Source organism: Excalfactoria chinensis, chromosome 4 (genome assembly GCF_039878825.1).
Source record: "Excalfactoria chinensis isolate bCotChi1 chromosome 4, bCotChi1.hap2, whole genome shotgun sequence".
In the NCBI taxonomy this organism is placed as follows: domain Eukaryota; kingdom Metazoa; phylum Chordata; class Aves; order Galliformes; family Phasianidae; genus Excalfactoria; species Excalfactoria chinensis.
Window position 1 is genome coordinate 50,499,746 of NC_092828.1, and position 144,179 is coordinate 50,643,924.

Consider the following 144,179-nt stretch of genomic DNA (forward strand, 5'->3'; position numbering starts at 1 on the left):
CACTGTGCTATATTTAAAAGGGACCACGAAGTTTATTTCTGTGATGGAGTAACTTGTTTTCTTCATTCCCTTCATTACAATCACCGATACTCTGGGTAAGTTTTCCAGCTGCAGTTAAGCATTTAAGAAGATATCTATCATTGAATTCACCACAATCTATGGTTAGACCTGGTTCTCCAGGGCCCCACGTGTACACTTCTGTACTTATTTTCTGTCACTGAGCACTGCAAAGTCTTTTTCTTTCTCCAAGCAGCCAAAAGTTTGATCAATTTGATGCTTTTGTTCTACCCACTTCACCTGTTTTCACATCACTTTTAAAGTTAACCAAGCACAAAAGGCCCTACTAGACATTCTCGTAAAAAGCTTTTGCTGACAGAGAAATGCAATCAGCTGTCCTCTAGGTTTGTCTTCTGATCTTTTTATCCAGTCACTCTACCAAGGATCTAAGATTTTTAAAGAATAAAATATTGAAAGTTTCAGGATATGATGCTGACCCTAGACTTAAAAGACAAATCGCAGCCAAGACAAAGAGAGGTGACGTGGGTTTCCCCCTCCTCCCCTCTCCCCCTATATTCTTTTCACTCATCATACTTTGCAAACTTTAGAGGAAAAGTAACAGCTGTGGTAAGACTAAATCTCCCTAGAGACAGCACCAACTCCAGAGAGATTAGCTTCTGAAGGTTCAGATTAAAATCTTCTGGTCATTGCATAGAAGAAAACAAGATTTCTCTCAACACCTTCCACGAGACCTCATATTCCATGGTATCAGTTATACAAAATAACAGAAAATATAAAAAACAGTAATCAGTTTGCCTGTGATCTACAGAGAATGTTCATGACCTGAGTTCACAGTCTCCTCTGTGACCTCTTCTCTCCTTTCACAACTGTTTTGCCTTGGAAATCTTCTGTGACAAATTAAAATGAAATAAAGTTGATGCATTGTTCTTATTTGCAAATCAATAAGCCAGTCGTGACAGAAAATCCTCAACTAAGGTGTATGATAACCAGCCATCTCACTCAGGGCAGGTCCTCATTATCCTCACCGTGAAGTTGTATTCACTAAAGTACTGTCTCACAGTTTTTGTTTGACACCATACTCTTTGTTAATCTCATAATGAAAACAAATAGACAACTGTAACCAGGCTTTTTACAAATCGTATTTTCTACTCAGTTTCAGTGCTTCTTAGAAAACGCTGGTGCAAGGCTTAAACTTGAAAAATGTAGCAACAACTGGAAGAGCTTCTTATTACCTATTACCTATATTACATATCTAAAGTAAGTGAGAATTGAGAAAAAAAAATTAAGTTCCAAGACATCCTGTCTATCTTACATTTTAACAACCTGATTTTTCTGTACTAAAGATTTCTCTAAGCTGTTTTCATATGAAAATCAAAAGTGCATTATTTCTCTTTAAGGTGTGAGCTTCTAACTCTATTATTTGTGGAGTAACCAATCCATTGTCACAGACACAGCATTGTCAATAATCTGTTGCTGTCGCAATAATGATTTAAGAAATAGTTGTGTTTGCCACATTTCAGGAAACTGAATGTTAAATTCTCTACTTAGCAGCAAATCTTCTCCACTTCTGTACTACAGGATGCAGTTTGGATTGACTTAGCAGGAGCTCTGACAGCAATCTCCAATCTAGGACATATCTTTATTTCCAATCCAGATGAAAAATGCTTTAAAAAAAAAAAAAAAAAAAAAAAAAAAAGCAGGAACAGTAAGAAAAAAAGTAGGTCACAAGATACAGCAATTATTCTTTAAAATGAGAGAACACATCTTTTCTTTCTTTGATACACATGACAATTTCAGCTCATTACTTTTAATATTCACAGCAAAATACTTTTGAAAAACAATCTATTTAAACACAGCTTAGGGCAATCAGTTGCCAGTTTATGTCATTCTGCAGAAAAATTTCTACAGTACTGAATGCTAACTGAGTTTGGATGAGCTCAGCCAGTTTTGCACTACATCACTGCTGAAAGACGTTTCTTGGAAAACTGAAAGATTCACATTTTCCATCAGTAGCAAATGAATCTCCATATCAAAGAACAATCATACAACTTTGCTCTTGATGTGCAAGGTGAGATACTGATCATCTAGAAATTGTATAACAGAGTCACCGTAACGCCCTTTGGGTTCAGAATATTGCCGCTGTACTGTAAGACTTGCCTATTCAGTCAAATCACCCTGAACATTTATAGTCACTTATATTTGTGGAGAAGGAACAGTGAGGAGACCGGTTGGTTTGATCTTGTTGATTCCTCCATCTAGGATGCAGACCCGTGGGTATTTGTTCTTCACCAGATGAGCTGCAAACTGAAGTAGGCATATGATTAGTATGACATATATTAGAGTACTTAATTCAAAATGACACTACACTAAGACAGACAAGTTAAATAAAAGGAAAGTTCATCAGATTCTTTAAGTTCATTTTTACACCAAGGAATCCTACATAGGAACTCCAGTCCTGTCTGTTCCAGCAGCTGGAATTAATTTGAAGGTCAGGAAAGTGTCATCTCTGAATATCACTTATCTTTGCTTAGGTAGGATTTACCTCATTTTATCAGTATTTTTTATTTCAGAATAATCACAGGAACTTTTCTGAAAGTGTGAATTAACATGCATTTTCACGTGGAATAATCTTATTCCCAGGTGTTCTCTACAGTTTCCCAAATGTACAAGCATCACAGTTTGATAGGACAGTCATTAGCTTACCTGTCAAACTAGTCTAACATTACCTCATTTCAGAGATGTCAGATAGTAATTTGGGGCCCAGTATTTGTATTCCCTTTCTCTCCTTTCCTCCCCTCCCCCCTGTCCATCCATAGACAGGCTACAGAGAACAAGCACAGACAATTCTTCGAAATCCTCTCTCCCCCAATAATTTATTCTGTAAACCAAATACTGGAGTTGTCTGCTTCCTTGTAGCAACAATGAAAAATTGCTATGCTTCTGAAGCCTACAAAGGAAGAACAATTTCTGCGTAATATGTCAAACTTGCCTTTTGAATAGCAATTGCAGTACATTAAAAAGCAAGCCACTAAAATTGATTAATTGGAAGGAAACAACAACAATTTTAGTTTATTTCCGATGGCTGTAAGACTGACAGAACAGCACTAGGTGCCATATCCAGCATACACTGGTACATTGGATCACCTTTTACATTTCTATTGTCACAGCTAATTAGAATGAACCTAACAGATACTAAGGCAAAACAAAACAAGATGTACTATGTGATTACCTGATCAAGTACAAGAAGTGAAATCACTTTTTAAGAGTTTGCAGTAATTTTAAACTCCTCCCACAGACAGAAATTTTGCTTCACAATGAAGTATTTTATACATGCAGAGAAATCATTTACATACATCTACATGTCAAACAGCTACTGCATTCCTTTCTCTTCTTTCAGGATGGATTTAACCAGGCAGTGAGTAGCCAGTATGTGATCTGCAAGGACTTGTGAGGCAGACTAAGAGATCAAGGCAGAGTAAGAGACCCTGCTGCATCCACTGTAGAAATTCTGGCTTTTGTTTGAGACCAAAAGGAAATTTGATAAGCTCACCCCATTAGTTTGGGAAGATTCAACGTATCAAATGAAAAACAGACAAACAAAAAAAATAACCAAACACCACAATAAAGCAATCCAAAACATCTAGTAGAAAAGTTAAACCATATGCAGATGCCAGTTTGCATGAGAAAAGTAAATGTCATGCTTTTATAGAGGCTTTCTGATGCAGTAGTGTACTATGCACAGTTAAAACATTAAGAGTCCAACTACTTCTCACTTTAATCACAGTTCATAAATATGCTGTATGTATCTTTTCCTTCTGAAGAATAGTGCTCAGCTGTGCATGCCATGTGCTACAGAAATAGAATATATTCAGCAAAATACTCCAACTGCACATCCCTACTTCAAATATAGATCTCTGTCATTTCACAGTACTCTCCAACTGTGACTAATGGATAGTGCTCTGTCTTGGACTCCATTCAATGCTGCTCACAGCTGACACAAATAAAAAATGACAGCCAGTGTTTGGACTGACAGGAAACAGTCACACTGTTGGCTCAGTACAAAATCCTGTGTGTCAGCAGAGAGATTCTGCTTCTGAGAGTAGGCCATAAACTCTCCTTCAAGTTCAATGCTGTAGCTATAATGTAATTACCATTCCACCTAATCTGAAAATAAGCGAACAACTGCTCTGTATTTCAGATTTCAGCACTAGGGTTTACATCCCACCATATTTTAGAACTGTTTTAGTAACCAAGTTATGGACGGAAATAACTTTTATTTACTGCGTACAACAATATTTCTTTACAACTTTGTAGTGTGGAATATGTCAATTCCTCACATAGCCTCTGAGAAATCAGCACTGCCGATTCTGTGGCTGTTGATGAATTTGAGGTAGAAAGCACAAGAACACAAAACAATGACTTCTCCCTCATATCCCCTTACAGAACTGCCTGTAGTTGTCTACTATGCATATACAGCTCAAAATATTGCAAATACAGCTCAAAATACTGTGTCTGAGTATTCAGACGGGGAAATTCCAGGAAGCAGAGGATGCACTTAAATTTGTTCCTCACTACTGCGGGAATTAGCTGCAAGTCAGAGGCCTATAGGGCTACATATTGCCATAGCTGAGAGCTGCCATCAAACTCCAAATATCAGCATCCAAGAATTTTGCAAATACATCTGCCACTGCAAAGAAGAAAAGAGTCAAGGTTTCACTCACAGGTTAATTCAATCCAACCTATTAAAGACATTCTCACTTTATCTTCCATATTCCTATACTGAGTCACTCAAAAATACAAACAGTTGACGAAGTTCAGATTTATAAATCATCTTAAATAGCATCACAGTCTTCACCCTAACTAAAACTTTGACTTTTCATAGTTTTGTTCTAGCACATTTTTGTGCCTTCTCACCCAGACAGGCATTTGCTGACCACAGATGAGAACAGGAGCTTGTTCACCATGTTCCTGAAACATTCCAGCACCACCTGGCATCTCTCTCTGCCAAAATACCCTGCTTGAATATCTGAAAATATCAAAGCTAATACTTTCAGAAGACACAAAAGTGTAATTTTTGGATTGTACACTGACACAGAGGCATGAGAGGAAGGACTATCTGAAACAGCTACAGCAGAATTCTCTTCCAACATGACCCATGTTTATGTAGAAACTTACAACCAAGAAATTAAGAGAGATAAGGAAAAAAAAAAAGCTCATTTTGCCCTTTGGAGTTACTATCACAGGCTGTTACTAAAGCAGTAACTGTCATCTTGGGCTTCACACATGAGCTCTGTTTCCCTCAAAAAATGATATCTTGAAGTGTCAAACTAGAAACTTGACAGTCACATGAATATGAATGCAGATTTATTTCACTAAATAACCTGATTTACTGAGGAACTCATAAAGCAGAAGATAACACAATGAGGAGACAAGCCAGTGTATTACAGCATCTTTGGTAACCTGTAAGCCATCCACATTTCAAGGAGAGATTCATTGAAACACATAAAAGTAGTTCACAATTTGATTTCCATTATAGTGGTTTATTAAAAAAGAACCTCAGTTATTTAGATGGTGATTATGCTTGCTCAGCTTCATCAAGAACTTCTACTGACATTACTTCTGAAATATATCTGTTTCTCCATACCACCAATAGATCACAGACTCCTATAATGCTTCTATTTTCATTAAGACTACAATACTATGAGGTGCTGTTCCCTTTACTTGTGGAAATGGTGTTACTGCTTATCTAAGGGTGAGGATTAAAAGGATGCTAGAAAACTAAGTTTTTTGAATTCTGCATTAGGTGGCCTTTCCTCAAAACACAGCTCCCCAGAAAGTTAGGTTACTTGTTTTTACTGCCTACATCTAGAGATTAAATTGGACTTCCTTTTGCTGGTTTCACAGAAAAATATGAGATATGGAAAGATGAATATGTAAGCGACACGTTTATCATCCTATGGCATGGCTTTGGTAATGCTGTTCCTCAGTTAATGTGTCAGTCATAGACACCCTTTCCAGTGAGTGAAAATGAGCTATAAAATTGTAATTTGCTTATGGAAGCGGTAAGCTAAGACTTCTTCACTCACAAAGTCAGGCTTTCAAAAACACAGACAACATCAAAGCAAATTCATATCAAAATTTGGGCATATTTAAAACATTTTACCATGCACGGATGTTGCTCTTGAAACAGCTTGTCAGGGCTTCTCCTTTCAGTACTGTTAAGTATCAGGAACCTCAATAGTTTAAGGTGGTAAACTGATATCCACCAATGGAGCATTTATCAAAGTGTTTCGACCATCCTGTTCCAAAGCAGCAAAGTCACAACTTCCAAATTTGCTGAATGTATTACACTAGGCGCATCACACTTTTAGACTGAGTATAGCATAGAGCCTAATAACACCACGCAGCTTGAGTAGTGCTGTTCCCAGGTTCTGTCAAGCCAGCTATAATGGCTGCTAAGTATACCTTTTTCACTTTCGCAGACATTCCTGTGACAGGTAGTAATTAAAGGACAAACTGGGAGGGAAGGAGTAACTTACTGCATCAGAATACCAAAAAGGACTGCTGTGACCAATGTTATCAGGATACAAAAGTAATTTACACCAAAAGAGACAGAAGAGTTAAAGTAGAAGCTGAAAAAAGGAACCTTTATCAAATTCTATAAACTGTCCCCCATAGCCACAAGATTATCGTCGTTTTTCCATTTGTAACTGCATACTGAACAAACCCCTCAGGAAACACAGTCTATTTAGCCATATGATTTCAGGCAAGAGCTCACTATTCCGAAAGCAAAGTGTTCAATTCAGAGCTTTGCCATATGTCACAAAGAAGATCCAAAACATGATCATTCTTAGGTATTTTTTCTATTAAAAGGTTCCAGATAAATGAAATGGCACTTTAGCATAAAAAGGTGGAAGACCAAAAAGTCTCCCAAAGCAACAAAACCATGCCGAATTAACAGTTATGGTATTCACATAAACTGAATGAAGTGTAAAACACAAGGTGCAAAACTTTGTGCAAGCACATATTACATATACTATATTAAAGAACAAACAAACAAAAAGCAGCAGCAGCAGATATTTACTTTTCTAACAAGATCAAGGAAAAACAAGGAAAAATTCATTCTGCTGACATGGCCAAAAAGGAAAGCTTTCCATTCCATTAGTACAAAAACACAGCAGAAAGTTGAAGCAGTTAGAATGCTAAGATTTGAAAGTAAGCCTAGACAAATAAGTATTTAATAGCATGAAAGTAAAAGTGAACACTCAGATTTCTTTGAGTAGTAACTTTTTAACACCTGCCTTTAAAAATTTTCCACTTAGAAATGTAATATTACACACACACACAAAACCACACAGCAGAAAGTGAGAACCTGAAAATGAAAAAACCTGTAGAAATTTGGCTGTCAGCACAGTTTATACTAACCAAAATATAAGAAATGCACCCAGTACAGCTGAATAGACTATGATAATAAAATGCAGAAAGCAACTCTATTCTATTTTTGATTGGACGGAAAATAGAAAAGCTGTTAATTAACAGAAATATGCATTTTTGAAGAGATGCGCAGAACAGACAGTCTGAATATAAAAAAAGAGTATGACCCTCTCTGAAAGATGCTTTTTCCCCCTTAAGTATCAAAAGCAACTGCTCACTTCAACTTCTTTTTTTAGTATGGCTTTGGCTCTTTTATAAAATCGCCTCAAGTCTGTCCCAGAAGTTGCAAGACATTCAAAGAAGTCCTTGATAATGCAAAATCAATTTTTTTTGTAGGCTTTGCTTTACTTTTTACTGATGCGGCTCAAATTGAAATCTTTGTCAATTAAGAAATAGGCTGATGAAGCAGCCTACAGCAAACCTGTATACAAACTACCAACTCTTAGATGATTCTGACGGCATGCCTACGCTGCAGGTTTTGGCCTTAAACTGGCCTTACACAAGACTCAAATCCTTGGACCTGCCATTCAACACACACATTTCCTCCTGTAACAAGCAGTGAGTTCTCTTCAAAAACTGACTGACTAAAAGTTTAACGAAGAGTAAAACAACATCTGCCCCATATCCATATAGATACTGGAAGTTACAAATTCAACTGTGCCATTCTAGCTGGCAGTATCCTTACTTATGTACCTATAGCACTTACTAGTATGTTTTCATCTATATTTTATCTATATTTCAGTTATTGTCATTTCATGTTATTTCAGATTGTCTGAACCCAAATACCAGAAAATACCAAGTAGATTCAGAGCTACAGAACAGCTTCAGAAACTAGTAATTCACTTTTGTTACACAACAGCCCTGAATACTACAGATATGACTTATTTCATGCAAGCTCATGCAAGGACAAGGGTGATCTTTCAAAGGTGCAGTCTGCAAAGACACTAGAACCATGGCCAAGATTGACATGCCTGAAGATATTACTAGAGTCTAACAGCACTACTCCAGGATTCAGGTTCACCATTTCCAGCCTTTCCAGTCCACACAGATCTCCAAGATGGTTGAGAAAAGTTGAGATCTTGCTTATCAGTATCTCAGAGAAGTCAGAATTTTTTTTGATAGGAAAAGCTATCCCACTATTGCTCATCTCAGAAACATTCAAACTTCTGTGTAGTAAGGCAGACAGATGGACTAAACTTCTGAACTTCTACATCAACAAAGCAATTTCCCATAACTGTAACTGTCAGTCTCAACACGGATTAAAAAACAGAATCTATCTGGAGTTTTAGAAATAGTCTGCTTTCCTTGGCACCCGCTTCAGAAATGGAAGGGAACATTACAATTCTGCTCCTGAGTCTCCTTTCATTTCCCCCTCTTCCTCTTGTGAGAAAGGGGAATACTAAGGTTATTTCTGCAGTACTTCTGGCATGCAAACTAACCAAAGACACTGACAGGGGCAGAATCACAACAGCAGTACAACTGCTGGCTCACAGCCCAAACTTCTTTCTTGGGCTGTATAAAGAGCAATGTCCTGGCAGCAGCAGCCGGGCTATCTTTCTGGGAACTGTAAAAAAATCTGCACACACAATACAACAGCTAAAGCAAACCGAATAAAATAATACAGGCTTCATAGAATAAATTAACGAAGACACTTCAGCTTGTCTCAGGCAGAGATGCAACCAGGATTGCTTGTGATGAATGCGACCTCTCTCTTAAAAACACTAACTTAATCTCTCTGTATTTAAAGGTAGAAGAGAGACATCTAATGATGCCAGTAGGCTCTGAGTTTAAATCCAGAGCGTAGGGCAGTGCCTTAACAAATCAACAGGATGGAAGAGCCATTCCAAGAATCAGCAGAAACCCATCTATCTCCACGATCACTTTTCTGCAAAGTAACATCTACGAGGAGATTAAGAATGTAAAAGACATATAGTGAAAATATCTCAAAAAGTTAATTGATTGTTTCTACTTTCTTTTACTCTGGAAGTTTCATTAGGTACTTCTAATGAAACCTATCTGCCCTTATAAGCATGTACGCATCTGCCCTTGAGTACTCAATGCAATACCTAATCTTCAGACCAACCAATGACATTTAGCAGCCATCCATCGTTTTTCTTCTAAGATAGGTTTGCAACAAGAAATCAGCTTGAGCATGCAAGAACTTGCTTTTCACACGTGTGAAGACTTTTTAGTTTCACATTCTCCAGACTTTTTTTTCCTTAAAACATCATTTCCAGTTTACATCCACTGTTAAATTATATATGAAAGTTAAGAAAAAAGCAACAAAGTCATTTCCTGTTTCAGTCTCCCCACGCCATAAAACAAACACTTTCTATTATAATCTCAAATTTGTTAGCAAGAGAAAAGATTTTATGTTCATAGATTGACATCTGCATTTAGAGAAACTCCAACACAGAACAAACTAGTTGGTGTTTTTCAGGCTAGGACGTGTTACACAAAAAGAATCTTGAACTTGACTCTCTTGCCTTGAAAAAGGTCAGAAAGATCTCACAGAAAATCACAACTGCTTATCTTTGCTTTAGAGATAATTTATATATTTTAATTATTAGCTACTTTGTGACACAATCAGAACTATAACCCTGCTTTAGTTACTCGCAGAAATTGTCTAGACAATGTATTTATAGCAACATAACTTTGCCAGATTAAAAAAAAAAGTAACATTCAGGAATGAAAACATCCCAATTTAGATTTCCTTATCTATGTTTTTTTAACCTTGACATACAGATTTATTCATTTATTAAGTTTTGACTCACAGGTTCACTATGTTTTCTGAAAGCACAAAATAAATGAGTTTCTACTTATTAGAAATATTGGAGTCCTATATCTTCTATTTTGTTATATCATTTGAATGAAAACACAAATGTATATTAATCACAAAACACATGAAACAGCTGGTCAGTGTTAAAACTGAGCTGCTGGAACATGATTTAATGCTAGATAAACTATTTCTCCTATTCTAGTTTCAGTCAAGTTCACAATACTATGGACAAAAAAAGCTGGAAATGGAAGCACATAAAATAACACCTCAAAGTTTCTTGAAGAATGGGAAATGAAGAACTAATGTCACCTTTCCCTCCAAAAAAGCAAATTCCTACATATCTGTAACTATTATTCATTCATCTTTTCACATGCTATCATATATTACAAAAATTACAAAAACACCAGGAGACATGGATTAATGAACACCAAAATGCTATTTGCCACACGTGAAGAAAGAAGAACCAGTTCTAGAGCACATAGACCATTTTACTCTGAACTGTGATGATCCTTCGCCTGAACTGGAAATGTCAAGGTAAATGTATTTCTGTGGATGTGTGAATGGAGAATTTAATTCACTTTAGAGATGCTGGTACTTTATATATAAGTTAAAAATCACAGCGGAATCTGGCCGGTTAATTCCAACATAACATTTGTATGGATCGGCAAGGCTCTGGTTCATCAACCAATCCATTAACTTAGCCTTTACACCTTTTAATGGCTGAACAAGTAGAATGTACCCTGTTTTAATTCTTTTAAAGGAAGTATTCAACTAAAGCCAGAGCTAGACTGATGTTTGTAGCACTGCTGGCTTCATTGTCTCCTCCTGGAACTGGGCCATTATGGAGTTTTTGCTTTTCCCATACTGCCTATTGAGTTTTAGAAAGCCTTTTCTTTCATATTTAAATGTTTTATCGTCTGGCACCAAATCAAACACATAAGGCAGAAATAGGGAGAAAAAAAAAAAAAAAAAAAAGAAGCATGAAAAGGTCAAAAATGAGTTTTCTGCAAGTTCATTCAGGACAGCCAATTTTATTTTTTATTTTTTAGTTACTGAAATGATGCCAGGTTACTAATACAAAATGCTATTGAAAGATTTAATCTCCTAATTCCAAATAGCCTCATAAATGATCAACATTTATTTCCTATACTTACCCCCACAGAACTTAGTCCTGCATAAATTTGAGTAACACAACTAACAGAGCCAGTTTCCATACTTTTAATGGTTTAAATACCAGTCAACACTTCTTCAAAAAAACAAAAAACAAAACTCCTTTGTAGTGAAGGGTACAATCTGTGGCAAATTTCTTTCCAGTTTGAGATACATTACTATTTAGAAAAGAAATGTTTTAGGTCAAACATCTTACATTTCTTTGAAACATTGTTTCCGTTTCCACAGGTTCCCTTCTTCAATTTTTCATACTATGAGATTACTTAACACAACTTCAAAAAAGTTATTACTTCTCTTAAGAAAAGCTGTAATATTCATAGCTGCATGTAAACATACATACTTCTTCCACTGTCTCAAGTCTAGAAAGTTGGGTCTAAGGATAATGCAGCATCCTCTTACATGGCTGAAGTGCTTGGACTCACTAAACACACAAGGTTTTCTACAGCAGCACAGCAAAGGAAACATTTAATTCTCCACCTAATGAAACATTTAAAAGCTGCGAAAAATGAAAGTTTGCATGAAAAGTGTCATTACATTGTAAGTAGATTTAAATTTCTCTTAGGTATGGTGTAACCCACAACCATACTGTAAAGCCTCTGTCTCTCCTTGCCTACAAATACTCATTTTTTCTTCCTTCTGTTTTAGACAGATCAGTCCTGGAAAACAACCCTGAGGAAATGACTTGCTTGTAAGTGGGCTATCTCTCATAAAGACACTCATTACTGAATACCAAAGTAGTTCATCTTTCCTGTTCCTATTCCTCAAGAGCTTAGTGAATGCTAAGACTGTTACTGAGATAAATTAGTATGTTCAGTAACTCAAAATGTAATTACTGAAAGCTGCTTAACCCACCATCAAATGTGTCAAGCATCCATTAAATCATCTCCATTTGGCACATGGCATTTTATGCATTTTGTATTTATTCCTTTAAGGAGGAATATATGCATTCAACATTTAGTGAGCAACAGTAATTTTTCAAATTGACTTCACGTGAAATATTTATCATGGATTCATCCAGATCCAATGTAGAAACCCAGACTTGCTGGCTGAAACAATTCAGTGTGCTTTACAATCTGTTTTACACTACCTCTGCTACAGTTTAAGATAGGACAAACACCAGCCTATTTTCTAACTCACAAAACATAGGTTAATGAAAACAGACTGGGTTGAACAAAATGTATACCATACCTAAATACTATATACCATACAGTTGAATAAAAAAAAACAGTATCCCTTTTCCTGAGATGAAGATTAGCAGAAGTGATAATTCTACTTGGTATTCTGCTGGTTCACAACACTATTAATTACAGAAATGGACAGGCACATCTGAATATTCTCCCCACCTACCCAAACTAGCATATGAAAGATACATGTAATAATCATTCTTCTCTAAACTGAGCAGAATTACTTACTCTGAATAATAAAATACAACTAACCAACACATTGTTTCTTTCTTGGAGTAATATGAACTAAGTCCTGTTTCCCTTGGACTTCATATCACACATGCTGTTCCCTACTTGCCTTGTATATGCTTAATAGCACTGCAAAAAACAACTGTTAAACTCAAGTGATTTTTGAAAAATAGATCTTACTGACCTACTTTAGAAGTTCCAATGTTGCCTTCATAACCCATCAATATAAAGATTTTAAAGGTGAAAAAATGTTAAATGATTCATTTAAAAATGTCAGCTCTCTCAGATGTTGGCTACTTCAAATGTCATTGCTTATAAGTAGAAATGAACCCAAAATTCCCCCAGATCCTGTACTGACACCCACCCCAAGTTACTAACATATAAATTACTCAAAATGTAGTATTTACTGCTACTGTATGCATTCATTCTTGTGATGTATTTCTACATATAAACATATACGTTATATCCACTATATCTACAGACTTACAGCAGCTGTGTTCTTCACTGCATTTCCTACAATCACTACAACTCTTCCTTTAAAGCTCTGAAGCGTGGCAGTTGCTGGGCACTGGATGAGATCTCCTTCTGCAGTAAATGCTGATGCAAATGGGACGTTGATGCTGCCAGAGATGTGGCCACGGTTAAAGCTTAGGAAAAACAGTTAAGGATATGTGCAAACCAGAGAGAAGTGCTGTACAAACACAGCTGCAGAATGAACATGCTCTTCATCCTGGCAGATGAGATACACCAATGCTGGTCTTTAGTGTTAGCATATTTTGATAAACTTCAGCTACCACTTACACAGAGAGAAAACATTGTCTGAAATGACACAGAAAAATGGAATTAAGAGTTTGTTTCATAGGTGCTATAAAAAAAGAGCTCTTTTTATAAATGAATTTATAAATGAAACCACGCTCCAGACCCAATATCCAGAATATGTACATTTCACAGAATTTTACTTCAAACCAGCTCTATTTTGACCCCAGGAATCAAATACCAGTGAGCAGCTGGAGCATCTCTTATAAAGGAATTTTACGCAATAGTACTTATAGTGAAAACCAAAACTAAGAAGGATTATTGGGAAATTTTCTTAAAACCTCCTGCCAACTTCTCACAAACCCCCTACAATTCTGATTCCAAACTGAAATTCTAATAAATGGGCACTCAGAGTCCCAAAGACCTCTGTTTATATTTACCTGCAGTCCCACTAGGACTGAAGCCATTCTCATCATTCTCATACCTACTAACCAGGGTAAAAGTTCTGAAATGATGGTCATTTAAACAGAATATGAACACATTATACCTACGGTTTCCTATGTAATCCTGAATTACTGACAGTTTAATAGCTCTCTATTTACTTTATGGTTTCTTCTGCAAATGACATAAGATAAACCATTTGAGGGGTAATTTTATTACTAACCAGGCTGACATTCCAAAAATGACATTCCCTAATTCCAGGAAGATTCAAGTCCACTCAAGACTTAAAGGGATGAGTTAAAGGAAGAAGAAAGTAGGTCTGTCTTCTCTATTGACCTAACTCTACCATAAAATCCAAGCACACTGGGAAAATAGCCACAGTGATTACAATCTACTGCTTGAGCTACAGAGGTTCTTTCTCCAGTGTGCCTACTCATTCACAAAATATAAAGAACAAGTCTGATAAAAGTTTTTAATATGAAAAAGTGCCTCATAAAACCACTTTGCAGCAGTCAAATGATTCTCAAGTAACTGAAATTTTGAATCTACTCCACAAGAGCAGAATAGGATTTGTACGATAGCAGTGTAAGAGCTATAATCAAGCTATTAGGAAAGCTACAGAAATACTCAAGCAAGCACCTTGCCTTTGATCTTGGTTGTAATACAAATAAATCCATTCCTGTACACAGATGATAGTACAATTATTATAGTCTAAGCATTTTTGATTACTTGCTCCCTACCTGCTTTGTCTTTGATAATTTCTAGTAAGCATCTTAAATAATTAAAAACACAATGCTGCAAGCAGAAATTATTTAAACCAGTAGCATCAAAGCTTTTTCATACAGTAGTAATGAACTTGTAGATCATTTAAATCCAGGGCCTTCTCTTTTTAACAGGAATTTAAAAATTATCATCTCTTGATGGAAAAATCTTATTTTAGAACAGAGCCTCAAAAAAAGTGGACCACATTTTCAACAGCCTAATTCCAGGAGAAAAATTAGACAGGATTCTAGAAAACAGTCAAACTAGTCAGGTAAATGAATCTCTACTTAATTGGAAATCTTTACTGAGATAGGAAATAAAGAGATGCAACAAAAAGAAAAAAATACCATTGTTTTGTATTTCTTTGACTAATTTGTGTACAAGAACACAGAACAAGCTTAAGTACGGCAAACAATAAAATTACAAAAACTTATCTTCAGGTAGTTATCTAATTAAAGATTTACTATCTCTGTACTACAGATATAATAAATTTATTTCTATGTAAATATTAAAAATATATATATTTTCTATTTCACCATATTTTGTCATAAACATTGCCAAAATATTTGACAAAAATACTTTCAATCCACCACTAAAGGGAAATAACGTGATCAAGCGAAGTGCCTTAACACTAACTATACTTTTTGAAAACTACTGAACATTGCCTGCTCATTACAAACTGCCATATAGAAAGCTGGGCTGTAAAAGTAAGTGACACTCCTGCAGGCAAAGACTATGTATTTGGGAAAAAAAAAGAAAAAAAAAAAAAGAAAAAAAAGAGTAATGTGTAGACAAAGTAGCAACTCTGATACAAATGTAGCTTTGAGACACCTTTAAGTCTTCTTTGATTATAAGCAAACAAGATACCTTACATTAAGGCAGTCGGGCTGCATTACCTGACAGTATGAGAAGGCACTCTGTAGAAATTGATTCTTCCACTGAGGGACTGACAAAGCTGAGGGACTGGCAAAGCACGCAAGCTTTTGACAGTTCTCCATTTCCCTTTCACGCATCTGGGAAGTGTCCTATACTTTCAAGTTACTAGTCTGCTAAAATATTCCAAAATATTGGGGAAGGTGTGCTAAAAACATCTATCATGAAAAAGCAAAAGCAAGCTGTATTCAAGTACTTGCACTGTTACTACAAAGTGATTTCATTACAATCACAGCTTCTTGCATGAAAGTAAGAATATATCTGTGATTTCTTCTACAAGCCAGGACTCTATGCTAAAACAACAACAACAAAATGCCTTCAGTTCTTTCACCGTACTGGACACTTTTTTTTTTTTTCTCTCTCTCTCCTTTTTAACTATTCTGTTATTGCATTCCTGCAGAGAAAGTAGTTGATACAAGCATAATTTGGCAAGGTTAACACTTGGATTTGAAGGATACTCTTCGCTGTTACGGATGTCCACCACTAGCAACTTTGGCTTGCTAGACTTTGTTTTCTTTATAGGTGTTTTGGAATGACTTGGTCCTGTCAATTCACAAAGATCAATCAGATCTTCCGCTGAAATCCGTGGTGACACCTCAGCCTTCAGGTCATCCAACTTGATAGAATCCCTAGACTTCAAAAAAGTAATATAAAGATGACAGAGTTAAAGACACAGCATTCTTTGCAACTTCTAGTTATTTGACAACCTCAAAGTATGACAGCTCAGGTAGACGGAAATCTTCTCCTTCCTAAGTCATTACAGCTAACTATTAAGTAACTGTTAAAAGTGCCTATTTTTGAAAACTTTCATATATTGTGTAACTAAATATACGTCAGCATACACAATGATGTTAAATAGTTAATGAACACTGATTTATAACCTCTGGCAGCAATGTTTTATTTTCTGTTAGCACTGTTGTCTCAATATGAAAAATCACAGGTAAGTTTTAGAGCATTTTAGACATTATGCTTTAATTCAGCAGATAGAGAGTTAACAGGTTGGTTATACATACAAAAAAACATAATGGAAGTTGACTTACTCCAAGTTATATACAAAGATAACCTTAGAGCTTAGTCATCTTACAAGACTGGTTTGTCCTGTGCAACCTTTAAAAGCTCCTATTTTGCAGGAGGTCAAACAGAGGCAAAACTTGTTTATGACTATGTCTTCAGCTGCTAATAGTGAATTCTTCTGTCTTCACATGAGCAAACAGAATAGCTAGGAACTGTTACAGGGAGCCTCATCTGAAAGACCTTCAGACTGTGTTGATATCTTACTCTTGTGGAAGAAGACATTAATAGGACATTAAAAGGACAACCATTTTATCATGAATCATAGAATGGCCTGAGTTGAGAAGGACAACAATGATCATCTAGTTTCAACCCCCATGCTATGTGCAGAGTCGACAACCACTAGGACCAGGCTGCCCAGAACCACAGCCAGCCTGGCCTTGAATGCCTCCAGGAATGGGGCATCCACAATCCCCCTGGGCAACCTGTTCCAGAGCATCACCACCCTTGGTATGAAAAAATTCCTCCTAATATCTAACCTAAACCTCACCTTTCCTTGATGGTCACCCTTTTTGTTAATGCAGCCCAGAACACAGTTGGCCTTCTGGCTGCAAGCACACACTGCGGGCTCATGTCCAGCTTCTTGTCCACCAGGACCCCCAAGTCCTCTTCCACAGAGCTGATCTGAAGACGACCTTTTCCCAGTTTGCATAAATTTCTGCGATTGCCCTGACCAAAGTGCAGCACCCCACACTTGGCCCATGAAAACCTTATGAGGTTCAATAAGGCCCACTTCTCCAGCCTGTCCAGGTCCCTCTGCATGGCTTCCCTTCCTTCCAATGTATCAACTGTACTGCTCAGCCTGGTATCATTTGCAAACTTCCTGAGGGTGCACTCAATGCTGTCGTCTGTGTCACTGATGGAGATGTTGATCTGTTGACCTTTGGCTGCAACTAGCCAACCAACGCCTAATCCACACCTCTCCAATTCAGAGAGAAGGATGTGGCGAGGGACTAAGACAAAAGGTCTGGAAGTTCTTCTTGCATGCTCCATGGCTGTTCAGAACATAAGCACAAACAAACAGCGGTAGACTACAGAAGCCAAAAAAACCCCCACCAAAATAAATAAATAAATAAAAATCAACAACACTGCCTCAAATGGAACATTAAAATGTATTACTTTTGAGAATAAATTTATTCAGCACATTCAACATAGGACATTCTAAGAGTACTCAAACTCCATTCAATTCCCCAGAAGGAGTCCAAGCAAAGGAGATGGATCAAAATGGAGGAGAAGGAACAAAGTCAAACACTCCTGACACACTTCAGACCCTTCCTTCTGACCTAGCATATCCAGCTCTGTCTATACTGACAAATTTGTGATACAGAATCTCTATACAAGCTTTAAGCAAAGCTGGAGACTAAAGCTAATCAACAGACTTCTGGGAAATAGAATTGCCAAATCAATTCTATCCTATAACAGCTGTTTTATCAGATTAATTTCTTTCCTTCAAATTGCAAAGTGAAATACACAAATGCATGTGTAAGATCATATTTCCTAATTACATTCGAGAATGTGACTTTCCTTGAGGTCTCTGATAACAGCTATATTTCACATCAGATATTTTCCTCACAGGATTTCCCTGATGACTTGTCAGTTGGCTCAAGCTAAACATGACCAACACCAATACATCAATCCTACCAGATCCTCCTCATGCCTCATCTGCATATCACCATCCTGGTAAACAGACCTGCAATTATGCACTGGACTTGAGTTTAGACTTCAGGCTACCACAGCCCCTAACAATCCAAATCTCACAGATTATTCTGTACCTTTAACACCTCCCCTGCTCTTCACCTGTTTCAGATGTTTTCCACACCTCAGCAATCACTCTCCTCGCTTTAGGCCAGACAATCATTTAAGAAAAGGTGCAAGAGAAGTCAGCTGATGCTCACAGATTTATTTTAGCATTTACTAACTTCAATGGTGAATATTAATTTAAACTAATCAGATATAAGAAGCTGTTCATCAGAGAAGACTGCTTAATCACCACCATGCTATAACAAATATACTTACACTGAAGCTTAAGGTCTAGTTACCTCCCAGAAGTTTCTCTGACAACATCTTAAGTACTTTAAAAGTAAAGAAATTATTCTTCCTACCCCACTAATTTCTAAATACATCTGGGAATTGCTAAGCCATATCCCTTTGCTGCTCCTAATAACAAGAAACAGTCATTAGGAATTTTGATTTTTTTTTTTTCTTTTTTATATTAGAATCAAAGCTGCTTAAGCATTCTCAAGTTAGAAGTCAAGCTTCCAAAAGATTAAAGCACTTCAGAACATGTGGCTAGTGCAATCATAACCCCGATCTACTTTTCCATTAGCAGTAATCTCTTACAGACATTTCATCCTTGCTATTAAATGAAGATATACATTGCTGAGAAAATAAGCAAGTTTCTATAGTTCTGCTGAACCTGAACTTAACAGTCCCATCTGATAAACACAGAAGCTATAAAGTAACTTTTTATCCACATAAAGGACAGCTTTATCTAAGTAGAAGCAGGGCTCCCCAGCTTTTGTCTTTGAAGTTGGCATAATTTACTGCAACAAAATTAATACAGAAGGAACATCAGCCTGAAAGTCAATATAATTAAAAGCTAGGGTTCAAGTAAAATACTTTTTTCTTAGAGTCCTACATGAAGAAACACTTCACAGACAATGTCATTCCCTTCTTTTGGAATATATCATTTTGTTTCTGAAATAAATGCATTCATATATAACCAGGAATAAGAAAGAAATAACATGTTAAAACCAGCTTAGAAGAAAAGAGTTTTGGAAGACACGTGAAGAATTGATCAAACAAAACCAGAAAAAAAAAGCAGGCTCACACAGAATCAAGGGTCACATCAGTTTCTAGCAAATATATGACTTTTTGTGCTTAGTTTTAGTTGAAGTACCAGTAATGTAAGAAAGCTTTTGTATTGCTATTCCATCTAAATACAGCATTCAAGGTCACGTTCCCAAAGAAGCATTGGAGTAAACACATTCATACAGAGTAGCACTGTTTTATACAAACTGAAACATAGCAGTCAGATGAAAACAGGTAGAAAGAAGAGGAAGAAAAAGCAAGAATTGACATTTCAGGCAGATTTGTAGCTGCCTTGCCAAGTAGGCCAAGTCATTGCTACCATGTTTTAAATCAAAAGCAGTTTTCCTGACAGACAATGCCAATTTTCAGGAAGTATCTGAAAAGGCAATCAATCAAGATCAAGCAAGAACACTGTGAATTTTAGCCATCTAACCAACACCCAGAAAAATTTCATGACTGAAAACACTCACACCCAGTGTTTCCACTTAGAATTTCCCATGCAATTGTTTTTATTTGTATCCTTGATAAATGAGTAGATAAAGGCAGAACCGAATTCCTAAAATCACTGTCCTTTGTACATTTATTTTTGCTGGATTTATGTTTTGTTGTTTCCTTATAAACAGAATAACAGCTTTGATAGTGAAAAGTATTTTACTCCTGTAACCACACAGAAAGAATAATGCATAAATCAACTGCTACCGACACAAAGAAGCCTACACAGGCAAAAGTGTATTCTAATAATAATAAATAAACAAGGTTCACATATGCAGTCTCAAGCTCTCACCCATACAAGCAACATTTTTATGACCACTGTTAACATGGAATCAAAGAATAAGGTCTCAAAGGTTTATTGTTTGTTTGTTTTTTTAAATTTTCAGTCAGGACTACTTAAAAGGAAGGAACATATAAACTTAGAGCTGCAAGGAAACATTTACTAAATTTTTTCATACACAATAGGGCTATTGTTTTCTATGCAACCTCACTAAGATACTTACTGTTATGCCTCAGACTGACCCCCCTTGCCATCATACTCTGCTCTGCAGATTTCCAGGTCAGTACACTGGTATCCCACCTTCTCAATGCTTCCCATCTCCCCCCACTTCCCATTCGCTATGTCTGCCCTGTTCCTGTGCTCTTCCACCCTCTCTCACAGAGCTCCCAGCTCCAGATCCTGCACCTTTTTATCAGAGACTAAAAAAACACCCAGACCCATGCTTCCAGCAGTGTTGTTCTGCAGCTGATCTGAAGGATCCTGCACCACAAGAACATTTTATAGGCAGACCTGACCCACCTTGAACCTGGCCTCTTTCACATCTCCCATTCCTCTCTGTGTGAGCTGATGCTGCAGAGAGCAGGTGAGAACATTGGCTAGGGAAGATTAGGGAAGGGAACAAATAGCAATGCTTGGCTTGTCATCATTCATCAATATCTTCCAAATCTTATTACATAACTATAAGCAGTCTACAAAAAACTAAGTGACCTCTGCTTGCTAAGTAGCTAATTATCAAGGAAACTTCACTCTGTCTCCCTTGAATAATATAACTGAGTGAATCAACTGAGTCAGCAGAGCAGAAAGACAGAGTTATTCCCTGCATGCAGCCAGACAGGCATGCTGCAAGGTCTCCTTCGTTATTGTCTCTGATGTGATAAAACAGGTAAATACTTCTCACCACTACAGGGAACCAACTTAAATTACAGCCATAATCCAGCTGTGCTTGTGAACACCCACGAGGTACTTTAATATGATATAAAACTAGAAGGAACAAGAACAATCTTGCATGCCTTCCTCAGTTTCTATCAGTGCTTGCATATTTCTCTTGATAGATACCGTCTCTTTGACAAGAAATTGTAATATTTTGTAGAAAAACAAGTTACAGACTCTAAAGAACACTAGCTGCCAGAGATAACCCTATCCTCTTTGAAAACAAAAACAAGAGGAATTTAGTATCACACCTCAATGCAAACTGCAACCAGAAGAGGAATTTCTTCTTCCTCACGGTATGATTGCATCTGTAACTTCAGGGTCTGGAAACTTTGATTAAAAAAATAATAAGTGAAAAAAGAAATCAATCTTTTTGGTTGCTGTTATTTTCTAAATGAGTATGAACAAAGGTAGCATAGCACTAGGATGTTTAGAGAAGAAAAAGATAGGGTAGGAGAGAAACCTGAGGTGTGCAATAAGAACAAATCAAAACCCTAAGCTTAGGCTTTTGATGGATATAAATACATTTATCTCCCATATAATACACTCCTTCCCCACGTTCTGAAAATTCCTTTTTATTGTACTTCTTTGGTATCACTGTTTACAGAGCAGCATGCTCTAAGACAAAACTTTCACAGCAGTGATATAAGGTAAACACAGAACTTAGCACAAGATGAAATTAGTGCTTCACGGACTGGCAGAATGCAGCTGTGCCTGTGCATTTCATAGCATCTGTGTGCAAAAAACCCCAATGTCCTTGAATTTACTTCTCCTCCAAAACCAAGCTTCAAATATTTCTGGCAAACTCAATTGCCTCCTAATGCTACAAGCACACAAACACAAATAAGTCATAGTACGCACACCATTTCTCTCTGCAGAATCTAAGCATACTAATCAGAAGCAGAATAAAGCACAAAGCTTTTTAGAATGAAGCTGGTCCTAAAGTATGGACTTAGTACATTTGGTGGGTTCATTCTGAGAGCTGCTTCTCTCCTAAAATAAATTCACAAGCATCTTTCACTGCAAAAAAACATATGCTGCTCTTAAAAAAAAAAAAAAAAAAAAAAAAAAAAGAAAGGAATATTTTAAAGAAATATGAAATAAAACTGTTACACAGAAAATGGCAATAAAAGACACTTTCAATGCAGCCTTCCTGCTCAGTGAAGCCCAGGATTGGTGTTGAAATGTTTAAAAAATAATAATAATAATAAAGGATTGTGCGTCTTCAGACAGACTGACAGCTTGAAATTCAGGACACCTATGGCCTGAAATTTCACTTTCCTTATGAGCTCACAAGTTGACTCCTTAGTCATTTCTCAGAGGAAAATCTAAATGTTATCTTACATCACATAGTTAAGAAAAACTGATAAATTTTGTTTGGATTTACTCCTGCTGTACACATGGAAAGAAACACACACAAGACAGAACTGTCAAGAATGGAGCCATACCAGACCGCTCTGCTCAGAGATCACTCATCAATAATCAATACAGAAAATTGGCATCCATCAGTGCTGGCCAATGAAGCACAGATAAAAATCATGGTGACACTCTGGAACTGCCAGCATCAGCAGAGTGGTGAGCACAGATGGGAAGGTGTAACACCACCAGAGAAACTTAGTAAACTCTAATTTTCCCATGCTTTTCTTTTCAATACCCTAATAGCTTACTTTGATAATGACTGATCAGAGGCTACTTTATCAGTGTATCACATGCATCTCCAACAATGTCTTCTCACAGGATATGCTCCATTGGAAGTTACAATCATGCACCAAAGAGGAAACAGAGTTGGATCAAATCCAAACTTATACCACCAGTAGCAAAGCAGGAGCTGCCATGCTCCTGAATTTGCCACACAGTAGCTCCTGCTTATCAATTAAAATTGTCACCAAACCTCAAATTTGATTTTAAAACAATTTTCAAACTAGAAATGATTTAAAAAACATTGCATGATAATGACGTTAACTATAAAGAACTTGCCCGCAAGATTCAAAGAAAGAACTACCTACTTTATTTTTACAGGTATACTTAAAAAGAAACAAAAAATCCAACAAAAACCACTCCCCCCCCCCCCAACTTATTTGTTACTCAGACATGGAATCCCAATTGTGAGAGGTCAAAAAGGTCAAAGCCAATCAGCTTTCAACTTCAAAGCATGTATAATCACAAAGGTTTGTGAGGAGGAATGGGATGGGAAATCAGTGAATCCAGAACCTGAGGCTAAGGCTTGCAGAGAGAGCTCTGGCTGCTCCAAGTACCTCATTTATATTCACAGCCAATAAACACATCCCAAGGAGACTCCTAAGACCAAAACACCTGTACAAATATATTTACAATATCTGAAAATGATCTAAATGAGCATCTAGCAAGCTATTAAAGTATCATCTAAATAATATTTATACTCTTATAAACATTCTCATTTAATTCCATCTCAGCTACAAAAATAGAGCACATTTGTTATAATCAGGTTACATTCAATTAAAATAATTTCTATTTATATTAGAACTCAAACTACCATAACATTCATTAGAGACTCTAAAATTAGCATTTATTGTCACTTATTTCCTAAGTCAATCTATTTCTTGCTTTATCTACACCAGTCATTGATGTAATGCCTTATTTCATATTGGAAAAAGTCCTAAAATGTAATAAAATACATTTGTATTTTTCAAATCAAGCTGAGTGAAAGAAGTGCTACAAGGCTTCCTTCAGTCAATTTCTTTACACTTCTGGTCCTCACATTGGCTGATAAGTTTCATTACAAACAAGAAACCACTCCTTCAAAAAGCTACCAAATATTCAGAAAGTTCTGAAGCTTTCAAAAATTCTTAAGACTATTTTCCAGAATATGATGAGTTAATTATCATGTGCCTAGTTAAATATTTCTTGCAGAAGATGACATTTTAACTAAGCCATTTTGAAGATGAGAAGTAAACACAAATCCTTATTTCAGCTATTCGCAGGAAATCAGGAAGGCTGCAAAAAGCCCACAATATAAGCCTAGAACTGGCTATTGCAGATAGAAGACCCTTGAGCCTGAATGCATTTAATAGTGAACACCACAGACCTTGCACTCAGATGTTTGCTGGTCCGCAAACAGAAACTGAATTGTTGGTATACACAGTACTCACTGTGCTGCTCTGATGGAGATGGACTGCACACAATGATTATTACACACAAAGGACTTGATACAAACATAGCCAACAGACTTTATATGGACAATTATATCCTATGCGAATACTGGAGGAAATGACAGGCAATTGAGCTTTAGCAAAATACAGCAAATAGCAATAGCAAAGAAGCCCAAATTGCCATCTCTAAGAGGTCTGTTATAGAACCTATCCAGTTACCTTAGGAAAATATGCTTAATACTACTTCGGATACAAACCACAGCTTTCCTGTTTGTACTGTTTCATCAAAACACTAAATCACCTTTCCACAAAGGTTTTTCTCCTTCTGCTTCATCAAAAAGGAAAAACTGAACTGATGTCACCTGAAGATCAATAATCATGTAGAAGCTTTTCCCCAGCTCAGTGCTTTCATTCCTCAGTATTTTAGCAAGAACTCACATTTCTGAAAAAAGGATGGGCAGTAGAAGAAAGACAAAAGGCACAATGGTAACAGCCAGGAGACTTCTGGGAATTCATCTGCCACACTTTAACAGAGAAACAGACAGATAAAGGAACTGCAGCCTGCAGAAGTATGCAGGTAGCTGGAGAGTGTGTGAACATCTACCATGTCTATAAGGGAAATGGAAGCACAGCAGAAAACTTTTGTATGACAAACAGTATTTGTCTCTGACTCCTTGATGTTTAAGAACAACACGCTGGGGTTTTCTAAGGCATGAAGGCAAGTTTAATGTACCAGGGTAAGAAAAAAAGTCATCAGTGTACTGTCAAGAAGAAATTTGAGTGTCAAGACAAATCTGAGTAACCCCTAATTAAATTCAGGAATAAATTTAAAGGATTTTAATTCTTATTTTTGACATTCTATCTTTCTCAAAATACAGACGCTAATCCACTTAAGATGTACATCCATCCTCTCTGAAACTATTTCCTCCTTGAGATTTTATCTCAGTAAAAATATGCTTATTGGCTGAAAGAGCAAAAGATTAAGCAACACCCAAGACTGGGAGGCAGGAGAGCACCCAAGCATATTTACAAAGCTGCAAATAGATGTCACTAAAATGAAAACTAAGCAGCACTAATAATAAAAAAAGAGCCAAAACAGTTTGCTTTACTGGCTGCTGATTCAGGGAGAAGAGTGTTCACCCAGGGGCAAATTCTTCTCATGCTATTACTAACCAAAGCACTGTAACATTCAGATATATACAAATATTTGAGTAGCCAATAAAAAGCACTTCAGAAAAATACTGAAGCAGCTTAAAAACAAAATACTAGTACATGAGTAGGAGACAGTGTTTGGAAATAAATTAACTAAACACTTTGTTTTTAAAGGAATTATTTCCTGCTCTTCCCATCCTTAAATACAGAGGTGGCCCATGAATATAAAACCGGGGATATAAGTGTAGCACAAACTGCTTGCTCCACACGAACCAGCTAAACACTTGAGGAAACAGCAAAGTACTTTTTTAAGAGCTAGAGTGACCAGCAAGGACACAGAGAGGAGTTTTAGAGAACTCCTTCAGGCTACGGTGTGTACTGAAGATTAAAATCAGACTCTACAACTTTCAAGTAGAAAAAAGTTTTCCCAAGGCAGCAAACACAAGTAGAGGACACGACTGTAAGAAACACATAGTTCCAGAATTAATAGAAACACACAAAAACACAACCAAAATACCCACAACCTTTGAGCATAAACAGTATATTTCAGTAACAAGAACATTCATATAAACATACTTATCTCCAAATCTGACGCAGAAGTATAAGAAATGAGAGCAAAAACTTTTACCCCAGAACATTGTATTTGAACCAGTTCCCTTACCAGTATCCATGATATTAGGTTCCTCTTATGCACAGAAAAAAGCTAAAATGTTCACAGATTTCTGCATAAACAACAGAGCACTCCTCCAAGTAATGAGCTAAAAAAACACCAACAATTCCAAACTACCGTAGATCTCTAAAGCTTCAAGAGGTTAAACCACCGGTTATGCTGCAGTGAATCACAAGTATCCCTCTGCTAAGCAAAAAGCAGAAACAAAAGGGAAGGCAATAAAAGTTGGTGTATTTATTTTTCTTCTCCATGAAACAGTGAAAACATCAGTTTAATTTCTTGGAAATCATGGATGGAAGAGCCTAGTTACCAGCCTTATAAACAAAAATCACTTCTGGTATTAAAATAAAATTACTATCAGGGAAAAAAAAAAAAAAAAAGACCCCAAAAACATCTTTCGGGAAATGGAAGAAGCTTTGCTTGACCCAAAACAATGGATGTTTTTCTCTACTACAGATACAAATCTCTGCTCCATTTACCAATTCAGAACATCATTGCTGCTTTCTCCCTTTCACCCCTGTGCTGCTTCCAAGTCTCTTCACTCTTGCTTAGACACACAAAGCATAAGCACATACTGGACAGTGTAAACTAGTCTATTTACTATCTTGTCATACATTAAGAAAAGCTAGCACCTAGATGAAAAAACCTGCACATTTAAGAATGTTGGGGATTGGATCAGGCTATAAAAAGAGACTGCATAATTGCTTTCTTTGGAAGTTTTTGTAATATGACAGGACAAAGCCCTTGGCAAGCGCACCTATATTTAGTGTTTTGTCTGTTTTCTGCTGGAATTTGTACCAGATGACCTATCTGAATTATTCTATGAAGCTGCAGTCCTTAGCTCCTTCCAGAAGCCCCTTCATGCATCGCCAGAACAACATAGCAACAGTGGTGCTGGCTGAAATTTCTGTATGACGATCATCAGTACCTGTGCCATTTCATTTTTCTTCCCAATTGCCTTTACATCTCACCTACTATTTCTTAAATCTCATAAGTTCTTTGGAGTTTCTTTTTGTCCTGCATTTGCAGGTCTAGTTCTTGGAGTCCAGATTTGTGGCTAAGACTTCCAGAAAATGCAGTAATAGAAATAAGAACAAAACTGCAGCATAGAAAAAAAAAAAAAAAAAGATGACAGAATATCACACTCAGGTTTAAGAACTATTTAAGTATTCAGATATAAGCGACAATACAAAGCTTATGTTTGGAGAAGCTGGGAAAAACTGACCGAAAGGCATAAACCTCATGCAACTAGCAAAACAGACAGGGCAAGCTTATTCTATGGATACTGTCTCCCTACTTTTGTAATGTATCCACGAGTGAATTTGGATTGTAGAACACAGAAGGTTAAATAAAACCAAAAAACAAAAAATATTCAATTCATTTAAAAGTCTGACAAGGAAAAAGACTGGGAGGAAGGAAAGAAATCATTTCAAATGAGCCACACACTACAGATGATGTATTTGACAAAAGAAACTAATATCAGATCTTAGTAGAAGGAATAATATTTTTGCTGATATTAACAGCTATACAGACATAACCTTATTCACTAGTTTTTCCTTGCCAAGACAGAACTTACCCACTACATCTCAAAACAATGCGAGTCATACCTTTAACCTGGCATACCAAGATGGAAAAAACTGCCAGGGCTGCCTGCATCACTTTCCAGTGACCTATAGTTCTTAGTGAGAAACTGTTCTTTTTATTATTTTTCTCCTGAGACTAAGGCTGTTTGTAGCTCTACAGGTAGACTGGGGCAGTAGTCTGTTGTGGTAACAAAGAATACCATGGAGCTGGAAGAGGAGCTGGGAGAGGCAGAGATCCAGCACAAAAAGAAATATTTCACTGGCAGGTACATCAAAGAAGTTTAAGTTCAAAGCAGTAAAGTTTAACAAAACTAACAAAATACCCTGTGTGACTAAAAAACCTTTTTACTTACTGTTCAGAGAAACAAAACAAAACAGAAAATAAAGCGCTACACTTCAGAGCAGTTAAATTCATCGCACTGGATTTTTCATCACAATTAATCAGACACAGACTAATCCCACTCATTACCTGATAAATACATCAGAGTATGTGATGAAGGTGTCAAACCCTTGTGCTTGGTAGTGAGAATCTAAATACCTGTGAGTGAGCTATGGCAGGTATTTCCTTACTGCTTAATCAAAAGAACTGGAAAATCAGTAAAGAACTAAGAAAGTCCTAGAACAGATAACATGGCTTCAAGAAACCCCTTCACACTGCAAGCGAAGAAGAAAGCCAGCTCTAGAGTAGTTGTAACGTCCAGATCAAAAACATATTAGTAGACTACAAGGCCCTTTTGCTACACAACTGGAAAAGTAAAATCGTTCTATTATTAGAGAAAGGACAAAAAACATATAATGAAATGTTGCAAAAAAAACAAAACAAAAAACATTCATAAAAACATACACAGACAACATTGGCACTAACAAGACTTCTAAAACTTTTACTGAGTTGGACTACCTGAACTGAATGACAACAGCAGTTCTCCCCCCATAAATGCATGAACTACCAATTACAATTCTTACGTGAGTACTATAGATGTAAGGAAGAGACTAACAGATAAGGACTACAGCAAAGAAACAAACATATGAAACGTATGAAGTTTTGCACTAAGCAAGGTAAACACTAGTGCATTTGTTCACGTAGGAGTGGAAAGTGGTTTTCTCATGGCAGGCTGCATCACTCATCTTCCCCCTTCCATTTGTTAGGGCACTTACCAGGTCACCTCTAGGTGCTTCCTGATAATCTACAGAAAAGCAGGACATTGAACTTCTTGTGCCATTGCTCTCACTGGTTTGCCGAGGAGGCTGTGCATATTGCCGGTATGTTGCACTCTTTGGGGTCCAGCGAAACAGGTTGATTGACTCACGAACACAACGCTCAATATCAATCTCTGACCATGGAAAAAAACAAGAAGTGTTAAAATAAATAAATAAATAAATATCAGTAAAAACAAGTAATCTTGCTATGATACTGCTAGATAAACACACACATCTCCATCTGCTGTGCTGTCTCTCTCATTTAAGAAGCACAGTTTTCAAAAATACTTCACCATTCAAATACTCAGCAACTTTTATGAAAAACTAGCAAAGGCACTTTAAGCTTTAGTTTTATGCTCAAGTACAAATGATAACACAGCAAACTGTTTAAGAGAAGTGTAAGAAAACTATTAACAGTGCAACGGAAGAACATAATTGAAGCACAGTCATTGTAATGCATCTTCACTAAATGCCTTTGCAAAATAGACTATTGACTCAAAAATAAATGCATGCAGAACAAAGATATATTTCATGCAGTATACAGAAATTGGGATTTTTGGATCAACTCCCATTTGTCAGATATATGACTCTTACAAGCCTAACAGTTTTGCTGTAAAAGCATTCAGTGTTGCTGAACCTTGTGTAGCCTGCTGTTTTGACAAAGTTATATACTATCAGTTGGGTGGAAAAGAGGGAATCCCAACATTACTTTGTGCTTGATGTGCACAGCAGTGCGCAGAATGAACTTCTCTTAGAGCTGTGCAATTCAAAACCCAAAAAAACCCAACTGCAACTTACAAGTGGAATACTCTGAGCCCAAGGAGCAAAGTGTAACACTTGACAAAATATGACTCAACTTGGGAGGAAAGTAGATCACTATTAAATGTGAAGCATCCTAAAAATAAGCTGTAGTCAAAGAAAAATTAAAAGTGTATTAAAAAAAATAAAAAAGAGAGAAACTAAAATAAGCATGATCTTTGCAGCAAGAAACATAACAAACATCCTTCACGTATCTTCTAACAAAGTGTAAAGAAAACCATTTACTTTTCCATCACCGTAAAAAGTCTGGTTAGCTTTGCATCTCTCCTGTTTGCAATTTGGCAAAGAAAATATAACCCTATCTTGCATTCTAGGCTGAACCTAGCACAGTGCATCAAACATGAGGCATATTTGTACTTCTTGTGTTTGTCCCAAGTGTCTTGGATAAGGTACTGAAGCACCATCAATTTACAAGACTATTGTAAGTTATTATACAAGGCAACTATTTCTTTGAAAAAAACAGAGGCACTACAGTCAAGATTTCTCTGTCCTTTTCAAACAGTTTTGATGCATTGCCAGGAATAGAACTGATACACTACCATCAATGAAAGAGTCATTCCAGAAACCTCAGTCATTAAGGTTGTAGTGAGCTAATGAAGCTGAAATTGGAGCTGGAGGCAGATCACTCCAGTTGAACGACGTTAGTTACTGTGTTTAAAATTGAATGAATGATGTGATCTATTGATTTTCCATTCAAAAAGCTATCCATATTCAGGTAGGATACTGCCCTTTAGTGTATGCTTTAATTCCACTGAAGACAATACATTTGTGTTTTAAAAGTGCAACATATTTTTTCCTTATAAAAATATCAGGTTCTCTACCTACTTGGATAACAATTGCCAGAGAAAAATGGACAGTGTGCATCTCCAGAGTAACGAACAACTTCATTTTGTGATGAAACCCTACCACATTTTCCATTTTCAACACACTGCAAAAGAACTTTGATGTTTAGTATTTTTCCCAAAGAAAATTGTGGCAACTGGAATACTGCCAAGTGATTTAGATATTCAGTAAGAACAGCAGGGACCGTTCGCTGGTTATTTCTCTCAGAGTTCAGAATACACACTGAAACACTAATTACAGTCACACGTTCTCTACATTCTGAAAATGATTTACAAAAACATGATCATTTTAAGACTCTTCTTGCTTTTCTGTTTTATTCTAGAGTGAGCTACAGCCTCATCTCAGTATTTTTGCAATAAGAGAGCTGAATGCAGAATTTAGATATTAAAAAAAATATGAACAGTAATTAATAGCATGAGAAACTTTCATTTGTGAAAGGAAATTCACGTGCAGTAGAAAGTTATGAAAAAGATAAAAGCAGAAACTGAGATTGACAGAGTTCAGAACTGACACAGACTACCAAGATAACTTTCCCTAGAAACGAAGTTCCAGAATTCCAAAAGGAATTCATGTTGATAAATAAAAAAATTCAACAACAGATTCCCCTTAAAAGAAAGATATCTGCCCTATTTCAAGGTGTGAATCAAAAGATTTCTGAGTCTGCTGTTCTGTGATTCCTGACTGCGTGGCTTCTAAATTCTTCCAAGCAGCAATTCAGGTGGACAATGGTATGCCTAAAAATAAAACTCCATGAAACAATAGGGAATTTTAAATTGTGAGGCCATCCAAAACCAAACAGCAGTTTGGAGTCTGCCAGCAAATTAATAAGTCTCCAAGTAACAAGCAAACAAAAAAATAAAACAAGGAGACTGCAGTTTCCACAGAGAACAAAATGTTTATGTACGCATACAGACGTATGGGTATGTGTAAATACAGGAAGATCAACATCTGGCACTCAACAAGGCAAAAAAGACTAGCACTAGCAAAAGCATCTACTCATTTTTCTTTTTTTTAAAAAAACAACTGATTACTTTCAGGACAGTGGAACTTAGGAAGACTTTAAAGTGATGTAAATAATTTACAGAATATTTAATTAGCCCCAGCAAATGATTTAACTTCACACTTGAGTAACCTACAAGACTTCAACCTTTCTTTGAAATTTCAGTTTAAGAAAGATCACTTCCTGTCAGCAAAGAAAATGCAGTGTAGCCTTCTGCAGCCTCACTGGATAAGATCTTTTCCCTTACCTTTTGCTGATAAGGGTCTACAGCATTACTTCAATTTTGATTTCTTCCCATGGCCCTACAAACATCTGAAAAATGATTCAGTCCATTAAATGTTCTTAAATCTTATTATTTCTATTCTCACACCAAGGATTTGCATCTGCATAGTATTAATCTTTCTTACACTTTTCCTGTTCTCAAGTTACCAGTGAGAAGCTTACAAACCATTAAGCATGCTGTCAGTAAGTCGGATGTGTAAATATATGAAGTCAGTTCCTAGGCTCTTGATCAGGACTGTGAACAAATGAATAGAGAGCACTTCACCAGGATGCCAGACTACTTGTCATACACAAACAATTTAGAAGAACATCCTTTGGAGAGAAGGCTCTGAATAAATCTCAAAGAGGTAGAACAAAGCAAACAAAAATATCTAGAAAGAATGGGGAGGGCCTCCTCACTTACAGAGACAAACACACAGCATCTCTGTGCTCTCCTAAGGCCCCAACAGCGGTGTGCTTTGTAGTTTAAGAAGCATGTGCCTTCCTTGTTTATTCATACAAGTTACTCTGCTGGAAAATCTATAATCCACAACATAACATGAAGTCATTAACTGTGAAAAACGCACTGAAAAAAAAATTAAGTATGGGTTTAAAAACAATCTAAATACTATAAAAATAACTTCTCATCTCAACTTCAAGTACATCTTAAAGCAGTCTGGTTTTCATAAAGTAGAAAGCACCTGCACTTCAAAAAAGTCAAAACTGGTACCCATGTACTTAGAAACTAAAAATGACAAGTTTCATTTCAAAACACCAATCCCTAGACATTCTAGATCAACTGAGAAGTCAAGCAGCAATCTTAGAGGAAACAATTCTGTGGCACCTACTCTGTTACTTGGCATCAAAAGCCTTTTCCTTCCTTATTTCTCAAACGTGCAAAGCCCATGAGAATTGGAAAAGGTGTGGGTGGGAGGAAATAATCTAACATGCATTGGATGGGTTTGTTACTATTAAACTGATTGAAATTAGTTTTCTGAATTAAACTTTATTGCTGCTTTAAGATAACACCCATTTTACTCTGTTCATTCTAAAATACTACACTGTATAAAGAGTCTGCCTTCCTTTCTCAACTGTCTCAACTGAAATGGCTGCCTCACCTTATTCACCTGCTTTTCTATTCAGTATTTATTATTATAGATTCAGCAGAAAAGCAGATCACTTTTGAAATTTATATTTTAAAGCATCGGTTAAAAGGCACCTGTGATAGCAGCACAGATAGAACCTCTTATTTTTACAGCAAAACTGGGTGTGCACATTTTCAAACTACCAAGTGAAAGCAATGAATGGGGAAAAATGTAACATGAAAGGCTTGCTCTTAAGAAAAATATATATAGACCAAATCTTTGTATGCAGTTAATGAATTCCAGAGGCCTTTCCTTGGGTAACAAGACATGAGTTAAGAAGTTTGGCCAAAATAAACTGTTCCTGCATTTTGGACACAGCCCAGAATTATGGGCTTGGTCTGACCTCTCCATCACAAATACTTTATTACTACTCTGCCAAGCAACATCAGCTTTCCACACATAGCCACATAAATTAATAGGAAAGTAGACCTCTGCACAATATAAGCAGAGAACTAGAATAGGGCAGTCAGTTTGATCTCATGATTCCCGTGCTCACAAGAAATAGGGGTGGAAAAGCCATAAACCTTAGATTTTTTTTGCAAAAGAAAAAAAGAAACACTAAGCCTAGATAATTAAAAGGACACACCTAGTGAGAGGACTGACATTTCCATTCAATATCTATCTATTACTGCTAAAAGGTTGTTATAAATGGAAAGGTCAATGCAAAGTTATTCTTTTCATAAATTTTATTTCATACACTACAGGATAATTGTGCTGTTTCACTGTTTCGTGGACTGCCATTTACTCTTACATCAGCATCCCTTTCAATGCATCTCGAAAAAGGAATTTCAAAGACTACATAAATATCACTCATTCATTTTAAAAATCTGTCAGCTAATAAATTAGAATGCCCTGCTTTTCTTCATACATGTATGTCATGAAGACAAGTGCTGTCAATCAAGGAACCATCACGTTTTTTTATGTAGCAGAGCAGGTTTAAGAAGTCGCACTCAGCTAGATAAATGGTTGGATGCAGAAGTCAAGGCAAAAACTGTAGCACTTTTTTTGCAGTCAGATTACATTTTGCAGGGCTGTAAATAGACTCAATCGTTTCAATGCTGCATTGACAGACTACCTTGCCTGGGAGTGCGTTACTCTGAAATTTCTTTCTGATTCTCAAAATGCTACATCGTATGCCCTACTGAGAAAGAAGAATGAAAGAGAATACATATGGACAGTAATACAGCTTGGACTAGTTTAGTTCACTGTTATGTTCCAATTGAAAACTGTTTTAAAGAGTTAGATGAAGTGTGCCAGGGCACATGACATAATTTTCTACAACCCAACAAAATGTAAAAGGCATCTGAACCAACCATAACAGCAGATTAGGATACAGGCTAGTGACAGAAAAAAAGCAAGATATACTTTAAGAGTAACGAGGAATAAAGCCAGTTAGTAAGGAAGAGCATAACTTCATTGCTTGATGATAATCACTCAGAAAACGTACAAAAGGACATGCTTACAAGACATCAGGGATCAGCTTAGAGGCAGAACTTGTTAGAAACACACGAAGAATTTCTGCAGTCTCATACAGACATGAGCTCAAATATGCATGTGGACATAGTGAAGATAAACAACTTAGTCAACATGTTTTTGTTCACAGAAGATGTAAGCTACAGGTTCGTGTTAATCACATCTTAGTTCAATTAAACAAAGCAAAAGAACCCAAGCTACAGATTTTCCATGATGGTAGCAATTATCTCTTCAGTTTTTACCAAAAAAACTTGCCTAGCTATGAAATAAAATCAGATGAAACTAAACTATGCCCTACAGATAGTTGTCTAGACTTTTCAAAGGTTTCACACAACACACCCTAATATGTACTTAGTCCATTTATCACAATTTGTAAAATACAGACATTTTTCTTCACATATAACATGAGCTTTTTGCAGCTGGGATATTATCCTTTCGGAACAACCTGCCAGCAATCCTGTCCTGAAATGTGTTCTGAACTTGCAATATCATCAAAGTCTTAGCTTTATGTACAAATATTGTATTAGTTCTCCACAATTACTTTAGTTACTTCTGTTGATTCTACTAGCATCCAGCTCTTAATAGAAGAAATAATAATAAAAAAAAAGAAATATGGATAGACAGAATCAAAAGCCAGATGCAAATTAAAAAGCAAGAGTTTAAATTCTTTTAACACTGGAAAGAAAAGGAACCCAACAGGTACTGTAAACTACAAAAGAGCTGAGAAGTCCCTCAAAGACAGCTTATTCCTAGGCCTTCTTTTAGCAGAAAGATTTTACTGGCTCTCAGACTACCTGTATTTAAGTAGTTATGTGTGTAACTATTAACAAGACGGGATTAAAAACACACCACAAATGTATCTATGAAAACACAGATGCTCTGCTAATGCACATTTTAATTTTAACACTGATGTACCTCCCGGAGCTCACCTCTCAGCTCTGCCTAAGCACAGCACCAGCTCAACAAACCCATGCAAACTCTACTCTGTTTCATCAGCAAAAAATGGTACTAAGTTGTGCTACTCTGAACATCCTGGAAAGTCACCTTGACAAGACTGGTTAATTCTATTTGTGCAGCTCAATATAAAATATTCCTTAATTAACAAGTAGAGAACTAAAGGTCATAGGGAATAGCTGTATAGGCAAACAAACATTCAGCACAGCTAAAACATTAGCAAATACCCTACCAGCACCTTGCTCTGTCAGCAGCATTTCCCATAATTGAGGAAATAAATAAACAAATAAATCTACTGCACTGTTGCTTTCTAAGCACTGATCCTGAGGCAGCTGACAAACAATCCTAATGAAATCAAATAAGAGGGAAAGATTTTCCCAAAACACATTCATCTTATATATACACATGTGTATATATATATATATATATATTCACTTAATCTAGAAGAAAACCTCCAAGAAAAGTGGCTTAAAATTTGTCTCTCTGTGCCCAGAAATATTTGACAGTCTAACCACAGGTGCCTGTACTTTATTCCAGAGTAAAAGCGTAAGAAATCCTGCATGACTAACAAGTTTATTATTCAGGTCCCCTTTTGCTATGATGCATACGGCTTCTGTCAAGAAAGACGAGGCTGTGCATCATATTGATTTTTAAAACATCAGGATAAAGTTCCACTGATTAACTCATTTTTTCCTCTTCTTTGACGAAATGCAAGCATTAGACAGTTCTTTGCTGAAGGATACATATTCTGTTTTCTTCTGCTACTGCTAACTGGAGTAGCAAGAACACTAACATGAACAAAACAAAGAATTTTCTTCAGTATTTCACCCATTCCAGCATTTCACTTCAGTCTCAACACAGTGGAATCTATAAATAGAACTGCACGCTGTTCATGTAGCTACAAGTTGCATGAAATGAATAATTAAAGGTAAAATGATATCAGTAGTACAGTTTGACACAACAAAACAGCCTTAGTTAGCAGGTGTGCCCTAACAAATCATTCTGCTTCTGTACCAAAGCCAGCTCCCAACCCACCCTTGGCTGCCAGCCATTAGAAAAATATAAACATCAAAAAACAAAAAAACAACCCAAACAACCCTGGGTTACTAGCAGCTATGCAGGGCTTCTGCTTTCACCTATATTGTTATTTAGTGACAATATGTATCTTTGCAGATTGCAGTATAAATACACCTGACAGCCGCATCTTAAAAAGCCACCTCACACAAGAACAAGGATAAATACCCTGAAAATATATATATATGTATGTATATGTGTATTATATATAATTTTTATTTTTATTTTTTAATTTTGATACCTTTTATGCTTCTAAAAGCAGATCAGCTTCACTAATGCCATGATAAATCAACTTTCAACATCACCTTCCATAAGGGACAACAGTTTTGAACTCAGGCAAGCTGAAACAAAGCTACATGTCAATATTTCGACACGTAGTTGAATTTATGAAAAATGACCTCTTTTCCCCAGAGCCTTAATCTGAGCCATGCCATGTTGTCAAATCTGCATGATAAAAAGCCAAAACTTATCCAAAGCAGATTATTGCCTTGGATTTTCTGTTTCTCACTCAAAGATGAAAGACCCCAGTGCATCTCTTCCCATCTATTCAGAGGTGTCTGACCTCAAAGGTAACATTTTTATCCAACAAGTGGTCAAACAAATGGAAACAGGCAGCATGCAACCACAAGCTTAACGTGGGCTAGGTGGACAAATGCAGTTTCTTTTGCCTGCCAAGTCTTAATTAAATAAACATTGAATCACCAGAAATTTTGGCAAGATAAAGGCGTACGAATTGCAGGTGTGGGTAGAAAACGTATTTTGATAACACAAAAACAATGAAAAGTAAAACAGTAGCTACCCAGGGGTTGGATATGTATCTAAAGACATCACTCAAAACTGATATAAAATACAATGTCAGTGTAGAATTCCCACTATTCTTTCATGTTCAGTCCACTTCTGAACCGGATATAATCATTCAGAGCATTTATACAATTTTCACCATCACAGAATTATCATTTTGGCATACTGCCATAATGGAAAGATATAACTGTTTTTCACATTGTTTTTTACAGTTTAGGGAAACTCTTCCCCAGAGAATAATTTATTTTTGTGGTATTCCCATAGTTATATATATTTGAACACAAGTTGCATCTTAAACCCTCATGCCTGTAACTCACAGAGAAAATTCCCTACATTTCCACTTCAGCAGTATTACTGTACCTTCTTGTTGCACTCGATTTCAGTTAATCCTCCTGGGCCCTATCTGAGGTTGAGGTTCTTCCCTTAAAAGCACTGCTAGTCTGAAGACAGCAAAAAGACACCGTCCTAAGGGGTATAGAAATAACAAACTAATGCTCCTCATTCTTTAAAGATGAACTAACCTACATGTATGACAGCATGTTTAGTCTCATGCCTGGGCTTTGCATTTACTTATTCACTAGTAGCATCTGTCACCATCTACAACGCTGGTGCATCCTTTCTCAAGCCTGAAACAAATCTCTGTATTTAAGCTCTCTCTATACTCCATGGACCTTTGGAAGAATATCTGCTAGTGTAGACCCTACACTAAAGCAGTGAATTTGTCGTCTACATGATCCTTCAACCATTTGCAAAGAGCAGTATATATCTGAATGCTTCATTCCTTGGGCTCTTTTCTCAGAAGGTGTTAGTGACTTTGTACTACTTGTATAGTGGGTAACAAACTCAGTAATTTAACGAAGCTAGAATAATCATAATGTACATTATGTGACTCAACAACACAGACTAACGTTGAGATTTTTAATAACTATACTACGAGAAAAGTTGCACATTTTGGAGTAAAGTTACTTATGTAGCCATTCCTCAGTGCATGGCATGGCCATCTGGTTTGTAGATTTTATACAGAAGATGCAGTCACAACTGAACAGTAGAAGTCAGCATGGTCTGAAAGCAGAGTCCTGCAATTTCCAATACAGACCTACAGAAAGGCAAATGATGTTCACCATACAGATAAAACATGGTCAAAACTTTGAGACAAGCAAGTCAAGGGTCTTCAGAATCAAGCAATCAGTAATGGTACCACACTCCTTTCTCCTCCTATCATTAGCTTTTCTAAACTACGATTGAGACTTTTGCACTGAACTCAACAGTGAACCGAAACTACCTGAATCGAAAATAAATTCAATAAATTTCAGTATTTAGAAAAAGATACTATTAAAAAAAAAAAAAAAAAAAAAAAAAAAAAGATTCTACAAAACTGCAAGATAGTAGTAAAACACATGAAAGATTTGTAGTACATATTCAAATGAAAGCACCTATTTTATTCAGCAACACATTGCAGAAGACAAAGAAAAAAAAAGTTTCTTCTATACCTGGTAAGTCTGAAAAAAGGAGAATGCATTCGTTGAACCCATTGGCAAGAAGACGATCCCTCAGTTGTTGAAGTATAGCCACCCCTATGCAGAATGGGAAGGAGGAATTTCCAAGCAATAATGTATCCCACAAGTGAAAAATTTTATGCAAAGGAAAAACATCTGCATAATGAATAGACACATACACACACAAAAAAAGAAAAAAAGCAAAATTAATATAAACACTCTTAGGGATTCATCCACATTTTCCTCTCCTATCAAAGGGTAATTTCTTTTTTATTTGAGAGCAAATGAGACAACCTGTTTAAATACAGTTTTATTTTCGTACACAGACAGATTACTCCAAAAACAATCAGTATTTTCTTTCTTTACTGAATGCTTTCAAGAATGCAGGTTTTCACATTTCAAACCACACATGAAATTACGCAATTTGTTTTTCTTTTGGTATAGCATAATTATGCAGGAAGAAGTGTGCATCAGTTATTTTCAGCAGCATGAAGACATTAATGAGTGAATTAGTAAGCTCAGCTACTTAAAACTAAATGAGGAAATGAGCAGAATAGAACAAAAACTGACAGAATAAGAAAGACAGAAAAGAATCACAGCCTAACAAAAACAGGACCACCTGAACTATAATGCCAAAAGGTAGCTCTCCTGAAACACCTTTAACATATCCTTCAACTTAATAGTTCCAAAATTTTATTTTAATTAATTGTCAAGACAACCACCTCCTCAGTTTTCCAGAAAAACTGAGGAGGTGGTTATTCTCATGACAGGTTTTGCAAAGTATGGACAACTGCAACAGTCAGTGCTTCACAGTCAAGAACTCTCTCTGTCAAATGCAATTGAGAACATCACATCAAATTCTTTGATATTTCAGAGAAGTAATCTGCTAATGTTGACATGAAAAGAAGAAATATCAGGTATTTGAGGAAAGAAGATCACAATTTGCTTTACTAACTTCCTCATCAACTGTTGAAAGCTCACCAAATCAGAAAACTCTTTTTGCTCTGAATATTCATGAAAAAATACCACAACATGCTAAAGTACAATAACATAAAGCCTGTTTTGCTGGCCTTAAAAAAGTAAAATAAAATAAAATTAAAAATCCACTTTCTGAACTCAATGGAATGAGGGAAGGTATCTATTAATGTTATTGAAATTTTTCCCAGAAAATAAATGTTTGCATTTTACCTTGCTTAAGTACTTCATGCATAATATAACCCAGTTCAAATTTAACGCAGTTCTTTCTCAGAAATAAGAAAGCTCAAATCATTGTCATATAAGAGCAGAAAGTACAATGTGACATACATTGTTTGGACTCAAGTTACAGGAGGTTCACCCTGCAAATTATGAAGGACCTATTAAATGACACATTCCACATGAATTAGGAAGGGTTTATCTGACCAAGTGAGAAAAATTATCCTTAAGAAATCCAACATTTAACTGGAAAAATAAAAAATAGTATACTCACGTGTAAACATTGTAAGAAACCATGGAATAGCATAGAGCTGCAAAAAGTGGGGGATGGCAGGAGGGAAGAGAACAAAAAAACATGTTTTATTAAGATCTAATTTTTTTGCTTAGGTCAATTGTTAATTGCATTAAAAATTGCAAAGCTTGATGTTAATACACTTAAAATAAGAAATAACTGCAGTGGCAAAGCTAGTATGATAGAACATTTAGCCACCACAAGAAGCTTTTACCATCCCTAAGTCACCACTCTCATTTCTTCCACATTACTGTTTTGTGATTCTGTAGTGAAAACAAGGACCATCAGCATCACAGTCAGCTGCTCCTTTTCAAGTGCCACAGTTCTCCCCTTACATTATACACTGCTAAATAAAAAATTAGTGAAGGGTGTCTGAACAAGCATATAACAGCTTGATTCAAGATACCTTTTTGACACAGGAAAAAATTGTTTTTTATTATAAATAAGTAAAAGGACAAATCACAGCTTCCAAGAGAAAAAGTACCTACATTTTTTGCTTATGTTGACATGTATTAAATTGTATACATCTCACTGAAAGGAAGTAACAATTTTAGTTCTCCAAAGTCACTCAAGCACACAATGACTATTACCAACAATTTATGTGTTTAACTTCTGCTGCTGTAATGACTACAGAAAACCTTCTAGTTTTTGCAGGCTTTCAGTCAAATACCTACAGCATCATATTCAAAAGATTCAGAATGTATTATAATATATAGTCATTTGTGACACCTTCTGAATTTCTTAATCTTTAATGCAATATTTATTGGGTTGGAAGCAATAGAATCTATTTTCATGAAACATCACTCTGCACAAAGTCCCAACACATTAGGAATGTGAGAGCAAGTCTATCTTTGTTAAATTTTATTCAGCTGCGCAGCTCATGTGCTCTGTTTTCCACTTCTGAAGATCTATAGTTAGACATAAAGCTTAATATATTACCTTTTAGCTCATAAAAAGTGCAAATTACACTCTTATTAAGCTTGCCCTGAAAGTAAGCAAATGAGCAGCAGAAAATATGATCAGTACTATGTTAATAAATGACTACTTATTCCATCAGCTCCTAACTGGATTGTGGCACTGATGAAATGATGCACACACATGCAAAAAGATTCCCAAGCCCAGCTCTCTAAATTTGAGTCCCACACCTTTATTTGAGTACCTAAATAGCATCTAAACCGTACAACACATAAAACTAAAAGCTATGATGAACAGACTTTGCTTAGCCTACAATCTTCCAATTGATTTTAAGGGTTCAAAATAAATAAATAAATAAAATAAAATCACTATATGCCATTATTTCAGACTCATTATAAACTCCTATTTCCCTAAGTACATCTCTGCAACACTTTCAGTATATGTCTATCTGTGGAATAATACCCTGTTACCTGAAACATGGCCTGTAGTGTTTGTGATCAATGAATTCCTATTTGCCTGCTTACCCGTATGCATTATACTGCTTTCCATATAGCAGAAAAATCAGCCTAAGGTTCCTCTTCACATGGATATGATTACAGTGTTTTACCCAAAGCAGCTCCATGCTTACTCCTAATTTCACACAGAGACATCTGTATCTCAAATACATACAGACAAATATAAGAAGAGGTACCAAAACTGAAACACTGAACATACTATTGAAAAGTAACTACAAAGCAAAGCACTTCTTCACTCTAAAACATCCTCACTAAACCTATCAATGGTAACATGAAAAGCAAATCAAACCATTTTAGTTAGAAGGTATCGGGTAATATTTATTTATTATTTTAAGAGATTTTCCTCTCTTCTTATCATAAATGTAATATTCTGTGATCAGAAGGTCTAGGCAAATCCAAAGAGGTTATGATTACTATTATTGAGTAAGCACAGAAAGGACAGCATTTGTATTATTTCACCATGCAGGTCAAACTGAAAAACAAAGATGAGAAAAAGAACTGCAAAGACTTGAAGTCCTCAAATAAACAGGATACAAAATATTTTTAGTTAAATAACTGCATTTTTAATACATTATTAGTACACACTGCCCTCTAGCAATCATTAGCTAGAACAGCATTTTACCACACTTCTGTAATAAAAAAAGGTTTCAAACCCTTTACTATAGAAGCATGACACATAATAAGGTTGCGACTTTTATTCACATTTAACGTTACGTATGTTTCTGAACTACACTGAGTTTTTTAAAGCAGAATTTGAACTACTGGAATAACCTGGGAATAAGTCACATTAAAATGAAAACTTTCAAAGTCAATACTTAATTTTTTAGAGTGACCTTAAGTTCAGCAATGCTGTAATTACCATTTTGCTTTGCTAGTAACATAGGAGTTCTTTGGTACTTTCAATTAAGTACCAGGACATCTCTTACATATGAAGAACAATTTGAATAAAACCATCATGTTGGTTTTTTTTTTTTTGTTTGTTTGGTTTTTTGTTGTTGTTTTTTTTGTTTTGTTTTGTTTTGTTTTTTAGTTAAAAGTGAAATCTGTTCTCCTTCCACTTTGTTTCATACTCAGGTTTTCCAATATCCCTAGCTGAAGCTCCTTCTCCAATAGTGCTCTGCTACGATAAACTGCTCAAAACCCAAGCTTGAAGACTCAGTTCAGGGTTTTTCAACAGGGTGAAGTTAGGCAATAACTACAGGAGAACAGTCTATTTCTGAAATAGACATTCAAACCTCCTGGAAAGATAGACTCAAATACCAATGAAAGCCTTTTCCAAGATAATTTACTGTTATTTACTTCTGCCTGCATTATTTTCATCCTTTGACTTCTCTGGAAGGTGAGCTTGACATGTTTTTATCTATAGAAGATGAGATTTCTGCTGTAAAGACAGTAGTTTCACAAAACATTCAGGTTGAGAGGCTTTTGTTTCTAAAGATATTTCAGATTTGAGAACAACTTTAAATTTAGATTCTACCCACCTACATGCACCTACACAGAATTTGAAGAATGATCACTTTTCTCACAAGATCATAATACAAGCAAAACATCTCCTCCCTATATTCACCACTATCTAACAGTAACAGAAGAGATGAATGGAAATGAAGTACTTCAATCACAGGATTTTCATTGCTCAGTTAGACGAAGCCATATTAACAGCATCTCCTGCACATCATGAAAGCAAAACTAAGCCTGAGACAGCAGCTTATTAAGCAACTACAATCAGACTTTGTCATCTCTTTTACTGGCCTGCCAACAACTGTGCCTAGCATCCACACTAGGCAGGTGAAAGCTATTTACAATAATTTATGCCTATAGCTACCCTTTTAGTAAAGTAGCATTTTTTTTCCCTTCAGTTTAAAATAGTCTGCTTTTTATACCAGAATTATTCAGTAGAATACAGAACAGATGCTACAAAATATTATACAGAGTGGTTGAGATTATCAACTAGAGGACAGCGAGCAAAGAACTAAGAGATTCACCATGAGTATCTCTCTATTTACATGTAAATCACACAAACCACTGCAATGCACTTAATCCAGGCACCACATCAGCTAACAATATTCATAATTATTGGAGTTTCAGCACTGTTCAATATTCTGAGAGCTACATGACCCAAAGCAAATGGGGAGGGTGCCAGAAAACACAATCTTTCCTGCAGCAGGAGCCTGCATTTTGATGATGAAAGATTAATCAGAGTTTACTTTGATAGGATTAGTACTCAAGCACAAAACTCTGGTTCTGATCTCATTACTGAAGTGCACATCCTTCACCTTGATAGATCCTGTGCAGTTAGAGGTACAAAAACAAACCACCTCTCCCAATAATCTGGAAGGCAAAACTTTTCTTTTTAATGGTAGGTTTTAGAAAGGCCAACTTCTCCTTGGAGGTTAGTGGTAATTTTAGAATTAGCATTGGTATTCAAATGCAAAATTTTTCATTTTTATTTTTAAATGTACTCCTGTTTTGAAATTATTTGCTGCATTACCTACTCATTTCCTCTTCTAGACTGTAACACTTGAGAAACAAGGCTCACATTTGACTACATGCTGTTCACTGACTACCACTAAAAACAAACGAACAAAAAAAACTAACGTACAAAAAAAGTGATTTTTAACTATTCCATCTGTTTCAATCTGACTTTCATTTTGAGAGTTTATTAGAGCAAATAAATAACAGGTGCATTTACACGGCGATGCTGCAAACTTGATTCTTCCCCAGTAACTTAACCATGTCCTTTATCTTGTCCTCAAATCTACAGGCTTTCAACATCTGAATATTCTCCCATTTCCCCACCATTCTCTCATCTTCATATGTGGGTTATAAGCAATACAGGAAGCAGCTTCTAAACATCTCAGATTATATCACAATACACTGGGTTTTACTTTTGCCTGCTTCTTTTAATGCCACAGTATCTTCTTTTACATTTATATTATAAACATTATTACATTAAGAAGGCCTTTAGAAGTGAAAGGTATATGCAATTTTTTTTCCATTACAATCTTTGTAAACAGTACTAATGAGCATCTGCCCACTTTGAAGCAAATTTAGGCAGATATGGCATGCAACAAATAATTTTCACAGGCTTGGCCTTCCCACCTGAGAGAGTGTTATGTTGGCTTTCTAGGCTATACATGGCTCTAAACGAAGAATAAAAAAGCTTCCCTGTTTGTGGTAATAGGTAATAGTGGGGCCCTATAAAGGTGGCCTTGTTTTATTTTTTTTCATCATAGCTCTCTCTACTACATTTTGGATATGACCACAGTTATCATTTTTCTCTTGTAGACTTATTATGAAGGGATAAAACTTGCATACAAGCTGTGCTCTTTCCAATGTTTCTGATAGATTCCAACATGTAATTGTTAAGCATTTTCCAGAACATGACATACCTATGGATTAACCATCACTTGCACATGCTCTTTGTATTATTTGTAAATTAACATGTCTTTGGGTTAATCAACAGCTTTTAATTAGATGTTAGAAAAAATTCTATTAGCCATTCTCAGCCACATTTTTTTTTTTGTACACTAGTTCAAATTTAAAAAAAAACAATTTCATACACATTTTAAGATCAATCTAAGCTAAAACAACTTATTAGCAGTATCTTTATCGTATGTACCATGTCAACAGAAGGGCACAGACTGAGGTAATCAAAACTTAACCATTGTAATGGCATACCCAGAAAATCTCATTAATAAGCAAATCTCCAGGTAAAATGCTGCCAAGACAGTTCTGAAAAGCATCTTACCCTAACTGTCCTAATGTTTCCTTATTTTACTTTGAGCAATATTTAGAAGAATGATCAACACTTACATCAGGAATAAAACCAATTTCATTAAGGTGGTTGCTCAGCTCTGGATCATGGAATGCAATCATCTGAGAAAACACTGTTAGGTACTCTGAAATAACAAACAAATTCAAGATCACTGTCAAAAACACAAGCCAACACATCCTGTTGTTTGAATGGTAGTTATAGGAAAGAAAGGACACATTCTTAAAACAAAAAATAGAACAGCAAATTAATACCACTCCTTGTCACTATTACATTCTAAACAGAGTAAGAAACACTTTCATTTTCCTTAACATCTCTCAATGATTTGCTTGATTCACAATCAGGTTGTGATATATACTTGAAATGCAAAATTAAAGATTTTTCATATGAATATGAGCCACAAGATATTGATCAAAACAAGTTCAAACAAGAATATTTCAAGAATTTTAAGACCCAAACTGAGTGAAACACTCCTTGATTGCAACAATTGTATTTATTTTCAATCATTAAATTTTGTCACGTAGAAGTTGATGAGGCTTTAAGGTAGTATTTGCATCACCAATAACCTCTTAACTTGTCTTTTCTGAAATAGAGGGGAAAATACTTTCATCAAAAGATAAAATGTAATAGACCTTCAGCACAGCACAGCATGCTGAAGGGTACAATTTAATTAAGTGGTCCAATTAGCACTTGCTTTTAATTGGAACAGAAACAGACAACAGAACAGAGACCTGACAGACTAACCCTTTCTTAGTTTTGTTCCTATTGTCATGTGCTTTGTTAGAAAGAAGATGAAGAGTCAGTAACACTGCAATTTCATAACAGATGGCAATTGCTTTTCCTCTAAGCTCTCAAGCACACAGTAATTAGGGCCCAGACAGCAAGCTGAGTGAAGGAAGACAGACAGGGAATGTTACTCTGCTCCCAGTTCTGCTCACGCAAAGTTAAGAACAATCATTCTGTAGAGTAATCATATTAGGATTAGAAATGTTAAAAGCTGTGATTCTATCTCAAGGGAATTCATAAACCATATTCTCATTGTAAGAACACAAAGGAAACAAGTCACAGACCTACTGCAAATTATACAAAAAGGAAAAAGATGCCCAAGTCTTCAACGTAAGTTATGGTAAACATTAGGAACCCTTGAACCTCCTTCAGAATTTTACTTAACTTGTTTTAAGTTGGAAAGATAAAGTCATAGTATACCAAACCTCTAAGGCATTACTGACTTGGGAATCAGGCATCTCAGGAGTGCCAGCCTCTTCCCTTTGATACTGCATCTTTGTCATATCACAGATGTCCTGGCAGCATCCTGCTGTGTAGTTAAGTGGGCAAACAGACCCATGCTAAGTTCTGTTTCACCAAGGCCAGACTACTTCAGAGCTATTTACATCTCTCTCCAATATGTTACCTCAATCACTAGACAAAGAAATTCTCATTTATGTGCACACAGGTTATGGATTCTGTATTTTAAATGTGTATCTCAGCACGTGCTGACCCCTAAATGAAATTAAAACCTTGCATCTGTAAAGGCACGCTTTGTATCAGTTATATCTTCATAAAATAGCCAGTATTAAAAAGTCAAGTATAGCAAACCAGTAATTCTACACAATCTTGCACACTCATCTGTGCGCTGATGAAATGACTTCGCAACTAGTTTCTCAGAAGCACACTTATTTTAACATGAAAATTCACGCCCATGGTCATTCTTTACAGCTATATTACATGGCTGACAAATACCATCTTTATTTTACTAGCCCGTCTCATGAAATATAATTGCTGTGTGGGATTATACAGCATTTTAAGTTGTCTTTAATGAAGGCACACAAGCCTTCAGAAAAACATTATAACTTGGGTCCAACCAACTGCTGTCAGCTAAACTTTCATTAAAATTTTTGTTGTTGTTGTTTTGCTTTGCATAATCATGTGTTCACTTTTGGCTGCTCTTGTTCCCTATATCATGTGAAAAAATACACCCAGCGTGCTTAGGAAAACAACACATCTACATTCATTGTTTAGGACTGGCTCAGATATGAGTATTTTGAACTTTGTAATTTTAACAATTCCTTCTCTCAGCCTCCATACAGAGGCTACAAGGCAGCCAGTACTGAAGTAAGAAATCAAGTGATGCATTCCTGACACTTTCAACCCAGTTAAGGAGGAAAATTATAAAAAAATAAAATTCCTTCAATTATGTTTATACTTTGTTGTTTGACAGAAGTGCCAAGAAAGGATTAAGTTAGAATACTGAAAGAATCATATGAGGTCCAGATGACAACAGATGCTGCAAAGTGACTTGGAAATGCCTACACTACTTTATTTTACAGAATCCCACTGAACTGTATTTCTCATGTCAGCTGATATTTTTGTAAAGTACCATGGGAGTAGCAGTAGGGAACTTCTGGAGAGCAAAATTATTACTATTTATCTAAGAACATACTCCCCTAAGAAAAACCCTTACCAAGTTATTAATCTTAACGTCTGAAGCAGTTGGCTTCAAAGGACCATCCAATATAATACACTAAACTCTTCATCTTCATCTTTCTCCCCCCCCCCCCCCCCTTTTTTTTTTCTTACTTCACAGAAGAAAAAAAGGTATGCAAACGTTTTCTTGAATCACTTTTTCAAACTACTGCTTATTTTACAGAGCCAGTTCATAATGTCTGTCTTAGGTTCAGCTGGGACAGAATTCTTTTTTTCAGAGTCTGATATGATGCTATGTTTTGGTTCTAGGAAAAGACATTACTGATAACACACTGATATTTGTAGTTGCTGCTAAGTGGTCTTGTACACTGCCAAGACTGCTCTCACACAAGGGCCCAAGAAGCTGGGAGAACAGAATCAGGATAGCTGACTTAAAGTGACCAAAGGAATATTCCACACCATGTGACATCATGTGGAAGGAGCTTTGAAGGGACTGGGACTTCAGTTCATCCTCTTCCATTGCTTAGTGGGCTACCTGGGCATCAGCAGTGCGGTGATGAGCAGTTGCTTGTGCACCACTTCTTATATACCTCCATATATATAACAGTTATGACTATAGCTATCATTGTTCTTTTTTCTAACTTAGTTAATAGTTTTTATCTCAACCTATGAGTTCTACTTCATGGTTCCCCCTGCCAACTTCTCTCCCCCTTCCCACTGGGAACAGTGAGGATTGACTGAATGACTGTGTGGTTTAAGTCAGTAGGTGGCTAAGCACCACAATGGTGTCTCATCTGTAGTCTTCTATATAGAAAGTCTCCTAAATTTGCTCCTCATGTTATCTCTCTCTCTGCTATAGAATATGTTAACTGCTTTTATGTCTAACAATATTTGGTTGACCAGTTCTTATTTTCCTTTTTCTTTTTAAAGACAAAGAAATAGCAGATACTGTGTCAAAGTTAAGAAGTTTCACAAGTTATATAGAAAGCGAATTTCTGAAAACCACTACTTGATAACATGCTACTGTCAACTGCTTTTCAAATAGATTCTTTCTGTTTTTAAAAATTGTTTTACAAGACAAATTACCTAATCAACATGGCCAGTAGTAAGGTGGGTTAACAGTCCCAGACAACTCCTTCACTGTATCTTGAAATTCCCAATTAATTTTTAGGTAGAACAGACATTTACCTCCCAGCAATTGTTTGATTTTCTCTGAGAAACCTGCAGAGCTGTTGAAGACCCAACTATGCAACATTTTTCCTCATAAATATCCAAATCCTGTCTTGTATTCTCTTCAGTAGAAAACTCCTCTCAAGTTTCTAAGTAACTGAATGGCAATTTCTCAGAGTTCTGAATTTGTACTGTTCCTGCTCTTTACTGCCCCTCATTGTAAAGATAGTTCCTGTAACAGCCATGTGATTAAAATCATGCTGTTCAGTTTTTAATCATATAACACTGTAAAGACCTTTTCCTCATCTTACAACTTTGCATAATCAATTGATGCTCAACTTCACTGCAAGAAAGACACTGAGGCCCTGGAACACGTTCAGAGGAGGGCTACGAAGCTGGTGAGGGGTCTGGAGCATAGGCCTTATGAGGAGCGGCTGAGGGAGCTGATTTGTTCAGCCTGGAGAAGAGAAGGCTCAGGGGAGACCTTATAGCTCTCTATAACTTCCTGAAGGGAGGTTGTAGTGAGCTAGGGGTTGGCCTCTTCTCTCGTGTAATCAGTGATAGAACTAGAGGGAATGGTTTCAAGCTGCACCAGGGGAGATTCAGGCTGGACATTAGGAAGTATTACTTCTTGGAAAGGGTAGTCAGGCATTGGAATTCACTACCCAGGGAGGTGGTAGAGTCACCGACCATGGGAGTGTTCAAGAAACGTTTGGATGTTGTGTTGAGGGATATGATTTAGCTGGGAAGTATTGGTAATGGTTGGACTAGATGATCTTCTAGGCCTTTTCCAACCTGGATAATTCTGTGATTCTGTGAACTTGGAAACTACATGGAGCCTTTTTCACCTCCCTGTGCAAATAGCATTGTACTAAGCCCAAGCCTTTACCTGTTTATCTTGTTCCCACTTTTCTTGCACAGTTGCTAGTGGTTTTCGCTGGTTTTGCTTTTTAGTTGCTTTGTTTTAAAATCTCACATAAACCTTCTGAAAGACAGGTGAATATTTCGACAACATATTCCTAAATTATAACCACTTGAAAAAGCTATTTATAAATGCAAACTTAATTGGACCCCTCTTATAACAAATAAAAAATTAAAGGCACTTACTTACCTTGGATAACATGAGAATTATCCTTCAGAAAGAAGTTATACAAATACTTGGGTATAAAAGCAGACATGCAGGCATATGCCAGAGCTGAAAGAATTAGAAAAATGGATGGAGAAACAGAAATACAAGTACACCTAAAAGTGTTTATTATTAAGCAGATAAAAGGCACACATTTTAAAATCAATCCATAGAGAAAAATGATTGTAAAGGAACATAAAAAGTGCACAACTCTCTTTAATGAATTTTAAAAGCTTCTATCACTTAAGTAATCAAGACAAATCTGGTTGAACGCTCTTTGTTCCCATTTCTTTGCATAATTCTTAATGACAAAGCCATAGTGATGTCTGTATTGAAAGGAAAGGTTCCCTGATAGAACAAAGTGCTAGAAGGTACAGTTTCAGACAACTGCACTGTTGCATTCTTCTGTTTTCTCCCATAGAATTTAGACCCAGTTTACTCCCCATAAGACTCTCATTTGATCTCCTTCTTCAGCTCAGAGTCTGAAGAAGACAGAATTCACAAGAAAACAACAGTAGAATGCTATAACAATACTTCTCAGCAGCTCACATATATACCATGTAGAGATTAGAAGGTCAGAACGTAATTTTTACCTGGAAATTTGTCTGAGAGACAGTCTACCTACTTTAATACAGCTCTTAGCCACGTTGTTAAACCACTGATTTGACAAGAAGTCTTAGTAAGAGAATAGAAATTGTCATAAATGGTTTACCATTTTGGAAATGATAAGCAAAGCATCATATTTGTAGCATTCATTATAAATGAACTCTAGTTTGCAACTTTTATGGCATTGAGACCATCATTTAATTATCTGAGCCAGATGTATTCAATTAAATTAGTAAACCAGGACACAATGAATTGCAATTCTCACTATCTTACCTTGTTTCAATAAGAAAAAAAACAAAACAGGTTACAGAATCAAACCATACAGATGTGTTCAGGAGCAAGAAAAACCTGTTGATGGAAATATGTAAAGGTGCACAGTAGGCACACAGTAAGAGTTACTGTCCTGAGGAACTAGCTCTTACCCACACACATTACGAAAAAAGTCGTGTACAAGAAAACAGAAAGTTAGACTAGGTCTTTTCTGAAGAAATCACAGTCTAAAGCTGGTCTGATTAGCTTTTAGGCACTTAAGACCAACACCAACTTTTCTGAATACTGCTCATCTGTACAGTTAATGGTTATGACAGGCTAACAAAAAAAAATACATTCACATTACAAAAAGCTAATCCAGAGCTTCACTGAGAAGTACTAGATATGCATTTCTTGTTTTTCTATAGCTATTTGTGATCATTTCTTTTGAGTCATGGCAAAAATGGCTTCAAAATTCCCTTTTATTAAAGAAAGTTTTCATCTATACGTGGTGCACAAATATCGGCTGACAACTAGATGAACAGATTGTCCTTCCCCTCACTCCAAGTAGAAAAAAGTACTCACCTTCATTGTTAAAATTCAAGTATAGGAATGGTGCACAAAGAGAATCGAGACCTAAAGAGGAAAGAGCCATGAAGAAATATCACAAAGATCTCATTTAATGAATTTGTCTTATTCAACATAATAACTTAACCATGACACTTGCATACTTTTCTAATACCTGCAACGCCAGGTTTCACACAATGCTGAGAACAAGTACGAAATCAACACACAAAGAGGATTTAAACTTATTAAAGTGATAGTGCTGAATTGACTATTCTGTCATGGTTTTAAAGAAATCCAATTTCCAGCCCTAAGAAATCACCCAGTAGTTTCTGCAGCGCTATCTCTGAATTGATCAGCAGAAAGAAACAGACTTCAGTTTTTTTAAATGAAGTGATCAAAACTTCTGAAAAACATACGAAAGAGGTAGTCAATTTGGCATTACAAATTAAATATAAATTACTAGGAGATAAATTTGCAGTAATTCACATATTCATTCTTAAAAAGAAAGAAAATGGAAGTCCTCCAAATAAGATTTTTTGTTTGTTTTTTTTTTAGACATAGCTTTCCTATTAATATCTGACCTTGCTAATTACTCAAACTCACCTTGCCAGTACACCAAATCAGGATGGGAAACAACCCAGGCCTTCAATACACGTCTAAACTTTGCGTGACCCTCTGGTGATGACAGCAATTCATCATACTGATGACAACGAGGAATATCAACTTCAATCTGTATCACAGCCAAACACACAATATAGAAAGAAACCAGGGTAAATGAAATAGTACTACAGCAGTTGTGCAATAATAGAGGTGGAAGTTAACCAGACAACTGAAGTCGGATCATCATCAAAATCACGATTTGTTTCTCCTATCACTCTCAGGCCCATTAACTGAAAGGGGGACAGGGTTCTAAGAGCTGCTTTTAAAAGAAGGCTTTTAAATAAATAAAAGCAGACAAATTCTAAAAACAAAATAACAGCACATTACAACTACACAATTTTCTAACTTGACTTCTGAATCACTGAATTAACATGGTTGGAAAAGACCTACAAGATCACCCAGTCCAACCATTTCCTCTACACAGTCTTCCAGCCACTGCCCCAAGCCTGTATAGCTACCTGGGGTTGTTGTGCCAAAGTGCTGGGTTCATTTCAGGTGCTAGTACCACCTTTTTTTTTTTTTTTTTTTTTTTTTTTTCTTTTTTCTTTTTTTCCCTTTTTTTTTTTTTTCCCCCTACAGCATAATATAATCAAAGACCTCAGAAAACTTAAATCTATTTAGTTCAGCCATCTGATAGAACAGCTGTTCCTTGTGAAGATTATTTACATTCGGTAATACTTTTTGGAGAATTTAATTGCTCAAGAACTCATTTCTGTACAGTTCATCTTACTGTTACAGAATGCCAGGGTACTTGACCCTATCTGGCATCAGCTCCAAGAGGCACAAAAAAGAACTGATAAAAACAGAACTTTTAACAACACATCAGTAATCACAGAATCATAATACTGCTCATTATACTGTTTGCTGTTGCAACAGAAACATGATTCTGAAGTGAAAGATAATTTTTGTTCATCAGAGGTTATAACCTACTTTGAGTTAAACTAATGGGCCCAATCTGTTTTGCAAGATTCTTGCAACAGCATGAGAAAGCTTAGCGGGCAGGGGAAACCTTCCAGTATTATCAAACACATTTGTTGTCATAGACAAAAATGACACCCACTGGCTGAAAAGAACTTTGCATTACTACAGGCAACAGTATTCAGTAAAAACTGGAAATCTTACCTGTCTGTCTGTAGGAATTGGTGTGTCTTTATCAATGGCATCATATTTTGCTTGAATGGCACCCTAAATGTGGAAGAATATTTTTAATTAGAAAGCCCTGACCAATGTAACAGCATAGTGTCATGTACATGCCAATATACAACAGCCATTTTTATCAAATGCTCCAGCTATCAACATTTTTTCTGAAAACTATTTTAGTGCATTTCCCTAACACAGAGAATTTCTCAATGATGGATTTTAACAAAATCTTCCTCTGAGTGTAACTCAGGATGCATAGGACTTTCAGTCGTATTCCCACTAACTTCAGTCACTTTCTCTGGTTTATAAAGGAAGGAATATACTTGATCCAGTTTTCTATTTTGAAGTTAACTGAAACTTCCAATTTAACCTCAAAATATACTTGTACTGCTGTCAAATGCACCTTGGTGTCATGGGACTACTCGCATTGTACAGATAGTAAGTTGATGAAGAAACTGAACTCATCTCCTAAGGGCCAGGATACACTCTTGACCACCAGTTAACTCTTTTCCTTACAGCTTTTTTTGTCATATGGTAAGATACTCATAAGATCACATCCTAAGCAACATCCTAAAACTCAGGATGTGTAACCTGCAAGAATCTCTTTGCTGCACTACAGAGGACTGCAAGCAGAACAGATGTAAAAGTTGAGTTGTCAAGTAAATGATGTCAAGTAAGAGATGTCCCCATTTCAAGGGCAGTCCTTTCTAGTTCAGAAGAATTACATTTATTTTTTTCTCCAATCCTTAGAATACATGTATTTGATAGTAGGTGAAATAAAATACATTTGCTGCGTTATACACTGTTTCACCCAGCTTTTGCTTATTGGGGCAGAAGGACTATAACTGCATTTGTCAAAACTAATTTAAACAAACAAACAAGTTAACCAGCAGTTGTATTTAATCACTGTAGCAAAATTTTAGTGTATGTCCATTATTTTTCTATCCCATTATCGAAATTAAATATAAAGGCATTCAAAGCCAATATTCTTTGATACATAATAATGTTAGAATCAAGAACGCATCTGAATATTGTTTTAATTTATGCATCCTTTTGTTTAAATCTGCACCAATTCTAATGCCAAAACTTCACTATCTTTCCAGCTTCCCTGTCCATTCTATTCCTACCCAATTCCATCCCCAGTCAACACTGAAATTTCTGCAGTTTGCCTTCAATCACCCTTACCTCAACACCCAGCAGAGCAGCCCAGGTTATGCCTCTCAGCAGAGGAGGGATGTCAACTCTGGCTTCTTTCCAGATTTGGTTTTTTTTATATGGGTAGGCCTTCAAAAAGAAAAGATAAATAGCAAAAACATGAGCACATAACTGAAACATATCTAATCCCAACACTGGGAAGGCAGCTTCCACAGAGGAAAAATTCTGTCATTAGACAGGGAATGCAAGTCTTGTATCATGTAAGTTTCATTCCTAACTGGAAGACCTAGACGGCAGATGACTGTTAGATATTGAAATACCCACTGCTCCATACAGATGCATTTATATGCTTTGGTATATATTGAACTTATAAATGTAGCAATCCAAATCATTAAAACTGGTGTGTTTGGTTTTTTTTTGTTTTTTTTTTTTTTTACAGAATTAGTTTCTTGAATAAATAGCAGTTATTAGCAGCAGCTCTCATATTTCTACTCTCTCATACTTTTGTAAGAGTTTTCTCCCTCCTCTCCAATGTTGTTGCTTGCATCTCTGCTTCCTTTCTCAACTACTGTGTCCTTCAAATACCCTCTAATTAGCAAACCAAATCCAATTAACCAACATCAGAGAGATCGCATACCTTCAACAGCCTGTCAAACAGAACAATTCTGTTTAGCTGATACTCTGTGTCCCTCTCCCGGATGATCAGAGGTAGATTGGCAGCTGCAGACAGCTCACTACTGCTATTTGAATGAGGTAAAGTCGACTGGCTGGAAAAAGAATTAGAATAGTAGTAGTAAAGAGCAAAATATACAATTCAAAGTGCAAAATAAATATTCAGCAATGCATTTTTGAGTCAGAAATATAAATGGATCATTTCAAATATTCAGAACAAAAAACTGATTCACAGCACAGGGAAAAAGGTTAAAAACTTCAGTTTGGGTTCAGGGCCCTAGGTGCTCTGCATTGGTGAACTTATCAGCTCTCAATGATTTAAAGGGCCAAACAAGGACACGTAAGGTTTGCTCTGGGAAGACAGCTGTCTAGCTGTGCAATGCACTATTCAAATCTAACACTGCAACATTTGGTCACCTAGATGGGTACAAATTTACACACACTTACTCATCTTCAAGTAATGGATAAAATGCTTCCCCACCAACATCCTTCAGTCTCTGAAATGAAGAATAAGGAAAATTTATTATCAGAATGCTGCTCAGAATTCATGCGAAAATATTTAGTAAAATCTGAAAACAATTAAATCTTAAGTCACTTCTAAGTTTAATAGTTCACCCTGACACTTGTCTAAGCATTAGCTCAGTTCTCAATCAATAAGGAAACAAACAATCTTCAGGATAAGAAAGTTTTCCTAGTACAAACTTTTCTTAAGACTTTGTGGAATGTCCTCCATCTGAAGTGAACTTTCTTGTCTCATGTGCAAAGCCTACTTTCTACACACACAAAAAAAGCTTCTATGGGCCATGAATTAATCAATCAACAGTATTACTACTGCTTCCTTCTTTCCCTCATTTTTCTATATGGACTTTTCATCTAAGTAGCTGCAAAGCAATTACAGAACTTGGTTTTGCTTATTTTAATCAGTTCAACAGTTATTCAAATTTGAGTTAATTTTTCTATCAGCATCTGAAAGCTGCACAGAATTACAGACGGTCTCTGAAAAGGTGACAGACAAGTGTACCTGGATTCTTGACTAAAGTTTTCAGATATCTTTGCTGCATCGTGATTAATGTTTAATATTATCCTCCCTGCAGTACTCTGCTTTGCACTTCGATTTCTAACTTAAAGGCATACAGCACACAGGCTGCACCTCCTGGGGGTGACAGAACAGTTCACTGTCGGTTCATTCAGACCTGATTGTCTTTTGATTTCAAACATCATGCTCTGCACCACAAAAGCCGTTTGAAGAATTGCTTAAGTTCAAAAACTTATTTCATCTAACACTGTAAGGCTCTCACTAGTATCCTCCCCAAAATAAAAACTCAGCATGCATTTATTTGCTGCTGCATTTACACACAAAGGCACCAGTACAGAAACTACTGATTAAAAAGTTGAAAATAAAGCCATGAAATCTGCCCTTCTATAGGAACAGAACTAGAAGCTGTGATGTATACTACCTTTAAAGTAGGCATTGCATAATGTAAAACACAAATAAATAGCTATATATTCCAAAGCTTGGCAGTAAACTACTGAATGTTTGGCATTCAGCTCCAAGGATAAAGATCTTAAGGAGCTGCAACTGAATTGAACTGTTCTTTTGAATCTGTGAGACACCTACAGGAAGAAAAGAATGAAAGAAGACACTCACAGTGCCACGCAGTTCAGCAATTATGCAGAACATCAGGTGCTACCAAAGTATTACAGCTTCACCAGAAAAAAGCAAGTAGTAAAAATATGGGGATGGAGGATGGGAAGATGAATCAAATTTAATAAGCTTTTATGGGAAATATAATTTGATGGCATAAATCAAAACTGACCTCAAACACCAGGAAATCTCTGAGAATCAATAACACTGTCCTGTTCTAAGAACAGCAGTAGGAGCTGCTCCATATTTGCCTTAAACAAATGTTTCTGCAGCAAGGACACATGCAGCCGTGTATAGAATCCTACTTACATTTCGGAGCTGGCACAGAGACAAAGTCACAGTTGTATCATCTAGAAGGGAACTTCGATCTCGTCCTTGCCCAAAGCTTTCACCATCTTCTAACACAAAGCTTCAAAACAGAAGAAAAAATAGCTTTCAGGTCATTCTATAACAAAAGATTTGAGTTAAGAATAAATAAATAAATAAATATCTTACTTCAATCAGTTTTTTCTTTAAAACAAAACACTAGCTCTTAGAAGTATAACACATCGACTCTGCAAGGCATGAAACCTGCTATCAAGGGAATGTACAATCACCTTAAATTATTCAAACAGCTTGTTTAAAAATGCACATTTCAGGTTTTCCACAACTCTAGTTTGCACACAAAGGAAGACTAACGAGATACGAGATTAATACTCCCTTTTATTTCTTGAGCAGGCAGAGACCATGACTGCCATTTAATGTGACAACCAAAAATAAAGTAGCACTGTCATTTAAAAGCCATTCCCCACCCTCCCTGTACCACCAGCCCTCCCCCTCCCCCCCAAAAAAATAAAAAAAAATCGAACCCAGATCTTATTTGTTTTAATCAAAGGAACTAACAAATGCAACCAAGAAAGAGTATACACAAGTTGCCTGTTTGGTGATATTTTAAAGCAGACTGTAAACTGATCTCTAGGAGCTAAGCTAACATACTCAGGATGACTTAAAAGATAGAGTAAGATTACATTTTTAGATGGACACTTCATCTTTTTAATACTTACATTAAAACTGTTATCCCCAAGAATTCAGAAACCCAAGCTTTCACCTAAGTGTACAGAAGCAAGCAGTACCTCAAAATGTCACACTACTTTCACCCTTATGTGACCACTGAAGATCAAGCCCTTTTTACTATTTTCCGCCCCCAGATTCTGCACTCTGGTTGTTTTTGTGACTTTGAATCCCAGACCCTGCAAACTGATCTATATGAACAGATAATTCTGTTTGTTAGTATCAATATGTAGGATAAAGCGATCAAAATATTAAAAATGCTGCATCAAATTGCAACATGTGCAGCAGGAAGATAGAAGCAGCAATTCTGTAACAGCACTACAATTCTTAGAACTATGTATTTAAAAGAAAAACATACATATACAAATATAAATCAGCTGATCTGCTGAAGAAATGAACTGACCATTCAGCACTGCTGCTCTGTGAAATGCAATTCCAAGTGTGGGAATTTGCTACAGAATGAATTACTTATTAGTACATAATGTTCAAGCACAGTGAGACTTTTTGTTTTTTCAAATCACAGTTTAATGATGATGGAAAGGATGATAAATTCAGGATCTTCCAGTTCATTGTTTAGCACTTAACCTATTTTTTTTAATTTTTTTTTCAGATTTCAGAAAACAAAATGAAATGCAGGTAAGTAACAAACATGAAGTGTTCAAATATGTCTTAAACTGGTTAGGAAAAGATGTAAAATGATTTCCTGATGTTTAAGAATGTTGTTTTAAATGTTTTTAAAATGTACACAGGTGTTGAAACTAAAAACCAAATCAAAACATTCTTTCACAGTAATTTCTCCATACATCCTCCTTCCCTTAAAGTGCTTCTCTTTTCTTACTTGGGAAGTGTGCAGACAGGTGGTTTTGATCGAATGATTTCCTTGTTGACAAGTTCTTTCTCTAAGTCTCCTCCAGCCAAACACCAGAGATAATAAACCTCTTCAACTGATCTTTCTGCTAGGTAATCATTATCTTCATCTAAAAGGGGAAACAAAAACCCTCATAAAAAATTGCTTGCAGCTTTGTAGGCAGCTTGTATTTCTTATCGCTCTAAACAAATCTTGCTGAAGAAAAGTTACTCACTTGAGAGGTTCTAGACTACAATGCAAAGTTAGAGGCAAAAGTGACCCTCATTTTGCGGGAAGGTTTACAGAAAGCATCAGAAAAACAAACAAAACTTCTGCAGCTTGCCTTGGTGCCAGAAAATAGAAACAATCAGATAAACAAGTTGAAGGATGGACTTCTGCTTTCTGTACTTTTATTTTTTTTCCAAACAAAGAGCTCACTTTATTTTGTTCACATTAGCATTAAGAGCACAAATAAGAAACTGATGACTGATGATACTGAGCAGTTACTATGTCTTTCTTTCAGGGACGATGTACATTCTAAGATATCAAACCTTAGTCCCCAAAAACTGTACAATGAGATGTTCTGAATATGTAGGTATCTCAGAGTTCAAACAAAAATGTTAATGAGGAATTAAAAACTTTCAGCACACTGTAGTTTTAAGCCAGTACTTCCAAAAAGAATCTCTTGCTATCAACTTAACAGAATTCAGCTTCTAATTGACAATACAATCAGGGGGGGGGGGGGAGGAGGGTGAAAAATCAGTACCTTGCACACATCCGAATTATAAAGGCAGAAGATGATACAGGTATCTCAATGTAAACTCAAATACTAACAATACTGTTTATTTCTTGAGGCCAAAGCATAAAAACCTAGATACCACCCTTTAATTTGAATGCAACCCATTTAATTATGTTTGCCTCCATCTCTACCCATGAAACAATTTACTATAAGAATGGAATATTACACCATGTAATAGTTCATAATGCATTCAAAGAAAATTCAAAAATATTGTATTTTCCCCAACCAAAGACTATCTATTTTTATCCCACTATCTGCTTTTACCTTTGCATAACTGACTTATGTCTTCAGGCAGTGTTAAGGTAGCACACCTTGGAGAGGACGAGAACAGACCAGCAGGTTTGTGAAAGGGAGGGTATGCCAAAGATACTTCACTGAACAAATGGTCATGCATCAATTCCTCTGGAGTTGGCCTTCAGTAAAGATAGTACAACATCAAGTGTAAAGCATGTCCAAGATGTGCTTGCTTTCAGTAAGAAACGGTCCCAGTAACAAACACTAGTAAGTTATGCCCAAGTTTAGACTTTTTTCTTAAGCAAAGAAAACTGGTAATTTTGTTCAGTTCATAACTTGTAACATACTGCAGTCTGTTTATGCACTATCTTGATATCTCACATGAAATGAAATGAACATACAAAGCAATTATTTTCATCATTTCTCTAAGCAAATACAGTAAAAAGTGCAAAGCCCTGACTGAAGAACAGAAGCCTACTTCAGCTTTCAGATGAAAACTAGCAGACTGCCATAATAAAAAGGTACTTTGAAAGACGGGATTTGAAGAAAGTCCTAACTCTCATGAATATCCAGATATGGAATCATTAAAGCTGGGAAATCTTAAACTGAATATGACTGAAGAGCTTTCCCACCAAAGCATTCTGCAACAAAGATTTGTACATTTGATCTTTTTTTCCAAATCACTTCTTTCAAATACTGCAAAGTACTAAAACGAAATAGCTATCCACTATGATAGCAGAAGCCATTGGTATTACGAAAAACGTTCAGCAACTGGTCTTCTGATTCTAATGCAGTTTATTAAAGCATTTGGATTGAATACTTACCTCTTAGAAGGTTGGAATGTAAGGCATTTTTTCAGCAGAGTTACAACATTTTCAGGAAGATCCTGGAACATAAGAAAAAAATATGGAGGAGGTACATTCATTACTGCCCTAATTCAGCAAGCTGCTTAACTCATACTTAGTTTCTAATATTCAGGATTGTCTCTGAAAGCAATAACATTTCATACCCACACATATGAGGTTGACTGCGTCAGACCAAAATGGTGTGGGGAAATAATTCTGCTCCCTACACTGGCTATGGGGAAAAAAAGTCTAGACACATAGCAACATATACAGATACTTTTTTTTTTTTTTTATTTTTTAATCTAGAGATTCTGTATCCATCTTGAAATAAGGCAATACTTGGGAACCCCCTTCTGGTAACAGTCAATCCTTTTCGTACTGTGTTTCAAAACATTCAAGATAGGCACCAAAATCAGTGATTAACTTTGTGGATGGGGAAGATCTGAGTTTTGTAGAAAGAAATAAACCTTCAGCATTTTAAAGAAAATGAACAACTTAGTGAACAATCCAGCAAGTATTGAAACTTTGACTGACAGTAAGTTTAGGAGAGAATGAGCATTACTGGCACTGGGTACTTGAAAGGATCTTTGCAATATACTGCAGTGCATTCAAGTAATTTGAAAAGTTTGGTTTCATTAAAAACGTGTGCTTGTATATATAATTACAATATTGCAATTATTTTTACTTTATTATGTATACTTTGATATTCTTACTAACTACAATATTTTAATATATTTACATAGATAATCTGTTCTTATAGTGATTTATTTCATGTTTGGAAGAAAGGTTTACTTTCATGCGAGCAAGTACAAAGATTTTATATATTAATATATATTTTGCACATATGAAATATAAAATATATAATATGTATGTATATAACTATATATGTATGTATGAAACCCTATGCAACACAAGAATAATAATGAGTTTTGGATAAGATAGCATGATAAGAGTAGACTAGTTTCACAAACCTTAATAATATCAAGGCAACCGTGTTCTTCGGCTAATACAGTTACAATATCATCTACATAGCCTTCAAAAAAATAAACACAGCAATAAAAAAAAAGTTAAAGAGCAAGAAAAAAAGTGACACCAATTAATCAAGATATCAGATAAAACTCCACCTTCAAACAGAACACTTCATTTTATTTTTTATTTAGTTGGGTTTTTTGTTGTTGTTGTTGTTTTAATTAAATTGACATTGCCACATCAACTGAGGGTAAACACTCAAAAGCAGAAATGAAAATCATATTATCCTGAAAGTCTTCTTGGCAGGCTTAGTAATTCAGAATGCCAAATAAGTTCAGTCTTTGTGTTTATTAAAAATAATAATAATAATAATAATAATTAAAAATACCTGCACACAGAAGCTCTAAGCACTTATTTTTACTTGCTACTAGAAGATTGTACTAGCAGTATTTTATAACTTATCTTCAACACATTATTGAGAGGAATCTCAAGTCCGGATGTGAACATTTTTCAGTGGATGAAGTTTAATAACGACTTGCATTCAAGTTGAAGGAGATTCAAACCCTTCAGAAAGCTTAGCTAATGAACTGCACAGCAAAACAGTAAGAATTTCAGCACCAATGTACTCAGTACTCAATGAAAAAGATATTTGTACTGACAGCAACTGACTTTAAAAGTATTGCTCTTTGTTCTGGATAAATTCACCAACTTATGCTTAAAGCTTCATATTCTGAACGTTCTTTCCTCATGGCTTATACACAACATTCACATCAAAACAAATTTAAAATGCCACAAAATAGTCCCAATTCTAGATTCATTCACATTACTACATACTTGAAATTTTGGCTTAATGCTTTCTGTAGATGAAGCCAAAAACAAAAGTCTAGATCCTATTAATATGCTTCTCAGCTCTTCTTTAATTTTCTGTCTTCCTGCCTGAGTCCTGATTTTCCCTGCCTGGGATCACAATCCCTGCTACTACAAGGATGGTTTTCTTTAGTGTTACTCAATTCCTAACTCACTTCAGAGAAGCCTGCAACACAGAACAACAATTAACTGACAAAATTACTTGAACACGCTTTTCCATATCTCGCCCATACTCAAACATACGCACGACTCTTCTGCAGTTCTTCTAGCTGGCACCCATCTCTGTCCCTTTCCTACACAAGCAACTATTCTTCATATGTATTTTGAATTCCAGAGATGGAAGCAGACAAAAGGTAAAGTGCCTTAGGTCTGAGCATCACAAGCTGACTAGCTTGCATAGCTCCAGTTATAGCACTGTCCAGAAACTAAAAAATAAAAAATAATTGGTTTTGTGCTACTTACCTAAAGTAAGTACAAATTTTAATCTTTCTGCTATCTCCAAAGTCTGGAACAATTTTCTCCCCTAAATGAATAATATGATCAAATCAGATCAAAAATTCAATACTACTACATCAAAATATTTAGATATCATACACAGATAGCATCCACCTCTATATGCAGACAGTGTAATGAGCTTCTAAAATTATTTTTGGAAGACCTAAAGAAACTTTCTATTAGAACACAAAATATCATTTACATCAAATATACCAGACACAGTTTCATGCTACCATAAAGAAAAACACACCATTTATAATGTCTCTTACCTGGAACAAATGCAAACTGAACAAGTAATGTGCATGACAAAGTCCCACGTTGCCTTAGTAAGCCTACAAATGTGTTGCTATTCAGCAACCAGCTTTCAAAAACTATTTTTTCCAACATGTTCATAAACAAAAGTGATATTGATGCTCATTACATGTTTGATTGTCACAGCTTGCATTGCACAGTCCTTATGAAAAATAATCTATACTTGGTTTCTAAAATATTTCCAAAATGTCCTTAGTGGATTTTAAGAAATTGTACGTTTTAAAGGAGTAATAACAAGTGATCTGTGAACTCCGTGAGAAGCACAGAATATACAAGAGTCCAATTCCAACATCCTGATGGGTTCACTACATACATGTTCTTGATCATATATATTAGTACTAACGTATTTGCTAGATCTTGCTTATGTGTAGAATGTTGTCTTTGAATTTAAAAGTGCAATTTCCCATGTAGAAATAGTAAAGATGATGCTGGCTTCTAAAGCCAAATAACCATTTTCCAAATAAGCCTTCTATTCCCTACTGAAGCTCTTTAGGCTCTGGTAATAAGGTAGATATACTGCTCTCATAAGCAAAGAAACTTTATTAACTTTTCAAATCTTTCAAAGATTTCTTTGAAACTTTCAATCTTTTCAAAGAGAACAAGGGCATGACACCAATGGCTACCTCACACTTGGAAGTATAACTAAAGCAAGTAAAAAAATATTCAGAGATATTTCTTGGTTTAGAGGCTACTACTTGCTAAGAATTAGACCTTGCAATTGCATCATTGTGGCTTAACAGGCAACTGCCCCTCATGGTAGCACCCGTACTCATAGCAAGCCAACATGCATGCAGTAACCTGAACCAGCACCAATACTGATCAAGTAGAATTGCTAATGTAGTCTGATATTTGGAGTAAAGTGACAGGTAAAGTGCAATCATAACTAACATAACTATTTCCCAAGAGTCACAATGAAGAAAATTACCCTCTTACATACCACACAAAGCTCAAATAGTATTATGCCAAGAGACCAGAGATCTGATTTAGGGCCAGAAGGCAGAGGCTTCTCACATTGCGTATGATCACTTGGTTTGACTATTCCCTGTGCAATTACTTCAGGTGCCAGATAAGATGGGTACCTAGAAAAACGCAGTAACATTAAGTAATAATCTGTTTATCCAAAAAAAATCTACCATTCAGATAACTTAGATACAGTAAACTGTTTTGCATTCTGAGAAATTAGAATTCATACCGAAATGCAAATTGTTCTATTTAGCCAAAACAAACATCGAAGCACTTTCACTCCCAACTCCAGAAGTGCTTAGTACATGAAAGATCAAATATTTATTACTAGGTCTTTTATAAGAGGAATTCTCAATTCTCAAAGTAGTATATCAATATATCTTAAAGTAAACATATATTGAATTTCAGCACTAGTACATTAAATAAAAGTATCCTAGATCTATTGTTCTCCTACATTATCATCATTCCCATCAAATAATCTTTGATTTAGCCAAAGTACCCCAAAACAACTAAGTGTTACACATCATACCTGCCGCTAAATCTAAAATATCATTTATCCCTTCAACCATTCATGAGAATACATTAAAGAAAAAATCTGAAAACAAGATTCAAAGGAAAACATCACTACTATTTTTGTGTATCCAAATGAATATATCCCTAATATGTTTATATTATGCAGCCATATTCTTACCCTATAGGAAAATCAACATCAACACCTTGAGCAGTCATATGGTAAAGACCAAATTTAGCCAACTTGACATGTCCCTGAAAAGTAGAATAATAATTAAAAACAAACAAACAAAACAAACAAACAAAAGAGCAGCAGTATTGGACATAGTAAGAATATGCATTTAAGTTTTTTTAAAGAATCATTTTCATGCAAACTGCATTAGCTGTTGAGACAGACACTTATAAGTCAGCCCTTTATGTTTTTGATTCATATTCTAAGTGGAACTCAACTGCAAGTTAGTAAGGTGCTTATTTCCAGTGCTTTTACTTTCTGTGAGCACGAAGTAATTGCTGTGGAGTTCTGACAAGCAAGTCAGAACTTCGAAAGTTACAGTATATCCTCTGTACATTTAAGAAGGCTCAATATTCTACTTGAACATAAATCCTTTTTGAAATCTTTTTGCAATCCCATTTGAATCCCAGAAATCCATAAGCAGCCCCACTATTCTCTCACTTCTTCCATTTAGCTAGCCTGGCTCTCCTCCACTAATCTTGACCATCAACTCATTATTATGTTGCTCTCCTTAACTGTATCCACATGTACATTAACGAAAAATGTTCTGCAGGTGTTTGATTTTATTCTGCAAAGGCAGAAATGTAACACCAAAACCAAAATATTAAAATGGCACAGAATTTAAGCTAATATGTTTCTGCTGTATTTTGAAATATGTTCAGCCAGCCTGCAGATGGTGCAACAGTAAAGGCTACCTCAGCAAGTAATACGGCAAGGAAAAATCTCGGAGTTTTATGGCCACATAAAACCCCCTTTTGTTCCATAACTGATTTTAGGACTATCTTCAAACTAAGTATTTTGCTTGTTAGTGCATTATTATAATTTTCATTTGTTTACAAGCAATTTATACAAGACCCTATTAATAAGTGTTCCTTGCTTCCTTTCTCTTCTTTCTGCCTTACAAGGCAAGACCTAGCTATTCTACTTATAGCAAGTAAGAAAGGGAAGGAGAGAGGGGCTGTTCATGTAGGCTAAGTATTTTAGCTGTCAGTTCAGATACAGTGGTGGCTCTGAATAAAACAGTAACTATTGGTTTTCTCATCCCTTATGCTGGGAACCTTTATTCCACTCTGCCAACCCAGAAGTCTGTGACAGAATTGAATTGACAGACTGCAATTTGAATAATCTAACACAAACAAAGAAATATGTTGATATTTGAAAGTAATGTTTCAGATCACCAAGAAACATTGGCTAACAGGGAACAGTGAACTAGCTTGGAGAAAAAAATATATACCTACTAAAAATTAGTAAGACCCTTTAACTATAATGCTGACAATCAAGGAAACTTCAATCCCTATTTTAATAAGGATGAAAAACATGGTTTGTGATTAAAAAAAAAAAAAAAAAAAAAAAAAAAAAAAGTGGAAACAGACAAATCTGAACTACACTTGAAATTTATGAAAAAGAGGAAAACTAGTAAAAACCCCTACACTTCTCCCATATATACGACTGCCCCACTCATCCTAATCAGAAGGGCTGCCACGGTCTTCAAATATGACACAGCATGCTACTTGTTGTCAGTAAGAAGGAAAAATGAAATACAGGTTTATTCATGTAGCTGTACCTTTCGATCCAAAAGAATATTGCGAGGGGAGAGTGCTCGGTGGACCATTCCATGTTTGTTCATATACTGTAGACCCTGCAAAACCTCATATGCAATGCACAAAATCCTTGAGGAACTGAAAACAAAAGAGAAGAAAATAAAACGTGCACAACAGCAAAATGAAGAGGTACATTACAGTGTGGAGGGAGCGGGAATCTAACTTAGTTTACCTAAGACCAAAATGAATTTAAGTTTCATTATCAGCTATTCACTGCTATCAGAAAGCCAAAATTTTATCATTAGAACTGATAGCTGCATTTTGACAAAAGCCTCTAGTTCAAGAAATGCTGACAGGCTACTGAAACAAAAAATACTGAGGCGAACTTTGTTAAAAACAGTCTATTAAGAGCATTCAGTTAGCTTACATGGAGTTATTCTCTGGTCTTTACCCCTCTTACAAAAGAAACTGTACTACTTCTCACTAGCTGTGAATGCAGACTTTCAGTTAAATTTTAAGCACAAAAGAAATCTGTCCTAACACATATCCACACTACTGTTACTTGGATCGTAGCATTTGGAAGTGATTCTCAAGGTCTTAGCAATTCAACCAAAACCACACTGCTAATGATCACAACAAACAAAACAAAACCCCACAACCACCTCACATCTTCTTTGCTGGCACTTTTTCTTCCCCCTCTCTCCTATCCTCAATTTACAGGACACATAACAGCGCTTGAAGCTGTTAGCTATGTAGTGTGAACCACAGTAATTTTTAAGCAGAGCTATAACCGTGGTAAAACTCTACGATGCAGGCTTTCACAGTTTTTCTGTTATTTTGTTTGTACCATCAATAATACCAATAACAATTGCAAATCAAAACCTTTTTTTTTTTTTTTTTACTTTTGCACAACTTTGCAAAAGTGTTACTGCAAAAAGTAACTGATGATGAACTCAAATTTTCAGTAAGGAACCACTGCATGTGAACAATTAAAGTGTCATATGGGATATGTGTCAGCCTTAAAAGAGTTTCTTCTAGATACATTAAACATATATATATAGCTCTGTGCCTAAGAGCTGCAGTATCTGCAGTTGTCACTAGGAGGCCTCAGCCACCTATTTATTCTCTGCATTCTTTGACATTGAAATAAAAAAAAAAAAAGTAGAAATTAGGCAAAGATATTGAAATACTACTTTTGGATTATTTGTTTTTTATAATAAATCCTCTATGGCACTGCATTGACAACCAACACATGAATGATAAGTATTTTTCATTATATAAGTATATACATTCTCAATGCTGTCCTCTTACGGAGAAGTGTTCACACAAGCACATCATGTTAAGCTGAAGCAAGTACTCCTCCCCAGAAGAAAAAGAATTCTGTATAACAAGCTCTTTTATAGTGCTATTTCTCATAAACTAGTTCTAACTTCATTTATTAAGTAGAACACATGCCTATTACCCAGGAGTTTTGCATTTAATTGCAAAGGGCCTGACAACTAAAAATCCAAATTGATATTACTGAGCACAAGGAATCAATCTCTCTGCCACAAACTCTCCTCCTGAGAACAACCAAGCTCAAGTGAGGTCCCCTGCCTCACAGGAGGGTTTCACCGTTTCTAAGGCCACTGTGAGCACTAAAGCAAGTTTCTAGAAGTGCAGAAGGTGCAGTTGTAAAGTTGCCTCTGAGCATCAGGTAAGTTGACACTTTAATGAAAAAAATAAATAAATAAAACAAAAATGTAATCTTAACCAAGGAGGTCATTAAGTCACCAAACACAGGGAGTGAAATCTGTGCTGATTCTTAAATTTTAACTCATTAACTGAAAGCCTATTACTCATAGATCAACCAGTGTCTTAAGTACGATATGAGCTCTTAAAGTAGAGGGGCTTCAGCATCCTTTAAAAGGAGGTGGGAAGAGAAGAAAAAAGAAATAATATGATTTATAAAAAGGAAAACACACATATTAGGTTTGATACCAACAGCTGCTATACCACTGACCTGACAGGGGCCTACATCCAAGTTATGTGGTATGGTGGTATGAAAAAACTTGTTCATCTCATTAAGATAATGATGGCAGCTTTAAACTGTGGTGAAGCAAATTATTCCATTGCTCAAGGCAGATATGGTAGGAGGCATTCAGTAAAAGCACAAAGTCTGACATTCACTTCAAAAGCAACCTGAAGATCTGAAGGGATATCAATTGTCTTCAGAGTCTACTTTTCCTAAAAATAGTTTTAAGCTTCTTCTCTCCACGAACAGGAGAAAACGGAGAGAAGCAGCAGGAATTTACCTGCAAAAGAGACACCTCACAATGGGGAAAAAAAGGTATTTTTACACCTAACAGTACTTTTCAAAGGAATAGGCTTCATTCATTCTCCTATCTTCCTTAGCTTGCATACTAACAAAGCTACTCAGTTACAACCTACTCAATCACTTTTAAGGAAGGATTATTTTCAAATGAGAGGACTGCATACTAATAAAAAAATCAAACTTGTTGATTTAATCATTCCCAAATCAAAGAAAAGAAGTAGTCAGAAATGGGAGTAACCCCATATTCTTCCACTCTAGAAATGAAGAATTGAAAGAATATAAGGATTAATTCAATGTTGGGTTTAGATTTGGAAGTTGGAGGTACAGAAGCATAGGAAAGGAAGCAAAAAGGAAAACAGGAAAAAAGGAAGCAAAAAGCAAAAACTCAATTCCTTCCTCAGATATTCATTTGGTAAACAGGAAAAAAAAACTCTAGAAGTCGATACAAGCAAATTCAGCCAATAGTACAAAACCAGCAAGGTTAAGGAGGCATGTGCATGGCATTTGTGGGGGAAGACAGAAGAGAAGACTTAAAAACCCACAAAAATGAGTGCTGTTTTATTACCTCCAGGAATTTGTCAGACCAAAAGCTATACCAGACAAATGACTAATTTCCACACACTAATAGTACACAGGTGGCTGTACTGTGCCTTTACAAAATGAAATAAACTTTTCAATTTAGCAGGCAGCCTGATCTCCAGTCTGTTGAATTCTTACTGCTAGGGAGGTGTAGCTGTTCTCTCAATGTTTGCTTCAATCAACCTCATGTGTCACAGCAAACAGATGTTCTCAGAAAGCTTCAAATTCTTGTGGTGCTGCAGACTCACTGATGTGATTATCTGATTTCTTAGGACACTTCTGTCATTTTTTGATTCAGACAGAGGAAAGCAGAAAGAAGATTCTTCTTGCCAATGTTCTTGCACCCACTGCAATCTTCCTTATGACTGAGAAAAGCACTTGGGCCAGGATGAAAGGGAAAATGTGTACTAGCAGAAAGTGGCATACTGACACCCTTGTCTTTCTTCAAAGGATGAGCTATTAACAATCAGAGTGGAGATCAGTTACTAAATAAAGACAACACGCTCCCAAAATAACTGAGATCTAAGTGAGCATACTCATTCAGTACTACCTGTGAACAAACATATATGGAGAGTTGCCCGAGCCATAAGACAACAGCATAAGTGCAGGAGTAAACTGAAAAAGGTGTAAACATTTACACTGGAAATTATAAACTTAAAGACAGAAGGATTCTCAATTCTTGAAAAAAAACAAACAAAAACCCTCCAACCTACAATAACCACGTAGGAAACTGAATCAGAATCTCCAAGATATGATGCTCTGGTAACAGAATCACAGAACTGTAGGGGTTGGAAGGGACCTCTAGAGATCATCGAGTCCAACCCCCCTGCCAAAGCAGGTTTCCTACACCAGGTTGCACAGGTAGGCATCCAAGTGGGACTTGAATATCTCCAGAGAAGGAGACTCCACAACCCCCCTGGGCAGCCTGTTCCAGTGCTCCATCACCCTCACGGTGAAGAAGTTCTTCCACACATTTGTGTGGACCTTCTTATGATCTTGTAACTTGTTACTGCTATGGATTATTACCATTCTAGGCAAAAAATCAATGACCTTTCAAACCTTAAACTTTGGCATACTAGATCAAACCCCAAAACTAATACATTTGAGCTCAGTATCCTTTTTCCTAAAAAGATGATAGGCAGATGCCTAGGAAAGGATTAAGGGGTGGGTACAGAACAAATGTATATGAAATGTTCCCTGATACTTCCTGGCTTCCAAACAGAACACAAAAAGCAAACAAACACACACACCAAAACAAACAAACAAACAAAAAAAGAACCACACAGAGAAAAAACACCCAACAAATAAGTTTCCCCAAGTATTATATCTTATACTGTTTGAACATAAGGTAACCCCTGTAAGCCTCAACAGACTTTGTAACAGAGTATCCAATATTCCAAGTCTTTCATCCACGTTTACAGGAAAGGACCTGTCAGTTTCTGTGAAAATCCACAGCCACAAAATATTCTGTATGAATTCCTTGCTATGTTATCAAGGGGCTCTCTTCATGGTGTCCAGTTGCTTTAAATTCTAGATGAATAACTTGAAATTTCAGCTTGAAACTAAGAAAATGATTGCCAAACTGCAGAGTAGGAAAGGAGGTTTTGGAAAAATCCATTTGACAGCCAGCAGCAGTAGTCCCTGTGCATACCGCAGATTGCTGAGGGGAAAATAAAAACTACTTTACTGCCTTGAATACTTAAAAAAAAGAAAAAGAAAATAAAAAGAGGACTGTAGATCATACAGCTGGAAATCAGAGCTGGGTGGAGTTGGGAGACTTGACCTATTAAACTGTGGAATAAGAGAATTCCAAAGAGAGAAAAGAAAGAATGAAAAGAAGAGGTAAAAGGTTAGCATTCATTTCAATATCATAGAATTTAGATTCACTCGGGTTTCCTTTCCTTGCTGAATGGCAAATTAATGCCCATCTACACAAGAACTCACTGCATTCATCTTTAACTGAAGTGCATTCCTAACACTAATTGGAAAGACGTCTTCTCTTACTTCTTTACTGCTGCCACTAAACAGTTCACAATGAAAGAGCAACCAAGTAGCACAAGAGTTCTTCCTGCCTGCTTACTGATTACAGTTAAGCTTCCTGCTAAAGAAAGCAATCTCCTTATTGGTCACTTCAACACAGGCAGCTGTAGCTATTTCAGGGTGTTACTGAAACACACAGTTACACCTGGACAGCAACTGAGGGAACAAAGATATTTGGGACTCGAGGCAAAGGCAAAATGGAGGCAGCAGCATAAATTTGGCACAGGAGAAATACTTCTGGTTGTCACAAATGCATACATGGTATTTTGATTGGTGATGGCAGCTTTTGGGCTTTTAAATCTACCTTAGCTTAGTGCACTATTCTGAAAAAGCACGTTCCATACAGTAAAATGAATGGAGGTACAATTAGAATTTGGCAATGTACTGGTATCCTGGTATCACAAAAAAGCCTTATTATCTCAATAATTGTAGAGAGACCTGTAATTTTTGTACCGACTGGAAATATACATCAGTTAGTGTTAGAAGTCATGCTTCTTCATTGTAGTGGCAATTCAAGGCGAGAGGAAATTCATAACAACTGGAACTAGAACTATTTTGACTGCCCTCGGGAAGGCACAGCAAAACCAAGAGGAGTAAGGTTATGCTGATTACACCATGTTCAAGTGTTTCCGCTTCCTTAGACTTCAAACATACGGGCACATACATAGAAATGCATGCTTAAGAATCCCTTCATCCAATCTGTGCACCTTGCTCTAACACCAGATTACTGCTGAAAAAGTAAAACTGGAGGAAGAACATCTCAACAATCAGAAGTGTTAAGAGACTTACAACACTGGTATACAGGAGCATAAAAACAGATTCCTCTTCCAAAGAGGAAGGTCAGACAGGGTCTGCCCTGAGGAAATACATCAGTGTGACACAAACCAGCAAAGTCATCAATCACTACTCCAGACCTTGTGAGACAAACAAGCACTTGGAATTCAGGAAGGAGACTCATCCCAACAAACTGTGTCTGTTCAAAGTGGAACAGAATCAGGTTGTGAACAGATGTAATGTTTCCGAACTCATAAAAATTACAATACTCTAATACAATCAAAACTACAAACCAAAGAAAATAACATTTGGAGTTAGTTCTGTTACAGTGAATGATGCAGATGTATTGGTTGGGAGTGGTGCAGCCAAGTGGTTACAGCAAAGAATGAAGTTTGGGTACAATCCCAGCTGAGACAACCACTACACTGACCTCAAGAAAGCCATCTGACCTCCTTATGCCTCAAACGACCAGCTGGAAAACTGGATAAAAAACAGGACTGGTTGAAAAACAGATGTGCAGATGAATTGGGTTTTCCTGCGTAAATAAATTACAAAATACCTTATACAGAACATAAAGAGTTTGATGCAGGTGGGAATGGTTTATTTAGCACTTTATTACATGTTTGATTAAAAAATGGCACTAGGGATTGAGATTGTAAACACTGCCAATTTACTTGGAAATGCACTCACATTATCAGAATGAAATGAACTGGAAGGGAATGCAACAAGCTGAGAGTACAACACAGAAAAAATTAATTTATAGACAAAGTCCTCAGGAAGTCTCTAACTCATGCACAGAGGTATTTCACACAGGATATCTTCAACAAGTTTGCATTGCTCATCTGAGGAAACTCAGAAAGCCCTTTCATTCCTCTTTTAGAGTTTTAAACTGGAAGCATGACTTTAAAAGCAACACAAATGATGTTACATTTTTATGAAGGTCTCAACTTGTAAAGTCCAATAAAAAAAATCCATAAAACAGTGGATGAAAGCATAGATAAAAAAGAAAGAACTTCATATATATAACATATTACACACAAAAATGTTTAGACGTTATTTTTCAGATTGTTATCACTTTGAATGATTTCAATGCATCTCCTCCACATAAAGCACAAATTTTAAGACACAGCACTTGAATTCCTTTAAGGTATCCAGCTATATGCAGGGGAAACAAATGAACAAAAGACCTGAAAACAATGAGCACTCCTCATAAAGCACTGTCTTAATGAAACCTGTAACACCACCTGCCTTAATGTACAGAATTTGATTCTCAGATTTTGATCTTGCCACTGATTAACCTCTGAGGAATAATTTTTTGTCCCTCAGGCCTCAAATTGGCTCAAGTGTAAAAGACAGAATAATGACACTTCTAATTTGACCAAAAAGCACTACAAGAAAGTTTTGGTAACCTCATGGTAAGATAGGGTAAAACAGTCCCCATCTAAAACCTGATCATATGCATTCTTAGATAAATAGCAAAGTAGAACTAGATGCACAGATGACAATTAAAAAAACAAGAGCAAGCGGAGTGAGCTTACATTCCTATTTTGCACAAAACCAAACAAAACAACAATGAAAGCTAACAGAACAAGGAGAAAAAAAATCAAACCTAAAATCAACCTAACACAATGACTTCTATCTGTGTAACTAAGAATTTAACTGAGATTATACACATATTGTCAACATTTCATTTAATGTAATGACATCCCATGCTTTCCTCTCCTCCAAAAAGTTGACAAATTGTAAGAGTAGAATTAAAAGCAACTTCGGTCAGATAATAAAAATCTTTTTTGCAGCCTCTAAACAAATACACACACCTTTGAGAGGTCACATGCTTTGTGATCAACAATCCTGGCAAGCTCTATCACAGTCTTGACAGGTGCAGAAAGTCAATCTGACAACATATAAAAAGGTAACAAAAGACTTAACTGCACTCAGGACATTTTCTGTTAATAAATTAAAAGGCAACAATTAGACCTTCGGCTGCTCAAAAACACCTTTTCATGACAGTTTCAAATTTGAAATCAAACCCCATGTTCTAGGTAAGGATAATCATTCATTTGTACCTGTAGGAGCCAGTATCTAAACTTTTAGGACCAGAGTATATTAAATTTCAACTCTCCAGTGTACAGAGAACTAGACAATTGCCTATTAAACAACTACTAGGTAGTAAAAAATACAATTAACAGCACCACCGGAGTCTTAAAGTACACAATCATTGAAGGAAAACTGACTTCCAAAAGATGCAGGATGAATGGTCACAGTGCTGGCACCTGTTATTTCCCTACTTTACTTGATGCTAAAGTAGAATATAACCAGATCTGTCATTCCACACTCCAGTTAACTTGATGCAGCTTCCTTCTGTAGACCAAAGACAGAAAGGAAACATTCCCTTAATAAAAAGGCACAGCCATGTATGTGTGAAAGAACTGTATCAGCAGGCCACTTTAGATGTTATGTTTGAAGCACTGTTTTAATAAAACAAAAGTTTAGTGTCTGAAAGTAGCTTACCTCTAAGACATACAGAAGCCTCTTTTCACCCTGCCCCTCTATGTCATTCAGGCTTAGCTCAACAAGATGACTAAAGTCTTCTGTCACCAATACCTCTATCCAGACAGAAGACTCATAAACCAGAATCCATAAGCCTGTATCCACCTTATAAAGATAACTGTGGTTTTATCAGGGCTGTGAAGACTATCTATCATAAAGATTAATGTCACAGTGGGATTTCCACAGAAGTTTTTATTCTGAAAAGGACTGGGTCATCATCTACATTTGCTGGTAGAAAAACTCTGCAATCACGTTATTAAAAGACTGTAGGCCTTGTCAGACTTTCAGCTGCGAGCAGAGGAATTATTTTGAGATATAATTACTGAGATTGAGCTTTCTAAGAATTTCTTTGCTTAGAGTGACATTCTTCACACAAATAAAACTACATTATAAAAAAAAAAAAAAGAAAAAAGGTACTTCTAGTTGAGTCTTTGACCAGGGGATTTCATTTAATACTACATATACAGTCCTTGGGTTTTAGCAAATGCATGGGCTGAATTAAGTGTGAAAGAGACACACTACTTGAAGCATTTCTTATTAAAAAAGCAAAGCAAAAACAAAACAACAACAACAAAAAACCCCAACAACACAAAAACCTTCCCCTTCAGCAAACTTGCTTGCAAGTTGCATCTCTGCTTATAAGAACATACGTATGCACAGCACACACTGGGGACTGTAACACTTATTTTACAGTGCTAAATGTTCTTTTCAGTTTTAGTAAGGCAGCTGACACTAAACAGGAATATTTAGGGAAGCTTTTAGGTGTTTGAAGAAAGAAATCTGGTAATTTCTGCCAGTTCACAAATAATTTGTTGAATATAACAAGTTCAGAGCCAAAAAGTAGGAAATTTTGTTGGCTGAATCATATTCAATGCAAGATTGTAATGCTTTTTTTTCCCCCATAAATAAACGCAAAACCAACATTTTATTACTTTAAAGGTGCCCCAAGTAAAACAGTAGAGGCTGTCTCATATGTATTTATCAGGTTTGATCAATTTTTAAGGGTAGAAAAAACTCACCAGAAAATAAAAGGATTGTCTGCTCAGTGTTTGCTGGAAATTTTGCACTAAAAGGAACCAAAGAGTTAACCATATCCAGTGCTTATCTTATTTCTTCATCGTCATCATCTGTAGGTCTTTGAAGATTTCCTTTCACACAGTTTAAATCTGAACGATTTCTTTTAGAGACTACAAAATATTTCTGATAGTAGACAGGAAAGAATTCACGTCTGCCTTTATATTTTCATCATAAAATTGCACGAATTTCAGTCATGTCTGGCAGCCAAAGAAATTAATCACAGAGTAAGCAGGTACTGGACAACCTGGTGTTTTCCTTATCTTTGAACCTTTCCCAGATTGGACAGATGCTGCGTTCTTCACTATGCTGGAAGAGAACAGAACAGATGAGCTCCTGGAAACACAGCTTTCACTCCCAGACACCCAAAGCGCAGCGCCATTAAAATACTGCTTGGATTCAGAGATCACGTATAATAAATTAAAGTGGTTTCGACCATACTAAACAGTAAGAGAGAATGTTATTAACAATGGGATTCTCAATACTCTTCTGTTCATGAAAAAATCTGATCTTTTTTCTTTTTTTTTTTTTTTGAGATTAAACTTGTCCAAAATCACTGCTCAGCGCATCAACAATCTCAAAATGCTAAAGACACAAAAAAGCAAGCATTTATCTTCTTCAAAAACATAACAACTGAAGAACTGATCTCTTAAACAACTCAGCTTCTCTGAACAAAACAGTCGTCTTGAACACAACCTAGTGCAAGAAGCACTAGTAATTTCAAAGCAACACATACAACCACTGATTCCAGTAAGTATAAATACTATGCAACAATAACCAAACACGCTTTCTTTTTAAGAGTTACTGGATAACAGGAAAAGCGCTGAAATCCTTATAAAACTGCATAAAAGCAATCCTTTACAAATTTCTCTGTATTCACTTTAGCTTTCTTTGCATGACAAGATCAAGCATCACCAACAAGCCACATTCCTGATTCAAATAAACAAGCATACATGGATGAACATTTTATAATTGTGCAACAGCATTTTTAAACCTGTGAACCAAAATGGCAGCAGTGCACAGGTTTCCTCTTAAAGCCAGACATTTCCTGGAAACCAGTAGATTTTGCAAGTGCTTTTCTAACAGTTTTCTTGTTTTTGTTTTTTTAATCTAAATATCCAAAGGTTAAAAAGTCATACTTGGATACATTTTAATAGTCAGCTCAAAAAAGTCTGGATCTTTACATCAATGGTACAGATGCTATGCAAAAGTGAAACAGAACAGAAAGTTCCAAGAGAAGAACAGTCTGCAAATGCAGGTGATCAAAGGGACTTTGCAACTAGGCCAATAAGCAACGGTGCTGTTAGAAATTTCATAGTAAGCAACTAATATTCCTGAAGGCATTAGAAGTGCATCACTTTGATCTATACTCCAGTCTGCATCACTGCAACAGGCAGGAAACACCTATCGAGAGGTAACAATAAACTTGCATGTAGCCAAACCAGATGCCTGTGACTAAAGCCTATAAATGTCCTAATTGGCACACAATTTATATGAAACCGCCTTTTAACATAAGAAATGTCACCAGACAGAGATTGATGCAGCTGTATGTAGAAAAAATTAACAGAAGTTGTCAGACAGAAGGACAGGACACTCTGTAATCATGCACAATAATTCCATTTGAAAGAGTTATTTCTGAGCTACAAAACACTATTTTATAACATAGGGACGACAATTAGCTCTGCATTTTTGCACGTGATGAACAAGAGTGTGCATGTTGCATTCATAAAGATCTGCATAGTCATCCAGAAAGTGGAATATCTTTCACAGTGCTGCTGCCACTACTGAAGTTCACCACCCATCCCCTCGCTGTGCTCACATCCACTGTTTCATCTCCATTAAGTGTTCGGCAAGCATCAATGAATGTCAATGGATGCAATTTTTTCCACATATAGGAATTCAGTCTCACACCTTTGCTCCATTCACAGTTCCACATCAGACACCCCCTCTGCTACCATCTATCACACAACAGGAGCATGGGATGAAACATTGGCAGGAAGGTTCAATCTCTACTGCTGTATCACTGACATCCACCTCTAAAGTTGAAAGCCAACATCATAAAACAGAAGGCATTACTTTCAGAGCAACCTTCACACTTAACAGAATACAAGATATTCTTATGTTGAGAAAAGCAGCATTGAATAACATACAAACAAGTCAGGACTAATGTCTGATCTTGGAAACAAAACATTGGCAAGAAACAAAAGGCAAAGAACAGCCACTAAACACCCAAAATACAGATTCTCACACATGCACTGGAAAAAAACCAACCTAATTTTAATAAGTTTATTTATTAATGCCACTTATTTTACTGCTTAACCATTTATCCTTGCTAAATGCAACCTCATTATGACATATGGATTACTCATGTGAAATTCCAGCATAGACTTGATTCAAAGCAGAATGCACTCTGCCCTTGAAGTTCTGCTCATATGCAGCTCTTCAAGTCAAATCATGTAAAACCATCAGCCTTTTGATGATTTGCACCTGACTTACAAAATTTTTGAGGAATCCCTGGCTACTCAAAAACTGCTTTCCCCATGCTCTGCATTTACCACTATCTTATACTACACAGCCTCACTTCAAGTTTGCCAAAAGTACATTAACAGCAAAGACAGCGTAACAAAATATAATTGATGTGCAGACAACTGTTTAATACAGTCAAATAAAGTGTAGTCATCCAAATCAGTCAGCTCATGATTTCTCCAAACTAGTAAACAGCTGTGGACACAGCCTGCATCCAATCAAATGTTGCATGCATAAGAAACTATACCTTGCATCTCTGATGGTTCACTAGTAATTTTTGAAAGCCGTAACTTTCAAACCATATGACTATATCGTACTGAAGAAAGGAATACGCGAAGACTGCCCAAGCCACAAATTGAAAACCAATTCAGAAACTCAACTGTAGGTGCCAAAAGTCTGCTGAATGTCACTATTTGCTGGCATTTTTATTATTGTGAATACACGTGCAGACCAGCTTCTTGAAAGAACAACCACACTTCAAGTGTGACAGAAAAGGAAAAGCTCCTAAGTCCTCTTCTAACAGCACAGAAGCAGAGAAAATAACTCTTTTAACACCGTCTGGCAAAGGTATCCCACAGGAATAGTTTTCAGTGTGTTTAAAAGATGGAGAATCTTAAAAATAAATTCAGATGCTACGTTCTGGTCTGTGGTATCACCAGCACTCAAAGAACCAGTAACTTAGCAAATCTAGTAAAACTATGGCTACCACAAACATGAAAACTACCCATAGTGAGACTTTTGAAGTAGAATAGTTTAATCCTTCAAGATTTTTTGTGACTTATGTTCGATTCATTCACAATAAATCCTTGTGTGCACAAGGAGACACAGAGGAAGTCAGCCAGACTTTAAGACACATTTTCAAATCTCCAAACAGCACTAACCTACTACGTGCTTAAATTAGGTATTTACTATTGTGCTTTGCTATGCACACAAGTTCCTAGCTCCTTAAAAAGTTAAGACTCCTCAACATACATCTGAGAGCTAATTTTTTAATAATATGACTGTTATGAGCTAAAATTAAGTACTTACTTTGTCTGACTCACAATAAAAACAAAGAGGATAATAAATTAGGAATAAACAATTTGGGGACAATGTCCATGAGGCTGCCATCAGAAAAAGAAACAAACATGGAAGACACTGAAGAACTGCTGAATTCCTCTTCTGCATCTGGTTACACACAAGAAGAATCACAAGAAGTCTACTCATTTCATCCACTGGAGAGTTACTGAAATTTGGATGATAGATGCAACCAAGGGAAGTGCTACTTTTAGGATCCCAAATATACATCACTCACGAAGGAAATTATCCATCTATGAGTTATCAGACACTTACTAGCATCAAATTTTGCAAAAGAAATCAAGCACATTAATTTTAAGGACAATTGCAAACCATCATTGCAATTCCTGGAGTGTGCTGCCACAGTATTAAGACTGAATTCCTCAGTATATCACAAATCCAGATTCTAGAAACTTTTGGTGGTGCGCTTAGAAATACAACTTACTGCCTAGTGACAGAGCAACTAAGGTTGATGGTAAGAGCTCTGATTTCCAGTGTTTGTTTCCTTATGTGCAAGTGATTCACTAAAAGTGGAAAAGCTGATAAAACTCTGAGGTTAATTACTCAGCTGTATTTTTTTTTTAACCATAATTCATATATTAGGGAATGTGTGCTACACTTGATGCATGACTTCAGACAAGATTAACTGCAAATAACTACCAGACAGCTGTATGGCCTGTTTTCCAGTATGTATGGAAAGATGAACAGTCCATAACATTACGTCTTGAATTTCAGCACTAGCATAATAGAAGATTTCCTGCTGATTTTACATCAGCTTGTGGTACAGGTGCAAAGGACTTAGGTTACTGGCAAGCATGAGGAGAATTAATCTAGAGACCAGAAGAGCAGCTTTTCATATTCCATAAACAGCTTATAAAATTAATTGCAATAGCATACATATCAACTCCGGATGTGTAACCAGCTTTGCTATCATTGACAAATGCAATCAAAATACATAGAAAAAGTCAAATACTTCCTTCCAAAGGTAATTAATACTGACAGTTCAGATAACCAGTAACTGGGAATTAGTCCATCCAAGTTGTTTCCAGAAATTTATAGCTCTCACAAAAGAAACAAAAAGGGTCTGTTTTAATTTATGAATTAAAATATAAAAATAGGGAAAAAACCACAGAATCATAGAAAGGTTTAGGCTGGAAGGGACCCTTCAGATCATCTAGCTTCAACTGCCTGCTGTAGGCAGGGACAACTCCCACTAGACTCAGGTTGCTCAAAGCCCCATCCAACCTGGCCTTGAATGCCTTCAGGGAGGGGGCAAATGTCAGTTTTGCAAGAAATTTCATGTTTTAGTGAACTTAATTTCTCTCTTATGTACTATCACAAAGGTCGTTATTTCCAGTAGATGAATCACTGATATCTCTTCAAGTTAGGAACATATCTAAGGCTACATGTTAGCCCAGTGCCTCAAGCGTCACAACTTCCAGCTGACTCATAGAAACAAAGATCAGAATGTCTTTACTGACGTAAATTATTCTACGATGTCAAGCCTAAAGGAAAACATCAAGCCAGGCTTTTTGCACTTTCTCAACAGAAGGACAGCCAAACTAGCCAAGAGAAGTATAACAGACTAAATACCTTATCTTAGCACGTCAAAACAACAGTCGGTGTACTTCAATAAACAATCTAAAAATATCTCACAAATCTTTCTGGATGCCTCAAAACACATGCTGATACAAAGGGGCATGACGGATGTGCATACAGACCACAACAGTTGTGTGACAGAGAATCATTTATAGAATTTTGAGAAAAAGAATTTTTCCCCCCATAGCAACAAAATATTCCTATGACTTACATCAAGCAATTCAAAGAAAACTGAAATAGCTACACTCGTGCTTTTTCAAAAACAGTCAGCAGACAGACTAGGCTGCTACTCATCCAGCACCAAGATACACATGTTCAAAAAAATCAGTGTGAGAACTGGGAAGAACAGAGCTTCTGATGCTTTCACTATTTCTGGAACTTTGCACAATAGGAACCTGATGCAAAACTGTGTGAGGGGCTGTAATTTATATCACACATGAAAAGCCCTTTACACATCATCTTTAAATACCTCTCTAACTGGAAAAAGAAAATAGAAGCCATATTTGCCTAACATTCCTCTGCAACACAGAATGACATACAAGCTAAAGTTCACCAAAAGCTAACACGCAGGCAACAGAGCATTCTGTATTTAGATTCACCTCTGCCTAAGAACATTGTTAATATTCTAGTTAGGGGCTGCAAGGCTGAAAAGGCTTCAGAGTCTGTACTACTGCTTATTTGAAATCTCACTTGCAATGGATTACAGGAATTCTACCTCACATAACTCACCAAACACAGCTCACATAAGATGCCTAGTGCTAACTGCAGCTAATTGGGAAGACAAAACAAATCAGACATTTTTCCTAAGCAATCATATTCACTAAGCTTATATGAATGCCAAGAGCGTGAGACCTAATGTGTGGTATAAACCTTTGAGAAACTAGATTGAAGAGACTGGATTTCTCCAAATATGTTAAGTTTGTATTTTTGTGTTCTACAAATAACCAGTCAACATACTTGGAATAGTAAGACATTATGTTTCTTTTCCTCCACCCTTCACGATTCCTCCTCCTCTATGGGAGAAGGACTGTCTTTGCTCCAAAGGTAGCAAAAATTGCCTGGCATAGGTATCTTATATCCTGTCCAGTCTCTAGTTAATAAGTTAACAGATGTCCGCATGCATCAAATTCTCTCCCTTCTAGAGAAAGCAGAATTTCAGCATCAGGTAGACAAAAAAAAAATTGAATTAATTCTTAGGAAGATACTGATCTCATAAAAGGTTTGATTGTGTTCTAAAAAAGAAAATCCAAAACTACTATTACAAGACAGACAAGACCAAGTTACACAGTTGCAATATATTTCCCCACAACTCCTCCTTGAGTTCTACAGAAATGTGTACTCCAGGCATGCATTCATCTGATAAACAATGTTTGTCTGCTGTGTTTTAACAGAATACAACGTACATAAACCAGCAAATGTTTAAAGGAAAAAATATAGGCCTATGCTACAGATATTTCAAACTTTGAAAAGTGGCTTTGAGTTTAACTTGACACCCTTACCTGACTGGTTTTCCCTCTCGTAGCAAATCTTCCAGACTATTTTCACAGTGTTCAGCAGCCACAACCAGTCTCTCTAACAGGAAAAAGAAGTACATAGTTCAGACTTCTCAGTACCCACTTGGCAGACGTTACAGTATTTTGACATACACTATACATAAAATTACACGCACTGAGTTGTTATGTACTACTTGCATACATCACAATCATTTTCATTTATGAAATACAGCAGACAACCTGACTGAAACAGATCTTTCTTGCTTTCTTATTTCTTTTTTTTCTTTTTTCTTTTTCTTTTTTTTATTTCTGGCAACCCATCTATTCAGCAACGAATTTTGAACCCTTTAGCCAATGGCAGTCAGATTTGACTGAACAGAGATCTCCAAGAAGATTAGCATTTACATGTTTGCAGAAATCTCCAGTTGGGTTGATAATAGAGAGATCTGAAGTAACATCAGCTTTGAGGAAAAGGTGAGAAAAAGGATTCAGAAATGGTATGGGAATCTCAGATCTGATTGACCAACTATCACTTTGCCAGCTATAGTTCTTCTTGCCTAGGATAATAGCACATATTCTGGATATTGATGGGCTGGCTCTATTTAGAGAGGAAAAGAAAGTAATAGTTACACTGAAGCAAGCAAATATAAAAGGAAGATGATGACAAGACAGCGCATGGGGGAGGAAGTTCTCGCTTCTGCTACTCACAGAACAGCTTGGAGTGAACTCTCAAATTCAAAACCAAATCAAAGTAACTATCCCAAATATAGTAGTCTTACAAGATTTATGGTAACAAAGATGTAAAATACTTCAAGGCACACAAGGCATAATTGATATTCTGAAGAAAAATAACATCAAATCACTACACAAAGGATTAACAAAGGAAGAATTCTGTCAGTATCAGAAGAACAAAACTTCCTATCAGTGTTAGTATGTTTGCAAGAAAAGCCATATTTCTGAAATCAATTACTTGTTATTCTAACCACTATCGTGACTTCACAGTTAAATGTTTTATTTGCTTTTCTGCAAACTGCTTTAATTATCAAGTATTTTCCTTTGTACTTATATGCACTCAAACCTTCATGTTGCAGTCTTCACTGTCAAACAGGCCTTGTTTGCCTATTTATCTCTTGTATCTAATGGTTATGGTGGCTAATGTATCTTAATCTCTCACCTTGAACACTACACTAAATAAATCCCATTTTCTGCTTCATGTGGTACTAACAAAATTAAAATGAAAATAGATCTCCTGGGTACAGAAATCTAAAAAGTTATGAGTTTGAGAGCAAATGAAAACACACTAAAAATACTTCTGCAAACTCCCTTCTTCACAGCCCCTCGGAACACTTCACAACATGTTTAGTTGGCATTATCGCAATTCTCTAAAAATCTGAAACATCTATCATTCCGCATCCTAAAGGAAACACCTTACCTGTTCTACTTTATGAGACAGTGTAACTGATTAAACAAATTCACAGAATGCACTTTTATATTGGACCACTGTTGGTTTAACAGCTGACACTGGCAACAATATAAATTCTGTCACAGGTGTTGCAGACATTTTGTGGAAATCAAGTGCTGTTGTCCCACTGAGCTTGCAACAGAATGAGATCATGTGGAACAACTGAAGCCTTATTTGAGCTAAAAATACATGTGACAACAGTTACTTAAAAAAAGCAAAAACAATCCATAAAGTAATTGTTAGTGGGAGAGATCTTAAAACAGCTAGAAATCAAAAGGAAAAAAAAGAAAGGAAGATGAGACACTGAGGAAAAGGAAGCTGAGACTGAGACACTAGAGCAGCTGCAAACGTATAAGAGATTTAACCATCATATGCCACTGATCACACGAACACAGTGTAGGAGCTTGACATAAAATAAAAACAAAAACCAAGATGTATTTCAAAGTCATGGTGCAACAACTGAGTGCCAGAACTTTTAGCCTTTATCAGTTAGCAGAATGCATAACAAAAGACAACACAATTAGCCTCTGCCTTGACACTGCAAAGAAGAAACAAAGGCACCAATATCACCAGTTACAGAACATGCTGCAGTTATTTTGAGTCTGCAAACCAGCAACATTCTTTAACAGGTGCTATAAAGGCAATATTCAGTTCAGTCACCTTCAGATATTTTTTTCACAAGACTATAATGATAACAAAACATCAAATTTCCTTATTAAACAGATACTCACCATGTTTACCTCTAGTAATATCCACATACTGGCAAAGCCTAGGGTGGGTGATTGTTTTAAGGATCTGAAACCTCCCTAAGATTTTGATTGAGTTGGGTGTCAGAGGAAGGCCATTACTTCCACAAACATCATGTGGAAGAGCTGAGGCAAAGAAGGTGGAAGCACCCATCTCACTATCTCTTAAAGGAAACATCTTCTCTTATGCTCTTCCAAGCAGGGCGCGTTCCTTAAAAAGAAAACATAGATAAAAAGTTTACACGATACACATTCTTGTACCTCATCTTATGAGTTGCTTATGAAATAATGCACTTAATTTTTTTTCTTCCTCATTAAAGGGAAACTGGCTGTTTTTTGCATAATTAACATGACTATATTAATAATGCAGCACTGCTGCATCATAAACATTATATTTAAACATAAAAATAGAGCAACAGTTTTAAAGACTTAGCAATCGAAACCAGTTTTAGCAGCAGACAAATGCATTAGCACAGATAACCTTCCAAGCAATACTGCAGTATAGAAGGTTCTCTATTTAAAAACCAGTAACCACACTAAAGAGAAAACACTCTTCTAAAGCACCACCTTGTACCAGCAGGCCGCAAATTTAGTTTACCACTTTTTTCATGATAATCCAGTATCTACATACTATAGCATTTCTAATATTCTAAGCTACAAAATATCAGTCTTCTGTCCTACCCATATTTGTTTCCTACCTATAGTTACTATTACTACTAGCTCCCACACTGACAAATTAAGGAAGCAATCTACAGAATATGTTGATGTGGGACAAGTACATACTGGTGTATAAGAAAAGCACATCCACAATCAGAGAGAAAAAAAGCTAAGTTCACATGCTTTTCAGTGAGCTCTGACCTGCAAGCTGTGACAGAGAAGTTTTCCCACATAACATGACATGAGACCATAGAACAGAAAAAGTTTCACCAATGAGCCTATGCAGAAGACTACCATTCAGCTAACTTCAACTCCAGAGGCCACTGTGCATGTGACCAACAGCAAGAGCCCACCATCTAGTGTGGGAAGCACATCCAACTCTCTCATCAGTTAGAGAAAGGTAATTACAAGCTCCAAAGTGTAGAAACAAGTATAGAGTTGCACCAGGAAAACTGGAGAAGATAAGGAACCCACAGGATTTGAAGTCCATAAAAAAAAAAAAAAAAAAAAAAAAAAAAAAAAAATTCTCTTTTAAGAATCTTAGCTGAGATACTGTTCCCATAATGGGTTGCGCAGAGATCCTTATACACCAGACATATTTACTGAGTCCATACAACTGGAAATTACAGAGCATGCCTTCTGTTTTTAATTATACAGTCTGATTTAAGACACAAAGCAAATATAAGACAGCTTTCATTTGTGTGCATGTGGCATTTCTCCTTAAGAAACAAAGATATGAGAAACGGTCCTTTAACTTCTAACAGATACTTACATAGACAATATGAATGACTGCATGAAGGCATCAAACTTCAAAACAATCAACAATAAAAGACAAAAATGGCACAGATTTTGTATAGCAGTATTTTTGTGATAAAAAAAAAAATCTTTGTAAAGATACAATGCCTTCATATATAGTGAATATTTAATGGTTTAGGAAAGTGATATATTTTACGATTCTCAAAAAGCAACTAACAGGTAGAATATACCACAGAAAAGACATAGACTGGAAGGAATGGAAGCACAAAGATTTTTTGGGTGTGAAGCAGGTTCCAATAGAGAAGCTTTCACTGTGTTTTTACAATAATCCAAGATACAGACCCCTGTAAAAACCAAGGATTACCTGGCTTCAGAAAGAAAACACTTATTAACCAGAAAAATAAATAAATAAAAATTTGAAAAGTGAATTATAACCTTCTTTGGCACGTGTCCTCCAATAACTGCTTTAAAATAAAGCAACATTAACATAACTGCAGTCTGGGCAGGGAGGTGCACGGGAGGAGTAAACATGACAAATACTGTGATGGATTATATGCATAAGAATTTAATAAGTTTACTCAGATGAGAGATGTTTGTATTTTTACTGTGGAGAAAATCTTTTAAGTAATACTCAAAACATTACATCTGCTTTCTGCTGGCATTTAGAAAGAAACTTTCATGAAAAAAGTTGCTAAATATCAAAAATTCAATAACCTTTTAAAGAGATAAAGCTTTTCCTGTGTTCTAGATGCATTCTGCATACAAAGATGAATTAGATCTCTTGCAGTGTTTTCAACTAGTCAACTGCACATCTATCGCACACTCCATTTAGGTGGGAACCACAAAGAACAGAAGAAATGAGAAAAGCAGACAGCTTTCTCTGATAGCTACTAAGAGGAATCAACAATTTTAGAGGTATACATTAAAACAAGTCCTCTCAATACAGAGTTAATTTTGTTGACTCCTCAGAATGAATGAAAGAAACTATCTCTGATGCTGGAAAAGATCTAGTTCTGTCAACGTGTAACTTTGCAATTTAGGTCTGATCTCTGTCTTTAACTCTCCATTTCTGTAGACTCCAACGACTAACTAAGCCAAGTAACTCCAAAACTAAAACCTCAGTTCTTACACCAACTTTAAAAATGGCCACCAGTTACAGCTCAAATTAGAAGTTCTTTTCAACTAAATTATACTAATCAATTAACAGACCTTTCTAAACTTGAACATAAATGTTACACACCTGAATTTTTAAATAAATTTCCTGGTAAAACTACAAAAATACAGAGCCCTACACATTCTCCTCACGTTCAGGGTACAACAGTTCACAGACATTCATCTCCCCTACACAGCAAAGACAAGCACTGCATTAATTGTATACGTTGTAAGAGTGAATTATATCCTGCAGAGCCTTCTCGTTACTGTGAAGTAACAAGAGAAAAGGAAAAAGAAATGTTTATTATTTTAAATTGACAATAGGAACAGTTAAGGCAAATTCAATTCTAGGCCTGAATTCTGGAAATTCAATTCTGATAATCCAAAACAGGGAGGATGGAGGAGGAAGTGATGACTTGCCTTATTAGCGTCATCTAGAATTACAGAGTCCTTTCCAAAGCACCATTTATTGACTATATGGGAGACAGTCTGCCGCATCTGCGAAAGAGGTCTGGCATAAAGATTAGAAGCGCAGAAGCAGCCTGTTTTGCATCATACCTCTGAATGACCCTCCTCAGCTCGCTCCTCACATCCAAATCTCCCTTAGAAAGCTTTAAGATACAGAAACACTAACCAACATTCCCAGCAAAGCTCACCGTACATAGATTTTTGCAAGTATCTAGTCCACGTTCAGATCAGAACTACTTCACTAATCACTTATTCATTAAATGAACAAAAATATCAACTCATTGGCTTTATTTTTTGTGGGGTGGGGAACCGCAGGCTAAATTTAGTTCACTGTAATATTTTTTCTTCCATTTGTACAACAAACATCTACTGCACAGACATTTTGTAAGAATGCCCACGATTCTAAACGTAAGCAACACTACATGTTATTGAACGTATTCTCCAGTGATATAATAACAGCATGTTTTTGTTTACAAAATTCCTTAACTACTCTGGCATTTTTAAAAGAGATATTCTACCTACAAATAATAAATAACAGAGTGCAAGGGCAAAATGCTACCGAACATTTAGCGTACTTAAACCTTTTCTGTCCCCTAAAATTGCAACTAATGCTGTCTAAGTCTGTATAAAAGATAGTTGTAGAATCACAGAATCATTAAGGTTGGAAAAGATTACTACGATCACCTATTGCAACCATCAGCTCATCACCACCATGCCCACTAAGCCATGACATTTCCAAGAGCAAAACCCTAAGCATGGGCACGATTAGCTTCAAAACTTTCATTCAGTTTCCACCTACAGCAATTCAGCAAACCTATTTATATAATTAAATAGTCAGAATCTTCATTATTATACTGCTAGTCAAATTGAGACCAACAGCAAATGCAAATAGTAAAGTGTTTTGGCAAGGCTCCGACCTTACCTGCAACAAATATGCATATTGTGAGGGAAAAAATTAAGTAGCATAGTGATTTTGACACAAGTGACCAATGAATATTTGGAGAGTTGATTCATGAAAAATTTCAATAGTAATTTCTTCCTCAATCAATGATATTCAAGCATCACCTCACTCAAGTGAAACAGAGACATCAGTAAACATTAAAAAAATGTTCCATCTCAGCAATATTTGAGGAATTTGTTTCTTCTAATCCTGACATGATCACCTGTTTACCAGTGCAATTCAGTTCATCATCCCTCTCTTCACGAAGATGGGGCTTGTTACAGTTTCATTTACACACTATCATAGAAACATTAAGGTCAGAAAAGACCTCTAGGATGTCCAGCCATTCAGCAAACAAACAATTTTGCCCACAAAACCACTTGTCTAAGTACCAGCACCTCTCAGGTCAGCCACTCCACCACTTCTGTGGGCAGCCTGCTCAAATGACTGACCACTCTTTCTGAGTTTTTCCTAATATTCAATGTGAACCTCACCCGGCACAACTTGATGCCATTCCCTCTCTTCCTTATCATTAGTTACACAGAAGAGGCAAATACCTACCTCACCACAACCTCCTCTCAGGGAGTTGTGGAGAGCAATGAGGTCTCCCCTGAGCCTTCCCTTCCCCAAACTAAACAATCCCAGCTCCCTCAGCCACTCTGTATAAGACTTGCACCCCAGATCCCTCACAACTTTATTCTGGGCATCCTTCAGGTCTTCTTGATGTCTTTCTTGTGCTGAGGGGCAATACTGAGGAGCATACATGGGCGTTCTGGAATTAGCCCGGATAAAAGCGATATCGATTTCAATAAGCTTGCTACAGGAAGACTAGAAATGTCGGTAACGCCAGGCACGACTCAGGCCCCACCGGACCCTACAGACGATACCCCTGCCAGCAGCGCAGCCCCGAGGGGATGCACGCGGACAGCCCCAGCACCCCCTGGATCGGGCCGCTCCTCACAGACCTGGTGGGCACCTGACGGCCCTCTCTGAGCTCCTCCCGTCACCAGCGGCCACTGAGGGACGTCCCCCAGCTCCAAACCCTGAGCCGTTCCCTTAACAGAGGCCGGCGTGCAGCTGCCGGCTCGGGCAGAGCCTTGTGGGCAGGGTCAGGACCGGGGCAGCCCGAACACAGGTATCTCAGCGGGCGGCGCCCTCCGTGACGCAATTCCCGCCCGCCGACCCCGCAGGCCCCCGCCCAGAGGCTCCCTATGAGGTGCCTGAGTTTTCCTCTTATTTGGGCCTCTTAAAACAAAAAACCACAAATAAATCGCTTTTTCTTTTTTCCTTTGTGATACTGAGTTATGGGGAGGGCTTCCAAAGCAATGCGCTGTGGAGGTGGGGTGCGAGGCTTTTACCGGGAGGCTTCAGGCGCTTGCTAGGGCAGCCCCAATGGGCTTCGTCTCTCTGCGAGGCGAGCAGCGCGGCGGTGGTGACTAGGTTGATGTGAGTGCCGCTTTGCGGGGCGGGGTGAGGGCTCTTCGGGCGGTGTGTTGCGGAGAGGGATGAGGGTTTGAGGCGGGGAGGTGCCGTCGGTGCTTCAGGTGCTCTGGAGGGTGGCCTTGCGGGTCCGGATGCCGTGGTCTGTAGGGAGGGAGCACGCAGGTGAAGTGGTTCTTCCGCAGCGTGGGGTGTCCCGCTGTCAGCCCGCCTACCGGCGGCATGGCGGCACGCTGCTAGTGGAAGGGCTGTGAGGGCCTGGAGCTGTGCTAAGCTTTGCACGGGAGTTGGTGCTTCGGAATGAGAAGGAGATACTAACTCTGTTTTGCCAAGTGGTGTATAGATTCTCGGTGTTTGTGTGGAGACTTCAGCGAGTGAAAAATAGTATAACAGCATACTGTCGGCACTAGAGATAATTGCAGGGTTTAACCTGCAGCTTCTGACTCTGTGGAGAAGTGTGGAGCGGGTAAAAAGGGTGAGCTTATGATTTATTGCTTGTTAGGTGACATTAGCAGCATACAACCAGTGTTGTGTGGCAGAATTATTGAGATACCGTACACCCCGAGCTAACCAGTAAGCACGTTTCTGCTGCATTCAGTGACTTGCAGTGGTATTGTCTTCATTTTGCAAAATAGATACTAAGTTGTCCTTGCATTTCCAGCTCTTTCTATTCCTTTATCTCAGATTTTTTTAATAATTGTGGCTCACAGATAGGTGTGGTTCAGGATACTTACATGAGTTCTGTAGTAATTCAAAGCAGTCATCAAATATACCACCTCATTTTCATATGCCTTCTTCATTCACTTGTTCCAGTTACGTTCAAATAATAACACATTATTTTAAAGACCTGTTGAAAAGTAAACCACAAATCTGTATAAACAAAACCAAAGTACTAAAACTGCTTTTTAATGTCAAATATTATTAAAGGGGTTACAGTGTTTTAATACTCCGTGGGCCTTCATAACAAATTCCCCTTCAACAAATCTTATCAAATAATTGGTAAAGTGTTTTATTTTATATCCAGCCTAAAGGATCTTTGCTTGACATATTTTCCTCTCTCATCTTGTCCCAAATTAACATTATGTTCTTGTTATGCTAATCCTGACTTGAAATAATTTTAAGAAGTATATTGTTGAATTCCTTTGGTGTTTTGTCAGCAGTGAAGCCTAAAGGTGTAAGAGGTTGAAGACTGAGTGAATTAAGTCAAAGTTACCCTTATAACTAACTTCAGCAAATTTTGTTCGTGGAGTTTTTTGGTTTTGTTTCTTTCATCGTATTAATGTGAAACCTTCTATAAAAAAATAAATAAAAATAAAGCTCTTAGAAAGCTGTAGAAGTATCTCGTACATTCTGGAGGACAAGAAATCAATAATGGTATTGGAGTGAGGAACAGATATTAAATTTTCAAGACAAGAATGTAGTATGTTGCAAAATAGGAGATGAGCTTTATCCTAGTTGTATGTGGACCGAATCTCTCCTATGTAAAAGGTAATCGTCATAAGGATACTAGCCTTAAGCATGGGTCTTCCCATGGATTTCCTTTGAATTTCTTGGCTGTTAGTAATTCTTACTTCATCATACATTTGAACTTCGTGCAAGGAAGAACTTTTTAATTTCTCTTTTGGCTTTTGTTTCATGCTGTTTGTTTTCAAGCTCACTACATTCACTAGTTCTTTTGAGTCAACCACTGCGTTGTGTTGCTAGTGGAATATATGTCTGCTTCTCAGTATACTGTAGAAATTGTACTAACTTTGAAGAGTTAAATACTCAGTGACATTGAGTAGCTGGCAAATAGAAAATTCTCTATGAATCGGAGAACATAGTTCAACTTCAGAGAAAGGAAAGAGCATTATAAATGCCTAAAAGCACAGTGAAAGCTATTTATATCACAGTATCGTGTGAGTTGGAAGGGACCTTAGAGATCATCAAGTCCAACTCCCGGGATTCGAGCCTTCTGTGTAGCAGAGCGGCACTTCTACCACTTGTGCCACAGGGGGGATTATTTATATAGTAGAAGTGAGTGTAAAACTTACTCAGGAGAAGGAATGATCAAGTGTGGAGCAATAGGAATCTGATGTGTCATGCTTTTGAGCTTTTCTGATTGGGAGTTTTTTGTTTCATGTAACAGCTTTCATGTACAGATTTCATTCACGTTTGTCTATTCTGTGGAAGTGTTTTCTAAAACCTAAAAAAATTTCAAATGCTAGGTAACAAAGATAAAAAGGAATGGCCAGCATAGAAGACAGCTGCTATGAACATCAGACGTGAGCAAAGTAAATAGCGTATCCAGTTTCTTCAGCTGATATGAATTCTGTGACTGCAGTCCTGCAGAGAAACCCTGGTAACTGGTTTAGTTTTCCTTCAAAACAGTTACCTGTATGGTTCTTATTACCATCACCAAGATACATTGCCCTTGCTAGATTTCCTGTCATATTTGCCCTTTGGGTTTGGGGAAATGAATGTTTAGATTCCATTTCCATGGTTACCTTAGTATTAAATAGTAGCAGAATGTTCCTCTGATTGCACTTTTTTTTTATTTATTTTTTTTTTAAGCTTTTCTTTTTCTCCCTCCAGTGTAGTAAAAACCATCTTTACTCATTATTGAATACAGTCTCAGAATGGTTTGGATGCTTCTCAAAGCAGCCTTTTGAACTTCTTTATTTTTTATTTTTTAATGGATGTAGAGGTGCTTTTCTTTAAAGAAAAAAAGAAAAGAAAAAGCAAGATTTACTGGGTAGTCTCAGTGGCTACAGATCAGAAAGTCGTCAGTTAGTTGTCCCAGTTTTCTTTTGGAAAATAAATTGGCTGGTGCATTAGGACTTCAGGTGCATTGACAATGATGCATTTGGGTAGAATTAGCATGAGCACTGTAACGCACCTGCTGCTGTCTTAGTCTTAGAAAAGGTGTATGAAAGAACCCAAATTAGGAGCTTGATGTGTCATCCATCAACAACATATAGTTTTCTGATACAAAGTAGCCACTATGTAGTCTCATTAGTATTGTAAGGCTGTCTTATGTTGGTCTAGAAGATGGCAAGAGAGCTAGGGTGATTCTTTAAACAACAGCAAAAACCAATAGTAGCATGGAAGATTATAGTGATATATTGACATTTTACTTACACTCTTCCATTTGAGAGTTGCCCTTTTAAAGAAATCCAGATAAAATTCTAGGAAGAAACCCAAAATGCTAGAACTGTACCTAAAAGCACATGCTCTGTGATAGAACTGATAACAGACTGGCTACACACTAGCTCTTGCTCATGTACAAGGCAAATGTGATAGGAAAAAGAAAAGATTATGTTAAGAACTGTTGTGTATTTCTTTACTTGCAGTCTATTAAAAACAGTCTTTATGTACAAATCAGGAATAATGTTCCTCTACCTGTCTGCAAATATATAAAGCTGATACAGCTCTAATATGAACTTTCTAACTAGTTTCTCCCATTAAGAGAGGCTTAATTATAACTTTTTTGTTATTAAATATCTGTCCAATGAGGTTGTCTCTTCAGTGTTTTAAAGAGTTTAGTCTATTTTAAGCAGCACCCATCATTAGGCTTCTGTGTGTGGTGCTGACCTTGGCACTGGAGCATGTGCCTACTCTGTGTACATGTCAGGCAAACAACAAAAGCCCTATAAGGCAGTGTTTAGACTAGTTAGTCTTTTTTCTTCTCACTGGGGCCGCAAGACACTTCAGGCTCAGCCCTCAGCAGTTTCTTCCTCACAGGTATGGGATGGTGGCCTCCCACAGCAGGGCCTGTCCTGCCCTCCTTGAAAGGATGTTGTAATCTGCTCACCAACATCACACGTTTGCAAATTAATTTATATACCAATTTCTTCAGAATATGAAAGTAGCACATTGATGTTGTATTTCACAGGTGATTTTTCTTGTTTTTCACAGTTAGCAAATCTTTTCCAAATGTCTAACTTAAATCTTCCTTGCTTCTTCCTGTTTGTAGTAGACCTGGTGAACATTTTAGTCCTGTTCTTATACCAGCTTCCTTTGTATTTGAAGAAGGAGACCAAGTCTCCCATCTATCTTCTCTTCTATAGACCAAACAACTTTACTTCTTCCAAGCTTTTTGAACTCCTTTGAAGTGTCTTTTAAAAAATTAAGGGATAGGAGAATCTGAACAAAAGCGCATCTGAGGCAATTGTGGGGGGTCTTGAGTACTCATGAGTACAATGTGTGTGTCACTTGGGAAGCCTATTGAGCAGCTGGGATATTTTGTCTATGATAAAACATGGATAGAAAGCTTTCCTTCTTGTCTTGCCTTTACCTCCTCCTGTCTCCTACCTTCTTTTGTAGAGAATTTACAAGCCTGAGCAGATTTTTATTTTTTAAACTGATGGGAAGAAACACATTAAGGGAATAGATTTCCAGATAAGAGCTTGTACTCCTCTAATGTTTGTGGTGTGGTATTATATTAACTGATCAGTGGGTGACTGAGCCATAGATACATTAAATGGTAGAGTATGTAAGAGGCACAAGGTGTTTTTCAGGCAAGTATTTCTCTCTTGAAAAATATGGCCTTTCCAATTCCAGTCAGTGAACTACATCTGACAGACAGAATGAGAGAAAGCACTTAATCACTGTGTTCACTTGAGTAGCTTGATAGCTCCCCATATTTTGAGAATGTTTCTGTGTTCTTTTGAGTACAAATATACACATTCAGATTTATATCAGGAGAGTCCAGGCATACTCTGCTTCTGACAAATGCTTATAGTACAACATGGTTAGATGTTATCAGTTCTCACCGTAGCTTTAGGTATGTCAATTACTGGCAGTCCCAATGACAGAATTCAGCGTGCTAGATCCCTGTCCAATTTTCTAGGAACAGTTGCTTATAATACCAATCATGGCCTTCTGGATGATATTCTCTAATATCAGGTTGATGGTCCAACCCTCCCAAAAATACCAGTTTAATTTATGTTTTTTAAAATTTATTCTCCTAAATAAATCATATCTATCAAGACCAACACATGGTGGCTGTTTCAGATTTTAATGTTCTCTTACTTCTGTATCACTAGCTTATAGCGATATTTCTAATTTCAGTTTCTCAGTATGTTTCAATGAATGGGCTAGATCAAATGGTTCAAATGAGGAACTGAAAGAGCAATTCAGTTACTTACTTGTGTCTTTATAAGTATTTCTTTTGCTGTGGTAGTTGATTTACTTCAGTAACCTAATGTGGCTTCTTATAGGCTAATATTGAGCATCATTAGCAGTGATATGATACCACTAAGGAATTTCTTTCTGGACGATGTTGTATATTTTTCTTGACTGTCCTTGGTTCTATTCTTCTTCTGTAACTTAACAAATCTCATCCACTGTAGGGATAGGCAGCAAGAAATGTATTTGCTTTAAACCCAGTAAAGGTAGCAGTCAAAATGTGGCAATAAAGAAGGAATCACCCCCTTTCTAAGGATCAGGGCTCACCACTCTAAAGGAGGTTGTCTCTGTGTAGATATGCTTCCCTTGTGGCTGCCAGTCATAAAATCTACCCTTCTTAAGGATAGCCTTTTTTCATTTTCTCAGAGAAACTGAGAAAATCTTTAGTGTTAATAACGTTATCTATTGAGGTAATGAATAAGTGAGTTGACGAGAGTGTCATCTCTGCCTATGGAGTTGAAGGATAAGGTTTCTTCTAAAAAATGCTCATGGTTTAGAGAGTTATGATGGTCTGAAACTTTTATGTTTTGGTGTTTGAGCTCATTGGTGAAGGTCTGTAACAGCAGCTGTTATTGCTTGTTGATGTTTGCTATTTCTAAAGAATATTATTATTGGCACACTATCTAAATGCTAATTTCATAGAACTCCTGTCTGAAAAGTGTAGTGAGTAAAGAAAAATTCTAGGAAAGAGCCACTTTCTGCTAACTTAGCTCTTCTATTTTGTTACACTTCACATTTTTGTATAGAATTCTCTAGTTCTTGTGCCAACTTTATATAATTAAATGGTCTAGGGAGTGCCCTTTGGCTCCAAAAAACAGTGGGGAAGCTTGAACTAGCACTAATGCTGGAAGGCCATCAATACTGTATTTACTGATCATTAGTTAAATGTACTTCATGTGTAAAAACACATTCCCCCCCCCCAAAAAAAAAAAAAAAAAAGAAAATGCTGGAGGAGAAAAAGCCTGACAGATTCTGTGTTGGATTAGAGGAAAATTGAATTCCTCTCATAACTGCTTCCCTGGTGTGTTGTCTCATATCCTAATTATCTGAAGGCAGACAGATTCTGAGATGCTTTTTACATTTGAAAGCAGTTGGCAATGCATAAAACATCTCTAAAAACTGCCTTGTGTTCACAAATCTCTTCTTGAGATCATTTGGTGCAATTTTTTGGCATAAGATTTTCCATTACAGAAGACTTTTATTTCCATTTCCTTCGCATCAGGAGCTTTCCCAACATAGCATCAACTGTCTATGGATTGATAGTTTAAAGATTAGGCTCTTACTTCGGGACCCTCTCGGAAACGATCCATGGCTATTGGATCTTGTTTCTATCCCAGAGTGTTTCTCAATTACACTTTAATATACAGCTTTGTAGTGGCATTGTATTTCAGACTCAGAAGATAAGTGAGCAAATCATTTCAGCAGCTCAGTGGGCTGGAGCAGCTAGGGACTGTTATTCCCTCGGGAGCATACATGTTTGCACATGGCATGTAAAAGGGACTATGTTAGGCTTAGTAGCAGCTGCTCTGGAGTTAAGGCTGTAAGTTCACGTTCTTACTTGTTCTCCTGTAAGCTTTGAAACCTTCTGTGTGAAGTGGTCTGGTAATTGGTAACAGTCACATATAGAGGAAGTCACCATTGCCAACTAGGATATGACACTGAATTGTACATCGGGGAAATTAATCTGTTCTTAAGGGTTGAATTACCCTGCTGCATCACAGTGGGTAAGTAATTTCACATCCATGTGGCCATCTATAAAATAACACTAACGATAAGAACTTATTTTTCCTTTGCACGGGTAACCTTTACTTTCTCCATAATTAAGTTTTACTGAGAATTTGCTTGTGAATTTACATCTTTTGAAATTCTTATAACAGGTTATTTGATTTTAAAATAATTATTTTAAGTGGTTGTTGTTTTTTTTCAGTAGATTAATTTAGGTTACAATGAAATCATAATTAGCTCAATAGTAAACTATGGAAACAAGAAGTGTTGACTCTATAGATGAAAAACTGCCAATCCCCAGTAGCTGCTTCAAGGATTTTACTCTTGGATACTGCCAGTCTTAGTAGCTGGTGTAACTGATTTTCGTGTCCAAGATGAACACAAAATGTTGGGGTTTTTTTTGGTTGTTGTTCTTGCTCTGCACGGGTCTAGGCTTAGAATGGAAAAAGTAACTTGCATCCTATACGTTTTAAGAGCTCTGATCCGCTTAGAAGGCAATAATTTCAAAGCAGCTTACTTTATTGGTACTGTGAAAAGATGCGATTTTTGCTGTGCTTTTTCTTAAATGGTGCTTAAATGTTTATAGATAATATGATTCAGAAATTCTAGTCCTTTTCTGTACCAGTGCATGAACCTTTTTTGAGAAAAGCAATTCATGAGTACATTTAGTGTTAAGTTAACACAGGGAAGAAGAGTGGGGCACGGTACTGTAAGAGCTACAGTTGCCCAAGGGATGGTAGAAAGTGCTTCAAGAAACTCTTGATCTTCTCTTCCAGTTTAGAACATAGATAATAATTTGGATCTTTTGAAGAATGATGCTTCAAGATGACCCTCTTTGTGGTATAGGAAGGTCAGTTAGAGTGACTAGCAAGTCAAATAGAGTAGCTCAGGTTGGAAAAGACCTTAAAGATCATCATGTCCAACCACAAGCTAACCATACTACCCTAACTCTAACAACTCACCACTAAATCATGTCCTTCAGCACCACATCCAAATGGTTTATTATATATATGTGTATATATAAAAATACTGTTTGTTTTCATGGGGTTTACATTTAATTTATCAGCTTTGGCAGCTGATGTGGTGTAGAAATTAAGTATATAAAATCTGAACAGCGGCTCTCTGTTGATAAGAATGTAAGTTGATAAGAAATGTAAGTATTTGCTGAACAAGTGAGAAAGTGTTGGCTATGTTTTTTGTATATGTGTGAAGGGCATCTTTCTGTAAAATTTTGCTTAAAATCAGTAGTGGATGTGATGTAGCTGTGTATTAAGATAATGCTGTTCCATTGTTTTTTGTATCTCAGCAACAGCAAAGCTATCATTTGTGATTCCGAGTGTCCTTTATATTGTTATTTCCTGGCCTTCATTTGGAAATTATCGATAGTTGTTATACAGTCTTTTCTTAAGAAGTTTGGTGGGATTTTTTCATGCTAAGAATAGAAGAGTCTTCTTTTGCACAGATGGAAATCTTCTGAAAACCTTTTTCTTCCAACTTCTTTTTTTCTCCTGTAGGGAGAAAGTTAGAACTGTTGATCCAGAAGGGAGAATAGTTAGCTGTGATACCTAGTAGTTATTGTGGAGATAATTGCTAGGAAATGTAAGTCTCTCTGCATGTGATTAAAGGGAAAGACCTGTGTTTGGGATCTGACCTTGAGAGTATGAGGTGGCATATACTATAGTAACATGCATTTCAAGTGACCTGACTTCTGGCTGTTGAGGATTAGTGGTTGTCAACCCACTTTAGATTTGAAAGTTCATTTAGGCTTTTCACTCCACAGCTGAATAATTATTTTTTCTCTGCACTGGCTAAGTTAGTATCTTTATGAAAGATTTTCATTAAAATATTGTTCTGCTTTACTAAGTGATGAAATTCAACTCTGGGAAGTGCAATTATTTGTGTGATGAATGAAATGAGGAAGGCAAACGTGTGTGGGAAGTTAGCTTAGGTAAATACGAATCTGTGACTGTGAGTTGAAAGGTCTGTGAGGATTGACTGCTTTTCTCTTTCAAGGCAGCTTTGTTGCTCCCTGTTAAATAATGTTTGCCATCGTTCTTGCATTGATTACACAGATATACAGACATGCACTCACATACATGCATGCTTTTGAGTTTAATTTTCTTCAGCCTTTATTTGGCTCACGTAAAAGAATAGCAGGGATTTCTGCCTCGATAAATACAAGCAATTGTTAATGCATTTGTAGTTTGAGAGCACCGATCCTCATGCTGTATATCTGCATGGTGTCTGCTGAATGCTTTTGTGAGTGAATAATGATTATTTTTAACCTCTGAGCTTGCGTTTGTGGAACGGTTAAATCCAGCTTTGTCTTAGCCCTGCTACAAGATACTAATTCTACATGGTGAAAAGATAATGGTGAGGTAAAAGACTTTCAAGATTCCTTGTTAGTAGCAGTTGAACTTTGTAAGGTAATTAGCAGGCGGCTTTCTGCCATTAGGAGACTTAAGAATTGAAATTTCATGACTCTAAATTGAAAAGAGAGTCAGTCATCCTGTTTAGTGTCCAGTCGGTACAGTGACTTTGCACCCCTTGCAAACATTAAGCACGTTGCTGAATTACACTTTTTATCTTTTCAATCTCTCCATGCTCCTGAGGAAAGGCTGTCTGTAAGGTGACATTTTGGTGATTAAGGTTTTTGCCATTTATTGCCCTGGCAAACCCAAAAGAAAAAGAGTGGATTTTGAGAGGTGTTTTAAAAATATGTATGTTTTCAAAGAAACACGGGAGAGGGGTAAATGTATCTTATTTACCTTATTATTACTGCTTTGCATGTTCTTAGGCAAGTTGTGTGAACAGTCACTTTTTTAGTATAAAGTTACAGAGAACAATAAAAATATCCATGATCAACAGGTGGCAGAAGATCCAGAAATACGGTGCAATCTGTCTGAATTATGGGTAGTTTACCCTCTAGTTATGATAGTAATCTAAAGCTTTCACTCCCCCGTAAAGCCCTAGAGGATGAGCAACAGTACAGATTCTTGGAGTTCTTCTGTGGCATATGCTGACCCTGCAGACTTGCTCAGATGCAGCTGAGTCCACTTATATTTCTGAATGTATAAGCATATGTGTGTGTAATTGTGAAGTCCATCACCTGTCAAGGAAGTTTTATGGGGATACTTTGAGACATGCATAGCAGCTACTTTTTATTTATTTTAATGCAGCGGTATCCATTGGATACGCGGTGCTTTGGAAAACTAAGCTTTTATAAAGAAATAAATGTACAAGTTATATCTTTTTCATTGCAGGAGTTATGTAAGAATTCCTTCTGCACGTGGTGATCGTTTACTGTAGGATTCTTATAGTGCTATTAAAACATTAATGCAGCAAGATCCAAAAGAGAGACACTGCTGAAAAAATACATGAGGTTGTCCAGCTGTTCTGGCATAGAAGCTGCTCCTTAAATTTCAGACTGTGCTGTAAAGCACAGCCAGATGAATCTCTGGTGAACTTCCAGGGGAGCTGGCAGATGCAGTGGGCGCGTAATTTGTTGGAGCTGAATTCAAGCAGTACAGAGAAGGTTCTTTTCTCGAGCAACCCAAGAATTACTGGCCACTCTGCTTAGAAAATTAAGCTGCATATAACTTTGTATGAAGTCTTTATTGTTACTGAAAAGTTTTTGGTAGCTGTGAGTAATCTTGTTGCAAATGACATTCATATCTCATGACTTTTGTCCTAACCTGGACAGTTAAACCTGCTCCTGGTAGTCATGTCTCTGCTTTGTTTAATCCTTGGGGTGTCTGCTTAGACATATGAGAGAGCACAAAGATCATTTGGAATTGGAAGTTGTCAGTAGTAGAAACTTTGCCCAAGCTTGTGGATGGAATATAAATGAAACTGCAGCTACTCTTCACTTTCCTTAAACCTTTGAATGCTACAGCTGTGGAGTATTAAGATGTGATGCAGTTAATTAATGTTGTAGCATCTACCCTATCTTGAAATGCATTGAGCTAAATATTGAAATTTTTTTTTTCTTCTAATTCTAATTATCTGTACTATACAGATCTGAAAGACTCACTTGAATTCAGATTAAGCCTGTTTTGATGCACTTAAAAGAAGAATTTAATGCTTTTGCATTTGTTTGTCATAACAAAGAATTGACTTTTTTTTTTTTTTTTTTCCCATGCATTCCTTCTGATAGTTTTAGTTCTCTTTGTCTTTGGTACATCCTTCTCTTTCAGGAGTGACTTGTCTTCATATTTAAAAATATTCTTGAGTAACTTGCTTCAAAATTGATACCAGTGGTTGAGCTTCTTGTACTCCGTTCCATCCCATTAAATGCATGTATTTTTTTCATACTGTGTTTTTCAGAACGCTAAGGTTTGGATCTGTGTGTTTTTACTCTTTCCAGCCCTTTAAAATAGGGAGGGGTAAGCTCTTAGGACTACTAAAGGACCTGTCTGCAGCTGAGATTGAACTTGATTTATCTGGCAGCCATCAGGGTTCAACTGTAGTCTCCAGAGCCAGCAAATCATTTCCTAGGGCTGGCATTGCTTCTTGGATGGATGGTGTTAGACATGTTAGTTGTTTGGAAATCTGCAAAGTAATTATTCTGAGTCTCAGTGCAAAAATGTGAGTTGAAATAACATATGGCAGAAATCTACGATTGTGCCTTATAATTTGCTGCTTGGCAAATTGCTTTCAGTACGGGCTACACATTCGTTTATAGTTTATGAATACTTTAAAAAGTGCTCCAAAAATAACAACAATAATAATAACAACAGTTGGACTATTCAAGTGTTTAAAGCCTCAGTCAAACCAATTGCTCGTCAGGCAGAACAAAGAAAATAGAATTCTTAAGTCTGTTTGCACTAAGTCTGCAAAACTTTTTATTTCCTTGCTTTACAGCATTCTTTTATGACTAAGGCTGTAATTCCATGTTTATCATATCAAAAGCAGCATTTATTCTTTTAGCAAAGTGTAAGACAATAATTAAAGTTTCATTTGATGTTTTACACTTCTAGCGTCTGGTAGGTGATCGCTGATCTACTACAGTGAGTCAAAAATGAGTTTCTGTTGTGACTTAGTAATCATGTCTTGATATTTGAAGTGTTATGCTAAAATGATGAATAATGCTCCAAATGTTGGCATCCTAAACAGCCTGGCTTCATTTGAAATGTTATCGTTGCTAGTTGTTGCTATTCAAGAGCTTGCCATCATTCTGCTAGAAATACTTTCTGTATGTCTCCTTTGCTGTATATGAAGAAAAGCATGGGTAGAGATGTACTTTTTGGTCTTTTATGTGTTTAATTTAGGATTTCAAAGCATGTTTTTAGTCTTGCAAACTTTGACAGTGTGAGATTTGGAAAACCTGTGCGCTTTCCTTTCAGAGCAGAGCTAACAGTTCTGAAAGATGGGTGGATTTAACCTTAATATGTAATTGTCTTTTCAATGTAGGTGAAATTATATTTAAGTGTAATGGGACACATTATGGCTTCTTATTATATTAGAACTAAGAAACAAGAGTTTTGATCATTAAGTACGAGCAAGCAATGCAAAAATTGTGTTTAATTTCCATAGAGACTTTAGAAGCAGATTTTTTTAAACCTCTTGGTTTGAGAGCCCTGTGAACGGCTTTTTGTTCTGCTTCAGTTTGCAATTGGGGAATTATATTTTTCTATGGGCAAGAACGTGTGTGATCATAGTGGTTTCAGGTAAGTAATTCTGATTCCTTTCTGTGTCTTGATGCCTAAAAATCTTCCTTTCTTTACAGCTGCCATTCCCAAGAAAGAATATTTGGGTGTAAATATCATAAGTGCATTTCTCAGTGTGTAACAAGGATAAGAATCTAGTTCAAGATCCAACATCTTGAGAAGAGAATTGAGCGGTAGCAAAAAGCATGTGCTTGAAACTTCTTGAATGCAGTTAATTTCCAAAATGTCTAAGCAAAAAAGAAAAAGAGCATCACTACAGGTGTGCAGCTAAATGCAATAGAACATTGCCTCCCCAATGACAAACTGGGGCTGCTGCACATCTTCTCTACTCTTGTAACTGAAGCAGGGAGGTGATCAAGTGAAAATAAAGATTTGATGTCAGACGTAATCAGCCATAGCCTATTTCTATTATTTAAGAACTTAAATTTGTGTAGTTCTGAAAGTGAAGCCCTTCTCCATGCCAAAAAAATGTGAAATGAAATTAGGCATTGCAGATCTTATCCAAAAGTATTTACAGCATCAGGTCTAGAATAGTTTATAAAAAATTAGGAGGATACAATAAGAGAAAATGTGCTTTTAAGCATGAATTCTGCCTCTGTTGTAAGTTGCCCCATATTCTCATCTCTCAGGAACATCTTTATTGCAGCAATCTTTCAATTGAGCAAAAGATAGCATACCTTCACTCTCCTTCTGTTTTGATCTGATCACTACTGTTCCTTACTTTGCAGAATAAAAAGGTGTGATGTGAGATTCTTAAATCTTCTTCACTGCGTGTCCTGACAGTTCATGGAAGTGCAAGGCACGGGAAAGCAGAATCTGGCAAACAGCTGGCATGTTCTGTTACATTTATGGGCTTTTGTAAGATTGTCTGCCAGAAATGACCATTTCAGAAAAAGATGCTCAGAGAGAAGTCTTTGAACACACTTCTTGCAGAAACAAAGAGGTTGTTGATACTTGTCTTTTACAGAAAGTAGAGTATGTTGCAATACCAGCTGAAACCCCTTGGCGCATCTTGAGACATCTCATGAAAGAAACAAAGCAGTTTCATTTGAGAAGTACTTGAAACTTAAGATCAAAAGCTTAAGAGAAATTGCTGTAAACATATTTAGCACTGGAGAAGTTTTATTACCTTTGTGTTGTTGGTAACTCTTAGAGTGAGGTTGATCCCACAAGTTCTGCTTTATAATGACAAGCTTTAATATGAATAGGGCATTTCAATCAAAAAGCAAACGTGTTTCTATCAACACTTGTTTTCTGTTTGTCGTTGTTTCACACCGATGACCAGCTGAACTTCTCTCCCAGGTGCTGTTGTGCAGCAGTTTTTCCTTTCTTGCATCCCCAGAGCCACAACCAGCATTGCTCACGGCCCAGCTCTGGCCAGTGGCTGTTCTGCTTTGGAGCCTGGTGTGGTGAACTCTGCCAGTTCAGCCTCTGATTGTCTGTAGGGGAGTGTATGTATGGGAGAGGAAGAGGTGAGTAGCAGGTAGTTGGGATGATTTCGTTTTAACGTTATTTGTAGCAAAATACGACATTTTCCATGTCTCAACATACGTCCAAGTGCAGATGGAATGCACTTGGTTGTGTTGCAGCAAGACCCATAGGAAAGAAAAAAGATGAAAAATAGAATGCTTGTAAGATGTTTAAAACTTACTGACTTCAAAATGGTACAATAGAAGCTATCTTGCCACTACAGATATGGTCAGTGCGTATGCAGGGAACAGCAGCCTGCAGTTCAGATCTCATACAGTTAGTAATCTTTCTTTGTGTGCTGACATTAAAAAGCATTGCAAGATAAGCTGAGAGCTTTAAAATACTGGCTTTAAAAAAAGAAACAAAAAACAAAACTTGCAGCTGGAAAATGGAATGCTTGGAGCTAATTATTTTAGGTTTGGGGAGTCAGTTGGCTTCCAGTTTCTGTTTTTTGGTTAAATGATTGCTTTTCCAATAGCAAAAAGTAATTGGTTCCATGTTTGGGCCATGGATAGATTCCAAAAGCAATTTTTAGAGTTTGTTCTAAATCTTGTCATTAATTTTATTGGGGGGGGAGGTGGGGGTACAGGGGTTTGTCTTTTTGTTTCTTTAGGAAACAGATAATATTGCAAAGGAAGATGAAGCAAAGTTTGGATTTTTATTCTCCTATCGATCTCTTCATTTTTTTGATCTGAATGTAGTCTAATGTCTACATCGATTCTGATAAACTAGCATAAAACATTCTCATTTTGGGGTAGTTTGTGCTTATATAGGTAATATGATTTACTGTAGAAAGCCTTCCCCTTTTGGGAACCTCTTGAATTGGGTGCTGTTGGGAAACAAATGCCTGTTTTGTTGTATTAGGAGACTGCAAGTAGTTTGGAGACCACAACAAGCAATGCTTTCTGTTGAAGAAGTAAAAAGATAGGGAGCACATTAAAGTCAGGAAATAGAGTGATGAGGAATAAACAATTTTTTTCATACTGATACAACTCTTACAGTTATTTGTGAAGTTATATATTTCATTTGGTCATTGAGTTCCATCACTGGGAAATGGTAGGTTTGGAGGTAGCACTAAAGGAGGTCTTGCAGGTAACAAAGTAGGAATCAGAGCTTTGAGGTTAAGCAATTTCTCTTAGCTGAATACACCCAGGTAATTCCAGGCAGCTACTCTTGTCAGAAGGCTTGTCCCACTTCTGTAGCTACTCAGAACTTGTTTTTCTCAACTGTTTTACCCTATTTTAGGGCAAGGAAAGCAGCTTGTAAGACACAACTGTAAGGAGTGACTTTTAGTTGGCTCTAGATTGTTTTCTGTAATGCAAACATGCAAATATTCAAATGAAAATCTTTCTGTAAGAAGTTATGATTCTTTTCTTTGTGCTATATTGTTCCAGTTTTACTTCTAGTTTGTGCATCACCAAGCGTTTTTCTTCTGGGATGGACAGAGTAGCAAAGGGCAAAGGAAACAAGGGACAGGGAAAAAGTAGACCACAGAGTGTCAACTTTGATTGTTCCAATAGTAATGATTTGAATGTGCTTTGTGTTTCTTAGCAAGGGTGGATCTTAAACAAAGAAACAAAATCGTGCCCTTTTTAGATACAGTTTTATCACACTGCTTTATGGGTTCATGTGCCTGCACAGCACTTTATTTTGGCCCCTTGGCTCTTTATATTAGCATCGGAAATACCTATTCCTTGTGTTATTGTTACAGTGCTAGGACTACAGAAATTTATTTGACAAGTGGGAAAATGTCTACCCATTGTAATCATGTAACTTTATTTCCAGATCTTCAGTTCATTAGCCAACTTGGCTAAAACTTGTAAAATGTACCAATTCCATTCACTTTGAAGTTTTAGTAGCATCTCTGTTGTTATTGGCAGAGTTTTCCCTGGTAGTATTGTGTTCCCCTGAGAGAGTATGTAGCTTGCGAGAGATCTTATTGGTATGCAGACAGTAATACCCCAGGTTTTGTATTGTGCTGTGTTGTGCTGTAGTATTTTTATGTTTATTTCCAGTTGACATCTAAATCAGTAACTTATTAGAGTCACTTTTTTCCTTTTTTAAGAGCCTGGGTTTTTTTTTTTAGTCCTCAGGAATAATGGATCCTGCATGTTGCACATCAAAAAGATATTTTCTCAATGCAGAGATGAATTTGAATATTAAAATTGCTTTAGTTGTCCCAAGGAGATGGTCCTTACACTTCTTTCTCCATAAAGATTTCACACAAGGCATTGCTTGTTTCTGGATCAGTAGTGAAAACCAATAAAAGAAGTTGGATATCCTGAAAGAAAATTAGTCGGCATTTATTTGTTCTCTTATACTTAACTGTTGTTCTCTGTTTCTTGTTTCTTGAGTTTGTTACCTGGGTTCCTGGCCTTCCATTTCAGTGGAAATAAAATGAGACTAACAAAATTAGTGCTAAATGAAAACTGAAGCTAGAAACCTGCAGTAAAAGTTGCATTAATCAGAGATGAGTAAAAATGATGATGGATCCTGCTTAAAAATAAGTAATTCCTTAATGTATGTGTAACCACAATGTATAAAGAATTCAGTACATTCTGAATCTGTTTATTAGAGAGGTTTTGAGATTTTTCTGAGATTTTCTTGCTCTTAATAAAATTCTCTGGGCAGTTAGTACATATTTCAGATAAAATGAGGAAACGTTTTATAGTGTAACCTTTTTCCTTCTATTTCCCTTTTTGTTTCCCTGTGTATTAATGCATTCATATATTTAGACCTTTCTCGTTCAGAAGCTGGAATTTTTCCTGTTTTATGAGGCAAGAAAATGTTTTCTGCACTAGGAAGAAAAGTTACTTTTTTTCTGACATACTTAAAAGCAGCTGTCAAACATCAGATTCCGTTTATTATTGCTTTTTGTTAGGGTTTTGCATTAGGAGGTAGAAGCCCGGTTTGTTCAAATAACAGATTTCCTTACTTAGCAACTGATTTTAAGATCTATTTCTTGTGGTAAGAGGTGGGACATTGATAATATTAAGAAGTAATTAATTTTAAACTCTCTGCTATTTGTCTAGGTTTTTAGCCCGCTGCTTGATGAAGATGGCAGCTAACAATGCAGTGCTGAACCGACTGGAGCAGAAGGGTGCAGAGGCTGATCAAGTTATTGAGTACCTCAAACAGCAAATTGCTCTGCTCAAAGAGAAAGCTAGTAAGGAATTCTCTCTTATGATAAACTTGTTAACCAGCTGGTTAAAATTAAAAGCTTACAGGAAGAAGTTACAGAATGTGAACAATTCTATTAGTGCTGTCAGCCTTTTAAGTTCTCTAAGATAAAGCTTGTAATAGTAGCACCTTTTCACTGTCTTGGGGTTTTGTGAGTTTTTTGAAACTGCTTACTCTGAAATACAAAAGCATGGATGAAACAGTGATAGCATAAACAGATTATGGTAATTTGATAAGACAGCATTTATTTTTTAGGGGAGAGAAAGGCATTTGGGAATGATATGAGACTATGCATTGGCATGCTCCTATTGCTGCCTTTCACCACTATGGAATTCTCTTGAGAGTATTGTAGTGCCAAAGTTGATAGTTCATATAAATCAGCATCAGTGAATGAAGATGTTCTATACTACGAAGATGTTCAAACCTTTTTTAGTAGATTTGTTGGAATTTCCTCTAGGTATCAATTTAGGAGACTGAAAAATTAGTATATTGAGAAGCAACTCAAGTATAAAAGTATTGTGGATTTATTTTTTTTTTAAGCCAGTTTTAACCAATGAAAAACTAGATTTTTGAATACAACTAGTACTACGCTCTTTCAGAGTTTTTTTTTATGCTTGGCACATCATATATACATATATATTTATATATATATATATATTTAACAAAACTTCTGTTTGCCAAGTGGTAAATGCTAATTATTCAAACCAGTTGTTTTTAACTTTGTGTGGACATCTAGTTTTACAGGCTTCCCTCCGAGAAGAGAAGAAGCTCCGTGTAGAAAATGCAAAACTGAAGAAAGAAATTGAAGGGCTGAAACAAGAGCTGATTCAGGCTGAAATTCGAAATGGAGGTGGGGACAAAAGTCCTGTCTTCAGGCAACAATGATCCAGTTAGTTCTTAGATGTGTAGTTAGTTCCTGAAGGAGACAAAGTCCTTAGCAGTGTCTGTTGTGATAGGATGAGGGGAAATGGTTTCATACTAAAAGGGAAGATTTTGATTGGATATAAGAAAAGCGTTTTTTTATGTTAAGGGTGGTGAAACGCTGGAACAGGTTGTCCGGAGAGATGGTGATGGATGCCCTGTCCTTGGAGACAGCCATGGTCAAGCTGAGGCTGAGTCAGGAGAGGCTCTGAGTAACCTGATGGAGCTGTAGGTGTTACTATTCTTTGCAGGGGATTTGGCCAAATAGCCTTTATAGGTTCCTTCCAATTCAGATGATTCCATGTCTTGTGCTATCTTACTTCTTTTTCTTTTGGTATGTGTGTCTATGACATCTCTTATAAACTCTGATTTTTCCTGGATTCAGTGGCTATTACAAGCTACTTACTTCCAGTGTTTTAGTAAGCTGGAAGCATAATAGATATGTGCCAAATCTTCATCAGATGTGGAACTGCCTCTTTGTATGGTCTTTTCTGACATCACCTTTTATAATGAACCATAATCTTGAATGAAGTCAGTAAATTCTTATAATAGTTTGAAAACTGATGAATGTTTAACACTTCTTCATAGTCTCATATTTGTTTTAGCTTGACTGAAATTCCTACTGAAAATGGTGTTATGTAAAACTAACCAGACAAATTCAGAATGTTTAAAAAAAAAAAATCCCTTAAGACTTTTTATTTCTCAGATTTTTGAGATACTGTCTTTCCACAAGAAGCAATTGAAATGGCAAGTAGCTGTTCATGCAACAAAATCACAAGTTCAATTTAAAAAAATAAATAAATAGGGAAGTAATAACTTGTGCAAATCATTTGTGTTGAGGAAGGCTCAATTCTTCAGAAAAGTTATTAATTTTTTAAAAAGAAGCATGTTTGCAGAATGCAGAACTACACTGACATGTAGTTATCAGAGATATTCATCAGTTCAGACATTAATGATGATTACACCATGCAGTGATGTGTTACAAGAGATCTTTGAAGAGTATGAGGTAGAAGAAATGAATTTCTAATGCTTTATCTGATGAGATCAACAGTAAGGTGAATAGCATTTTTCCCAGTTTAAAAAATATGTAGTCAAAACCTTCATTCTTAACATCAGAATAATCACATACAATGAGTTCTGTTGTTGGTTTTGTAATGCACTTGACTGCACAATAGTTGTGAGTTTTTAGGTGTTTAAAGCAAAATTTTCACTTCTCTACTTCTTCATTTATACTGGAAACTTAAAATGTCATGTTTCTCCAAGTTTTAGCACCCCTTCTAATTTACATATTCTTAATTCTTAGTAAAACAGGTCGCAGTTCCTTCTGGTACAACCGTTTCTACAGCTACATTTTCAGAAGATGTTCCACAACCTGCAGCAGTTGCATCATCTGGTTCCAAAGATCATGTTAAAGGTGAAGATGAAGAAAAGAAAAAGAAGGAAAAAGTAGAAAAAAAAGGTATTTTGCTTTTTCTTAATTGCGATAGACATGGAAATTGTTGGATTTATGGAAGTGCTTTTACATCATTCTGGGTAGTGGCAAAAAAAGCAGCTCATATGGTCGCATGAGTAAAAGCCATGTGTTAACTCTGAAAGTCTTGGAAGAACTTGAAGCTAACAAAGGCTGTTAAGGTGCAAGTTCTTACTTAAACGGGGTATACCAAATTTCTTTTAATATAACTGAACTCCCTTATTTAAAAAATTACACCTATGTTCACACAGAAACAGATAAACAAGCCTCACTCCCATAATCAAAGACAGTTTATCTTTAATTACGTATACCTGTATTACGCTTAATTATATTTTGCTGTAAATGCTAGCACTTTTGATCATACATAAACTGAAATAGTTTTGAAGAGCTATTACTTAATTTAAACAAAAACCAAAATATAAAATAATAATTAAGAAAAAAATCATTTTTTTCCCAAATCTTTGAGCACATGATATAATTTTGTCTTTGTTCTGGATTAACGATAATCTCATTTGCTTCTCTGGCCCCACTCATAGGAAGGAGAGTTTAGTTCAGGTCAATGAAGGGAATTTAACTTATGGTGATAACTAAGTTCCTTTTGCTGAAAGAATAACACACCTGCTTATTTCAGCTTTTTAACATGTTTTTTTTATACTATATGTATAATCGTTCATTCTAATCATCAATGTCATTCAAACAAGACAATTGGTGTAAACTGGATATAGCTTCCTTGTCACAAAAGAATTTCTAACAAGCTGTGTGTGTAATACTGCCTCACTTCTGTTTTATGGTGTACAGTGTATGTATAGGTGATAACAAACATCTGTGTTGTGGTTGGGTATTTGCATTTATCAGTGGAATTTTGTAAGCCTTGAGCATACACTTTTAACAGTGTATTTGCATTTGTAGAACAAATATTGTCAGCTAAGGTCATCTGGAAGGGTTGCTTTGCAACTGTAACACTGCAGTTGGGGTGACTTAGAGCCCACCCGCAGGAACAGTTGTTAAGTACTGGTAATGCAATTACTTTGTTTGTCTAGCTTTCACTTTTTGTTGAAACAACAAGGCAAAACATAATGGTAATTAAAAATTATTAAAACAGTTCTCTTGGGCTTATCAGTGTGACCTTTGGCAGAGCATATTTTGCATGTTAGCCACGCTTTTAGTCAGTATGACTTCATTTAAAAAAAGAACAATTCTGCCTTTGGGTGGAAATTGTTTGTAGTAACAATCTATATGGGAATGTATAAGGTGGTTCTTTTCTGGAAACTAGTAACAGAGGTGCTAAATTTTACTGTTCATTTGCATTTTTGCACTGAATATATGCTTGATTCTGAGATGATAGCTCACTTTTACCTTGTTAATATACATGATCTTATGCTATTTTTTTCTAACATATCTTGAACTAAATTTCAATAGGTGATAAGAAAGAGAAGAAACAGCAGCCAGCTGCTGGAAGTAGTGATTCAAAACCTGTAGATGTATCTCGTCTGGATCTTCGTGTTGGCTGCATTATTACTGCTGAAAAGCACCCAGATGCAGACTCGTTGTATGTTGAAAAGGTGGATGTTGGAGAAGCGACCCCAAGGACTGTTGTCAGTGGTTTAGTGAAATATGTTCCCTTGGATCAGGTACTAACAATATGATTTCTCAAGAGACCGCTCTTTCCTGAAGTATCTCGTGACCATTGTTGTTTGTTAATAAGTGTGTTTTGATTCTGCTAAAAGATTTGTACAGTTAAAAACAAAAAGAGGTGAGAGTTGACTTTAGAATTAGCCAAAAAAAAGGAAAAGTATCCATCCCTCATGTCAGGTTTTTCTCCTTGCAGTGCTTCTGTCATGAGACCTTATTCTGACTCTATTTTTTGATACCTTTGGTATGTAATATACATCTAGGTCAAACAGATCTGACTCTTCCTTTAGGTTTCCTAGTACATTGTGGACAGTCTGTAGTAATGTTTGTACCACCATCTAGACCTTAGAAAGCTTTGCTTTCCTTTTCTCGCCCATTGAAATATTTGTCATGGAGGAGGAAAAAAAAAAAGTGAGTATATTTTAGCTAGAGTCAGAACCTGGTGGTATTGAGCAGCTTAAAATACTGTGGAGTACAAAATGTGTTTTTACATCCTTGACAGAAAGTGAGCCTGCCTCTGTCAATTTGTCATTTGGTACGCTATTGCGTTTGACAAACTGGGACACTAAGATACCATTTCCCTTTCACACCTCTTCTAGAGAGATACTGGAAAGGAGGAATTGACTGCTTCTACATTCAAGTGCAACCTTGTCAATTAAAGAAACTTACACAGTAACTGAAAAGCTGGTCATAAGGGAGTTGATCTTACTGTGGAACAGCTAAGTTTTCTCAAGTGCCTCTTCAGTCTCCATTCACAGCCTTTCCTCACAGTGAGACTGCAAATGAAGAAGGCAGTTAAAAATTGTGCTTGTGGTTTTTATGGTACAGGAAGTTACTGAACTGAACAAAACAGTACAATAACTGTTGGGCACTTATCACCTATTAGTTTCCAGTTATTGGATTTGCAGTGGGCATGAATTCAAATTACTCATTTTCAGCAGTCTTCTTCTAAGAAGGCAATTAGAAAAAGAAATCATATATATATATTTTCTAAATAAGCTTGTGAACTTGAAGTATAAAAAATGCAGCAACGATAGCAGTGCTTTCTTTTTATGTTGATTTCTGTCTGTAAAATAATCCAAAAATATTAACAGAGAAATAGGTGTCATTCTTGCACATTCAATGGGAATAATTTGTATGCCTGCTTTTAATTTTGGTAAATCTGTTAGTAAATTATCTGGGGCAAACTTCCATCTCGTTCTGTTTTTGCAGTATTCATAAATGTCAAGCCCTGGCTTGTGACTACTGCCATATATTTAAATAAAAATGTATACATCAGATAAAGTGCTGGAAAAATAGTTTACCAAAAGTTCGGCAATTTATGATTGCAGTGATTGATATCTTAGTAAAGCAGTACTTGAGGCTGCATCATCTGATTTTACTTTTGTTTAGGAAGAGAAGGTGCATATGTTCATAAGCTTTTCAGTCTGCAGTGTAAGTCATTTATGGATGTGAAAATGTTTTGCACACTCACTTTATATGCAGTATGGTGTGTTTTTGTGCACCACTGCTGGTGAAATCAAGTTGGAAGACATATCTTCAGGTGCTGTGTATAAAGTGAGTCATCAGTAATAGGCGTATGGTTCATAAGCATGAAGTAGATAATGCCAGTCCTGAGCTGTCTGAACAGTAGCTGGGGACAGTTCAAGATTCTGTAACATTTGCAGAAGTTCATCGCTGCTCTTACTTTTTGAAATGGATCTCCATGTGCTCTTAGCACTAAGATCTGTTTCAGGTAATCATTCTTGAAATTCACACAGTTCTCAAATACCCCTGTTTATTCTTATATTTCTTTCCCATTCTGAAATCCCTTTTGACCTAAGAACCTCACATCAGTGATCAGAAGTGAAGGACTAAGGATGCAGAGCATTTATCTTAAACTTAGGAGAGGGGGAAAAAAAAAAAAAAAGGAGTAATAAATTCAAGGCTTTTTGTTGCTCCAAACATTGCAGATCGCCGCAGCTTTAAAGCAATCTGTACTAGTTTTATTTTATATTTACTAGCTTGTCTGTCATACTATCTTATTTTGAGGTACAGTGGGGTAGTTGGCAATCAGTTATACTGACATTAAGGGTTACCTAAAAAAATGAGCAATTTAAATACTTTGAGGATGAACACTCAGCTTTTCTTCATGGTAAATCTTGGAATTAACTTTTCCCTCTTTTAATTTTCCTCTGTGCTTCCTATTTCTTCCTACCAGCATATTGGGAAAAATGTGGTGCTATACTGTGAATGTGAAGTAGCTTTGTCTCCAGCCATAGAAACTGATTTAGTTTCAGCAGTCCTGTTACAATTTCTCAGCAGTTTAGTTAGTTTTGAAGTTCCTGCATTTCTGAAACAAAAGGACTACGTGTTTAGAAATTCAGTTAAAATAACATTCAGATTTCCCTTGTTTTTTTTTCAGCTTGTTTTATATCCCAGCACATCCTGAGTTGCCAAAGCCTTACCAAGCTCCCTGTTGATACAAACATGGTTCTGTTTGTGTCATTTTAAGTGTAGAGATTTGCCCTATTATTTTCAAATAGAATTAAATTTTCTAGAGAAATAAAAAAAAAAACAAGCACTTGGAAGAAGAGATGCACACTTACTGCTGTTGTTTAACCTGGCAGGCAGCTAAAAACCTCACAGCCTCTTGCTTGTTGCCCCACTACCACCATGCCCCAATGGGATGGGGAGAGAATTGGTAGAGTGGGGAGGGAAAATAAAAGTAGAACTTGTGGGTTGAGGTAAAAACTATTTACTAATACAGAAAAGGAAGAGAGAAATAATAGTAATGATAATAACAACGTGTGTGTATGTATGTATATATTTACAAAACAAGTGATTCACAAGCAGTTTCTCAGCACCTGCCAACCAGTGCCCAGCCAGTCCCCAAGCAGCTGCTGCCCCCTGAGCTACTCCCCTCAGTCTTACAGTTCTTTCACATGATATCATATGGTATGAAATATCCCTTTGGCCATTCTATGTAAGTTGTCCTCATGCCACCCCCTTCCAATTCCTTGTGCTGCCCAATCCCCCTTGCTGGCATGGCAGCATGAGAAGTTGAAAAACTGAAATGTAGGAGTTTGTTCTTTTTCTGTAGACTGTATAAAAATTGAGCCATTTGCAATTTAAAAAAAAAATAATGCAAAAAAAACCAAACAACAACACTTTAAATAGCTTAAATGTTATGGTTTTGGCTAATCATCTTGTTTTTTGCTGTGAATGAATCTTGTTGGTTTTCTTACCATTTATCCTTGAAATCTTTTGTTGCACTACACTGGAAGTGTACTAAAGTGGCAATTTAGTACTGCACACTTTGTAGGTTCATTGAGTGTCACAGTTCACCCTTTACTCCATCTTGAGCATTCACGAACTAACCTTTTAGCAATTTAAATGTTACTAGTGTGCAGGCATTAAAATTGTGCGTCTGTTTTGTGCTTTTCTTGTATTCGTTTGAAGTATTGTCATTGTGATTCTTTTGTTAGGATGAAATTTGTCATATCCTCCCTCTTCCCACCATCCCAAAATGCCACAGCATTTGGTGTTTAAATACTCACTGGTGTTTAAAAACTTCTGTTTTCCTTCCCCAAGATGCAGAATCGGATGGCAGTACTGCTCTGTAACTTGAAGCCTGCGAAGATGAGAGGAGTAGTATCTCAAGCAATGGTGATGTGTGCCAGCTCCCCAGAAAAAGTGGAAATTCTGGCTCCCCCACCTGGGGCAGTACCTGGGGATAGAATCACTTTTGAAGGTTTTCCAGGTAAGCAGTGGGTACTTGGAAAATAAGGAGACTGAAGGAAATAGGAGACAGTTCATGTTTGCAAAGGTGACATCACTTCTTAAGCAGAGAAAACTATATTTTAAAGCCAGTTGCATTTTGGTTGAAAGCATCAGAACTAGTTATGTTAAAACTCTTTAGTAGCATGCTAGAACTGTGTGAACAAAGGACTGAAGATATTCAACCAAAAGTTTGAAAATTCAGGGAAATACTCCTAAAAGTGACTCAGTGCTGTAGACTTAAACCTGTTCAGTTTCTTAAAAGTTAGTCTTAATAAGTGTTTCTGTTTTGCATATGTTAGAGCAAACACATTTGCTTGTTGCAATTAGCTAAAACACAGCTGTCTATCAAGCACATTGCAGTCCATTTGTTTTACAAGAAATGGGAACAGGAGTAGATTGTGTCACTGAAAACATTTAAAGAAGAAAATGAGAGGCTGGAATTAGTGTGATTTGTATATGTATGTTGATCAGAAGCCACTGAAGAATACTAGAAACTGGACGCATATACCTTCTACTATAAGCCTGTGGGATTTTTCCATTCCTGGGAGCACTGATAAGTGGAAGAAGGAGGTACTTGTCATTCTGCTCACACAGAGAGCTTGTCATTTGCCTGTAGGAACTTGCGGCTCACCTGAGATGATCTCAGAAAGGATATATTATCTAGGATTTGTTGTTTTATTCTTGCATTCTTGTTTTTTTAAATGTATTTTTCACCTATAAGAGCACCTGCCAAATTCCTTTGATGTAAGTTCTAAAAATGCATTAATTCCTAAAATTAAGATATAGATAAAGCTGTGTGTTGGTAAGCAATATATTGCTCTACATTTTGTTATGGTCTGCTTCTACTTAATTCTTAGAAATCATTTTGCTTTTATGTAAATCTTATAAACCAACAGCCAGCAACAGTTTGATTTCTTTAGACAGGAGTTAAGGTCTGCTACTTACAGTATTTTTTTCCTCTGAAAAACCATTTTGAGAGATGATCTGGAGACAGATTCTAAGCAGTCCCTAATTAAAATTAAAGAAATTGTTTTGAAACTCACAGGTAATACTTCTTTCCCTTAAAAATTTATACAGAAATTCTATTTGAGCTCTCACTAATGAGTGCTCACATAGAACTCTTGTATTTTTATGTGTTGTGTGCTATTAGGTTATTCTTTGTTTTGAAACAGGAGATCCTGAGAAGGAACTTAATCCCAAGAAGAAGATTTGGGAGCAAATCCAACCTGATCTTCATACCAGCGACCAGTGTGTTGCTACATACAAAGGAGTTCCATTTGAAGTGAAAGGGAAAGGAGTCTGCAGGGCAGAGACCATGGCAAACAGTGGAATTAAATAAATGATTATTAGCTGCTTGTTCAGATGTTGAAATGGAAAGTAATGCGAGCACAATAAAAAACATGAATATATAACCTTCTGAAATGCATGTCTAATACCTTTTTTTGTTTGATTCTTTTCCCGGAAATACGTAATGTTATACCTGTAACACTAACAATTAACTCATCTTCATATTACCCTCTTAGAGGTTGTTTTCTATGCAGTTATTAGCCACTCAGTGTTCAAGACAATTACCAAGGTTCATTCATGGAGGAACTGAAGTCTGATGAGCATATTTTCTAGATAACTGAGAAGTTAAGAGAGTCCATGAATCAAGAGCATCTCAATAAGGAAAACTTTCTGCCCTTTTCCTTGTGTGCTAGCCTCAGTTCAAGAGGTACAGTGCTAACAGTTGGTCAGAAGATTGCAAGTGTCTTCGTTCTTGTCATCTTTCAACATCTTTCAGTCCTCTTAAGCATTTTTCAGATTTATTATGAACTTCTGCAACTTCTTTTTCGGCTGTGTTTTCTGAGTAGTCTGCAGACAGTTGTGATGGGAGCATCAAACTATGACCCCTTATGCCCCAGAATATGCAAAATGACATACATCAAATATGTTGCTTTTGCTAAAATAGTTCTGGAGTTTCATCTTTTCCACCTCAGTTGTTCCTTCCTAGTGAGGGAGATTACTAATGAAGGACGATTAGCTAATAGATTGCCAAGAAAATGTAGTCAAATATGAAGAAGTTGGTTTTCGATGCTATTTAATTAACTGTCTGCTGTCTAACTACTCACATGGTAAGCGCTCTTCCAACCTCTGATGTAAGAAACGCAACCTGAATTTCACAGGCTTTGTACTTAATATGGTAAGATGGGAGATAAAATCAAAGTGGTAATGATAGGATATTTAAAGGAACCAAACACGAAAGAATTAACAGATTTCTTTTTCGGATGAGTTCTGTGTGTGCCTACACAGTTAACTGTGCTAATTTTACTTGTATCTGGGAATAATTAGCACATATCTAAATGTGCTAAATAGCTTTAAGCACATGGGGAGCTATTTTGACTGCCCTGTTAACTGTGTGTCCAGTGATAATCTTACTAATCAAAATACTTGAAGTTCAAAAATCTCAGTTTTAACCTTTGAGTCAAAGTAAGGAAATAACTTTACAGTAGATAAATATTAAGTTTTAAATACTGGCAAGCTTTCTTAACGTGTTTTGTTTTGTTTTGTTTTTCTCTTTTCCCCAGATCTGCATTCTGTATGAAATTCAATTTGCAATAGGGTATAGCATAAAATCATGTCACTGACTGTGCACACATTAGGAGCATGATTTAGAGCACTAGCTTGTTCTCATTTGTGGTTGAAACTAAGATTCTGGATTCAGTAGTGTGAGGTACTCTATGAAGGGCACATAGTTTGGTAGTCTACAGAGGTATTTCCAATTGTATGTTCAGAGGTGGGGATGTTGAAGATTCAAATTGCTGTATTTTCTACTGCTTTATTAGATGCTATATAGCATAGAAAACAGACAAATGAACACCTGAAAGTTAATTTTATTCTTTATCATGCTTAAGTAGTACACGATAATTATTTTGTCTTATAAAATCCAAGAGCTTTCTTAAGACAGTAGCTCTTTTCTCTTTAATTATGCTCTTCTGGTTGTCTAGGAAAATATATTTGTTCTGTACTGAGCTCAGAAGTGACAACAGGGTACTTGAAGCTTTTTGCAAGTATGCTTCCTCACTGAGTCCAGCTTCTTCTGCCTTGTCTGCATGAGTAAGTAAAACTGCAGTGAAATCCTTCCATGTGGGACCTAGAAGTTCCTGTAATGAAAAGCAAATCTCATTTTTTTCTACTTCTACCACATAATTATGTGTTAACAGATCAGCTTATGTTCTGCTTCTGTGCTATATGAGTTGCTGACGTTTCTAGAGATTTTGACCTTTAAGAACCTCAGCATCCCCTTCTAGTGGAAGTAGGTGGCCATGCACTCATGACAGTTGAACTGTTTTGCTGCAGGGATTAATAGAGATTTTTTCAGTTAAAACTGTCCACGTGTAAATAATGAAAATTGTTGTTAAGCTACATCACACATCATCATAAATAATATGTAAAATTCAAGTAGCTTACGTTATTTTCTATGTATAAATATTTGTACGCCAACTTTAAGCTCTTTGAAAAAAGATTTCTTAATCACCTTGCAGTGAGTAAATGAAACAGTTTTGTGTAACACTGATTTCAATAACAGCTGTATCCCCTTAAACTGAACTGTCCTTGGCGGCACAGGAATAATAACAGGCAGAGAATTTCTTTAATTGCAGTTGTTCATTTGATGGAAGGGAACAGGGAAAACAAGTTGGCTTTTTGTCAGTATGAAATAAACTAATGGTGTCTTTGTGAAAGGAAAACTATTGTATTATTGAAGCCCACCTTATAGTTATTTCAAAAACTCTGTAAACTAAATATTTTTAAGTGCATAAAAGTGTTTTAAAGGATATCTTAGTATTCCCAAGATAAGCAAGGAGTTAGACAAAGTATTATGTTATATCAATACTGATTAATCTGGTTTAGATGTTAGGGATGAGGAAAAAATAAGCTGCAAAATAAACTCTGTTTTGGTGTAGGCTGTCTGTGGAAGAGTTGAGAGACTAGTTTTAGAGGGAGAGTGGTGCTTTTAATTATCTGAAGACACAGATAAGTCAGTGCTAATATTAGTTATGAGTTCAGTATCTGCCACTCTCCTAATACATTAGACTATTTGTTGGATTAAAAAATGCAGACTTAAATGCCAGTTGTCTTCTGTATGCATTACCATCCCTAATATGTAGAGGATTATGGTGAGAACTCCTTATTGCTAAAAGTGTAACCAAACCTCTACTTCAAATAGCATGAATCTTCAACAAGTTAGAAGGGTCATGTAAACCCTTAACTAATTGCTGTTAGAGAAGCTTACTTTGATAGGTAAATTTGATTCCAAAAGTCTATAGTGTTGAATCCAACTACAGCATGGCAGTTCTTGATTTTCTTTCCTCAGGTTCAATGTGGTATGTGTGATGATAGTGTATCGTGTTAGAGCTATGAATGTAAATACGTGTGTATTTCAGCTGGTGGATTGGAAGGTGTTCCTGTTTTTAGCTGCACTTGTCTAATTCATGTCTGCAATCGACGCCTCCAATAGTTACTTTTAGCCAAAGACAAAAAGAGTTGCCAATACGGTAGAAACTTCATCTGTTACCTGAATGAACTGAATTGTTTGATCATTTTCATCTGGACACAGAGGCAAGTCAGCTCTCAAGACTAAAAGAGCAAGATGCAGACCTTCCTCCCTGAAGTGCTGAGCCAGGGCAGATCTCACCGTGTGTTTCACCTGCTCTTTGCTCAGGCTGCTGTGAGGGTAGCTTGGAGTGTCAAGTACCCGAATGCGGAGAGCTAGCTCACAGCCATTTCTTCGTGTAATCCCCAGAATACGCCAGCTGTGCCCAAGGCTGCAACAAGTTGTCACTGAGCTTGGGGAGAGATGGCTTTCAAAGTCCAAGCTGCCTAACAGGCTGTTCCCAGCAGCGCTTTTGCCAGTCTGAGTTCTTCCAAGGACAACAAGGTTGATTGTCATCTCATTGCTGTCTGCCATTGCCTTTGGTTTTTATCTGCAAACCTGAAATTAAGTGAAAATGGAATAACACAAGCTGTTTCAGATGACAACTTAAGCAATCCAGCAAAAATGTAAAAATTCAGTCTCTTGAGTGCCTTTCCTGGCCTGAAATTTTAAGGAGTGTATACTCTAGACTGACAGTGCAGCACATGGAAACCTCTGATCCAAGGACAGATCTTTGCTGTCCTTCTCAAGTCTCCCACTCACTCCCTGGTAGTTCTCAGAGCAAGGAGAGCAGCCTATTAGGCTGTGCTTCTGCGCTGTTGGAGGCTGAAGAGCTGGGAAAGAGTCACATTTTGGAAGAGATTTAGGAACACTGTGAAGCAGATTAAGCTTAGGATGGGTAAAATGATTAAAGGGAAAGGAGCTGAGAAACAACTGTGGAAATTGTGGAAGAATGTGATGAAAAAGGAAGAAAACTAGAGGAGGAAGAAGTTAGAATAGTGATAACTGTATGCTGCTGTTACTTGATGGCTGTAAATCTTCACCTGTTTTTTTGTGGTTTTTTTTGAGGGGCTGGGGAGGGAAGTGAAGACAGTATGTGAAAACTAGCTTTTAAAGGAGTGCTTCTGCAGCAGAGAACAGCTTAGAAGATCTTTTGTCAGCTTCCACTAAAGCTACGATAGACAATAATTCAAAAGGGCATTCCGATACAGGCAAATATAAGAAGTACATCTTAATAAAAAAATAAAAACAAACAGCAACATCTGTGAAGCTAGCTAATGCTGCAGATTCAGTCTCCAAATTTAGACACTGGAAATCTATGCTATCCTATAGACTTCTATAGCACAGTGGGGAAGAAGAGTGTAGACTAGTGGTTGCAGAGGGGGAATGACTTCATGAGTAAGCCATCTTATTTTCTTTTCTGTATTCTTTATCTAGTGGATTTTGGTGCACATTGTCTCAGGAATATTGGTTGATGAAATACACTCAGGTGTTTCCGATGAAAAAGCAATTGGTGAATGAGCAGCTTATTTTAAGTTATCGGTGATGTTGAACTCAATGTGTTGCGTGATGGTTGGTTGCTTTTTAATATACTGTGTTTATGTACTTGGAGATTGTCTGCAATTAATTATTCAGATTTTTGCTTGAGCAGATCAGTGATTCTCCTTCCTACTAAGTCCATGCCTAAATCAGTCTCTTGAAATAACTCCAGTACAAAACCAAACATGTAAGAACTATTAAGTTAAAATATTAATTTTGTTATAGACAACACTGAATTTTGTATGTGATCTTTCTTGGAGAATTTGGTATTTTTTTATGGAATTTTCCATTATCAGTTCCCTTTTAATCTTAAGAATACCTGCCTATTCTCTTTTAAAAAGACACTTTATGATAACATTACTGTTATTGGTTAATTTGTCAACCTAAATGTGAAATGTATTTATCTTCTGTAACATAATAATATTAGATGGAGGAAATTAGTCTGTACGTTCCTTCCTTCTGCCTCTTTCTTCCCCGTCACAACCAAGGATTTTCGTTCTTTTCTCCTATATGCAGTCTACACTTAAACAGTTAGGTTAATTTCATAGTTTGTTGCTTACCTTGTATTTCCTGAAAGTGTTTTTATTCAGGCTTCATTCATAAACCGTGTGTGCTGAGCAAAAAAGTTCATATGTGAACTTTGAAACTCACAACAGCAACGTACCACGTTGAGACTGTTACGTACACATTAATCTGGTTAATTTATTACTGATAGATCCTCTTTCAATTTGTTGTGTTTGGTCAGTACTTAGCACTGTCTGATGCAAACACAGTTTCATATATCAAGTGGGTATTTTTGAAAGTTGCTTAATTTCTTCCAGCAGTTTAATGTGAGCACGATAATGGAGTTATTTTGTGTTTCATGTTCTTGAACGTGTTCATATATGTATGTGAAGAGTATATGGACTTTCTTTTACAATGAGTAAGTATTTTCATTGTAAGAAATTGTAAGCTGCAGTATTTTCAAACTACAGTGTAAACCTTACACAGATGGAAAGCTATTTTTCTCTAAAAGGGTAGATTAAAATAATCTGAAAATAGATAAAAATACAGAATTCATTTGTGAATCTGGAAGAAAATTGAAGAAAAGAAGACTGGCACCAGTGTCAATCATGTTTGTTTGCTTTTGGCTACATAGGTGCGGCCCTTTCTTTGATCACATGCTGTACTTGGTATGTTTTCCTTGCAAGCCTAATTCATTGTCATGCTGTAGTAGTGTTAAAAGAAAAGGTAAAAAGCTATCCCAGAAAATACCTATCACTCCTTAGGCTTTTTCCCACAGTTAAGAAATTAACTAATTTGAAGTTCTGTGCCACAGTGGGAAGTAAATCTACATTTGTGTTTTAATGACTGGTTTCTGGTAGTAAAACAGGAGAATGCTTGTCTGTTTGCAGAGAAAGGTTCAGCTGTAGCTCTTCTCTTGGGCATAAATTCTACGTTGATGGAGAGATGTGTTTAATCCAAGAATCTGGTAATCAGAGAACAGGAATCTGGTATGGAGGCTTTCTGTGGTGGGAAGTGAAGATGCTTTCCAGATCCCATTTGAATAACATTGTTATCCAAAATGTAGCTTTATGTGGGAGCTCCTGAGTCATGGTTTAATGCATTACAAGATCTGCTTCAGCCTGCAGCAGTGTAGTTAAGGCTTCAGTTCTTCCAGAAATCTGTCTCCCAGTATGGTGCCACAAGCACAGTTAGTGTTTTGGCAGAAGGTAGGAGCTAATGGTGCCTTAAAAGCCTCCTCGGGTAAACTCACATTATTCTTCATGAATGAGTTCTTTTGTCTTGCTTGGCTTTAGACAACTGTGTAAAAATTTTGTTGCTCTCTGTTTTTAGGAGCACATACCCAAGTTAGTGGCCTTTAGACAGCACCCTGCTCTTCAGCTTGCCTATTTTGATGAGAGGTGAGATATTAGATCTTTCCTTTTATAAGTAGCTGTAGCATCTACTGCTAGTTCCTACCGTTAAAAGCCTTGAGGGTTCAGACTGTGGAGACTGCATGCAACTCAATTCCTACACACTTTTGGTCTCTTTATATATAAAGTACATAGCAAGGTTCCTTTCTCTGCTGCTGGAAGCAGAATTGAAGAAGAGTGCTTATGGGGTGATGTTTGAAAACCAAGGATAGGTCAGTCTCATAGAACTATGGATATTACAAATACAAAATCCAGATGCTTCACTTGATTTGACTAGAAGTCTTGACTTTGGTTAAATCATCACAGTTTGGTTCAGAACATTTTGTTTGGCTGTTTTATGCCTAGTAATGACTCTCATTAGAGCTGAGGCAATGTATGTCATCCTAGCAGCCACACAGTAGCCTGCCTGGGAGGCAATTTAAGCTGTGCATGAACAAGGATCCAAAATATCAGGAAAGCTAGAATTGCAGGAGAAGTGGAGTCTTGTACATAAAATACAATTTGTTTAGCTTTAGGTTGATCAGGGCTCTTACACTGGCAAAACTGCCATAAAATTAAGAGCACTGTAAGCATGGCAGTGATTAAATGTTATCGAAAAGTTACCTAACTGTTCTTCCCCACAATAAATAAATAAATAAATAAAGCAGTTTCTTTCCATTATTATTAGTGTAGCATAACCTGTGACAGGATGCATCTGGAATGCCTTATGTCAGCATGGACAAAGGATTTTAAGAATTCATCTTCTAAGGAAGATATGATGGAAAAAATCAAACTGTTTTATGTGACATTTGCTTCGCCTCCTTGAAGTATGTGAAAAGAATCCTCCCCAAGGTGGCAGTAGCAGCTTACTCCACAGGTACTGTAAAACAGCTGGGGGTCCCCTTGCTCTAGAATCCAACACTGAAATAAAATACCAGGTCAGAAATAAGCTGAAGTGTTAGAAGTACAGAGCAATTACCAGGGTCTTGAAACATCTGCTGAAATAATGAAGATGTGGAAAACATTTTTCTTTCCATTGTCATAAGGGGTTTTTATTTATATTTATATGAAACATATTTTCTCTCTTTAATATATAGCACAGCATCTTAATGAGCTTGAACAGCAGTAATTCAAAGGTAGCACTTAAGAAAATGGAATTTTTATTTGTTCTTCTATACATGATTCTTCTTCTAAAGGAGATCTTTGTTTTCCCTAGCTTTTGAGTTGAGTTGGTGACATTTACTGTGGGGCTTTGAACATGAGATCTTACGGTCTACTGGCAAAAGTTGAAATTTGCAAAGAGCAAGTACAGAATGTAACAAAATTCTATTTGATGCTTTTTAGCACTACTCGCTGCCTGTGGGTAAGCTATTGTTTGGTTTTCTTTGTGTTTGTTTAACTTTATTTCCAAAATGGCAAAGAGAAAACTGAAACTGAGGTCTATTATGGATTGGCAGGCAAGAAGAGCTTCCTGGAACTTAAAAATGAGTGTTTTACTGCTGCTGTAGAAATACCAAGCAAGTCTCTTATGGAACTCTTAAGAATCTGAGGAAGTGAGACTCCTAATCAAACTGAAAATAACTGGGGCTTGGGCATGCAGCTTTTTCAGATTTTGAAAGAACAGTGCTAAAAGCATTTCCAAGTTTCTACTGGATTTGTATGTATGTGTAGCGTTAACTAAAGTTGCAGTGCATTTTTGTCACATTACCCTGTCAGCTGTTGTTCTGTTGTATTCCTATGATCACGCAGCTGGTCTGACAGCACCCTAAGCAAGCCGTCCACCCTACTTGTTAGTGTGTGCTCCAAACAGGCTACTCTTATAAACTGAAATGACATAGGTTCTTTTGAGGCACCACATCTCTTACCATGCGTCTCCTTTCAGTTCCCACGCTTTCCTATCCCTTACAGCTTCTTTCCCTATTTGGGTTCTCATTTGAGCCCAAGATGCTGCCATAGTAAGTAATTTAAGATGTGCTTTGATGAAGTTCTCTTACTTAGAGAAAATGCTGTGAGGCTATTTGATGGATTGCCACACACAGAGGCAGGCTTTAAGCCTTCCCATACAACATGAGAAGTCCAGGAAGGTATGCAGGTCAGGTAGTTGGTGTGGATTCAGTTCTGTTAAACATGTAATTTCAAAGAAAAGCTGGACGCGTCACTGCTAAGAGAAGGACAGTCTACTGATGCTTTATTCCTTTTAGACGGCATTCACAGTGAAATCTCTCTTGATCCTAAAGGAATGCAGTCATAATATTCCCTAATGTTTCCTTAAAACAGATTCTTTTGCTTGCTTAATCATATCCTTACTGTTACTGGTATTTTTGAAATAATCAATTACCAGCAATCTTCAAGATGCTTCTCTGTCTGTTATGGATGGCTGTGTGAGTAGGCTGGTTTTGCCAACAAGAGAGGAAGAGAATTAAAGCTATAAACTAATGCAATTGCACCTGTTCTGAGACACTGTACAACTGCAGAACTAGCTCCTTATGTTCTCACTGTCCTTTTTACAGCAGAATATTGGAATATTGACGTGCTAATCTGGTAAGTCTCTCTGCTGTGGAAGTACTGTCTCTACTTAGTTGGCAGGAGTGATGTTCTTCCATACCCTTTGCTTTTCAGTGTTTTTCTTTAAGAAGCTACTTTTCATCTTTCCTGTTAGTATGATTTGGTGTGACGTGGCTCTGCAAAAGATACAGACGTACAATACGTACAATGGGACGTATCACACTCACTGTCACAAGATGCCAATTTCTAATGCTCTTTCTTACTAACCCCCACTTTCTTTGGTTTTACTAACACTTTCCTCTGTTGCACCATATCTTCTTTTTTTAATATAAAAGGAATATTTTTAATATATTTTACTGTACTATACTGTCTTTTGAGGCGATTTCTTGGAGATGCTTAAACTTGTTTGGGTCTTGTTTCCATCTGTGGTGCCAGGATTCATTTTCTTTAGTATAAAGATGGGACATATGTTGCTAGTCCCCAGGAGTGACTGTAGGGCTGTGCAGCAAGGCTGATATTTGTCTCTGTGTTAACTGATTCAAGTGAAATAGGAAAAAAGACCAAAGCAAAATAAATAAATAAAAAGGAAAATAATAATAATAATAATAAGACTATACACATATAAGTAGTAGTAAAGGAAAACTAATTAACTTGTAAGCTTTTTACTTCAAAGGCAGATACTTGAGTAATACGCAATATCCGGAAAGCATGAAAATACAGACTTAAAGAGTCCTATTTCCCTTATGCATACTTTTCTGGATAAACTTTGCAACTGGACACACATATCTGCATTGACAACATGAGTCAGAGTACCGTGGTTGTTCACTTTCTTGTGATTAATCTTGAATTCAGCCTCATAAGAAAAAGCATTTTGTCTCTAGGGCATATGTCATGTGAGTGGAGAACATACCTGGAAGCTCAGGAAACCTGGATCTGGCTACTGTTTTCATAACTCTCATTGCATTTTTTTAGAGAAGCTGCACAATTTCTCTGTCTCCTCATCTAAGTAGGGGAGGAAGTCTTCACCTCTTTTGGCAACATATAGTCAGAGTTATGTAGCTGAAGGCCACAGATTTTTGCACAGCAATAGCAGCATTATTACTTTTTAATGTTATCATTATTGCAAAATGCTCAATAGGAACACAGATAACTTGAGGCTTACTTTCCAAAAGTATTCCCATGATGCCTGGAAAGGTTATAGCCCTTGTAACTCCAATAACCACAGAAGTTGCACATGTACACAGGGATGGTCTGTTCACAGTGCTACTCATATGCACTCTATGTAGTTTTTTATAGAATGTTGGGAACATAAACCATAAAACTTCTACTTAAGAACAAAAAAATTATACCTTTCTACTCAACAGTATCCATAGGTTTTCAAGACAGCTTTAATTATTTCATTTCTTATTTTCCAGGCTATGTAGGGAGAAAGACTACAGCACATGTTGAGGGCTTCTCTTAAAATACCCAATAACTAACAATTTGCTGTATTTACATTCTGATTGTAGCTCTTTCTTGCCTTCTCTCTGCATACATACATTTTAGAGGCAATCTGCTCTATTGCTAGCAGCTTTTGTAAAAAGTTCAAGTTTAAGAAACTGGAATACTAACTAGAAATACAACTACCCCGTCTTGTTTCTCATATTCATGATAGCTTATGAATGTCAAGCCTTTTTTCTATTTTATTTTTTATTTTAAGACATTCCAAACAAACTTAATTCAAGGATATCTTCCAGGATGTTTCACTACGTCAAGCCACTGCATATGTAATGTCAGCATTATGGTGTGAAAGTCACTCTACAAGCCAGTGTGGCTTGCTCTGGCAATATTTAGAGAAGTGGAATTGCTGCGTCTGGTATATTAAGACTTTGAATAGTGTGTGGGAGGGTGAAAAGTATATGATTATAAAGCTGGTGTGTGAATTAGGACCACGAGCCCCAGGCTCTGTAATTAATCCACTTTCATGAATTGAAGTGTGGTAGACTGGTCTTATTTGGTGGCTGGAAATCTGCCTCTTAATGTAGAATACAGAGCTGCATCGCCGCTTGTGTCCCTGAAGTTAACACTTTATAGATACAGACGAGAAAAGTGAAAGCATGGAAATATTACAGACTTAGTTCTGGTAAGCACTGACATAACCAGGAGCAGTGGAAGTACACTTGAGCTTTAGGTATAGCAGAGAAGAGACAGCAGAAGGGTGAGAAATAGCAGGCTGATTGTTGTTTTTTTTGTTGTTGTTGCTGATTGTTCCTTCTGGGTTCCCCCACTACTTTTGTATTGCTGCTCTTGGCAAACTTCATTTGCATGCAGTTGAACCCTTTTGCAAAGTGTCTTCAGATGCAGAAGATTGATACTTGCATACAGAAAGCTGTTGCCTTCAACATGTGACTGTCTTTAGACAGGAGGAACTGATTGCATCTTCTGTCTGTTTAGTTCCTTAGCTGACAGAAGCCTTTGTGCATGGGAGAATGTTTTTTTTCCTCCTTTTTCAGATATCTGAGAGTTGTTTTGTTGTGTTTTTTTTTTTTGTTTGTTTGTTTTTTTTGCCAATGCTTTACAAATCTGATGCAATCCTGGGCTCTCCCTATTGAGGATAACTGGGGGCAAGGGAAGGCTTATGAATGCCATGTCAGGTTCATGTGCTCTGATAACGTAAGTTGGAATAAAAGTATTTTCTCTAGGTTTTTATCCAAGTGCAAAGTCCCCAGTGTATTTTACAATGCCGAACAGTAAGACATGGGAGGAGTTTAAAATGTGGTGTCATGCTGTGATCGACTTCTGTGGGAGAGATGAGGGTATTCCATTTTTAGTACAACGAAAATGAAACATGGCTGGTGGAAGCTGAGCAAAAATGTATTGTCGTGTGATTCTGAATAGGCCTTTTATCATCAGAAAAGAGATGTATAGGACATAGCAGCTCGCAGAGAGCAACCATATAGCAGAGACTAAATGTTGACTCCCAAGGAGGTAACAGAGTTTTCTGCCTAGCAGTAAAGTGAACAATGGAAAGAAATCAGGGCTTCCAAGTGCAGCTAAGTTCATTTTTTCCAATTAAAAACGAATGTAGTGAGTTGATGTTGTCACATCGGCTTCCTTGTAGCTCGAACCATGCTTGCCCAATATCATCGGCTAATATTTTACAAAATCTTTTTTTGGTCAGCACAAAATAATTTATGGCTATGGAGAACAAACAAGAGCGCTAACTTTTTTCAGTCTACACCCACAATTCTTTTTTTAGAAACCATATTTGTCTCAAGTGAGAGAACAGATTTATTTTTTAGAAACAGAACTGTAAAGCGGGAAGAAAATTCACAGCTGTCAGCATTTCCATAACCTCACAAGACCCAATTTGTTGTCTTAATTTATGGGGAAAACACATTGTTTTTCTGTTTCAGATTTGCGTAACTGGATGATTATGTATGCACAGCATTTGTGCAGAAGATGTGCTGCTTTTAACATCTGTCAGAGAACTACATCTCCAACTCCTTCCTGTTACCGTCTTTTGAATGTTTGGGACTTCAAACTGTTTTTGAGGGTTCTTACACTAGCAAAAGGATAAGCTCATCCTGATTTAAGAAAGTACTTCTTTAGCACGTATAAAATTAGGATTCAGTAGCTAAATTATCGGTTTGTTTAGAAAAGACCAGCTGCTGACAAAGTTAAGCAGTCTGATCTGGTGCTTCTGAAGAGCCACCAAAGACCTGCAGTCATGTCCTGCATGATGCATGCTGAAAAGGTGGCTGTAGAGAGACAGCCTTAGATAGATGGTGGAGGAGAAATCTTCACTGTGAGTATGGGAACTCTGAACTCTCTGCGATTTCATATATCCTTGATATCACTTAAACTGCGCAGATGTGAAATAGGTTGTCGTCTGATAGTGTGTGACAGTGTTCACCAAATGCTGGAGAAGTTTAGTAAAGGCTTCAGTCATGCATTAAGGCCTTTAAGCACAACAATATTGCAGTATTTTATCCATCCTTCAAAAACATAACTTCACTGTAGGAATTAAAAGAAAAAAAAAAAAAAAAAAAAAAAAAAAGGCAGTTTCTCAAAAATGGTAGGAAATAGCTTTGTAAAGCTGCAGTCCTTAATTTGTCATGAAAAAACGTTCCACTGACACAATGTGGAGCTGACAGGCTTTGTGTTTGAATCTGTCGGAAAGGGCAGACATGGAACGCTGCACATGGAGAAAGCATGAGAAATAATATGGAAGACATTGGTTTTTGGTGATTTGTTTTGTTTTGTTTTGTTTTTTTTAGTAATAAGTTTTTTAAAGTCTGTTTAGAAGATGGGAAGTTAAATGTCTGCATGAACTATGAGCTATATGTCACTGCTGTCTTATTTTTTTTAGTTCACAAAATCTGGTGCGCTATCTTATTCTTATTTTGCATGATAATCACTGTTATGAAAGACTCAGCTTTTGGACCCTGGCAGCTGAAAAGAGGAGTTGCTCAGATGACTTCACACTGTTTAGAAATTCTGCATTTGGGGAATATTATGGAATTGCTAACAAATTAGTTCTTTTTAATTGTAGTGGCATGTATGCATTTCCTGTCCCAACATGTCCATGCTTATTCATAGCACACCAAAAGAATTACAGGATTTTTTTTTTCCTTTTGAATGCAAACAGCATGAAGAAAAATTCATTTCTAGACATCAAAGAGACTGAAGTCAAAATGACCAGTTCAGTCAGCAAGCAACAGAAATCTGAATATTGGCCTGTTTTATACCTTTAACAATAATGAGACCAGATATTAAAGTAGAGGAAAAGTGGCAGAGGGGACTTGCCCACAGTTTGCATTGATAAAAAACCAAGTTGGCCAGAAAAAATTTTATTGGGACATGGAATCAGCTGTTTTGGTCCTCAGTATAAGGACGATATGTACATTTAGACTGTAGTTTAGGTAAGACATTGGATACTTCAGTCTGTCCGTGAACAGAGTGACTTATGTAGTGTTTCACTTTTCAGGTCTCTGTTTTTAGCCTTACTGAAAGACAGATTTAGACTTGGAAGTCATTTCTGCATACTGCAGCTGCATCTACAGTACAACACAGCAAACACCATTTAGAGCCGGAAGTTAAATATATCAGAGGAAACAGTGAGGGACTGTAAAGGCAGAGGATAATTTCTTCCATGGAATGTTGCCAGGGAACACCAGCTATCTGTTGGCAAAAATGTCACAGGAGCTTTCTTTTGCTAATCCCTCTTGCCTAATATGAGGTTTAAACCTCATATTAGTTATTATTAGCTATATCAGTTTAAAAAAGAAGAAGAAGCCCTTGCGCAGGCCAAGGAGAAGGGAAGAAAACACTGTGTTAGTCTAGAACAGGTGCCACAAAGTAAGGCAGAAGCTGCAAACTAGGCCATGATTAGAGTGAATGATGAAGGAGAGTGACTGGTTTTATGCATTGGTTGGTTTATTGTTTGGAGAGGTCTAACCTGAGTCTGAAGAACTTACAAGAGTGATGAAAGAGATGTAGTGAAACAAATAGAAAGATTGTGCAGCTTTGCTCAGGTTCTCTGCAAGTTAAAATTAACACACCTGGGCTTTTTGGAAGCCTTAGAAAACCCATGCATCTATGTGCATCTGATACCAAGCATCTAAATTCAAACTGTCTTCAAGATTAGGGAAAAGGTAATGTGCACTGGGGTCTCCAAAAGGTAACACTATTGCAGCTGCTGATTGGGCTCCCTGAAAGTGAACACTGGTCCTGGAGCAGAAAGCAGCCAGAACTTCTGTGGCTTACAACAATATGAGACTTAGGTCAATAGGAGGTTCAGGTCAAGAGCATCACAGTGGGATAGTTCAAGTAGGTTGTGTCTTTCTTTTCTTGACCCCTAGATGACAGCTCTAATTTCTAAAAGTGTTCGGTGTCCAAGAATGTTTACTGGTGTAGGTGGGAATCTCAACAGTGAATTTTTTGACTTTTCCAAATCATGCAGTTTTTATTCTTTACTTGTGTATTCAGTTTTTCTTTTCTTTGGCAAAGTCTTAGATATAATCCTATGGTTGCCAAACTGCTCCTCTTGACCTTTTTTCTGCATCTGTCTCATTTGAATTCACCTTGGACCTGGTAGACACTGTATTCTGCAGGTTTTTAGATTCACTGACTGCAAAGAGAGTAGAAAGAGTTTAAAGCGTGAAACTGTCATTGTGAAAGTAGCTTAGGAATACCGTTTGGGCTTTAATACATGGAGATATCAATGTGAACTAAAGCAAGATGTAGGATTTGTTAAGGCACCATTAAACTTAACATAGGGAAAAAAAAAAAAAAAAAAGCATTGAGCCTCTAGAATGTGACAATGGTAAAATGTCATTAAAATTAGATTTACATGAATCGTAGTAACTCATGATTCCTGCAAATGGAGCAAATCAAATTCCTTTCTGCTGTACCCCCAGTACAACTCAGTTGGGTTCATTCATCCTAATTACAACAGTGCTCTTTTAGTTGGGTGTACTTATAAATTATTTGAGTTATGCTGGTTAAAACTGAAATAACATTGATGTAAGTGAGACCTTTCACTTCAAATTGAGATGGCAAAGTATGTTCGGCCTCTTGAGAGGAAATGACAATGAGCTATGGCATACTATAGGAAAGCTGAGCATTATAACTCTTGGGGTCACACTGAGAAACTCTTTGTAAGGCCACAGCCTCTCACTTCATATTTTCCAGTGTCTAAACTGACTTTAATTCTGTTCAAAAGGAGGACACTCAGACTTTTACTTTTCCTGAAAGTTTGCGTTCTCATTTCACTCACTTTCACAAAGAATGTTACCTCAGAAACATTAAATGGAAAACATGTGCTTCAGAGCTAATGGTATGGCTGCTTTGTATGGTCAGCTCCAAATTCTCAACATAAAGGCTTTGTTAATCTAAAGTGAAATAAAAGCAGCTGTCATAAAGCATGTGATATATAAACTCTCATTTAAAGCTGTATTATATTTCTCTTATTATTTTTAAGAGTCTGAATTGGGAGAGAGAAAAATGTTTATCAAAACAATAAAAAGCAGCAATTCTCTAAACATTCCCACTCAAGAAAGGGAAGATGAGCATTTTGTCAGGTAGGAAGTTGCAATTGTTAAATGTCTTTTTCCTGCTGGTACACATTACTGTTAGGTGTTGTGCATTTTACATACAAAAGAATGAGGAATAAGTGAGCACTGCAAATAAGATAATTTCACAGCTTTTCTAAGAAGGAACATTTTTCTGCTCTCTCATTAAGTTCTTGTTCTGTCACTCTCAAGTCAGGGATTTAATTTGGTTGGTAGTGCCAAGGAAAGGTATCTCATGTTCTCACATGTCCCTGCTTTGATAATGTTTGACTGCAGATCTAAGTTGCATTTGTCTTCTGCAGAGTCCTCTTTTGCCTACCTTGCACCTCACTAATGCAATTGATGATGTTGTATCCCTCCTTCCTAAAAATTATCAGTCCCTGCTGGAACAATATTAGATGTTGCACATTGTGGCTCAAAGGATGTGGTTCACATAACAGAGGTTTTGAGTTGGGTAGGCAATGGAGGGGAAGTCACTGTCCTTATTGAATTGCTTGACAAACAGCTGCAGTTATGAAATCCAGAGATTCTTAGCTTCCAGAATGTAGGTGCTACATCTGAATAGTAATCCCAGTGTTTTCATTTTGGGATTATGCAGCTTTTAAGAGACACAGTGTTTTAGTTATTTAGTTAGGTATCATGGGAATACTTGCTTCTTTTTTAGAATTACAGATCACTGCGTGTGTGTCTGATTTTTCTCTCTGAAAAATCTTTTCAGAAAGGTGTGTATTAGAAACAGGACCCTCAGATGTAACTTGAAGGCTAAACTATTTCATCCAGAAACTAAAGCTTCTTGACAAAGGTAAACTGTGAAGCTGAAAACCAGAACTGTATGAAAGTATTCCGTATGTGTTTTTTCTGAGATACTGATGATCATTTGGCCATGTTAAATTACATTATGGAACAGTGTGCAAGTGTGTGAAAAGCTTTTAAGATCTTGATTTGGAAATGTGCCTTTCGGTGTGTCTCAAACTATGTTTTCTACACTTCCTGGCTGGTCCTCATCAAGGCCGTTACCTTAGAAGTAAGACAATGATATAGATATAATACGTATCAAGCATGTTTATTTAGTGCATCTTAACTGATTTCTTCTTAAGGCACAAAGGGTGAGTTGGCTGCCATAAAGCCTTTGGGTAGGTTAGTCACCAATTTAAAACTAATGATTTTGGCACTCTGCAGAGAAAATAAAGACAAAAAGGGTATTGCTGTAAAAGGAAACTAACAGTTCTGTGAGTTGTAAGCAACACAGTGCTTTTCCCTTCTGTTTCAGTTGTCCTTCCTTTTCCCTAACTTCAAAATTAATTCCTGACTTTATTCTATTTAATATATTTTGTATTTTCCTTCTGCACCCCTAGAAAAAACTTTCAGCATTCATAGTAGATACCTTTAGCCAGCCAAGTATAATTTTATGATGGTATAAAAACACCCACTCATTTTCAGTGTTCAGTTATAGCTGCTCTTAGTAGAGCCTGTATCCATTTCATAACATACATCTTACGATACTTATTTTAGTGGATTTTAAATGGGATATCCTCAAATATATTGCCTTTCTTCCTTTTCTTCCCTTTCTTCCCTTTCTTCCCTTTCTTCCCTTTCTTCCCTTTCTTCCCTTTCTTCCCTTTCTTCCCTTTCTTCCCTTTCTTCCCTTTCTTCCCTTTCTTCCCTTTCTTCCCTTTCTTCCCTTTCTTCCCTTTCTTCCCTTTCTTCCCTTTCTTCCCTTTCTTCCCTTTCTTCCCTTTCTTCCCTTTCTTCCCTTTCTTCCCTTTCTTCCCTTTCTTCCCTTTCTTCCCTTTCTTCCCTTTCTTCCCTTTGTAAATCACAGTTTCTCTTTTTACAGTTGTTCAAGAAATCAGAAACCTTATTAAAAACTGTAAAAATGGAAAAAATGTGTTCTGTGAAGCCAGAATATCTTTCTAAGTAGTTTTTATGGTCCATTTTTCCTTTAGCACAAGATCAAAGCATCAGGGGACAAGAAAATAGGGTGAGAAAAGTCAATTCAAGCTTGCAGAAATCATGCTCAGGCCAAATATTTATCCTGTGATTCATCAAAAAATGTTGCAAAATATAAAACTGGATTTTTAATGATCTAAGGTTTCACTGCCAGTTCTTGTAGGACATCCTGTTCTGGTGCAGTTCTTCAAGAAAAAGAAAAAAGAAGAAAAAATAAAAATAAAAAAGAAGCAAAGAAGAAAGAAGAAGATGCATGAGATTGGACCGTAACTTGGAGAGATCTGAAAGCCGCTAACAGATGGTTGTTTTTCATTGTGAAGTGGTGTTTTTTAAAGAATGTAAATATTGATGCTGCTGGTGGTAAAAGGACTCGATTTTAAAACTGATAGTAGAGGAATTTCTTGTAATCAAACAAGTTACTGTTTCTGCTCTGAAAATAAAAGGAAATCTTCAAGAGTGAGGCAAGTTCTGAAAGTAAGTGATAAAAGATGACAAGAGTCACATCCTACATTTAAGTTCTTCTGATTTCAGAACTTCAAATGACAAGATGATGAGCAAATGATTCCTTATAAAAGGACACTGATTCAGCCCTTTAACGCTTGTTAAAGGAGACTTAATGTGTGGGATAAATGTGTCCAGGAGAAGCAAACAGATACAGAGCTCCATTACAAGGCTGAGGTGATTAAGTCAATACATCAAAGAATTTGAATAGACTTGGTTCCTTTAATATAAGTAGCATCACTGAAAGAAGAGCTCAATCTGGAGGATAAAAGGGGATCTGGGAGGCTTTAGCTCCTTAGGCACTTTCCTGAGGTGCTGCCCTCTGAATAAAAATACTGAAGACTGCCCTTACTCCACTGTTTATCAGCCTCACACAGGAACAACACTTCCATCATCTTTCCTACTATGCCATGTATAAAAAATTAATTTAAAAAAGAAAAAAAGTAGTAGGGCATATGTAAACCATATCACCTATATAGAAGTGTGAGATAAGCATATGGTTATGATGGACATGGTCAGTGGGTCTCAATTAGATGCATCTCAGAGTCCTGAGGGAACTGACTGATGCAGTTGCCAGGACATTCTCAATGTTTGAAGATTTACAGTAGTCAGGTGCAGTCTCCAGTGACTGGGAAAAAGGCAACATTGCATCAATTTTTAAGAAGGGTAGAAGGGATGACCCAGGGAAATGCTGACCTGTTAGCCTCGCCTCTGTGCCTTGGAAGATCATGGAGCAGATCCTTCTGGAAGCTAATCAAAGGCACGTGGAAGAGAGAGAGGGGGTGACCAGCATAGCTTCATCAAGGGCAGATCTTGCCTGACCAACCTTGTTACTCTATGATAGTATAACTGCATTAGTGGGCAAGGGAAGAGCCACTGATGTCATCTAGCTATACTTCAATGAGGCATTTGGTATGACCCACAGTGACAGCCTTCTCTCCAAACTGGAAAGAGGGACTGCTAGATGGACAAGGAGCCAGCTGCAAGATTGTACCTAGAGTGTGATGGTCAATGGCTCAGTGTCCAGATGGAGATCAGTGATGAATGGAGTCCCTCAGGAGTCAGTGCTGGGACTGTGTGAACTTTAACATCTTCATCAGTGACACTGACAATGGGATTGAGCACGCCCTCAGTAAGTTTGCAGATGACACCAAGCTATGTGATGCTGTCAACACGCCCAAGGGATGGGATGTCATCCAGAGAGGGCTAAACAGGCTGAGCAGTGGGCATAGATGTACCTCATGAGGTTTAACAAAGCCACATGCAAGGTCTGTACCTGGGTGGAAACAACTTCTGCAATCAGTACAAGCTGTGGGGTACAAGGATGGAGCACAGCTCTGCTGAAAAGTACTTGGGGATACTTACGGATGGCAAACTGGATGTGAGCCAGCAGCAAGCCCTTGCAGCCTAGGAAGCCAATTGTATCTGGGACTGCATTGAAAGAAGCATGGTCAGCAGGTCAAGGGAGGTGATTCTTCCTCTCTGCTCTGCACTTTGAGTCTTCACTTGGAGTACTGTGTCCATATGGGGAGTCTTCAGCACAAGAGAGATGTGGTCTTGTTGGAGTGCATCAGGATGAGGGCCACAAAGATGACCCAAGGGACAGATCATCTTCCCTATGAGGACAGCCTGAGAGAGCTAGGGCTGTGTAGCCTGGAGAAGTGAAGGCTACAGGGAGACCTGAGAGCAGTCTTTCAGTATCTATGGGGGGTGGGAGGTTGAAGGAAGGAAGGGAGTAGGCTCTTTAACAAGGTCTGTTGTGACAGGATGAGGGGAAAAGGTATCAAACTAAAATATGGGCAATTTAAACTGAAAATAAGGAAGAAGTTCTTTTTTTTTTTTTTTTTTTTAACAGTAACAGTGGTGAGGCTCTGGCACTGGTTGCAGAGAGAGATCAAGGTCAGGTTGGAGGGGTTCTGGGTACCTGATGGAGCTATGTGTGTCCCTGTTCATTTGTTCATTAAGGGAGTTGGACCAGATGGTGTTTAAGGGATCCTTCCAACTCAAAGCATTTTGTGATTTTATGATCGTGAGAGAAGAGGATGCTAAGAGCTAAATTCAGGAAATCATTCTTTTCTTTGAAGTAACACAACTTATAGTGAAGATAAGTTTTGCTAAGAAAGCATAGGATGTTTTATAGGATGTTATTTTAAATGTGTATTATTTTCTGTATCCACAGCTCACTGTACAGTTAATTTAAGAATATCAGTGAACTTTTTTTCTTGGGCTAGTGTTAAATGTGAGAATACACAGTTGGCTGTAATGGACTGTATGGTACAGCAACATCTAACCACAAAGGTTATGTACTAATGAAGGTATAAAATACAGAACAAACTTGGAATGAAATGCATGGGAACGTTTTGGCTCTCACAGTACATGGAAAAGGGCAAGCATAGTTGTCTCTTGTGAAACATGAAGGAAATTATGTAACTGAAATTTTAAACATAAAAGTTTCTTGGCTTCTCCTCCTTCCAGGATTACTGAGGTAATGAAGATGGGATTCTACTCATGCTTTTCAAAATGCTATTAATGTCATTTCTGATCTCCAATTGAAATAAATCTACTGACTCCTGATAGACTGTATTCATTCCTTTTGGAGCTGTAAAACACTGACTGTTTGCAATCATCTTAAAGATTTCCCTTCTAACCTGCTCCAGGAGACAACTTCCAGCAAAAAGCCCATCAAGCTCAACACAGTGTACATACTTATGACAGCTAAGCAAGGAGAAATGTCTGACCTCTGAAATGTGACTAACACTGTAGGGGGAAAAAAAGTGGAAATTCTGCTTTATGGTGTTCGCCCACCTCTTTAATGCTGCTTTTGCACTATTTCCCATTTACCATGAATGAATTAATGAATTACCTTCACCCTGTTCAAAGCATCAATGCCAACAAAACTTGTACTCTGAGAAAATCTAAACTTAGTTTACTGTTGTTTTCCATATCCGAAATCATGGAAACCTGTAAGTTAAGTGGCTAGACTGAGTAAGCTGGAGAACGATTTGAAGGAGGGGAGAAGAGGGATAGTTAACCTTGATCTTTTCTTGGGACAAACATTAAGACCAAACAGAGGGGAGATGATTAAAACAAGAAGAGGATTTGAAAGGGAAGGGTACCTGATTCTCACATGGAAAGCTATAGCCTTCTTTGGATCATTCGTCCAGAGGTTACACTTAAAGGTTGGAGAAATTTAGAGCTCTAAGAAGAAAATCCCTTTCTCCTTGCTTTTGAAAAAAAGAAAAAAAAAAAAATTAATACTCCTGCAAATAAAAAATAGAAATTAGATGTTTTGAGATACAGAGAGGCTTAACAGCTGTAAAGCATTGTTGATATAATGCTGTTATCATTTTAAACCAGCTAAAACCTGTTGGTGAGTGGTGAGTTAGGCTTTGATTTGTAGCACCTGTGCTACACAGGTGATGCATCCAAACAGGGGGAACACCTGTGAGTTGTTGCATGCCATGTGGAGGCTTTGTTCCTTTAGATGAGGATGTGTATTAGTAGGTGTATGTCTGCTCAGCACAAGTTTTCTGCTTTTTCTTCAAGGAAGTATAATAGTTGTAGATTTATAGCTAGTTATATTAATTTCCCTATGCTGCTAAACTAAAAGAGAAGCTGACCTCTGATGAGTAGCCACAAATGGCTTCCTCTGCTGTGCAGTGGAGGTTTGCAACCGGCTGTTGAAGGAAAGGAAGAGGTGAGGTGCATGAATTAATTATTTAAAGTACGATAAGAAGGTGATTCTTAAGTGTTAAGTGGGGGGAAAATGAAGGAGTGGACTGAGGAAGTGGAGAAGTGATAATGCTTGTGCTTAAGTTGATCTGTAGGTAGATGAAATTCTGTTCTTTACACATAGTTATATTAGAGGTATTTGGGTAGCTCAGTATTGCTGTAGCAGTTTCATTATTTCTAGTTACCTCTTGCCTGGGGAACCTGCATACACCTGTTTATATCAATATACCTGTGTTCTTTTGCTTTTCAGTTGGATGTGTTAGGATTGAGAGGGCTTGCTGTGTTTTTTGAAGAGGGTCTGAATCTGAACCTAGTTTTATTTCAGGTTTGGGAGTATTTCAGTGAAGTGTTTATGGAAAATTACTGCTGTTTCTGTGCATGCCTAAGAAATTCAGCTATTGCTTGATTGCTGCCAAGTAGCTTTGGTCCTCAGAGGTTTGCCCTAACCTGGGACACCGTACTTGTGAGTTTCTCTAGGGGACCAATTCAGTTTTCAGTTAAGTTGCTGTGGAGAGGTGCAAGGTACTGCATTTGTAGAAAGGTGCAAGAGGCAGTGTATTTGATGCTTTATGAAAATGCTGGTTGCTCTCTGGGAGCCTGGTTCCTATAAACTTGAACTGGTACCTGGCAGAAAGACAGGTTTTGGTTTGCATGAAGAACTGTGATTTATTCCTTGAGATCTATGAATGAGGCTGTGTGTGCTGTGTAGCTTTAAGTCATGTGTGCACTTTATTATGTGAGTTGTGGGATGACCTTCCTAATAATAGTAAATATCTAGTTTTCAGTCTTAGTAACCCCAGAGATTAATGCAATTCTGGAGGACAGACAGGGAAGGCTTTGTGGTCCCAAATATTTGCCACTCTGTTGTGTGTTTTGTATCCACTAATGCGTCAAGAAGAGAAGGTCAGTGATTTCATGTCCCAGTTATTTAAAAGGAAGTAGTAGTTGTATTAGTTACTGTTCATCTTGGGTGTCTGGGGAGATAGAGGTGCTGGAGAAGTGGTTAAAACCAGAAAGAAAACTGTATTGGTGTGTGTGGAAGTTAATGCTTTTCCAGGAGTTTGTCTTCCTTGTTTGTGCGTGTTGGTCTTAAAATGGTACATTAATGGGAACTGTTTGAAGTGTTTTTTCCATTTTTTTTTTCCCCACTCTTGTATTCTGTTTACTTTGAATTTATGCAGACGTGTCAACAGCACAAATGGCTTTAAATTTTGCTTCTTCTCAAGAGGAAGTAACTGAACTAAAAGAAGATAACTTTAGGTTGAAGTAAAATGGTTTAATAGTTAAAATGGTCTTATTCAGGATATAATTGCACCAACTTGAAGACCAGTGGTAGATACTGGTGTTAAGGCAAGTGTGCTGGTGATTAGGGCAGGAAAGTGAACACTGTCTTGATTGCATCAGAGGATCCCAGTAAGTGCAGGAGGCAGAGATCCAGCTGGACTCGGTTAGGTGCTGGGCTGTGTGCCTCCAGCTGGCTTGCTGCCTGGCACACGCCTGTGCTGTAACCAGAGCCAGGCAGGACTTAGGAGTACATTAGGAGACAATTTGACACAGAACCATGCAGGCAGCGTGGAAGATGAAACAGGGAGTTTTAGAGGTAGGCGTAGAGTAAATTACCAAAGCATATCTCTTTTCCATGTGTTTAATTTGAGGTCTGAGTTCATAATAAGTGATACCATGTGGTGCTCCCTTAAAGCAATGCTTACCTATTGTAATCCTCTAAATACTCAGAGATGCCCAAAGCATGAAGTCATTTTAATCTGTTACCTGGAATGTGCTAATAACACTCAACAAATTTTTGAGCTGCTATTAAATATGAGTGTCGTTCTCTCTCCCCATTCAAGGCAGCACAGGGAGTGGAGGTGATGCTGTTTCTGCATAAATATACTTGCATCATATATGAGCAAGGTGAATGGTTGGTCATGGTTTTAGGCACATGCATAAGTTTGGATGAAATAAATCTATATCCTTTATAGCTGATACACAGAGTAGCTTTCTCCTTAGTTCAGCTGGTAGTTTTCAGAGAAGGCATTTCAGTGGTGGGGGGTTGAGGGGGACTATTGTTTTCTTCCATAAGATATGGATAAATAAAATGACTGTTGCTTTTTTACCAATTTGTTTGGCCCTAGTTTGACTCACTAAATATCTTAAAGATCTCACTGAGGTGACTGTACTTATAGTGGTAGTGTGAATCAAAAGAAACAATCATACATGCACCTTGGTCTCTTTGCAAGAAATAACACTGAGAATCTAAGGAATGCAAGAGTTTACCAATAAAAGCATCATAATAATTGTATTAAATGTGTGCATCATGTGTGTCATCTTTTAAATATGCTAGCATGGATTTTGTTAAGACCAACTGACTTGCCTAGTGGGCTAGATATGTTAGAATGGTGCCTCTTGACAATACAGAAATCTTGTCTGATCTCAAAGCCAGGTAAGGCTGAGTGAAGCTAAATCTTCAACATGTAAACCTCCTGGGACACAACAGTTTGCAGAAGCAGATGCATTTTATTTTGGGAGATGCTGCAGTGGGAGAAGTGGTCTCTGTAGAAATGCTTTCGCTGTGATCCTGACAGCCTGGTGACAGCTGGGGTTGGAAGGACCCTTCAGGAGGTTGTCCAACACTGAATTCAGAACTAGCCTAAATTTTTTCAATTAAGGGAGCATAATTGCTTCTCTAGAAAGCTAGTGATGCTTCATGTACAGCCACATGTGTTGTTAGACTTCATTGCTGCTGGGTTGTGTAGTTCACTAATGTTTAAGCTCCCATCCACAAGGACCATAGGGTCTTAACAGTGAATCTGCTAGCTGTTTCCTCATTTTTCAGTCCCATTACAGGTCCAGTAGATCTCTTTCCTTGTAAGATCAAGAATGGGTTGTTTGAGGGACAAAATTCCTGTTCTTGTTCCTTGAGAGACTGCAAACTTTGTGATTTGTATTAATAGCCTGTCATCTTTTCATACTTCAATTGGTTGTATAGGCTTGATGCTGTGTAGTGGTTAAAAAGTTGCCATGTTCCAACATCTGAAGAATTACTTTTTATGTCAGAAGCAATGGATATGCAGTCCAGAGGAAATGGTAAGAAAAATGAGATACTCTTGGGGAATGCTTTGAGGCTTTCTAAATGAAAGCTACTTGAGAAGTGTAATACATGAGTGGAAGGACCCATCTGTAATTGTCCAGTACTACTTTCAGCAGTGATCAGAGTTTTCTTCAAAGTCTTGCTTTTACAACTCTTGATCACAAGTAAACTCCGCTTAAGTAATATCACACAGCAAGGTGTTTGAACTTGATTAGGAGCTCTTTACCCTACCACTTGATTTTATGCTTCTTGTTTACCATAATTTTTCTAAGACATTATTATGGGATTGTATTTTGAATTCTAATTTTCAGCTGAATACAGTGTGACTCACCAAGACTGGTCAGAAAAGGAGATATGCTTGCACTAGTAGTAAACAATTAAGAGACTGATTAATCTGAATGCAGAATAATAGTGAAATACTCATTGTAATGAACTTCACACTTTGTACTGCTACAGTCTATAGAACCTGAACCCCACATGGTGAAGTGGAAATGCCCTTAAACCAGATAGTAAGTTCTTCATTTGCTGTATGCCTCTAGTGATACTGTAATGGAGGGAACAGAGTTGTTTTTGTTTCTCTTTCTTCCACATCAGCTTTGAACTGTATAAAAACTATGCTATTTTCTGTTCCTGTCGCCTTCAGGGATATTTTTGTACAAACTGTAATACGTGCATCTTGATTAGCAATTGATGCTGAGGAGAGAGGTTTAAGCTAATTGGTTAGTGCAAGTAATTTAATGATATATGGGAATTAATTTTTGAAAACACAATAGGGAAACATCTTTAATTTTATTTTCATCTAATTCACTCGAGCAACAAATGAAAAGCAATAATAAACAAGCCAGTACTGACCTAGGGGAAAAAAATGTGAAGAATGAGAAAATACAGACCTCACCAATCAAAAAGTCATTTACTGTTTGAGTTCTGTAGATCAGAATCAAAACAATCTTTCTGTATTTCAATATATTTTAATATATATTTCAATTCCTAGCCTAGCATTGTTTATCCATTAAGATCCTCATCAATATTAATGTACGTGTGGCAGGAAATGCACCCTGAAGAGCTAGGAGACTTCTTGGCTTCTACTTTTTTTGAGTGTGACTGAAGAGAAAGAAATCTATAGAACACTTTCAGTTACTTCTTGAAGCTATACTGCAAATGAACAAACCTGTTTGTTGGGCTCAGCCTCCTTGGACGCTTTTCCTTCTGGACATCTTGTTCATCCATGTGGAAGCTCTTTTGGAAGTGCTTGAAGGATTTATTTTTATTTTTTAAGCAGTAGTTATACTTCAGTGTCTTTCTATTGCTTCATCTAATTATTATGCTTGCTATCAGTGCAACTGCTGGATCTCTGCCCTTTATCCCCTTGTCTCCCAGATAGATATCATCTAAATTCAGACCTGAGAAGTCTGTTGGGTCCTACATGTGCCAGAGATGTAAGTGGTTTCACTTCCTCCTTCCCATCAGCATGCCTTAGGTAGCACAGCCCTTCTTGTGTATTGTGCCCCCCAGTGCTTTATGCAGGTAAGGAACCTCTGGTCAGAGCCTGTGCCCGGGGGCTCCAGTTCCTCTCTGCGTACAGATCTAGTAACAAATTCTAAAAACTCATTCTCCATTTTGCATTACAGGCTTTTAACTTAACAAGGTAGATGTGGAAGAGGGGACAGTTTAGCTCAGTAATTAAATGCAGATCAGTAAAAGAAAATGTGGTAATTTTGCTTTTCTTGGAATCTCATTCATAGTATAACCAAAAATATGTTCTGATTCTTTACGGAGGAGATGTACACAGATTCCGGATGACTGGGACACAAGCTAAAGCATACTGTTACCAACATAGAACACTCCTGCACCTCTGTGAAGAAAATGCTGCTGGTTTATAGCTTTGGCTGCTTTTGTCTGTTACAAAGTAAAGGCTTGCACACACCGCAGCACATTGAACTGTGGCAGTTATTGTTTTTTCTCATTATTTATGAATAGCAAGTAAGGATGACTTAAGGACTTATGAAATCATTGAGTATGTGTTTCTTTGTGTACCCCTTGTGCCTCTTGAGTACTAAGTGTGGCGGGGTGGTTGCTGGGAATAGCTGCTGCTCTTACTAGCTTGGGCATAGCTAGTTTCTTGTGAGCTGCCTGCTAACACTTGGTTCATGCAATTACTTACTTGTGCCTAGTTAATTTGTGTGGTGCCCTGCTCTGTGAATACGTGGAAGAGCTTCATTGGCTC

At 36.8% G+C, this 144,179-nt stretch overlaps 3 protein-coding genes across 12 annotated transcripts; 1 reads left to right on the forward strand and 2 right to left on the reverse strand.

The window, feature by feature from the left end:
- Nucleotides 1-1,705: 1,705 nt before the first annotated feature.
- On the reverse strand, nucleotides 1,706-90,010 carry TBCK (TBC1 domain containing kinase). 2 transcript variants are annotated; one of them, XM_072334520.1, is made up of 26 exons: nucleotides 89,803-90,010; nucleotides 84,850-85,075; nucleotides 82,663-82,735; nucleotides 66,675-66,789; nucleotides 65,060-65,133; nucleotides 64,343-64,484; nucleotides 63,061-63,121; nucleotides 61,734-61,795; nucleotides 60,742-60,803; nucleotides 59,948-60,096; nucleotides 58,876-59,014; nucleotides 57,297-57,396; nucleotides 55,790-55,839; nucleotides 55,308-55,437; nucleotides 54,701-54,799; nucleotides 53,498-53,560; nucleotides 52,319-52,445; nucleotides 51,734-51,784; nucleotides 50,279-50,362; nucleotides 45,615-45,700; nucleotides 40,354-40,390; nucleotides 38,880-39,041; nucleotides 28,978-29,153; nucleotides 16,164-16,339; nucleotides 13,301-13,460; nucleotides 1,706-2,322 (listed from the first exon to the last, which is right to left on the reverse strand). In XM_072334520.1, exons 2-26 carry the CDS (start codon nucleotides 85,040-85,042, stop codon nucleotides 2,212-2,214), a joined length of 2,682 nt encoding a protein of 893 aa, XP_072190621.1. In that variant the 5' UTR covers nucleotides 85,043-85,075; nucleotides 89,803-90,010; the 3' UTR covers nucleotides 1,706-2,211. The 2 variants fall into 2 exon arrangements, with proteins under 2 accessions (XP_072190621.1, XP_072190622.1); XM_072334521.1 differs by lacking the exons at nucleotides 13,301-13,460; nucleotides 16,164-16,339 and having other exon boundaries at nucleotides 89,803-90,001.
- Nucleotides 90,011-90,158: 148 nt separating this feature from the next.
- On the forward strand, nucleotides 90,159-116,633 carry AIMP1 (aminoacyl tRNA synthetase complex interacting multifunctional protein 1). Of its 9 annotated transcripts, none has more exons than XM_072334524.1 (8): nucleotides 90,259-90,283; nucleotides 104,143-104,312; nucleotides 107,343-107,476; nucleotides 108,227-108,340; nucleotides 109,715-109,870; nucleotides 111,302-111,513; nucleotides 115,088-115,256; nucleotides 116,449-116,633. In XM_072334524.1, exons 3-8 carry the CDS (start codon nucleotides 107,362-107,364, stop codon nucleotides 116,613-116,615), a joined length of 933 nt encoding a protein of 310 aa, XP_072190625.1. In that variant the 5' UTR covers nucleotides 90,259-90,283; nucleotides 104,143-104,312; nucleotides 107,343-107,361; the 3' UTR covers nucleotides 116,616-116,633. The 9 variants fall into 9 exon arrangements, with proteins under 9 accessions (XP_072190623.1, XP_072190625.1, XP_072190630.1 ...); XM_072334529.1 differs by lacking the exon at nucleotides 104,143-104,312 and adding an exon at nucleotides 97,020-97,170 and having other exon boundaries at nucleotides 90,276-90,307; XM_072334527.1 differs by lacking the exons at nucleotides 90,259-90,283; nucleotides 104,143-104,312 and adding exons at nucleotides 90,310-91,765; nucleotides 97,020-97,170.
- Nucleotides 116,634-118,149: 1,516 nt separating this feature from the next.
- GIMD1 (GIMAP family P-loop NTPase domain containing 1) lies at nucleotides 118,150-120,224 on the reverse strand. The gene is made up of 2 exons (XM_072334532.1): nucleotides 119,832-120,224; nucleotides 118,150-118,419 (listed from the first exon to the last, which is right to left on the reverse strand). The coding sequence occupies exons 1-2, from the start codon at nucleotides 120,222-120,224 to the stop codon at nucleotides 118,150-118,152; spliced, it is 663 nt and encodes a 220-aa protein (XP_072190633.1).
- Between the last annotated feature and the right edge of the window lie 23,955 nt (nucleotides 120,225-144,179).

Bases quoted from the DNA above. Each gene is read 5' to 3' on its own strand.
- TBCK (XM_072334520.1), bottom strand. From the start codon at position 85,042: ATGTTTCCTTTAAGAGATAGTGAGATGGGTGCTTCCACCTTCTTTGCC. The intron at 60,804-61,733 runs GTTTGTGAAACT...CTTATGTTCCAG, and splicing joins GTTGCCTTGATATTATTAAG to GATCTTCCTGAAAATGTTGT. The intron at 60,097-60,741 runs GTAAGTATTCAA...TCTTTACTGAAG, and splicing joins ACATTCCAACCTTCTAAGAG to GCCAACTCCAGAGGAATTGA.
- GIMD1 (XM_072334532.1), bottom strand. From the start codon at position 120,224: ATGGCAGACAGCAATGAGATGACAATCAACCTTGTTGTCCTTGGAAGA. The intron at 118,420-119,831 runs GTAACAGATGAA...TTTTCATTACAG, and splicing joins AAACAATTCAGTTCATTCAG to GAACTTCTAGGTCCCACATG.
- AIMP1 (XM_072334522.1), top strand. The intron at 109,871-111,301 runs GTATTTTGCTTT...AAATTTCAATAG, and splicing joins GGAAAAAGTAGAAAAAAAAG to GTGATAAGAAAGAGAAGAAA. The intron at 111,514-115,087 runs GTACTAACAATA...TCCTTCCCCAAG, and splicing joins AATATGTTCCCTTGGATCAG to ATGCAGAATCGGATGGCAGT.